Below are 121,896 nucleotides of genomic sequence, written 5' to 3'. Positions count from 1 at the left end.
CGCACCTGGGATTGGTCTCATGTGGTTGTTTCTAATTAATGGCCAATCACAGTCAGCTGGCTCGGACTCTCTGTCGAAGACACAAACCTTTGTTATTCATTCTTTCTTTTTCTATTCTTAGCCAGCCTTCTGATGAAATCCTTTCTTCTGTTCTTTTAGTATAGTTTTAATATAATATATGTCATAAAATAATAAATCAGCCTTCTGAAACATGGAGTCAGATCCTCATCTCTTCCCTCATCCTCGGACCCCTGTGAACACGGACACGTTTGTTTGGGAGTTTGGGGTTTGTTTGTTTGGGGGTTTTGGGTGTTTTTTGTTTGTTTTGTTATGTTTTGGGGTTTTTTGGGGGGTTTTGGGGAGTTGGTTTGTTTTTGATTTTTGGAGTTTGGGTTTTTGGGAGAGTTGTGGGGTTTTTTTCGGAGGGTTGCTTGGTTTTGGTGGTTTTTGTTGTTGGGGGGAGTTCGGTGTGATGGGGGTTTTGGGGTGTGGAGGGTGAGATGTTTTCTTTGAACCAGCGCTTTAAGAAGGCTCTGATGGCAGCTGTAAACCGGGCAATCCACTTAAGGCAGTTGTGAAAAATGCATGTATTTTATGATTAGCTTTTCGCAAATATTGAAATGAATATTATATGTGTTGTGTTAGAAAGTTATGCTGTATTAATTCTGTTGAGTACTGTGTTAAATATAGTTTTAGGTTATAAAAATTTTTAAAATAGAAACTAAGCTATGTAAGATGCGTTGCTTAACAGAAAGGACTCGCAGCGAGATAGCAGCCACAGGACACCTAGATCTTTCAGAGAAAAGGAATTTATTGCCTTCTTATCAGAAGAAACGAACTTCTTCCTGCTTCGAAGGCGCTGTTAGGATTCGGAGGAAGAAGTTGACGATGACCAGACAGAATCCTGTGTTTGAATGGAATTTATGCATCATGGATGAGGGGTATGAATATGCAACAGGTTATTGTTTTTAAGGGTTAATCCTTTGTTAACGGGGGTCCTTTTTCGGGCTCGTGATGCCCAGAAAAGGTATCCGGACGTCCGTAACTCTTTGTTTTTATTGTCTCATATTGTCCTAATTGAGTTAATCCAGACTGTCATTACTCCAGTTGTGTTACTATTCTTTTTAACCATTTTATTACCATTAAAACTTTTAAAAAAATTAAAAACAAGCGGTTGGCGTTTATCACAGCAGTGTGACTGCGGGATTCCAGAACCAGGCCGTCCGTCCGTTCCCAAGGGGGGGGTCCCGGCTGGGCTCAGCTCTGCCGATCCCCCCGGTCACGGAGCGAGCGCTGCCCCGGAGCCACGCCCGGGCTTTCCTTCCCCCGGGGACACCGCAAACCGGCCCTGGGTTTCACTTCTGCCATTGTCCGGGTGTGTAACCCCGGCCAAGGAAAACAGCTTCTGTAAAGGCATCTGCTTGTTTAGACACTGAAGGTGTTTATGGCTGGCTGCGCTCTGCGATTTCGGCTGACTGAAGAGGGGTGACGTAGGGAAAAAATGCGGTGACTAATGCTGAACTTTCTGCATACTTAGTGAAGTTTTTACTTCCCTTGAGCAGCGCTGGCACTCTGCCGCGTCTCACCGCAGCTCTTTGTGACACTCCCTTTCCGTTTCCTGATGGATTTAGGGCGGTGCAGTAGCAGGCAGAAAGAATCGGCTGTCTCTCGATACACGAATTAACCTTCCCATTAGCAAGCCTTGCTGTGTTTCTCTATTCACAAATTAACATGTCCATCAGCAAGCCTTGCTGTGTCTCTCCATCCACAAATTCACTGCCCATCAGCAAGCCTTGCTGTTTCTCTCCATACTCAAATTCACTGTCCATCAGCAAGCCTTGCTGTGTCTCTCCATACCCAAATTCACTGCCCATCAGCAAGCCTTGCTGTGTTTCTCCACACACAAATTCACTGCCCATCAGCAAGCCTTGCTGTGTTCTCCATACCCAAATTCACTGCCCATCAGCAAGCCTTGCTCTGTTTTCCATACACAAATTCACATGTCCATCAGCAAGCCTTGCTGTGTCTCTCCACACCCAAATTCACTGTCCATCAGCAACCCATTGCTGTGTTTCTCTATTCACAAATTAACATGTCCATCAGCAAGCCTTGCTGTGTCTCTCCATACACAAATTCACTGCCCATCAGCAAGCCTTGCTGTGTTTCTCCATACACAAATATAACCATGCCATTTAGCAAGCCTTGCTCTGTTTTCCATACACAAATTCACATGTCCATCAGCAAGCCTTGCTGTGTCTCTCCACACCCAAATTCACTGTCCATCAGCAAGTCTTGCTGTGTTTTCCATACAGAAATTCAGATGCTGTATTTCTGAGCCCCTCACCGTGATGTTCAAGCTGCTGGATTTCCCTGGGGAGCTGTGTGGAACGGGAAACAAGAGTCAGATCTCAAACAGCCACTGAGTGATGTGCAGGAAGAGTTTGCGGGGCACAGGCTTGTGAAAAACGCCAATCACTTGGGTTTTTTTTATTTTATTTTAAAAGTTTAATAGTAACAAAATGGTTATAAAAATAGTAATATAATTAGAGTAATACAATTACGGACACTCCGGGTACCTTTTCTGGGCAGCACAAGCCCGAAAAAGGCCCCACGTTAACAGAGGATTAACCCTTATTCCATTCAAACACAGGATTCTGTCTGGGCAGTGTCAGCTTCTTCCTCTGAATCCTCACAGCGTCTTCAGAACTGAGTGAGGCAGGAAGAAGTTCATTTCTTCTGATAATGGAGCAATAAATTCTCTTTCTCTGAAAGAAGTAGGTGTCCTGTGGCTGCTACCTAGCTGCAACTTCTTTCTTTTAAAAAAGTATCCTACATAGCATAGTTTCTATTTTAACATTGCTATAACCTAAAACTATTTTAACACACTACTTAAGAAAATTAATACAGCATCACTTTCTAACATAACACATATAATATTCATATTTCTAACATATAACATATAATATTCATTTCAATATTTGAAAAATATGTACCTGGCTATTGTATTAATATTTTAGGAATAAAATTGTGTGGTTTGCCATCTCTTCCTTTATTTTGGCCTTGCCTGTTGCTTGCAGTGATTTGTGGAGCTGAAAGCCCCCCAAAACCCCAAACCAATAACATGATTATTTGGTTTAATAGGTTGACGTAAGTCATGCATCACCTTATCAGCATTCCTTATTCAGACTGATATCTCCTGGAAGGTGGGAGGGAAAAAACATGTGTGCCCTTGGAAGGAAGAGTGGGCAAACTGTGAACCCACCGAGTCAGACAGTGGCTGGTTCAGCTCTGAATGTGCAAGGAAATTCAGTGCTGGGTATTGCACAGACCTCCTGTGTGCCTCCACAGATTCCTCATTCTGGAGGAGCATCCTCCTGTCCCATCCCTACCACAAATTACCCTTTGTGTAATTTGCACAAAGCTCAACACACTATCAGCCTGTGCAATTACAAGGGTCACTGAAATAATCTTTGGCATTCTGGCTGAGGCACTCACAGGGCTTTAGGTACGGCTGGGTTTGCTGCTGGGTGGAGCTGGGAACAGGCAGCGTGCAATTAGGAGCAAAACTGAGCACTGACCATGGCACTTCTTGCTGTTTCTGGCTCTTGTTGAACAGCAGCTATACTTGCACATTCTGCGGGTATAAATGCATTTATCCAAGATATGTAGTGCTAGGAGGAAATTAAAGGCTTGGAAGTGCAGCTCTGAGACAGAGCCTTGTGATCTGGTGCACTGTACGCAGTCCCAGGCAGTTTCAGGGCAGCCTTTGGTGAACCAAGCCCATCCTCTGTGTTCCCACCATCCTGCACTGGGACACTGAAACCCCGACTAAACATCTTAGGCTTTGGAGAGCAACCAGACACATTTTTAGGTCTTGCTCCTGACTAAAAATATACTCCTTGAAGCAGTCATGTTGCACAAATAAAGGCTTAGTACTGTGTACAGATCTGAAAACAAGCCCAGCAACTCAACTGACAGACTTGATTAACTTTTTATTAAGAAATCTATTAATTCTTATCAGTCATGAAAGTGCTGTTGTGTTACAGTTGCCTAAGTAACAAAACTCCCTGTCAGTTTCGTGTGCAAAACAGTTACTAGGTAGTAGAAGATGAATATACAAAAAGTTCATTTGAAAGAAGGCTTGAGCTTATATTAATGAACAAAAAACATATTAAATATATATACTGAACCAAGACTGTTGGAAACTGTCTCAGATGATTGAAGGAAGCAATAAGAAGCTGGGGCTGTTAGACGTGGCAATGGTAGCAGCTCCAGGAGCAGGGACAGCAGCTGTGAATGGAGCCTCATAAGAGTTAAATTGCTTCATTGCAGCTTTTATCGGCGTGAAAAACCCCAATCACTTGTTTTTAAAATTTTAGAAGTTTAATAGTAATAAAATGGTTATACAAATAGCAATATTATTAGAGTAATAAAATTTGAACAATTGGGATTAGGACAATACGAGACAATAAGAGCAAAGAGTTATGGACAGTCTGGGTGCCTCTTTCTGGGCAGCATAAACCTGAAAAAGGCCTCACGCTAACAGAGGATTAACCCTTAAAAGCAATAGCCTGTTGCATATTCATACACCTCATCCATGATGCATAAATTCCATTCAAACACAGGATTCTGTCTGGGCAGTGTCAGTTTCTTCCCCTGAATCCTGATGGCATCTTCAGGGCTGAGCGAGGTGGGAAGAATTTCGTTTCTCTTGATAATGGGGCAATAAATTCTCTTTCTCTGAAAGATTCAGGTGTCCTGTGGCTGCTATCTCAGTGTGAATCCTTTCTTTACAAAAAAATGTATCTTACATAGCACAGTTTCTATTTTAACATTATGTTATAACCTAAAACTACATTTAACACACTACTTGAGAAAATTATTACAGCATAACTTTCTAACACAACACATATAACATTCATTTCAATATTTGAGGGAAGCCAATCATAAAATTCGCATTTTTCACATGGGTCTAAGTTTTGCCTTTGTGACAAGAACAGCGCTGCTAACCGAGGGCTGCTTTCGATACCGCCCAGCAAGGAACGCAAGGTGAGTTCTGCCCCTGCGGGTGCACAAGCAGCGTGGGAGGGGACACAGCCGAACACACATCACACATACCATGGACTCCGCTGCCGAATTGCCGGGGCTGTCCCGTACGGGCCAGGAGAGCCCTCGCACCGCAATTCCGGGGGGCACGGCCCCGCTGGCTGGCGGCGGCTGCGGTGGCTCCCCCGGCCCCACTCGGGCCCGGCCCGGCCCCTCTCCGTGACGGCTCCCCCGGCCCCGGCCCGGCCCCTCTCGGTGGCGGCTCCCCCGGCCCGGCCCCTCTCGGTGGCGGATCCCGCGGCTCCCCCGGCCCGGCCCCGGCCCGGCCCCTCTCGGTGGCGGGTCCCGCGGCTCCCCCGGCCCGGCCCCGCTCCGCCCCGCGGGCAGTGCGCATGCATAAGGCGGCTCCGCCGCCCTGAGTCACCGCTCGCCTCCGCGGCCGCTCCCCGGCGGCATCAGCAGCGGAAAGGCGGCCACCATGAACCGCTTGGGGAAGAAAGCTAACGAGACCCTCATCGAGATGGCTCTGTCGGCCGACGGTAGGAGAGGGCGACGAGGGGGGATCGTGGTTCTGTTCCGCCCTTGTTTCCCCGGGGAACCGGGAGCGGAGGCGAGCGTGGTTTGGGGGTCTGGGGGGCTCTGGTTCCTGCCCGGGGTCTGCAGGCTGGCGTCTGTGAGACGGGGCTGGTCCCGGGTGAATCCTCACCTCCCCCGCATCGAGCTTTTAATCCTTCGGCTTTCGCTTGAGAAGAACAAAACCGCTTCTCCGTGCGCACGATCCAACCATGATTCGATCTTTACAATTCTCAAATAAATCTTGAAAATGGAGGTTCTTGTATCAGCACCCTGCCAAGAGCAAAAAAACCACGAGGATCCGCTTGATTTTTATCTTAGAAGACACAGCAGATACAAAGGTCCCTCTGCCGGACAGCAAACTTTGAGCCTGCCCCGGCTGGGATGGGCGCTGGCCCCGGGGAGCTGAGGCTGCCCTTGCGAGGGGCTCCGAGCGGACCCCAGCTCACCTGGGAAGGGATGAGCAGACCCCACCTCAGCTGGGAAGGTGAAGATGTGACCAATCTTCTTCCCTTCTTCCCCTCGTCCCTTCTTCCCCGCTTCCCCTCGCCCCATCCCGGATGCTCTGGCACCCCTAACCTTCGGACAGACCCTGGGGCAGGGCATGTGCAGCCGGTGGATTTGTGTCAGGGCCTTGCTTTTTTGCTGTGGCCATGTTACAGTTTCCACTCCGTGTCATTACTTATAATAAATGTGGTCACGTTAATATTTTGTGAAATAACATGATGCAAGTGTGTGTTTATCAGCACCTCGCCTGGCAACGTGCATCAACAGTCAGAAGTAAGACAGCATGTTGATATTTTCAGAATGAGACTGTATAGTTTTTTTTTTAAAAAAAAGGAAAATGTTGACCTGTAAAAATTGCCTTTTTGGGAATAATGCTTTGCCATCAGTCCTAGAAGTGAAAGTCTTCGAGCAGGAAAGAACCGCTAAGCCTCCCTGTGTTGGCTTCTCGGGATATCTGTTCTACTGCACTGTCTCTTTTAGAAAAACATATATAGTGCCACTTTAAACACCTCAAGCACTAGGAGCAAAGCGTGATTTTCAAAATATTTGGCAGTCTTGTTTCAGAGAGGTATGATGGCAATACTGACTGTGAAGTTATCCCAGAGCAGCTCATTGTAGTGACAGCAAGGAGAGGTGTGCACTGCCGGGACACAGTTGTCTGCAGCAAGTGTCAGACGAAGGTTTGCCCTCCCTGGAAGGGCTGCTGGAGCTGGCAGCTCCTCAGGAACCCGAGCAGATGGATATTCCAGCCTCCTGGCCAGCAGTCCCGTTCCAGAGGGGATGAGAGACCTGAGTCATCGCCCATCCCTCTGCCTCGGAGCCATGAGAAGTGCTGGGGCTGAGCTGCTCTCCCCATGGGTTATTCTCCTGGAGTACTTTGAGACTAAAAAATATTTACAGAACTCACAAAATATTCCTATTTAGGGAATGGCTCTATGAAGCCAGATTTGTAAACTTCGTTCGACATTATTCAGTTGTCCCATGAGCCTGGGATTTTTATAGTCATAAATAATGAATATGAGGAGATTTGAGGGGTTTCAGTGTTCAAGGATGGTTAAGAAGGATTTGCCATAGAGTAGCACGTAACTCTCCGTACAAAATCATATTCTAATTCAGTTCAATTTTGTTAATTAACCACTTTTCTTAAGCAGAAACAAATTGATTATGGGGTGAAGTGAGTAGGCTTTTTAAAAGTTACATTAATTTGTTGCCCAAAAGTCTCTCGAGGTTAAAAAACCCCCAGAAAATTCCTTAAATGAGTGTTTAGAAAAGTTAACAGTGTACATATGCTGCCAGCAGGACTTCTTATAGATCTAAACATATGCTCTGTGCCTTTTAGGAAAAGCCTCTTAAGGCTCTGGATGTCTGATGTGTACAGGCAGGGCCTGTGTAAGTCAAAAGGAGCAAGGCAGGGCAGAAAACATCTGCTAGTTATTTTCTTTAAAGACGTGTTTGTCTTTGGATAGAGTGTGTGTATTTCATTCTGGTTTACTACTGCTTTTCATTAAACTTGAATGTTGGGGAACAGGTTATGGGGTGCAAAACTGTCTACCAGCAACAGAAAGGCTCTAAACAGGCAAGTTAAACTATGTGCCAAAACTTCTACCTTGAAGGAAGCTTCCTGGCTTCCTGCTGAATTACATCTGTGTGAGGTAAAAAATTCCATTTCTGTGTGTGGGATTTTGCTTTCTGTTGGAAGGTGTGTGTCATTTACCCCAAACATGAAAGTCCAAGCAAACTGAAATTGCCAAACTGGAATGTAACTTTCAGAGGAAGAGGACTGCAATATGTTGCTAGGATTGTTTGTGTCTGCGATCACTTTCAGTAGCTTTTTTTCCTTCAGCATGTAAATGCTGCAGTGGCTGTGTTGTGGGATATATCCCAAGCCTGCCAGTTTTCTGGAAGCTTGCTGTTGGCTCCATGCCATGATTTGAAGTATGCTGCCTTTATACACATGGCTCCTCTTCCAGAGCTTCCAGGGGCCTGCTTTGTGCTCAGAACTCTCCCAGTGATCTTAATTCAAATGCTGGCTTAGTTTGGGTGTCATCTCGCTTGTTTCCCTCACAGAAAGGTGCAAAAACATGGGTGAAAGCCAGCAGTGCTTGTGCCACAGCAGTGCTTGTACCAGTGTGTTGGCACCTTGCAGCACCTCAGCATTCAGGGCCAAATCCTGCTGTTATTTAATCAAATGATACAGAACTTATTTGATCAGAATTCATACCAGAACATAAAATGCAGGCCTCTGTTCAAAACTGCATCTGTCTCTAATTACTGTCAGGGTGAATGTAGTAATTTCTGATCTATTTGTGGAAACATTGAGTGGGATATCATATTCCCACAGGACTGAACCAAGGGGTTTGTTAAGAGGAAACTGTTTCATAGTTTATTCCTAGGTAATGAAATGAAAGCTGCAAGAAATTTAGACATAGTTCATAATATAAAAGGCAGGGGAGAAAATACTCTCGTGGCCCAAGCAATGTTTGGTTTCTGAGTGGAATTTTTTACTGGCTGCCATGCGTCACTGCAGGGGCACAGTGTAAATAGAGGTTGGTTATTGAAGTTAAACCTCTTTGTGACAGATAACTCCTGTTTGTAGTAGGAAAACCTGCTGTTGGGAACCCATCCCAACAACTTGTGTCATATCACTGTATAGCTGTGGTGCTTTTAGAGGGAAAATGAAAATGTCAAGCCCATTCCACTGCAGCTGTTAAATAGGGATTTTTCTCTAAAGATTGTCAGTTTAAAAAAAAATTGCTCTTGGAGAGCATTTTAATTTTAGGTGAGCTCTCTGCATTTGAGGTTAAACTCACTGTCTGCAGTTCAGTGAGTAGCAAAGGGAGGATTAAGTACCCTGCATGCCATTTAAATCCAGTAGCAATTATGTGGGATATTCAGGCCACATTTTGGGAAGCTGGGAAATAAAGGTGGATTCATAGAATCATTGAAGTTGAAAAAGACCTCTAAGATCCCTCAGGTGCTGAACTGGGCGATGGTCCTGCCATCACAGGTGAAAGCATTTATTCTGTTTGTAACAAGGAGCCTACAATTTCACCTTCTCGCTCAGAATATCAAAGAAAATGCTCTGCAGCTGTCTCTCCCTTACAATAGTTCCTGGAGCAATGATTGGCTCAGGGGTGGGGCAGAGATTTTGGATTGTGAATGCCAAATAAACTGCAAGAAAGCCACCAGCATCTCTTGTGGTGTAAGGCAGAGTGATGTTCTCTCATCTCAGTGATTCCCTCTCCATCAGTTTGCTGCTAAAGGCATTGCCTGGTGTGCTGTGCTGTTCTGAGTGTTCCCTACAGAAATAAACTGATAACTGTATTATAAAATGGAAGTGCACTTTAACCTTTATGTACAAGGAGACACCAGGATAAGATAAAAGGGCATTGAAGAAAATGTCCTTCAAAGGTTGTGCTTGAGAGCTGTTGGCATATAATTTGTAAGAAAAACCCCAGAAGAACAAACAAAACCACCAGGAAAAGAAATACCATGTGTTCATATTTTGTATCTTTAAACCAATGAGTTGCATATGCACGTGGAGGAGACAAATAGTGATCTAACATAAGCATGTTATCAGGAAGGTATAGGTAATGTGGAAACGTGATCAGATGTTAAGAGGTAAGGTAATAATGCAGTGAACTCTTGCACTGGTTTTTATTGTGATCTGAGGATTGAGCCAAAGAGCAGTGTAATTACCAAGTTGTATTTTCTTATCTAGCAGTAATTTTGTTATATTTGGTGATAGCTTTCCACGTGCATGTGTGTATAAATGCAGAAAGGGAATGTGTTGTATTGCTAGGGCTAATTCTTGCAATTATAGCATAGTTATGGAGGGATTTACAGTTATTTGTTGGTGCTAAAGCTGAATAACTTGTCAGAAATTATTATAGATTAAAGTTTGTGTGTAGTTACACACTGTGTACCATTGTGTTTTTTGTTGTAACAACCATAACATTTTATGTTAGATTAAACGCTGTGTTGGGGAGGAGCTGAGCCCACTGGGATTTGTTTACTTGGATTTTATATGGAAAAACATATGGATTTTTATATGGAAAAACACATCTATATTACTATATAGATAAATGTTTTTCATTGAAACCTAAAGCTGTTAAAGCTGTGGTGTTCATGCCTTTGTTCACCAGTGAGGACCAGTAGACATGGTGAAGTTCCAAACATGTTTTTTTAGGAAGTGAACATATCTTTGCATGAAGGGCAGTCTTCTAACTGGAAATCCCAAGGAAATCTCGTCTTCTTACTAGGCTCAAAAGGGTAAATATGAAATTTGAGGCCTTCGGCACGATAGCAGAACCCCAGCAAACCATGTGGGTGGGACCCACCATGCAGATGGTCGGCCTTTCATTTGCTGTACTGGCCCTAAATTAGAAAGGGCCCTGTGGTTTTGTTATTCAAAGGAGTTGTCTGGACTGTTGGGTAGGAAATCAGAAAGTCTGTGTTTGCACCATTTATAGTGTGCGAGAAATATACCGTGCCAGCAAGTAATGACTAGCAGATGTGGATTTCAGGCCACTTGGTTCTTCAAAGCATTTTGCCCACCTCAGTTCTGTTAATTGACTAGTGCTTACATAAAATAAGTTTAGGCAATGGAAGCCATGGCCCATTGCCCTGATCATTTTCTTGATTGATAGGAACAGTTTCTCTTTGGGATGAGTATAGGAATTCCAAAGATGTTCGATCATTTTTAGAGTAATTTGGACAAAAATGCCAAGTCTTGTGATTCTTGTAAGTCTTGCATATCTTGCATTTGTTTATAAAACATCTTCCTATACTGGTATATTTTTATGTTGTGTAATGTGAGGAAATTAAATACTTGGTGAATACAGTAGCAAAATTTGCAAGGATGCATTTCATTGGAAGCATGACCAGAAAAGCACTGAGTGAGGTAGAGCTTGAAGAACCAGAAGGAACAAAAACTTGCCATTTAAATTGGCCATCTGAAATTAAATGTCTGGATAACATGAAATTGAGGAATACCACCAGAGGATGGTAAATTTGAGGTGATTTTTAAAAGGAATATATTGCTATATTTGCATCATTAGTTTCCTAGTTTATGCATCCCTTTTCATTTACAACATCTGTAGAAGATCTCTCATAAAAGGGTGGGAGTGCAATGTGTGTGCACAGAATGAATAGTTCATTGGGCCCTCCAGTACTCTGGGACACTTCTGTATATTGCAAACGTGGAAAGAAATTGGAGACTGTTGCCTAAGGGTTTGCATCAGTGATTTCAGTAGAGGTTGGAGAAATGCATCAGTAAATGATGCTGTGAGGTGTTCAGTTTAAAAACACCTGGCTTTATCCAGCTATTGCCAGTCTAGGCTTTCTTTTTTAACTGCATTTGAACCTATTAATCAGTTTATGTGTGTCATGCTGCAGAGCAATGGTACCTGGGTGGTCTGAATGCTCACAGCATGCTTTGGGTCTTGCCTGTGCTGGTACATAAAATAATGATGGTTGTTACCTGAATTGCATTAAAATGCCATTTTAATTCTCTGTTACAACGCTGTGTTTGTGGGTTTTTTTGCTAAAACCAGATTTGCACAACTTCTCTTTTTGTTTAATGTATTCCCTTTTTTGCTGTCCCAGTGGCTTGTAATCAAAAGAGGAGGTGGTTTTGTGGTTCAGTAAAAGGGAGGCAGCTGAAGGTAAATGTCCCATTTTGATGTAAAATACCCAGTTACTATACTGGAGATTAGGACTAGGACTACTTGTCTTTTCCAAATGCTAAATGAGATTTTCTTACTGTTAGGAACAGATTTCCAAATATGTATCCCTATGTAAAACAGTTATTTTTCTTCTACTTCTGATGTGTTGATAAATACCTGTTCTCTGGAAGTACTTGTTTAATAATAAAATACATGAAGAAAATTAATATGTCAGTGAAGCAGCCTATACTTGAATGCAATCTTCTTCTTTTTAAGGGACTAATAAGATTCTTTCAAATATTCCCAATTGGTTTTCTTGGATTCACTGAGAACGTTTTCATTGTTAAATAGTTTTAAATTTTTAGAAGCATCTCTGTGTGCATGAATCACCACATCATTTTAGGATTGAGCCTTTGGCTCAGCAGCACAGTTCCTACTCTTCAGACAATAGCAGCTGGAGTAATAACCTCATCTTGCTTTCTTACAGGTCAGCTGGGTGGGATTCCAGTTCCCAGTGCAGCTCCATTCAGCTCTGCAGGATGTGATCAGTGTGTGCATCATTTAGTGGATAAGTCATTGTAGAGCTGCTTTCCTTAGATCTGGAAGCACTTGCAATAGTCATTATGGTGCTTATTGGAGGCACTGACTCATTTCTCTTTCCTCTTGGCCAGGCCCAGTCATCAGATGATGTCAGGGGGTTTATTAAGATGCTAACTTCAAGACATCTAGGAATAATGTTTTCTTTCATAGCATGTTAAAGAGGAATATTGGGAATTTTCTTCATAGTACGTAGTAGCTACTTCGTAACAGCCACAGTGTAAGTTTCAGGATTTGTTAGGATTGGTTTGTTTGTTTTCATTTTACCTGGACCATCAAAATCTTGCTGTAGGGATAGGCAAGTGTATAAACTAATATGCCAATGTGCCAGACAGATGCAGAACAGTGTCAGTGGTCTGAAAGCTCCTTGCTTGGTTTTGTTGGCTGAAAAGGATGCTGTTATTGTGTCTAAGAAAATTGTGGAAATAATTGAAGGCAGAATTTTGGAAACAATAGTGAAATAGCAGAATCAATAGTAATAGTCTCTTACTGCTCCTAACAATGCAGTTTATCAACACCCCCAAGAATATATTGCTATATTTGCATCATTAGTTTCCTAGTTTATGCATCCCTTTTCATTTTGAAAATCTGTAGAAGATCTCTCATAAAAGGGTGGGAATGCAATGTGTGTGCACAGAATGAATAGTTCGTTGGGCCCTCCAGTACTCTGGGACACTTGTGTATATTGCAAATGTGGAAAGAAATTGGAGACTGTTGCCTAAGGGTTTGCATCAGTGATTTCAGTAGAGGTTGGAGAAATGCATCAGTAAATGATGCTGTGAGGTGTTCAGTTTAAAAACACCTGGCTTTATCCAGCTATTGCCAGTCTAGGCTTTCTTTTTTAACTGCATTTGAACCTATTAATCAGTTTATATGTGTCATCCTGCAGAGCAGGATGTGGCTTTTCCTTTGGAGTAGCTCTATCACAGATCTTAGGTGTGCAAATACAGATGATTTCCTAGTTTTAGTAGTAAAACAAATTTTGATCCCTAAAAATGTCTCTTCATCTACCACCTGATTTTGGAAGCACCTAATATGTAAATGTTTTTAGTGGTATAAACGATGTGTCAAGAGCTGTACTTGGTGCAGACGAATCAGGGTTATAGAAGTTGGAAAGAGCACTTAAAGGCCTTCTCTTGCTCTGTTTTCTGAGGCAGAGTTACTCTGAACTGTGGCAGACTGCAGCATCTGCACCCTGCCCAGCTGTACTCAAGTGCAGCATCATCAGCCAAGCTCTTTGCTTTGCCATCTCCCAGCAGACTTGGATTTACTGAGGGTGCTGAAGTGAAAGAATTGTCATCTGCCAGGGAAATGGCAGCTTAGGAGCAGTTAAAGGGGCTGGAGCATCCATGGCTGTGACTCTGCTGGTTATTATAAAAACCAAGGATTTTGTCATTGGCTTTTGAAGATGAGTAGCCCAGTCCAGCCACACCTGTATGGCTAAAATCCTTTCTCTCCCTAGCAAGGCAGATTTCTCTGCAATCCTGTTTTGGGGACCAGACTCCAGTGTGCTTCTTCTCCATCTAGGAGAGTGCTGCAAGCTGAAAATGTTCTTAGAGCTGAAACCGTTCCTCAAAGTGCACCAGAGTGAGAAGTCCTGTGCTTAGGTCTGTCCTGGGCTTTTATTTGCCTAGTTGGGGCACTGCTGGAGTGCCAGGACATGGCCTGTGACAGGTTGGGCACTGCTGTGCCAGGACATGGCCTGGGACAGGTTGGGCACTGCTGAGTGTCAGGACATGGCCTGTGACGGGTTGGGCACTGCTGTGGTGGGCAGGACATGGCCTGTGACGGGTTGGGCACTGCTGCTGTGCCAGGACATGGCCTGGGGCAGGTTGGGCACTGCTGATTTGCTAGGACATGGCCTGTGACGGGTTGGGCACTGCTGCTGTGCCAGGACATGGCCTGGGACAGGTTGGGCACTGCTGCTGTGCCAGGCCACGGCCTGTGGCAGGTTGGGCACTGCTGGAGTGCCAGGACACGGCCTGTGGCAGGTTGGGCACTGCTGTGGTGCCAGGACACGGCCTGGGACAGGTTGGCACTGCTGCTGTGCCAGGCCATGGCCTGGGACAGGCTGGGCAATGCTGCTGTGCCAGGCCATGGCCTGTGACAGGTTGGGCACTGCTGTGGTGCCAGGACACGGCCTGTGGCAGGTTGGGCACTGCTGTAATGCCAGGAGATGGCCCGTGACAGGTTGGGCACTGCTGTGGTGCCAGGACATGGCCCGGGACAGGTTGGGCACTGCTGTGCCAGGGCATGGCCTGGGACAGGTTGGGCACTGCTGTGCCAGGGCATGGCCTGGGACAGGTTGGGCACTGCTGTGCCAGGACATGGCCTGGGACAGGTTGGGCACTGCTGGAGTGCCAGGACATGGCCTGGGGCAGGTTGGGCACTGCTGATTTGCTAGGACATGGCCTGTGACGGGTTGGCACTGCTGTGCCAGGACATGGCCTGGGACAGGTTGGGCACTGCTGAGTGTCAGGACATGGCCTGTGGCAGGTTGGGCACTGCTGCTGTGCCAGGCCACGGCCTGGGACAGGTTGGGCACTGCTGCTGTGCCAGGACATGGCCTGGGGCAGGTTGGGCACTGCTGATTTGCTAGGACATGGCCTGTGACAGGTTGGGCACTGCTGTGCCAGGACACGGCCTGTGGCAGGTTGGGCACTGCTGGAGTGCCAGGACACGGCCTGTGGCAGGTTGGGCACTGCTGGAGTGCCAGGACACGGCCTGTGGCAGGTTGGGCACTGCTGTGGTGCCAGGACATGGCCTGGGACAGGTTGGGCACTGCTGGGGTGCCAGGACATGGCCTGGGACAGGTTGGGCACTGCTGGGGTGCCAGGACATGGCCTGGGACAGGTTGGCACTGCTGCTGTGCCAGGACATGGCCTGTGACAGGTTGGGCACTGCTGCGGTGCCAGGACATGGCCTGTGACAGGTTGGGCACTGCTGCTGTGCCAGGACATGGCCTGGGACAGGTTGCATTTCTCCCAGATAATGTGCAGTTCCTTTTTTGGCACCCCTTGCCTTGCTGCAGCTGTTATCAGAAAACAGGGTCTGTGGGAGGTCTCTTTTTTTGCAATAGCACTGAACACATGCACTTCTACCTTTTCTTAACTCATCAGTTTTGCCATGCAGAAAAACAGTGATTCCAGCACTGTGGACAAATTTGAAGTATTGTAGAATTTCTGATTGTTTAATTACACAAGATGCCATTTTTTTTGCTTGTTACAGAAATCATAAGATTATAGTAATGAAAGTACCTGTTTTGTGAGTAAACTACTTATATTTTAAGAGATGAAATCAATCTTGATTATATTCCTTAGTACTGAATGTTAATTTGTGTTGTGGGCTACTGTTGTTCTCATCATTCAGGTCTATAATTGAAGTAGAAATGGTCTGTAATTCTTTACCAAAAGTTTCTAAGTAGGTTGCCTGTGGTTGGGTGTAGTTTGGGACAGCATATGTTGCCTTTTACTGCAGAATTATAGGCCATATGAAGGCTGCTTATTTACAGTAACATGCACACTGCCAAGGCACATTTGTTTAAGGGGTTACATGTAATAGTTGTGTGGAGAGTTGTAAGGCTGGTGAAGACAGCAGTTACATTGCAAAGAGGCATTTCTTTTGGGTAATACATATGCACTCCCATGAAGGCCAGTGATTTGAACAAATACTAAAATTATACTTTTCTGAAATAATTTAGTGGGCTTTAATAGTCAGGGAGTGTACTGGAGTTAGTTTTGAAAAAAAACATTTCAAAGAGTTTCTGCTATTAATACAAATCTTATGATAAAGAGCCACTTAGTTTAGTAAGTGTCCTTGTTTGTTGTTCTTGGTGTGCAGATATTTCTAGGTCTATTTATATACATAAAAAAGCATGTAGTGTTAAGAACAAGGACATAGCCTTAAATATGGAATTTTATCAGAATGTGATTGTTTTACTTCCATCTTTAGATATGAAGCAGTAATTTCCTGAAGAATTTTAAAAGCATTTTCTTGACTAGTAGAAGCTATTGTGGTCCTCCCTGCTGCTGCTAAGGAAGAGTGGCATCCTTGTTTGTGCTGCTGAATGAGGTGCCTGGACAGAAAGGGCAATGTTGGTGTTCCAAGAGGAGCCTGTGCTGTGCTTTCTGTCCAGGTCACAGTCTCTGGTGTCCAGGGCTTATTCTTTTGCTTTATTGTAAAGGATGGAGGAGAATTCTGAAATGGGTTCGGGTTAAAGTGAATTTTCCTTCTGGTTCTTACTGAAGTGTTTTTTCCTTTCAAAGATGACATTGCGGTTCTCACCAAGTTCACGCCATCCCAGTCGGAAGGTATTGTACTAACCCATGTTTTACCTGCCTCGCTTTTGTCTGTTCCCTCTGTCCTTGTTTTGTTTTTCTGCTGGGAGCCTCTTGCAAATCAGTCTTTGGTTACTGTGAGTCATTGGTATCACATATGAGCCAGGCCTTTTGCAGTGTGATTTGCAAGTCAGTTGTTGGCTCTCTGTTGGCAGCTCTCCTGGTTGAGATCTAATTGTGCATTTACATTCATGGTGCTTGGTGCAGCTCTGGGCTGGGGCCTCTTTCCACCTTCCTACATGATTTGGGAGTGCATTGCTTGTGCTGCTCGTGTTCAGGAATCTGATGACATGTTTTACAAGGAGTGGACATCCTGAGTATGTTGTACTTTTCAGTTAATACATGTTTTGCATTCTCTTTTTACCTTCTCGTGTGCTGCTCTAGGGTTATTCAGGTTTATTCCAGTGGAACAGAGGTATCAAGAGGATTTCATTCCACAAGTTGCATAAGTAATCAGCTGTGGTACTGAGAAAGCACTTAAAATGTGGAACTCTGAATTATATTTGTTCTGAGGTTAGACTTTCACAATTACAGAGAGGATAAAATCCAGAACACCCCCTCCACCACCACCTAGGCTGTTATAGGCCACTGAATCAGTTAGAATCCCCTCAGCAGTGTAGAAAATAGAATGTTCCTGCTGCAGGGACAAGATGCCAGACTGTTTCTGGCCTGGAAAGGAGGGTTGTGTGACAAAACATTTGGGTTTCTGCTCCTGGGCCCTGGGCTGGCACCTTTGGCCAAGTCTGCAGTAGCCACCTGCCTTCAGGGCTTTAGGCAACAGAGTGTGGTAGGGATGCTCCCATTCTTCACCCTGGTGTTCAGAGTGTATCTACTAATACAATTTTCCAGGTGTAATTTGCTTTAGCAGAATAACATGCAACCGTGTTAACTGTCTTGGCATCCAGAAACTTACTTGTTGTATTTTACATACCATTGCTTGGTTTCTCATCGTATCATGTGTATAGTTAAAAATTACAGACACCATTTTCTGTAAGTGAACTTTGAAAGAGAAAAAAATTGTAGGAAACAAAATGCTTCAATGCTTATTATATTTTAAAAACCACTTTATATCCTGCCTGGATGCAATTTTGACATCAAATATTTGCAGATTACAAAAAGAAAAGTAGGCTTGTTTTATTGGCAGAAATAATGTAACTGTAGTTGTCTTAACAGTGGTCCAGTGTAAGTCTGTCCAGTCTAAGCTATATTCAGCAATGCTTCCTTAAAGGAGAAAGAAGATGAATCCTCTTTTCTGAAAGAAAGAGACACCATTTTTCAGTGCACAGTCCAGATTTTGATCAGCTGTTTTCAAAACTGCTTTTCCTTTTCCAGTGGAGTGATTTAGATGCCTGATTGAAGAGACTGGTGTGCCTAATCAGCAGAGATGGTTGTTAACAGAAACCTTCTTATGGGCTCAGAGTTGTTCTGCATAGGAAACTGGTGACAGTGTAAATTCAGACGCACAAACCCAGCCAGTCTTGATCCAATTTAAGATTCTGAAGGTACTGAATAGGATTTTCCCTTTAGCATTAACATTTTAGTAACAGTGTCTTTGGTGAAATTACTGTATTTGTGGGAAAGTTGTGTTGGAGTTCACTACTGTCATTAAAATAAAGGCAGGTTTTTTTGTTTGGTTTATTTTATCAGTTGTTGTTTTGGAGCTGGGTTTTGATTTTTTTTTTTAGGTTTGTTTTTTGAACAAGAGGCTAAGTAATTAAATTCATATTACTATTTTTGATGCTGTTGTCATACTTCCATTACATGGGCATTTGTAATCTTGATGTTATGCATCCTTGACGCCTTAGCAAAAAACCACACCCTCATTTGATCTCTAGCAAATGCTTCCACAGCTAATTGGATTTCCATAACCGAGGCAGCAAACCTCTGAGCTGAAAACCTCTTAGACCTAGCAGATATTTGAGACAAGAAAGCTCAGTGATGACAACAGATTTTTTGTTTCTGTCACAGTTAAAAATACGTTTCTGTGAAAGCAGGGTTGCACCAAGGAAGCACAGATTGAGTATATTGTGTCTTGCAGCATCTTTTCTCCTCCAAAGAACCATTCTTGAAGATTTTATGTACTATGAGTATTATTTCCCATCCTTTACTTGTTCATAGTTCCATGCCTTCAAGGTCCACATCACTTTCACATACAACAATATTTTTAAAAAAGGAATGTGTTTATGTGAATCTCTTTTTCAATGTTCCTTAGGGGAAGAATGCAATGGACCTGAAACTATTTCAACTGCAGGATCAGAAATCCCAAGCAGCTCTGAGGTAAGGTACAGCCTGAGTGGTGTTAGTTAATGAACATCTTGGTAGGAGGGAAGAAGGAGGGTTGTTGTGAAAAAGACAATTCATTTTCAAAACTAGTATTTCTTTTACCTCCATTTTATCCATGTAAAATTTTTCTTCCTGTATTGTTGAGAAGGAGCAAAGCCATGAATATGACGTGACACTCACTGGGTCTCAGAAGAGACTTAGCAGTGTTAGTGCTGTAACACAGCAGTGGTAGAAAACAGTATGGGCCTAATGGTGTTTCCTGTATCAGTCTTGAGATGGGAATCTCACCATCTTTCAATGTTTTGTCAGTTGGAAGAACATTCTGTTTCTGCACAAACCAGGTAGTTTGTTTTGTGCTGTGTGTTGTGTTGCTGGCTTGCTGGGGAAGTCAAGGCACACTGGAGTTCCAGGGCTCTAGGAACCTTGTGACAGTGCAGCAAGATTCATGGGAAAGCAAATGAAGATTTGGGTTACTAGAGCACCTCTTTAAGCATCATCAGCTGTACATTTTTTCATGGTGCCTCACTGTTTAATTATGTACAGTACACATTGTCTTGAGGAGGTAGCAGTGTTCAGCTGAGAAACTGTCATTGAAAATATGTCATCTTTACCTTGGTATTTTATATTCCTTCCTATTGTCTGATTTCTTTATTGTTGTTACATGCTTAGAGGAAGATAGGAAGTTTTAGATAGGAAAAGAAACAGCTGTTCTGTCATCTCATACTGGCCATGAGCACTGATCAAAAGTTATGTCTGTTGAATTGAGTGTTGAAAACCTGCAGCTGTTCTGCTGAGCTTCTTAAAAGTAAAAGATGTCCTCAGCATCTTCTGAGGACCAAATCTGGAGAGGAGCCCATGAAGACAGAACTCAGAAGGGCTTCCTAGATTACACAGATCTTTGTCTTCTTAGAACATTCAGCCATATCATCCCAATGTTTTAATAAAATTACCAGTTCCATTTTAAAACCTGTTCATATGTTCACCTTATTCCCTTCTGAATCTGTTGTAGGAGTTGTAATCATCTTTTTCCCCAGGAAAATTTTCAGTGAATGGCCATGTCAAATGCTTCACTGAACAATGGCCATCATACCATGAGAAGCTGATTCTGAGTGGATGGAGGTGACCTATTTCACCAAAGCTGGGAAGAAAGAAGTCACTTTGTGACTTAGGACATATGAAAAGGCAGGAAGCATGGGAGAAAGAGTGGAACGTGTGCAGGGAAGTGGGATTTGAACCTTGTTTGAAGGATGAAAGATTCATGATGAGGTGGGAAAGGAGGAGGCTTTAATCTTCAGCACATTCATGCCTGGGAAAAATTTATCTGGGTATCCTCTGAAAAATCTCCCCTTGGTAGTTTCATGCAGCCTTTTCTCTTGTTCTCTACTTACATGTTTCCTTAGATAATTATTTTTCTTTATACTTCGTTATTAAATATCACAAAGTATTGTGATTGTCAAATTAGCAATATCAGTAAGTAAGAGAAAAGACATAACATCCTGCAACAGTATGCTTCTGTTCAGCAGCACAGAGAAAAAGCTAAGGTTTTATTGTTGTTTTAAAAATAGGAGGGAAAAAATAAATCTAGATTTAATATGGAGAGCAGAAACATCACCCACCCATAATTCAGTGGTCGGTTGTTTTTTTCTTTCTTTCTTGTGTAATCTGCAGAGGAATGTGTGATTTGGATATAAGGAATGATGCAAGTAAAACAAAAAGTGAAGAACAGTCTGTAGTGAAGCATTGGATGAAGTCCAGGACTCAAAAATCATTGGAGCACCAATCAGTGGTGCAGTTTGTCCTTCATGATTTTGCATTCTTGCCTATTTGACCCTGGATTTTTTCCATTTTTTTAAACTGCTTCTTCTTGGGACTCATTTTCCTTATTCTTAAATCTCCCACAGGACCAAAAGAAATAAGATCACTTGGACTTCATCAGCTTTTCATATTCCAAGACTTATAGCATAAATAATTTCTGGATGCTTTGTCATGCAGGGAGGCAAGGAGATGTTTTCCACAAACAGCAGACTGGACAAGGGGAAGAAAAAAGGATAAAATGGGGGTATTTTCAAAAGAGTGCTTCAAATTATGTCCTTGTTAAATCAGTAATGCATAGACAGCCACTTCTGTTAGGGATGGGCAGCTGTCTTCAGTGAATCCCTGTGCAGAATCTACCTGACTCAGTCCTTATGGAGTTCCTGTTCCAAGAAATACATAAATACCTCTGAAAGTGCTTTCAAGCAAATTGGAAAATGAATGAAATTAAACCTGAGAAACTTTTTTTCCTCTGTGCTTTCTGTTTGTGCAGAAAGCACACTAGAAAAATATATGATGATGTGTCTGCTCAGGGATTGTAATTAGTTGTTCAGCTTAATAAGTAAATGAATATGAAACATACTGACAAAACAGAATTCCTGTGCCTTAGAGGAATGAAGATCACTCAGTTATTTCAAGATTGGAGGAAAGGTTAAAGATTTGAATTTGTATTACGTTTTCTAATAGTAAAAGTTCAGACCATTCAGATGGGATAAATGTAAAATTAGTAGAGCTTTTGTGCAAAATTGAATCACTGGTTTGTAGTTTATCAACATCTGTAGAGGTCCATCTATACAGAGGGCTATTTGTTATTCCAGTGAAGAAGCACAAAGTAATTAGAGATGTTTGCTTGGTGTGCATGTGGACTCAGCCTCACAGAAGGGCAGGTGATCACAGCACTATGTGTGTGAGACTGCAGGAACTGTGCCCTGTTCCACCTGTAAGGAGAGAGGAATTCACTTTGCACTGTTATACATTGAATTTTCACCTTTCTATGCATTTCACACCAAGAAAATGCTTACTAAAAATTAATCAGGATTTTCCATAGTGTCACTTGATCATAAGAAAATCTGTGAACAAGCTGTCTTTATTTAAGCCAGGTTAGCAGAAGTAAATTGGCAAATTTATTACAGCAATGCCTTTTTACCACAATTACACTTTGACTCATAGGTTGTCTTTTCTTCAGAGCAGCAGGTGCTGCAGGTGTTTCAGATTAATTGGTTGGGGTTTGTTTTCTGAAGAAACACCATCACATTGTGCATTACTTTTCATACTTGTTCATTTTTCAATTCAGACTGGTGGATCTTCAAGTAGAGAAACATAAAATACCATTGTTAATATTGCAAAGATGAACCAAATTGGTTTCAAAATCTAGAAAGAAATAAAAAGATACTTCTTCCAAGTCTAACAAAAACACATGAGGGCTATTTTGGGCAGAGCTAGAGTGCATTAAAGACTTAAGAGAGAGGATTCCAGAGTGGGAGGGACCAGCCCCACTCTGCTGCCACCACTGCCAGCCCTCTCAGTTTTCATCTCGGCAAAGTTGGATGGATTATTTGAGTTGATTCTTGTTTTGCGTGTCATGTGTTACCAACACTGGAGCTCCTTTGTGCTGCACACAGACTTTGGCATATCATGAAACAGCAGTGTGTTATTATCAGAGTGCCTGAAATGTGCAGGAGAAGGTATGAGCACCAGCTTAAAAACAGTTACTCCTAATGACTTCAGCTAATTAATTTCTGACAGTTACACCGGGCAGGGTAATGATCCATGACTAACAGGAAAGCATTTACCAGAATGCACAGGGAAGTACAAAGGCCTTGGCCAGCTGTGTGTCTGCACCTCAGAGCTTTGTGCTTCACTAGATGCAGTAAAATTGTGTCTCTGAGTGAAGCAGTGTGGGCAGGAGGGTGGCTCAAGGCTGGGTTTGCATCTAACCATGGGATGGAGAGGCTGGATAACAGCAGGTGGATGGGGGAAATGTGTGCAGTGGAGAGTCAGGAGCCACAGGGCAGCGTTGGAAAGCAAGGCTGTGCTTTTAGCAGTTTAAAGTTTGTACAGTGCTTTCCATGGCAAGTATTTGCAGTGTATAATTGGAGAAAAACTTCCCGCTAAGTGTCTCAGCACTTAGTTCTCTCCTAAAGTGCAGATTTTTCCAGTAGCACAGGTGACAGGAGGGTTTGACCTCTAAACCCAGTTCAGACTAAGGGTAAGAGCACGGTGCAGCTATTTATATTTGCACTGTTTCTCAGGGGCATTCCCTGCCAAAGAACAGATTGATCTTTCTGTTTATTTTACTGCATTCTTAAAAGGACATTTTTGACTTACTTAGATAAGCAAATACCCAGACATGGCATCATTCAAAAAGAATGTAAAGATGTGTGTTTTACTTGATGTGTAACCAGAACAGGAGTGGACCTTAGGGACTTCTCTCAAGAAAAATTGTAATAAAAGTGAAAAACATTATTTAAAAAATAATCAACAGTGCTTTATGAAAATTACATTTGGGGTAATAAACTGTCTGTAATTTTACAACTCTAAACAAGTAAATAATGCAATAATAATAAAATGCTGTTAATACTCTGCTTCTATTCAAAGTTAATTTAATTCCACAGAGAGCTATTGTGTTTTCATAATGGACTTGCACTGTTTGGTTACACTGTTTAAATCTGTCTGTGGTTTGTGTTCAAAGCACACAAAAGCAAGACAAAACAGAAGTGTGGTAAGATACTGACTAACAGAATTAGATACTGAGAAAGCCAATGATTATCATTGCAATAGCAGCACCTGATCAAAGCCATCACTGCTGCAACATGCAGGAAAACAATGAGCACCCAGATGTACAACTGAAATCAGGGTGAGGGTCAGAACTGGTGTCTGGGAAGCCCTCGCAGTCTCATTAGGTATAACTGCAATTACTGGTACCAATTTACCTTGTGTGCACTGTGAGATTAGGGATTTGGCTCACTGCATTTGTTTTAGTTCAGTGTACATGGTATAATTTCAGTTTGTACTTAAAAAATATCCAAGGGGCAGCACATTTGTTCTGAATGCCCAGTCATCTCTGCTGTGTATGTTTTCTCTCTTTGGGATCAAAATAAATAAGAGTACTATTAACAGTTGTACTTCACCAGTTCATAAAGGGTAATCTGTACCAACTTGTTTAGACTGTATTTTTTCTAATGGAAATCATGAGGAATACTGTTTAACTCTTATCAAAAATTGTAATTATTACTGCTTTAAAATCAGTATGGCCCACATAAAAGTTGGTACTGTGGGCTAGAGACCGACCTGCTCTGCAGAATAGAGGTTGGTTTAAACTCTTATCTTGACTGAAAATCCATGTATCACTCAGAAGAGCTTTTCAGCAGCTTACACCAGGAACCACACTGTTTCTTCTGAATTAGCCTTTACTTTTAAATCTGCATTAGCCTTTGCATCATCGCTAACAAAGTTGTTTTTCCCGTGATGCCACTGGCAGGGCCTAAACAGCACTGAGACTACTTTACTCATCCCTGAACATCAAGTGGTAAGCAGTGAGAAGTATTCATGCTTCCTTGCATGAATTTGTGTGGCGTCTTCTATTACAGTATGCCAAAACGTCCCTCACCAGAAAATTTTCCAGTTTCAAGGATGCCATCCTTCTAAAACCAATTTCTTCTAGCTGATAAAAATGAACATTCTGCATTTATTCCTAGAGATGACTTAAGAGATTAAATTCAAATAAATCAAAAGCTTAATAGACAAATTTGGAAAGTTGAGATTGGTGGAGAAAACTGGAAAGTTTGCTTTTTTATCATTGTTTTGGTTTGATGGGATATAGGATGTATTCTGACTCTGGTGTTATTAACAAATGTGGGTTTCCTTTTTACCATGATGGCCTGAGGGTTCTGTGGGTCAGCATGATACTTTACCATGTTTTAAAGAGCAAGAAACAAACACTGACATCATTTGAAATACATTGCCTCTCTTTTTTTATTGTAGTAAATAATAAGAACAGGCTCAGGGTAGCCACTTACTGAAATTCACAGATGAGATAACTATATAAATTCTCAAATATATCAGAAAACTTTAAAGAATCGTTATTGTTTTATGTAGAAAAAGTACAAAAAGAAATTCAAAATAACTGAAGAAGTACATGCTGAGGTGTATTAAAACTGTCTGCTTGCTTACTTTGGGCTCTGGTGTCTTCCATTAACACGTACGCTCCCCTAGCTTACTTTTTATTTTTCTTGGTTCTGGTCTTGTTTAATGTATTCGTTTATCCCGAGAGGCTTTTCATGTGCATTTATATTTCAGTGCAAATATCTTGGTGTCTTAAACTGCTTTGAAATGCATGTTTTCAAGCTTTCAGATTTTAATGGGGTTCAGAATTGAAACATGAGTGAAGGTGAAAAAAGCAGCTTGCAAGTTTTAGCTACAAGAAATACATGGGATTTTGTTCCTTTGAATGGGAAAGGTTATAATTTTGTGTGCAGCCTTGCAGCCTGCATGAAGTGTAACTGGAAATTGGGATGGGTGGTGTTAAGAGTGCTGTTAATACACATCTTTAAAGAGAGTGAGCTCTTCAGTTGCATGGATTCCTTCAAGGAAGAAGAATGGTGAGAACTTCATGGAGAGGGTCTCTGGTAAAGTGGGAACTGAGTGCATGAAGCAGAAATATGCCATGTGGATTTTCACCTGTATGTTTGTGTATGTTCTGTAAATGTATTTCCAGGAACATTTTACTTTTGGAAATACATTTATATAATTTAGATATGTATTTATAAAGTTATGTTTAAGTTCATATATATGTATAAATATATATATTCGTATTTTGTGTAGCAGCACTTAAAGCCATGTGATTTTCCTGTAGCATGTTTTAATTCAGTGAAAAGGAGGACTGTAGAAATATTCCATGCAAACTGGGAATCTAAGTGAAAGTGATAACTTTGTTTTTAAGCCATTGAATGTTTCCTACCCTTTCAGTTATGGAGGCTTTTCTTATATTTTGATTCAGCTTTCAAACCTTATATTTTTGTCCATTTTTCTACTCTGAAAGTTTTTCTGCTGTAGATTGCTAGTTCATAAATTACCTAGTTGTGTTTTAATGTAGTTCTTCGGGGTTTTTACAGTGTCTGTTTTACATCTAACTTGCTGTGTGATTATCAAAGGTATGCAGTTAATAAAATAAATATTTTGTTTGCAGACTGTATCTTTTAAGCCAGCAAAATGTTATAAATCAGTTTAATGTTGTAGTTTCAGATAGGTTTTTTATCTGGTAATGTACAAGTATGATCATGTAATTCCTTGATGTGCTGATGGGGGATTATAAAAACCATTGCATGGTATTAATGTAACATCTAGTCTTTCTTGTTAGTCACAGCCAGAGGTGCTGCCCTGTGCTGTAATTAGTGAAGCTAATGGCTTCCTCCATCTCTGCTTTGGTACTGAAAATGCTGCTCTAAACCACCTTCCCACAGAAAAGATAAAAGCTACAAAAGCAGAAGTGGAAGTGTGCTCAGGTCTGAGCCTGCAGGCCCCGTTCTGTGGGGTTGGGCACTTGGGAAACCGTGAGGTGCAAGGAACTGAATTTGGGAAGGGTGTTTCTGAACACAGGGAATTTGCACTTTTCTGACTGGATAATAATCTGAAAAGTATTACTCTAGGACAAGTTTCCCTGTCTGTGAGGTGTGGACATAGTGAGGGCTGGGATATTTAGTAGCAGAGTGTAAATTGGAAGCTCCGTGCCAAGGTGAGAGCTGTGCTGAGTGAGCTGAAAGGATTCATTTCCTGTTGGATGGATAACCAGAAATAGAAATCCCTCAGAGTCCCATAAAAACATAGGGGATGAAATCATTAAGGTATAATCTGCAGGGCATATTTGTGTTTTGGGTAGTGTGATACCACTAACCCACACAGGGCAGCTGCCCACAGTGCCCAGTGTCAGAGTGCCAGGGGGCAGTGAGGCCACAGGGATGTTTAGCAGGGTGCCCGTGGCTCAGCCCCAGCCCACAGCTGTTGCTCTGTGCCAGGGCTGGTGCTTGTGCCACTTCCAGCAGCTGCTTTTCCTCTCCAGCTCCTGGGCCTGAGTGTTTGCCTTGGCCCTGGAGAAGTGTCTCAGGGGCACCTGTGGAGCCAAGGACTCCTCAGCAGCATGCAGCAGTGCTGAATGCTGAGTTTAGGTGTGTCTGTGTGTGTGGGGCTGCCAGGCAGCATTTACACACTGTGCCCAATCATAACAGACCCTGGGCTCTGCCAGCCTTGCTTCACCCTGAGCTGGGCTTTATTTCTCACTGAATGGTGAGTTTAGGTGTATCTGTGTCTGTGGGGGCTGCCAGGCGGCATTTACACACCTTGCCCAACCAGTGTGGGCAGAGCAGACCCTGGGCTCTGCCAACCTTGCTTCATCCTTTATTTCTCACTGAATGGTGAGTTTAGGTGTATCTGTGTCTGTGTGGGGCTGCCAGCCAGCATTTGCACACCTTACCCAACCAGAACAGACCCTGGGCTCTGACAGCCTTGCTTCATCCTGAGCTGGGCTTTGTTTCCTTGCTGACATCTTGGTCTCTTATAGGAATGTGTCCCCTGTTGGCAGAGTGACAAAACTATGCTTTGTCCCCTCAAAAAGGAAATAAGCCCAGAAGTTTCTCTCCTCAATTAGGTGAAAAGACATCTCATAGGACCTGGAGGACTTCACCTCAAACTTAAAGGATAGCCAGTTGGACAGGAGCCAAAAAGTCCCACCTCAGCAATTTACCAGAAAAAGAAGAGAACAAAGAAACTAATGGCTTTTGTGAGGTGTTTTACCAGGGGCAGGAGGGCCTCTTGCACCTGGCTCAGTTTTTCTCTGTAAAAAGTTTGTTTTGCCTTTTATTAAAACCTTTTTGTTTCCAGTGCTACTACATAAGTCATCCTGCTGGTTTTATGCCTTCTGAGGTAGCTGAGCTATCTTGGGTGTGAAATAGATCTCCAAGAGCTTATGAGACCTGGCTCAAGGAGACTCCTATTTCAGTCTCTCCTGTCACCTGTCCTGTTGAGTCAGGGTTTCCTGCTGCAGGGCTTTGGATTGTGTCTGAGGTGAGGATTGCAAGCCCAGGTACTTGGAAGGTTGTTTGGTTGGACATGGTCCCGTACTCCAGCCTCTGCTTGGTGTCTAGAGAGAAATCATCAAATATAGAATAACTAGAACTATTGGTATAATACCATATGAATCCTGTTAGTTTGCACTTATGCCACGTGAAAAGAAAATTTATGATAGACCATTACAGCATTCAGTTAGCACATCTGCCCACAAGCTGAATGGTCACAGTTCTTAGAGACATAACTAGACTAATGAGTCTGGAAAGCTGTTACAGGATAACAGGAGGGCATTATTTGTGTTTTGAACAGGTGGGGTTTGTAACTTGCTTTGTAGTTGATGGATTTATTTGACATCTTGAAAGCCCTGGTAAATGCTGAATGTTTGCAGTAATGGGATTGCATAGAATCCTGCAGTGAACTTGGATTGGAAGGGAGCTGTGGATGGCTGACCTCCCCCTCAAGGAGTGCTGGCTTCAAACCTAGATCAGGTTGCACAGTCAGTGCAGATCAGTCCTGGCCTAGCCTAATCAGGCTGTGTTATCTCTGAGGATGGAGTCTCTGGGCAATCTTTTGTACCCATTCCCACTCAACCACAGCCTCTCATCCAGGAGGAATTTCTCCTGTTGAGACTTGTGGTTGTTGCTTCTTGAGTTTTCACCATATGCCTCAGGGCTCCATCTCTTCTGTAGTTCTCATTGGGTATAACTTAATTTCTGAAAAGCTTCAGCTTGCTATCTGTACTGTGTTGGAAGTTTTAATTTGGTTCCTTGTATTGCAGGAGGAAGATACTTCAGAATATTTTTTGTGATGAGGTGTGCCTTCATTTAACAAGTGCAGGTTCTCAAGAATCACTACCTGCATTTATGCAATTCTGGAAAGAGCTGTTAAGAAATAAGATGTACAAATGTTTAATGATTCACTGATAGAATCAATGCAAATTACAAACTTTATATACGTTAAACTTGTAGGCACACATGTATGCGTAAACCTTCATGAATGTGCAAGACTGATCTTGTTCTCCTTATGAAATCCAAATGGAGCAAAATGCAAAGGAATAATTTATGGGTTTAATAAGCAGGCCTGTCACTATCCACAATGAATGTCTCAAAGGATGATCTCCAGAAGGAGAAAGAAGTGATAAGTATTCCCCTTCTAATAGCAGATCTGACAATGACTGCTGCATCTTCTTAAATTGATAGTCAGACCTTTAATTACTGTGGATTCTGATACATCTTAGAAAACAACCAAATTTTGATGTCAGTAAAGATAAAATACTTCTTCAATTGTATTGAATAATTTAATTATAACCATGCAACCCAAACAATTTGGGGTGCTCCTTCTGCAGGAGTTTTTCTTTGAAGTAAGTATTGCTTATTGTTTTATTTCTTCTTTTTGTATATGAATTTAGTGCACTAGAAAAGTTTCTGTGCTTGTGAAGTCACTGTCTTTTTTTAATCAGTGATTGGGGCAATTGCTAACATTTTAATTTGTTAGATTGCACTTTGGGGTTTACTTACTGTAATGCTGAATAATTACAGTACTGTTGATTCTGTACAGATGTTACATGGTTCTATGCACTGTTTTAACTTGATTAACTTAGTATCTGAACTTGCAGTTTGCATGTAGTCACAATTATATTTGCAAAGAAAGACCTAAGCCTGTAAGTACAAAATAGAATGGAAAAATGCTTTTTCTTTTCTGCTTCTGGATTCCATAATTTTTGTGAACCATTTAATCATGAAAGATGAGGTACTGCATTTGGAAGCAAAAGCATTTCTGAGGTAGCTGTCCTGATTTCAGCCATACAAAGTATTCTAATTGATCTGCTGTAAATATTTCTCAAGAAGATAAACAACAAAAAACCTTTACAGAATTGCTGAAGAGGAAAGGCCAAGAATGGATGCTAGCATTTTCAGAAAGCAATTTCTTTTAGCTTTTTTTGTGCTGCATTGATTTGCAGCAGTGTTTTGTAGCTCCCCAAGGGCTAGGATAGGAGCACAGGAGTTCCTGATAATGCATGGCTGCTTCAAGTGTCTAATTGCAGCAGTTACCAGTGTGTCTAATGAAGATGCATAAAGTTGTGCAACACTATGGAACAATAGGATTGTCAATTATTTTTATTTCATTTCAGCCTATTTAAAGATAAACACATAAATTATGTGGATATTGTTACTTGTAATTTTGTCAACTCTGGAATTACATGGTTGCCATTTGTCATTTTATGTCCCAGTGGGTCCAACCAAACATGAGCATTACAGAAACATGCATGCACTATGCATGAGCCAGTGCTCTACACTCAAAACCACTTGCTTACTGCTCTTTTTTAAATCTGCTGAAGTGTTGGAACCCAGGAAATTCCTCTGGCTGCCCTGGAGGACTCGAGCCCTGCCCAGGGGGCTCAGAGACCTTGGTACAGAGCCCAAGACCCCCCTGTGCCTTTGATTTAGCCCTTGGAAAAAACAATTACCAACCTTATATGAAAAATTACAAGCCACGGAAGTTTAAGTATAATGGTAGTGAATTTATCACAGGGTGAGAAATAGATTTTTGGGGTTTTTAGAATGGGGGTTCAGGGGACAAGATGGAGGAATTTGGACGTGTCCAGCCTTTCTCCTTCTTCTTCTTCTTGGCCTCCATCTTCTGCTGTGATGGTGGCACTTTTGGGTTGGTTTAGAGCAGAAGCCCACTGTCTAACACAGGTGATAGGTATTGGGAAGTAACTGTAAACATTGTATATGTAGTTTTTATTATAAAAAGTTTTATTATATTTATTATTTATTATATACTACCCTGGGGGAAGCAGAGTGCTCTGGGCTGTCTTGCTGAACAGACCTCAGCAGGCCAGAGAAAGAATTTTATAGATAAGGAAGAATAAACAACCTTGAGACGGAGAACAGAAGAGCTCTGACTCCTTCTTCGACTGCTGGGCTGGGAAAAGAGACTTTCTAACCAATCTCGGGGTCACTGTGAGCAGCAGCAGTGCCCAGACTGGAGTATGCAAATGATAGCAAGTAGTAGTATAGAAATCATTGTCTTAAAACATTTTTACTGTCCAAACAGATTCCAGCCCAGCTTTGCCTTTAATAGAAAAGACACAGTAGTCATATTATTTGCGGGTGCTTGTGTTTTTCTGACGTTTGGAGGCTTTTTGTAGCTTTAAAGGACATGGATTTCTTGCTCACTGCAGTTGGGGTGTGTGTGCTTGAAGCAGTTGGCTCTCGGGGAGGAACGGTGGGCGTGCTAACTGCTTGTTGGTTATTCCAGCAGAGTGGAAGGAAGTATAATCTGTTCCTGAAGCGGCGTCTCAGGGTAAAGCAGTGACCAGCGCTGTTGCCAGTGGCTTGTGTGCTGCAGGAATAACCTGCTGCTTTCACTGTGTGCTGCCTCTGTTAACTGCGAGCCAGGGCCACAGCTGCACATGAACACTCGGTGCTCTCTCATCCTTGCATGGCGTGAGAGGGAAAGACACAGACATGATACTCTGCTTTGTTCCTAATGAAATAAAATAAAACCCCAGTTCAGCCCTGTACAAATACACTTTCGCTGGTGGGTGTGGTTGAAAAAGTAACAGCAACCTTCCTCTGCACAGAGTTACATTTAAACTAGAATGTTCTCTTTGCTGTATGTCTTGGATGTGATTTGATAGAGCTGAATATTGATATGGCAATAAACAATATTGCCTAATGAGTTAACTTCCCTAGGAGAGTGGGCTTGCAGTCTTTTATTTGCCTAACATTAATTACTGTGGCCTAATAGTGAAAAAGGTGGATGTTGTTACTAAGACATTCTGGCATGCTGGTAAATTAAAATATGATCTTTAATAGATGAATTGGAGTACTAATTACCCTGTTGATATCTTTTATTAGGTGTATATTTTCCCGTGAAAGTAAATACTCAGTGTTGAAACATCACCCCTGTATTTTTGTGAGCTATTTTTATGTGTGGTCATTGCTGGGACATATGTCTCTGTGGTGGTTGATTTAGTGAATGTTGTTATGTAGAGGAAAATGCATGAATTTGCATTTTGCTACCTGCTTCAAGTATTCACATGTATTGCTACACTAACATATATATATATTTATTTTTCTTGTGTCAGTTATTTACATGTAATGCTTGCAGACATATGTGGTTAATTTTGAAATTAATCTAGATGTAGCCCTTGTTAAAACTTGCCCAGATGTATCTTCAGCTGTAAAGCAACTGAAGAACTGTGGCAATGTGGGGGAACTTCTTTGCCTTCTGTGATATTTTAGAGAAACAGCAGTGCTTGTATTTTTAATTCACATGCCTGTATCTTCTGCAGATTGATAAAAGACATCAAAGCAAAGATTCTATTTTCTTCAGGGATGGTGTCAGGAGAATTGATTTTGTTCTCTCCTATGTGGATGATCTTAATAAGGAATGGGAAAAGAAGTTGGTAAGTTTGTCTTTTTGAAGTCCTCTTAGTTTTTATTTACAATAAGATGAATATCAGTTACTAACCCTGTCGGATCACTAGACTCATCTGGAATGGAACTTACCTAAACAAATCACATACAGCTATGTGAAAAGCAATCTCATGTATGAACATTTCTGTGTAATTTGCTGTTGTTTGTCAGGATCCAGTTTTATTAGATTCTTGTGTCTATGTTAATTGAATTGATCACTCTTCATTACTTAGGCTGAGCAATATATTGTACAATGGAGCAAAGTAATCTCAATTATTTTGCTTCTTCATTTAACAGTCTAGCTAATACTCTGGAGAAATATTTGTGAATACTTGCACCTGTAAATACTTTCAAATGAAGGAGGATTATTCTTCTAAATAAGCAGAGGTCATCCAAACAATATTTAACAATGACTAATTTCTCATACCCTTTGATTGTAGTTAGAGGAGAAAGAGATTCTGAGCTCCAAGACTCAATGCAGTTTTTCTTTAATACTTTTGAGACTCTTTTCTTAAAATATACTCTGAGTAACACAAACACAGCATGTCCTCCTGGAGCTTCTCCCTGTGTTTGACCTACAGTAGGTCAAACATCTACATGTGTGTGTTCATTCTTCTAGAAGAATATTTAAATATATAAATATTTTAATAGTAAATAATATTTTGTTTAAATATTATTGATATTTAAATAAAACATTGTTTACTATTAAAATATTAGTATTTATAAAATATTTTAATAGTTATTAAATATTTAATAGATGTTAATATTTTAATAAATATTGAAGTATGTATATTTATTTAAATATAAAGAATATAAGTGGCTTTGATAAGAGCCCTCCTATGAAACAGAGCACAAAAACAAACTTTCTCCAAAGTGCCAGTTAGTGATTATTCTTGAACTTGCCAGCAGGACCCTGAATGGTAATCATAGGTCAGATGGAATCAGTTAATGACCCCTGTTTGTTCCATGCTCACATGACACATGAGGTCTCACTTGGCTAACGTAAATTCAAGCTATATAAAAAAATCCAGTATAATGAGAGGCAGTCAAGGCAACAAATTTTATATAAAGCACGATATTTTTTAAATATGAGGATTTAAATTTGGTTTTGTTCTGTGTTTGCTACCTTCTTTCAGAGTCAGGAGAGGTTGTATTTACAAACTAGTCTCTCCAAAATATAACTCCAAAGTTTATTCATGATCAAAAAAATTTAAAAAGGAGAGAGACACTAAAAAATGACATTCTCAAGTAATCATATTTTTCTGAAAGATAAGGGTATCTGAAAAAAACTGATTACACCAATGCTTATGACAAAATCATGATCAAAACTATTAGTCTTTGAAGCAAAGAGCAGTTGCAATCTTTATCTTGTCATATTGAAGTATTTCATAATTAAAAATTCAAATTTCCTTTGGAAAAAAACTGCAAGATTAGGCTGTTAAAAAGATTGCATGTTGTTTTCATTCCTTTATGATGAAAATACTGTTTTCATTAAGAACTTCTGCTGCCTGTCCTTGCATCCAAATACAATCTAGCGTAGAACCCAGCCCCTCTATCCTACTCTTATTTCCTTAAAAAATCCAAAAATTTGTCATATCTCTGTTGGATGCTTTTCCCAGATTAAGCATCTCAGTCAGCTTTGCTCAGCTAGCCACATTCCAAAGATTTTCTTGGGAGCCCAGGTTATTTGATAGCTATGATACCATAGGTTTATATACAAGCATACTTTTTCAAACTCATCTTTCCTCTTTGTCAGGCTGTACTCCTAGCTAGAGGCTTTCTTCTCCCCTGAAGCAAAATGCATTTCAAACATAAGGAAGAGGAGGCCACTCAGTGTAGAGAGAAGAAAGATACCCAAGCAAAATTTGTCAAAGCAACTCTTAAACTTTTCCATTAGTCATACTTGAATTATTTAAAATGAGGGAAGAAAAGAATAATGTTTAGGTTATGTTCAGGTGGGAAGGAAAATGAGTTAGGTGGTCAGAGCCCATGTCCATGGGTGTCCTTATTGAAGGATTCTCCTGGGAAGAAGCCCAAGAGTTAGTAGCTAATATTGTCCTTCCTCTTTGGCATAAAAATGCACTTCCTAGGAGGATATCTCTGCCTTTCAAAAGGCATAAACATCCACAATAAGTATTGTGATGTTTAATTCTGTGTATATCTGTTCCTTGCAAAAGAGTTTATGGCCTCATGGAGGAAGGTCAGTGGCCCTGTAGATAAACTCTGTGGTCACTGGACAAACTGTCATGGAGATACCAATTACAGGCCCCACAATTATGTTCAATTATGCAATTAGTGTGTCCATAAATTAGTGCAGACTTCTTAGCATGCAAGTACTGTGCTGTTGTCTTTGTGGTAACAAGATTTAAATCTTGATGAAGTGCAGCCTCTGGAATTTGTCTGACATACACTGTATTTGCTATTGTACAGTTATCATAGAAAGAAATGTTTCTTTTGTGGTGGTACAATGATGCAGTAAAATGGAACAGCTGAGAATAGAAGTGTTTATAGGAGGAGAATAACAGCTGTGACAAAGGCTTTTGTTTCCTTGTCTCAAGGAAACAGCTTTGTTCTGCATTTCTAAGAATGGGATAAATAACTTCTTTGTGTGTTTCAACATATCCCTGATACAGATGTAAGAGTCAGTCTGTTCATTTTCTCCCTTAGTTTCATGCAGAACAACTTTTAACTTCTTTGATATTCCCAGATGCATTCCAGCTTCAACTGGAATGCTGTTTTGAGCTTGCCTTCAGCTGTTTTGAACTTGCCTTCTATGAGCTACATGAACAAACCCAAACCACAAAGGCCTCTGAACAAAAATTAGGATTACGATTTTTTGAGACAATATTATTCCTTAAAGCCTCCAGCACACGTGGAAATATTTCACCACCATATGAAATGTATGTGAACATGAAAAAATAAACTGTGCCCTGTTCTGGGGTACAGTGAGGAGGGCCAGGCATTCACAGAGTTAAAGAATCACAGAATATGCTGTCAGAAGGGAGCCACCAGGAGCTGGACCTGCATTGTTATCACAGTTTGGTTTATAGAAGTTATCTCTCTTCCCTAGCTGCCTGATTATGCAGTATTACATTTACTTTGAGCTTAATAGTGCTGCTGGACTTTGGATCTTGCCTTGTTAATCTTGGTGGGATGGTTCATTACAGCCCAGCACATGCTGGATGATAAAGTGAGTCTGTGCTTATCCCACATTATGTCAGATATCCACATAATGTGGTGGATGTGATGGCTTACAGAGCTTCCCTCGTGCCTCTTTGGCTGCAGATTGGCATCTACAGCAGAGTCAGAAATACATGCACCAGGGATAATTTATCAGGTTTGGGGCAACAAGCTTAAAATTCTAAGTACAGATTAAAACCAGCCAGCTCTGGTCCAAGGATACATTTTGTCCATTTTAAGCCTTTGATGATGACATGAAGAAATCCAGCATTTGACAAGAAAAGGGGGAGGATTTTTCCCCCCAGCAGATTGATTTCCTTTTAAAAATGTTTTTCCCATTAACAGGGAAGTACAGTCCATTGCATGGGTTTCAGGAGGGGGCTTGTGTGAGAAGAGCAAGGTGGTAAAAAAGAGCATAATTTCTGTTAGAGCACTGCAGTTTGTCACACTAAGTGGATTGTAAGGAGGAATAAGTAGGATGGGGCCAGACCCTTGGCTCTGTCTGTCCTGAGCTGCACAGCTGGAGAGAAGCCTCTCAAGTGACTTGCTTGGCTCTCTTCCAGTGTTTGCTGGAGAGAATACACCCCAGCCTGCTTTGTTAGGAGAAAAGGCAATCCAGAGCTTTGGATACTGGGCTTGAATGTCAGCTTTGCTACAGCATCTTAACATCCCTGCTGAAATCACCTTTTACTTGTGCTGTTTCTGTCTGATTATCATGTCAGCAAACCAGAGTTCTCTGACATGCTTGTACAGGTGCATTTAGGGAGGTTTGTAGGGAAAATAGTGCAAGGAATTGCTTTTGCCCCCAGCATGTGCTGGAACTCAGGACTTACCATATTCACCACTTTATATAGTCCAGTGTCTAATTTAATATCTAGTAATATTTGGCAAAATCAGGTGTGACACATAAAAATGAGAGGCCACTAACACAGGAAAACTTCTGAGGGCTATGAAAGCTTTCTTCAGTCTGCATTCATTTGTCTGAGTAAGTTATGCAAACTGAAATGCAAAAATGGCAGTCTACTCCTCACTGACATGCAGGAAAAGAAAACTGGCTGAAAACTATTGTGTTTTGGAGTTTTTTAAATATGTTTGAAAACTGGAATTTAAGACTTTTCAATAGAAGAAATATTAGACAGCATGGCAGGGTTTAGTTAGAAATAAATTTGTGGTCTATCTTGTGCATTTTAAAGAAGGTAGGGCTCAATATTTGACTTAATTTATTGTTGTTCTGGCAGTTCTTCAGCAAAATTTATATGATTAAGAGGAAATTAATACAGTCTCTCAATAGGAGCAAAAATTATACAGAGAAGGAGAGGAAGAAAATGTTCTTACCTAAAGACACGACTTAAGAATTACTTTGCAATAAAAAGGAGTTCAAGAAGAATATCAAGCTCACACAGATGATGCAGCCACCACGCACTGCAGGTTTATTATCTCTGCATGAAGTCCATGCTGACTTTATGCAAGTTAAGCACATGCAGTGATTTGTTGGTCTTATCAATGATGTTTGTGAAATGCTGTTTGAATTGTCTGTAATCAGGACTTGAATGTCTGTATCAGGCATAATTGTATAATTAAATATACAAAAGAAATAGATGAAGCTGGAAGCACTCAGTCTTCCACGTGCTTCCAGAATTTTCCTTTTCATCTTTCTCTTGGAAATAGAGCTAAACTTGACGACACCCCACAGAGCAGCCTCCTTGTGAAAAACGCCAATCACTTGTTTTTAAAATTTTAAAGTTTAATAGTAATAAAATGGTTATAAAAATAGTAATACAATTAGAGAAATAATAATTTGTACAAATTGAATTAGGACAATATGAGACAATAGAGACAAAGAGTTATGGATGGTCCAGGTACCTTTTGAGCCCGAAAAAGGCCCCACGTTAACAGAGATTAACCCTTAAAAGCAACAGCCTGTTGCATATTCATACATCTCATCCATGATGCATAAATTCCATTCAAACACAGGATTCTGTCTGGGCAGTGTCAGCTTCTTCCTCTGAATCCTGACAGCACCTTTGAAGTGGGAAGAAGTTCATTTCTTCTGGTAATGGGGCAATAAATTCTCTTTCTCTGAAAGATTCAGGTGTCCTGTGGCTGCTGTCTCAGTGCGAGTCCTTTCTTTAAAAAAAGTATCCTACATAGCATAGTTTCTATTTTAACATTTTTATAACCTAAAACTATATTTAACACACTACTTAAGAGAATTAATACAGCATTACTTTCTAACACAACACACACAATATTCATTTTAATATTTGCAAAAAGCCAATTATAAAATACATGCATTTTTCACACTCCTGAAGTCAGAAGTGCTCGAGACCCAAGCCATCAGGTCACACACCCTTAAAGGGGTTTTCTTCAGGGCAGCTGAGAGAAGTGAAACCCGGTGAGTCATGGGTGAGTGATCAGTTAGTTGCTAACTTCATCAGTTACTAAAGTGTCTTTGTTTCTCTTCAGGAAAGGAGAAAAGAATTCGAGAGCAACCTGCAAAAGGCTGGTTTGGAGCTGGAAACAGAAGACAAGAAGGTAAAAAAGAAAAAGAAAAATTAGCACCAAAAAGAGTAGGACTTGGAAATCAATAAACCACTTTCTTTCTCTGAGAAAAATTATAAATTATACTTGTGTGTTTTAGTGGAGTGTGGCTAATTTAGGGGAAACAAGGTTAATATGTTTATTTGAGTGCTTTTCCCAGATACATTGGTTAGAATTGTGGAAGCAGAATAATTTTGGTTCAAGAGGAAGCTTTTGTTTTTGCTTTAATAACAAGAAGGCAGAATAGCTGTGATTTGGTTTATATCCACATAAACGGGACGTGTGCTTACAGCTGATTTTAATTCTACCTAACAATGAGTAACAAGTTTGGAAGGCAGTGAGTGCATTAGTTATGCTCACTGGATGTTGTAATTATGGGGAAGGACCCTGTGGCCTTGGGGATGTTTGCTTAGTGGTACTGTTTGCTGTAATAACTGGAGGATGTGCAATTCTGACTGATGGAGTCAGCGTGCCAGAGGCTGAGGTGAGTAAAATAACTCTTGGTGAAGTTCAGGCTCTGTAACATCCACAGGCAGGGAATTCATTGAGCAATGTTAAAAACCCTTCTGATTGCCAGCTCCTACTGTGAATGCAGAGCAGCACAGGAAGAACATACATGTTACATGAGGCCTATGACAAGATTATTCTTTGTGTTTCCAGTCTAATGAGAATTTTCAGACTCCAGTGTATGAGGTGAATATAGTTTGAAAAGCCTTTGTGAGCTTGTAGTAGTGCAAAGGTTATTTTTATGAACAGACAACCACTCAGATAAGCTTTTCAGTAAATATATATATACACACAGAAATTCCTATTCCATCCTACTTCATTTTTAAATCCTTTAAAAATATGTAAAAGGCAATACATTTTATATGAAAAATATCCCCATAAATGTTTCAATAAACACAGTTTGGTCTAATGTCTGATTTAACTTCTCTGGAACAGGAATCTGAAGATGGCAAGATTTTCTTTGTGAAGATCCATGCGCCATGGGAGGTTCTGATCACGTATGCAGAAGTGCTGAACATTAAAGTTCCCATCAGGGAAAATGACATTCCCCCCATGGTGGAGAACCCCCTGGACTGTGTGCTTTTCCCACTGAGGCTGCCTGAGAAGGTGATGCACCCTGAACCAGATTATTTCACAGCACCATTCAGCAAGGACAAGCAGGAGCTGTACCTCATTAACGATGAGAGCACGTTCTTCTCACCATCCATGAGAAACAGAATAGTAAGTGTGCAAATTTGGCTGTTTCTGAGTACAGGTACATTTACACAGCCCCATCAGAATATTTTGTTGGGAATTTAGCTGCTAAGGACTGGAAAAGTACAAAACTGTGGCTAATTCCAAGTCCTGTTCCTGTGAGATAGCGTGTCCTTGGGGCCTAGCTGTGGTAGGATAACAAACAGTGAAAGAGGCATGAGAAAAGAGACATGTAACCCCTAAGGAATGAGGAAGAGTTCATGGTATAGTTTAACCAATAAATTGCTTAGCTTACAGAATATTCATAAGCTTATTACACGCTGTATAAGTGTCTGATGCTCTCTTCAATAAACGGAATTTGCTTATCACTCATATTGAGTGTCTGAGTCTCCCCTCACCGACAAATGGCTCATCCCTGACAAAGGCCTTCATTTTCTGCGACAATATTTGTGTGAGGAAGGAATGGGTATAGAAGCCTTGATAACTGAGGTAAATGCAGAGAGTTCTGGGTGCCTGTGCATCTTGCTTAGAAGTACAGAATAATTCTTGGAACTGATCTTCTGGATGTCTACAAGGCAGCTGTGCCCCCAGTATTCTTATAGGAGATAAGGCCTTCTGAAGAAATACCTTTTGCTTTTGCATGTTGTTCCTGCAGGTTATACACAGTGCATATCTATTATAGGTTTTTGTTTAATGGCCTGAGAATTGGAAAGGTCTGAAATTGTCATTCTTGAATCTCAGGTTAATTATATTCTTACACGTTGCCCATACGGAACAGAAGAAGGGAAGAAAAAATTTGGGATTAAGAGGCTGCTGAACAATGGCACCTATACAGCTGCATATCCTCTTCATGATGTAAGTGTTTCAGCTTTCTGCTCCCCTGAGCATTTCCCAGTGTTTGCACTCTTTCACCTACTGTGACATTTGCTGTTCCAGGAGATATGAAAATATACTCAAACCTTTCAATTTGTCCCAGTAATTGACTCTGTTTTATGACACACAGACATAGCTGTCAGCCCTGCTATTTGGCTTTTATGTGCTGAAATGTTTCTTGCTACAGAGGAGTTTTTAGAATCTGTGTCAGTCACTCATCTCTTTGGAGACTTACTCCATCATATTCCTGTAATGCTGGTGGCACAGACCACACAGTAGTGCCTTGGATTATAGCAAGGAATGGATTTGCACACTCAGCAGTGTGTGAGCATAGGGTGTGCACACACACACACACACTGTAGTTACACACTGCCTGCAGTTAGAGGAAAACTCTGGGGTTCATACCATGTTGGGGCTGAAGTCAGAGGATTTGCCTGAGTTCATCGTGGGGTGGTGACTTGTCCATCTCCCACTGACCTTTGGGTACAAATGCTGTAATACTGGACATGTAAAGGACAGCAAATACTATGTTTAGTTTGGCTGTAAGGTCATTTTTAATATGACATGTATGGATTTAGTCCTGAAATTCCATGGAGAAAACAAGAGAGAGATGGGTTACAGTGTTTTACATGAATTTTTTTGCTTTAAATTTTTTTCCTCCTAAATGTTGTGTTTAATTTTTTGCTTAAACCTTAAATTCTCTCTGTTTTTTAAAGGTTATTTCAGATGTCACTATGCTTTAACGAACTTACTCTGAATTCTACCATAAGACATTTTAAAATACTGTATATAGATTTATATTTGAAAATATTTGAAAATATTTTATTTTCCTTAGAAAAAAAATAATTGAGTGAATGGACATTCTTTAAGTTTTCAGGAGGAAAGTTTGGCTGATCAGGCTCTAAAATGCTAGTCTAGGCTGGAAGGCACTTTATGCTATTGGGATTACCAAAACCACAGACAGTAAAAGGGAAGAATCTCTTCTACACAACTACAATCAGCTTTAAATGCTAAGAAATCTTATGAAAAAATTCTAAAACTTGTGAGACAGACTTTAAAAATCTTTGTCTAAAAATAATTATTTAATCTTTCAGAATATTTTCAAAATGCAAAATGCCTAAATTTATATATAAGTTTATTTCTTCTGCTAATGGAGCAATAAATTCTTTTTCTCTGAAAGATTCAGGTGTTCTGTGGCTGCTAAAAGTATCTTACATGGCATAGTTTCTATTTTAACCATATGTTATAACCTAAAACTATATTTAACACACTACTTAAGAGAATTAATACGGCATTGCTTTCTATCATAACACATATAATATCCATTTTACTATTTGCAAAAAGCCAATCATAAAATACGCATTTTTCACATTAGCCAATCGAATAGAATCTATCGTGTCACTCTATAAAAACCACGAGGTTCTCTTGAATAAAGCTGCTTTGCTCCCTGTACAATCCTGCCTGTTTTTGTGTTATTCGTGGCACAAGAGTGACCATGAGGTGTTTCCCCTCCCTGCTCTGCTCACAGTGCCAGTACTGGAAGAAGGCCAGCGACCCCAACTGTGACAGCGAGAGGTACACGCTCTACATGGAGTGGGCACGCTTCCTGCGCTTCTACAAGGAGCAGCCCTTGGTCCTTATCAGGTGAGATACTGCCTGTGTGCCCCTGCTTTTCACTGCCATTCTGCGTGCATTCATCTCTACTGGTCCAATTCCTGCTAGCAATGATGCCTTGAGAAGGGTGATGTACAACAGAGGCTACACAAAGTTAAAGTAGGTGTTTATTAAAAAGTGTAACACAGTGTATATTCATCTGTAGTTTGATCCTGCTAGCAATGATGCCTTGAGAAGGATGATCTAGGACAGAGGCTACACAGAGTTAAAATAGGTGTTTATTAAAAAGTGTAATACAGTGTATACTCATCTGTAGTTTGATCCTGCTAGGAATGATGCCTTAAGAAGGGTGACCTAGAACAGAGGCTACACAAAGTTAAAATAGGTGTTTATTAAAAAGTGTAACACAATGTGTATTCATCTGTAGTCTGATCCTGCTAGCAACAATGCCTTGAGAAGGGTGATGTACAACAGAGGCTACCCAGAGTTAAAGTAGGCGTTTATTAAAAAGTGTAATACAGTGTGTATTCATCTGTAGTTTGATCCTGCTAGGATATATTCATTCAAATGTAAAATAGTAATAAGTGTATATTTATCTGTAGCGTGATCCTGCTAGGAATGATGCCTTGAGAAGGCTGATGTACAACAGAGGTCACACAGAGTTAAAGTAGGTGTTTATTAAAAAGTGTAATACAGTGTGTACTCATCTGTAGTTTGATCCTGCTAGCAATGATGCCTTGAGAAGGCTGATGTACAACAGAGGATACACAGAGTTGAAGTAGGTGTTTATTAAAAAGTGTAATACAGTGTATACTCATCTGTAGTTTGATCTTGCTAGGATATATTCAGTCAAATGTAAAAAAGTGTATGTTCATTCAACTGTAAAAAAGTAATAAGTGTGTATTCATCTGTAGTTTGATCCTGCTAGGAATGATGCCTTGAGAAGGCTGACCTAGGACAGAGGCTACCCAGAGATAAAGTAGGTGTTTATTAAAAAGCCTTAATGGATCCACATTGTGCAGTACAAGAGCCCAGCCAAGGCTACACCCAAGAGGAACCAAAATGGTCACAAAGTGCACGACTGCTCACCAGGGCTCACAGTTTTATAAGTTCTGGTCCATTTGCATATTGGAGTTAATTGTCCAATTATAGCTTTAGGTTATAAAATCCCATCCTGCTTGTTTTCACTCTTCAGTCCATGTTGTTTATGCTCTTGGGCCTGAAACTTGTATAGGCTGTCCTTGGTCCCAAGAAATGTCAAAATTTCAACACAGACTTGAAAAAATACTGATAACAACAGTTTGGAAGCTTGATTCTTAGTTCTAACCCCAAATTTAAACTAACTTAAGATCTCTGATTTTTTGATGTGGTACAACAGAATGTTGCTTTGTTCACAGGTTACAGTTCCGTGTTTGTAACACAAGTCATTGTATTTCTGTGGATTACCTATTTGCTTTAACCATATGGTCAGAACTGTTGTGCTGTTTCATTTGTGTAACTCCTTGGAAAAATCAGAAAGTAAATCTTCACCTACACTATTCTGCAGAAAAGAGAAAAGAGGGATTTTAATGTTAGTTTCTGCCAGGAGGAAAAAAGGGACAAAAGAGACTATATTTCCTGATCATTCACCTGCTTCTTACAGCCTGAGTAGCTTCTCATGGCCAGTCTCAGCCCTCATTTTCCACAGTACCTCAAGGCATTTACTCTGCTGTTAAAAGTGAATTTTGCCAAGTATTTCTCTTTTACTCTGGCCAGTTTGCTGTACTACAGTTTGAAATTTTGCTTTGTGTTCCTGTTAATTGCTATTTTTTTTTTATTTTGTATTCAGAAAGTACTATGGTGAGAAGATTGGAATCTATTTTGCCTGGCTGGGATTTTACACCGAGATGCTTTTCCTTGCAGCAGTTGTTGGCTTAATCTGTTTTCTTTATGGCTTGTTTACAATGGATGAAAATATGAGCAGGTAAGTATAACATTGAAAATCTCTTAGCAAAAGCTAAGTAATGTGAAAATGTTGTTGTTGCAAAAAAAAAAAATTATAAATGTTGTTACTCAACAGGTAATAAGCTTTTAAAGCTTGTCAGAGCAGACACAAATGTTCTTCAGCTGTCTTTATTGACTGTAAAGGTGGTGGACCACTAATGCAGAACTTGTGACTATTAGTTAGTAAGACTCAACCTGTAGGTGAAAAGCAATATTTTGTTGGCCATAGCTTTCTGCATTGGAGAAGCTGCAATACGTGAAGTCCTGAGGGTCCCCCTTAGATCTCTCAAAACTGTTTGAGTGTTTATTGTTGCCTCAAGCCTGTCTATTTTATCTGTCTTGCAGAGCAGTCTGGCCTTTTTGTGTAGGTCATCATTTGTACTAAGCAAAAGCATGAGTTAAAACAGATCAGCAGTGTTCTCCCACCAAAGAGGGATCCAGTGTCTTAGAAGCCACAATTGGGTGGTTTTTTTAAGTAAGCATAGTATTTCTTTTATCAGAAGTCCAAAGATTTGTTGTATTCAGGGTTTGGGGGTGGGAAGAGGAAGAGAGGGTTGTCTTCTCATTGCTTACTGTTTTCTGTAAGAAGGTTTCTATAAAATCTTGAGTTTTAACTATTAAAGATGACTAACAAGTTAAAATTCTCACCTCTTCTGTTGAATAATGTAATTTTGAGAGTTGTATTTTAGCCAGGTTAAGAATTCATCTGGGAATACTGTTATACATATTGAGATTTCTCTGGATACCAAAGGACTATCCTAGAATTCTAAATTTTACCCACTGTTATTAAACTGAAGTAGCAAATTTCACTGCAGATATCAAAGCTGAAGTGGTCTCTCTGCTTTTAGAGAAGGTGTTTTGATGTCCTTGCTAACCTGATGAGAAATAACATCGTTTATATCTTGCCTGGAAGCAGTGCATGCACAGTACAGCTCCTGATTCATTGCTGGTAGAGCCAAAAAAGCCCATATCAAGGAAATTTATTAATTCTACTCCTTGTAGCAGCTGCTTCACTCTTGGGTTTCCCTGAGCAGCCCCTGGTTGATACCAGTGACTGTGACAAGATGTGGCATCTTTGCTGTGAAGCTGCAAATGTTGAGCTTTGAACAAATGAAGCTCCTATTTATTTTCTAAATAAATTTCATATAACAGCTTTTAAGATGCTGTGGAAACAGACACTTTACAATGTTTTCCTGCCTAGCAAAGAGATCTGTGACCCTGCAATTGGAGGAGAGATCATCATGTGCCCCCTTTGTGACCGAGACTGTGAATACTGGAGGCTGAACACCACCTGCGAGTCCTCCCAGGTCTGTGTCTGCTTCTGCAGCCTCTGCTCCTTTTTGTTCCTCCTGAAAACTCTCCTGGTCCTGACCTGTTCTGGCTCTTCTCTTGCAGTATTCCCATTTGTTTGACAACGTGGCAACTCTTTTTTTTGCCATTTTCATGGGTATATGGGGTGAGTACATGTGATAAGTTTTATGTCAAGCAATAAGGAGAACTTGGCCAAGCTGTTGAGGGACACTGGAAGTGGGAAGAAGGGGAGTAATGGCTTCACCTTAATGTCCTGTCTTGGATGCTGAAATGATGAATGAGTGGAAATAACTTCAAGTTACAGAGGAATTAAGATTTAAAAAACCCAAGCAGACATCTAGGATACCATAAGAATAGCATATGCATAGTGTACTCTGAACTGCTAAAATATGATTCTTTCCTTAGTAACCAGAGCGATCCAACCTTATGCAGCCCAAATAAGAGTTCTCTCTGCTCAGCCCTTCCCATCATCAGTGGGGGAGTTTTGTGCCCTTTCACTGGATGGGTGGTGGTCCATCACTGCTGCTGCATTAGCTGTACTTCTGGGGTGAGGAAATCCATTGGATCTACTCCAGTGAGCTTCATGCACTGTAGTATGCTTTGATGACACAGAAACAGGTGGATTTCTGGCCTCTATATGTCACTATGATATTGTCTGAAAAATCCCATCGCCAGGATTTCTTCTCCTGGCAGGATGAGAAGCTTCAGCTCCTCCCTGTTTTGCTGCTCTGGAATGTGATTTGGAGAATTGTTTACCCAGCATGTGAATTGTTTTTAATTAATGGCCAATCACAGCCATTGAGTCTGTCACAGGTTTTTATTATCATTCTTGTCAAGCCTTCTGATGTGTCCTTTCTATTTCTTTAATATAGTTTTAGTATATCATTTATTATGATATGATATCATACAATACAATAATAAATCAGCCTTCCGAGATCCTGGAGTCAATTCTCATCTCTCACCTTGTCCTGGGACCCACAGCACCACAACATCCATAATCATAGTTTCACACCAATGATACCTCTTCAGACTTGTAGAAACATTGTGTTGAATGCTTATTCTTTTTTTCAACTCTATGAAGGTTTATAAATTCTGGATAGCATAGTTATTGCTTCTTATTTCCTTAAATACAATTCTCTTGTTTCATGCTGTTTGTATGAAATGTCATCATTAAATGTTCAGCTTGTATATAGATATTCCATTAACTCACAAAGATTCTTGTGTGCTAATGGAAAACCTGTGTATTTTTAATCAGAGGATCTAATCACTCAGTTCTTTCATATAGAATTATTATTTAAAATCTAAATAAGATTTTTGTTGTATGGCTGTTTTACTAAACTTTTCTTGGTTTTTAAGAACTACCATTTGCATGACATGGATTAGTCATTCAGGAAGTACCAGCCAAAGAGTTGAGAACTGCAGAAGATAAGGTTTCCTGTGTTTGTCTAAGCCATAAAACTTCCCCAGTTCAGATAAGAACAATCAGATTACAAAATGTTGACATTTTAAAGTAATTTACTAAGGGCTCTTAAGATGTTATATAGTATTATAAATTTTATAGTTGTTTATATATTAAATCAATTCCCTCTAATGTCTTAAAAAATTCTTAGGCCAGCCCAACTCTTGATTGTATAAAAATCATCAGACATTCACTGTCTTTAAAATGACTGTGTGTCCTGGTTTAGGGCAAATTTGGGAGGAAACCTCCAAAGGGGTCCCTCTAGAAAGCAAATTCAAGTGGCCCCTTCCCCACCAGGTCAGGAGACATAAATCTGCTTTGAGAAAAGTGGAAAAAAACCATTTAACAAGCAAAGTATTCACAAGCATGGAGAAAATGATTGATATTGAACAATGGAAGCTGTCATTGTTGTGAAGGGTGGCAAATTCAGCCAATCCTTGGCCGGGGCTGTGGCTCAGCTCTCTCTGTCTCTGCCCAGTCCCTCCTGTGCTGGAGATGCTGCATCCCAGCCCCAGTGGGCCACAGCCATGAGCTCCAGGTGTTATTCTGGGTTTTCAGTCCAGAGCAGGTTCAAACAGCTCCAAGGGAAAGAAAAGCCACAGTCTGGGGAGCTTTTCTGCCTCAGCTAGCTAAAAAACCAGCTAAAAGCCAAGGAGAGCTTTCTCCTGCTCCCTGTCCGTGCTGCAGACAGCACAGTCTGTGAGACAGAGAGAGCTGAAGCTCTTTGCTCTGGTTTTTGAATACAGCCCTGAAAAAATTCCATCCCTTTTCCTTCTCCCTCCCTTGCTCTCGGATCTAGCTTTAAAGGCACAAAACTTATTTCTGGGCTGTTGTATTTGCTGAGTACCCATGGCAGGAAGGAAAGATGGATCTGACTCCATGTTCTCAGAAGGCTAATTTATTATTTTATGATACTCTATTTTTAAAGAATACTATACTAAACTATACTAAAGAATACAGAAAGGACACTTTCACGAGTTTTCATTATTATCTATTTAGCATTGTGACTCTTTCCAGAGCCCCAACACAGCTTGGCCCCAATTGGCCAAAGAATGAAAACAACTCACAGCAGAATCCAATGAAACAATCACCTGTGGGTAAACAATCTCCAAACACATTCCAAAGAAGCAAAACACAAGAAGCAAATCAGATGTTTATTTTAATTTTAATTATTATGTTTTCCTTTTTCTCTGTGGCTTCTCAGCTTCCCAGGAGAAAAATCCTGGGTGAAGGGATTTTTCAGAGAATGGGGGTACAATTCAGTATCATAAAGTCACCCTAGGACATCATGGTTTCAGATAAGCATCAAAAAACAACAGAAGTGTTTGACCATATTACTTTAAAGCTGTAATATTGTAATATTTATGTGTTCCAGGTTTATACTCAGTACTTAGTTGAATTATCAGGTTCTTTGCTTCATTCCATGTTGCTTTTTGCATACACAGAGTAATTAATTGAACATTGTGGAAATACCCACATCTTGTCTTGGCATCTTCCTTGTCATCCAGTTCTGGAATTCAATCAGCTGATAAATCACTGGATCCATATTGTGGTCTTATCTGTGAACTATAGTTGGTAGTCAGTAAAAATGAGTGAGTCACACTGTAATGATAAACCACAGAGAAGCAGCAGTGCAGATGTTTAACTTGGTTCATGAACTTGTTCACTTCTTCCTTGACCCTATTTTAACATTTGCAAATTGCAGTTACACTTTTCTTGGAGTTCTGGAAGAGGAGGCAAGCAAGACTGAAATATGAATGGGATTTGGTGGATTTTGAAGAGGAACAGCAACAGCTCCAGCTGAGGCCTGAGTATGAGGCAAAGTGTACCCAAAAGAAGAAAAATCCTGTAACTCAGGTATGAACATGCTGTGTTGACGTGTGTGCAAATCCAGTTGTTGCTGAAAGTTTTGTAAAATGGAAATTGATACATTAAATCAGGAAAATAAGGGCAGAGTTTATAGCTTTTATGTCTTTTTACTGCATCTTTTACAATTCAAGGTAGCAGCCTCTGAAACATTCATGCCTTTAAAACCACTCATTCTTTTATCCCTACAGAACATATGAAGAAGCAGTCACTGTGATCTAAAGTGATAATAAGTTGGTCTAGCTGTGGTTTAGCTTCTGATACTCAACCACTTTGTTTGGGGAACACCAGAGGGATGAAGGTGGCCAAAGTCCTTTCTCTTGAATGTAATTGAGATACAGTTAGTGACCCTACTTAACTCTGTTAAACACTCTATATAATTATTAGATGTTAATTGTTTTCATTTAAATTTATTTTAGGTAGGAGTTATTTGACAAATTTCATGATCAGCTGGTTGCATTCCAGCACAATATCTACCACACCCATTTGATGTATTTTTAAATCATCTTTTCCCTTTCACAGAATTGCATATAAATAGCTTATTGTGGCTAGTCCTAAGTATACTTAGATAACACAGTCTTCAGAAAAAAACTAGAACCTTAGCCAGACTGTGGAGGAAGAGTCTGTTCTAAAACAATAGCCTTGTCTTTCAGGGCTCGTTTCCTTAATCATTAGGAAATACATATACTAATCTTATTTCTCATGAGAGAGAGTTTTTCCCCCTCCACACACACAGCATTAATTCTGCTGCTGTAACTGATGCTGTGTACCTTGCACAGAGCTCTTTGATAACAGTGCACTGTGTTTAAGAGTGTAGCTCTCCTGAAGCATTACTGTCTGCCTGTTCAGGAAAACAGGTTCAGGTAAATCAATTTTCATTAGTTAGCTCTACTCATGCCAGTTCTGTATTATTTGCTGGTTTACATCCCTGTGTATGCTCAGGCTCAAACCTCTCCCACCCTCCTGTGATAGTCTGAGTCCCCCATCATTGGGAAGAATGAATGAATCTGACTCCAGGTTCTTAGAAAGTTAATTTACGAAATGTTTTTAGAAAGTTAATTTAATTATTTATTTTATGATACTGTGTTATATAAAAGAATGTTATACTAAAGAATAGAGGGACAAGATTTTTCTCTCCCTAAATTGGTCCAAATCCCTTAGGTGAGAAAGGGTTTTGTGAACTTGATTTAGGAAGTAGAAATGGACTGTAATACGCTTCTCTTATCTCAGTGTGAGATACTGCTCTCCTCTGTACTTTCTAATATGCATTAACAATTGCCATAAAAATTCAATGACTGTACAAGCCTTTGTATTATGACATTTCAATTTACTGTCTCAGTGGTTTTTCAGAGGCTTTTTTTGCAGCAGGGTTTATCAGTGATCCTTATCAGTACCCAATTAAGTATAGCCTAACCTGTACAGGAAATAGTAATTTCCTTCTGTTAGAGCATGTCCCATAGTGAACACATGAAAAGCCTGTGCTTTCAAATAAGTTAATTCTGCAGGAACCAATAAAATTATGTGGGTACAGGACAGTGATTTTGTGTTCCACAGCTGGTTTTGCTTCACTCAGAAAATTATTTCATCACTATTCATGATTCAAAGTTTCAAGTGCACTGAAACCAAAATTGCTGATCTTAAGGCTGTCCTTTAGATACTTGTTCATGGTGCTGAAGTGTCTAACTAGATCATAGCTAAAATCTAGATTTGCTGATCACAATAGAATTGTAATCTACATAAATAATGAAGCATTTGATTCAAACTTAGTCTGTGTCATTGCACATTACTGCCTGTATTACATTTGGGATTGCAGTTTCTGTAGTCCTCAATGCCACTTTGCTCAAGAGGAGTCTAAGCATTCCACAGTGCCTTGTCTCACAGATTTATTAAATCCAGGTTATTTTTCACTATATCTTCTTCCACTGGCATTAGTTCTCAAAGAGAAGATTCTTTCATAGAACATGTGCTGTGATATTTAAGGAGCTAGAATTGGTTGCACAAGCTGCATGAGCATTGAAAATTGTTCCTGTGTTGTCTGGGGATGCTGGCATCACCCAGTTGCCTGGTGCAGCAGCAGAGCTTGGCAGCTACATTCATAGCCATAACTTCAATGAAAAAACAAATAAAATTGAAGGAGTGGAGAAAAGCACTGTCTGACTGGTACATCCAAATGACAAGTTTGAAGGGATCTAGGCATGAAGAATTTATAAAACTGGAGTCCCTTTGTGGACTCAGAGCTGTTTGCTAACCTAGCATTACAGTAATAGTTGTGGCCTGCTTATCTCAGGAAGTTGGGCTTTTTCCTTTAGCTACTGATTATTTTGCAAAAGTTTAACCATGGTACTACCAGGTACTGTCTTGTAGCAGTTTGATGGCTGTTTTTGTCCTGATCTTTTTGCCCTGTCCCCACCCACGCCACCCCAGCACACTCACAGTTATGCTCTGTCTGCCATTTGAGAGAGGGGCAGGGTTCTGGATGGTTTCCCTCGGGTGTGAGCACTTCTCACACAGCTGGTGAGAGCTCTGTGTGCTGCCTGATGTTAGAGTGAGATGTGGGAATAACATGAGCTGTGCTGTACTTGACTGTTTCAGGAGATGGAGCCTTATATTCCTTTGACTAGCCAGGCTGTGCGATTCTGCATCTCAGGAGCCACAGTGCTGTTCTGGGTGAGCACCTTTTTGAGTCATCATTTGGGCATGTATCAGAGATTCTGTTCATTACTAATCATCACATTAACACAAATTGGTTTTAATCATGATGATAACACATGTTTTTATTACTGTTCTGCAGATTGCATGCTGTCATTTGAAGTGCACTTCAATTCTGATAATTTTTTTTTTAGAAAGGGCACTGGAAATCTGTCATTAATTGTCAGGACCCAGGACATTGCTCTGGCTGCCCTGGGAGATTCCAGACCCTGGCAGGGGCTCAGAGACCTTGGCACAGAGTCACAAACACCTGTGCCTTTGATTTTAGCCCATGGAAACAATTACCAACCTTGTGTGAGGAGTTACAGGCCACAAGGGTTTGAGCAGAATGACAGTGAATTTGTCACAGGGTGAAAAAGTAGAATTTTGGGGATTTAGAATGGGGGTTCAAGAGGCAAGATGGAGGAGTCTGGGTGTGTCCTGTCCTTCTTCTCCTTCTTGTCCTCCATCTCCTGCTGTGATGGTGACACTTCTGGGTTGGTTTAGAGTAAAGCAGACTGTCTAACATAAGTGATAGGTATTGGAAAATTGTTGTAAATAAAGCACAGGTAGTTCTTAGTATAAAAAGCCAACACCACCCCAAGGGCAGGCACTGTGCCACTGACTGACCTGCTGGACAGACCTCAGCAGGTCAGAGAAACAATGTAAAAGATAAGAGAAAATAAACAGCCTTGAAAAGCAGAACTGCGGAATCTTGACTTCCTCTTTGATTGTGGGGCTGGGAAAAAAAAAGAGTTTCTAATATCTTGGAGATCATCTTAACCACAGAAACCTGAGAATTAATTAGTAATTTGATTGGAAATTTTAGCATGGGGATAACTTTCTATGTGACTTATTCGATGTTAACAGAAAATTGTGGTAAGGCAACCAAAAAAAAAATTCACAATGATGAATACAGAGTGAGTTTCAGAGTGAGTTTCAGAGAGGCCATGTCACAGACATCCTTTCATTAAAATCCTTTCGTTAGGATTTTTCCTGCTGAAGCTGAGAAGTTTCAGCAACAAATATAAACAATGGTTATCTGCTGCTGTGGAATGCAACAGGTGCATCTGTGATTGGTCTCCTGTGGATGATTGGATTTACTGACCACTCACGGCAGAGCTGCTCTTGCTTTCTACTGGGACACAGACCTTTATTATTGAATTCCTTTTCTATTCTTAGCTTAGCTAACTTCTGAGAACTTTTCCTTCTATTCCTTTTAGTATAGTCATAATGTAAAATTGATTTATTATTATAAAATAATAAATCAAGCCTTCTGAACATGAGGTCAGCATTCTCATCTCTCTTCATCCTGCAACCCTTGCAAGCCCCGTGACAAGGGCAGTTTAATCTAACTTGTCCTTTCCATCTCCTGTCCATATTTCTCTGCACTTTCTCAGGTACTGGTATGAAATTGTCGGCTTTTCTTACGTTAACAAAATAATTCTGTTGGTTTTAATGTACATCACATAACAAAGTATTTTTGCCTGCATACTTTGCATTTCAGTATTGCTGAACTCATCCCCACAAAGAATCAAATTTAAAACATATAAAGTGTGATGGTTTACATCTAGTTTTTAAAGCTGCATGCACATAGCTGTAGTGAATAGCTATCCTAGGCTGCAGGTGTGTTTCAGTGTGCCCTTTGTGCAGGTGTCCCTGATCATAGCCAGCATGATCGCGGTGATCGTGTACCGCCTGGCGGTGTACGCCGCCTTCGCCAGCCTCATGGAGAACACCCAGACCCTGCAGCCCATCAGCGGCGTGCTCACCCCGCAGCTGGCCACCTCTGTCACTGCCTCCTGCCTCAACTTCGTCATCATCATGATCCTCAACTTCTTCTACGAGAGAATCGCCATCTGGATTACTGATATGGGTAAGCAGGAGGCCTTGATGGAGGCAGAGCTTGGAAGGAATCATTGAAAATTCACAGCATCCAGGTGTTCCGTGCTCAGGCACAGTGGGAGCTCTATAGCTCAGGAGTATCCATGGCTGTACTGAACATTTTCCCTGCATTTCAGTAGCTCTCATAACCTAGTTTCTCCTCATATAGTCCTTGTTTATATTAGAGCTAGTTTACAATCACAGACCTGAACATAGCTCAGCATCCTCTTGAATCGCCAAAACAAGATCAGACTGTCCTGAGCTAGCAGTATTTCAATTGGAAATCCTGCAAATATATTTGAAAAAATAAATCGCAGCTATCCTTACAAGAAAAAAAGACTAATGATGAGACTAAATATGAGACTAAATGAGACTAAGACTAAATAATGACTCTTAGTCACTGCCTCCTGCCTCAGTTTTGTCATCATCATGATCCTCAACTTCTTCTGTGAGAGAATAGCCATCTGGATTACTGATATGGGTAAGCACGAGGTCTTGATGAAGGCAGAGCTTGGAAGGAATCATTGAAAATTCACAGCATCAAGGTGTTCCATGTTCTTGTTCTCAGCTCAGGCACAGTGGGAGCTGTGTAGCTAAGGAGTATCCACAGCCATACTGAACATTTTCCCTGCATTTCAGTAGCTCTCATAACCTAGTTTCTCCTCAAATAGTGCTTGTTTATATTAGAGCTAGTTTACAATCACAGACCTGAACATAGCTCAGCATCATCTTGAATCGCCAAAACAAGATCAGACTGTCTTGAGCTAGCAGTATTTCAATTGGAAATCCTGCAAATGTATTTGAAAAAATTAATCACAGCTATCTTTACAAGAAAAAAAGACTAAAGAATGAGACTAAATATGAGAGTAAGACTAAATAATGACTCTTAGTCTGGGGGAAAGGATGGGATGGGATAGTACATTTTCCATGTTGTTTCCTTTAGCACTGGCTGTACAGATTTGGACTTAGAAAGATGGAAGGCAGAGGTTGAGCAGGATGAGAAGCTGTGCCCAAGATGTGTTATTGTGGCAGTAGCTATTGATAGCATTACCCCCACTGCAGAGCTGGAGGCCCAGAAAGGGTGCCTGCTTTTGTAGTGTATTTTATGCTTGATTTCTGCTTGCATGCTGGAAACACCATTCCTGAGAGCCCTTCTTAGACATTTATTTTTTAAAAATTATTTCATTTTATTGGTTCTTAATGATTTAGAGGTAAAAGTCCCTGAAGGTGTTTAATAGAAAGAAATAATTGCAGTTCCGGGAGGGGAGCTGAAAATATTAGGTGCCTGCAGTTTGTGCACTTGTCATAAAAACAGTTGGTTGATCTTTTTTTTGTGAGATCTTGCAAGTCAAAACAAGAGTTGAAAGGTGTTTCTTGCAGAGTCTTAAAGGGATGTTGCATTTGGTTTATTTTCATTTACCATGGACCATCTCTGTGATCTGTATTGCTTATCTCTCTTGGCCAAATCAGACCAAACTGAAACAGAGCAAGTATTAACTAAAATTCCCCCTAACAAACACAGAAACAAACCCAAAATCATAATTTTTTTAATCTTTCTTTCTTGAGGAGCAAGAATTGTAAGCGTGAAGGCTCAGCAGTGTTATTTTGCTGATTTGCAAGTGTGGGTGAATAATTTCTCAAGTGGCAGCACTGCCTGGTCTGTGGGTTACAGTTCAGTGGTGTGGGTTGGGCTGCTGCCCCTCGGTGGCCTGGGCTGGCAGAAGAGTCTGCCCACACTTTGTTCACTCCTTGAAATGCTGGGGTCAGATCTGGTGTTCAGACAAGCAGGAATAACCTGCCTCTGGTGCTCTGAACGTTGTGTGCCTCACATCAGTATTTTAACAGCTCACTGAAAATAAAAATATTGAGTTTTTATTTTTATATATATATATATCAGACTGCCTGACCTGAGAGGTGCCTCCTCTGTCTGAACTCTGAACCTGCACTCTGATGTCAGGTTCCCAGTAAATACCTCATGTTCTTCTGGCATGCAAACTTACACCAAGCTGGGAAACAGTTTGCTCAGTTAAATGAAACAACTTTACAATAAGGCAGATGAGTTCAACACATCTGCCAGGCCCTCACCAATTGAGAAGAACTTGAATGTTTGTGGTGTATTTTCTATGCTACTCCCCAACTTGAATTGGTTTTATGTTATCACTTAACAGGACATTTGGCAATAATATGTTTAGGGCTTCCTGCTGCCTTCAAAAATATAAATGTGATAGAGAATGAGCAGCAAAACCCTAAGCAAAGGTTTGGTGGTTTACAGTAGCTCCAAGATGTCCCTGTTCTTCTGCCCTTTATGAGCCTTATTTTTCAGAGGCACATGGGCCATGCAGCTTCTGCTGGTTTTAATGATATGCACATACAGTAGGTTGGGGAAAGATATTGTAACATACTTCTCTACCACAAAGAATAAAATAATTGTGTGTTGCCAACAGTGAAATCTTCATACTACAGGAGATCTTTCTAGTTACTGTTTGAGATTCAGATATCCTAAAATAGTGTAACATTTGGGGATGGACAAGTGCTAATGGGCAGGACAAAGAAGGGGAAATTAAATTTTATGGGGGTTTTAAATATAAATTTCCTTTGCCTGCCTGCATCAAACACTGCATTGTAAAGGGTAGGGTGTCTGAAAGCAGGAACTCCATCTGCTGAAGTGTTTGTAATTGTTCTTTTCTTTTATTTCCTTTAAGATCACTGTGCATGATGAATATTTGTGAATCTGCATCATTTCAAAGGGAATAAAGGAACATAAAATTATTGTTTTCTGATTTCACAGAGATCCCCAGAACTCACATGGAGTATGAGAACAGGCTCACTATGAAGATGTTTTTGTTCCAGTTTGTCAACTACTATTCATCCTGCTTCTATGTGGCCTTCTTCAAAGGGAAGTTTGTTGGTTACCCAGGTGCCTACACATACATGTTTAATCGCTGGAGAAATGAGGAGGTAAGGTTTTCTTAATTGAGGTTCATTGTTCCCTTCAGTCTGCACAGTTGTGAATTTCCAGCTGCAGGCTTGGTCTGAACTGAGCTGCCCCTCAGCTGGCTATCCTAAAGCTGATGCTTCCTCAGCTGACTCTTGCTGCTGTTGCTAGCCAGGGCAGCACCAGTAGTGAAAATCTGTCAGTCACAAGAGTGAAAAATCATAAAGCTTTTCTTGGTCCCAGTTCTCCTGAAATACCAATGGGTCTTACAAAGAAAAATGTGGTGCTGAGAGCTCATTGAGTGCAAAAGATTCACTTTGCTGTGTGTTTTGTCTCACACTTGAAACACTTAAAGCCCTTCCTGAGAGTCCACATGGAAATTAAGTATTGTCCTTACAAGTTTCAAGATCTCCCTTCTTGCATTTATACACTACTAAAATATAGTTTATCTGGGTGATAATACCCATTATCCATGTCCATTGACGCTCAGTTTGTCTCCTCCAGTGTGATCCTGCAGGCTGCCTGATAGAGCTGACGACACAGCTCACCATAGTCATGGCTGGCAAACAGATCTGGGGAAACATCCAGGAGGCCATTGTTCCGTAAGTTCTCTCTGGCACTGCTTACTGTTCTCCTTTGAAAGTATCCTTTGAAAGTAAGGAGGCTGAGGTTTTATACTCAGATACAAGAGTTAGCAGTTCTTGCTGGTTTTACCTCTCCTCGGCAGGTAAGAAGGGCTTAACTTCTATTTTTAGAGTCACAGTCTAATGTTTTGGTTGAAACTATACTTGCATATGAGGATACCAGAGATTAGTTCAGGTTTGAGGATTAGAAGCATTATGGGAATTATATGGAGGGCTGTGAGAAGGTGTTCTCGTGTGGAGGGGTTTTGGATTGATGTGGGATCTGACACTGAGGCGCCCACCTCACAGCCTTCAGCTGCACCAAGGGAAATACAGGTTGGATATCAGGAAAAAGTATTTTATGGGAAGGGTGATAAAGCTCTGGAATGGCTGCCCAGGGAGGTGGTGCAGTCCCCATCCCTGGGGGTGTTTAACAAAGCCTGGATGTGGCACTGGGTGCCAGGGGTGAGTTGAGGGGTTGGGGCTGGGTTGGACTCAATGATCTTTAAGGTCCCTTCCAACCCAGTGATTCTGTGATTCTGACTTCACAGAATATTTTGAGTTGGAAAGGACCCACAAGGATCAAGTCTAGCTCTTAAATGAGTGGCCTGTACAGGGACTAAACCCACAAGTTGGTGTTGCTAGCACTGTGCTCTAACCAAGCAAGCCAATCTGATTTGTTCTCATTGTTAACATTTTTCTGCACATGCAGCTGGATTTGTAACTGGTGGGGCCGTCGGAAAGCCAGAAATAATCCTGAGAATTTATACAGTCGCTGGGAGCAGGACCATGATCTGCAGACATTTGGAGCCTTAGGCCTGTTCTATGAATATTTAGAAATGGGTAAGTTTACAATTACGCATTTGGAATTGAGGACAGGACACCTTGTACCGACACTTCCAAAAGAACATTTTCTCGATTAATTGTTGTGGGTTGATGCCACCACTTCCATCTGCATAGCAGGACGATTAACTGCTGGGAATCATTAAATAGGTCAGCCCAATTTAAAAAAAAAAAAGCTGTCTTTGCATCTTGAACTGCTGGGAATTTCACAGAAACACTGCAAAGACTTTTTGTTTTCCTCATTTGAATGGGGAACATTATTCTCAGTGCAGCCAGCTGCTTCTGTGTCTGTTCTTTTCTTGCTCCAAAGCATATTCTTAGCTGATGTCAGTGGAAAGTTTGAGTATGGGATGAGTGCCAAATGTGCTGTAAGGATGGGTACTGCAGGCATGAGATCTATGAACTGGCTAGAGGAGAATCCCTTCAGCTTCAGTCTTGCACTGCTCAGTGCTTCCCTTCGGTCTGTTGGACCAGCAGAGGGAGTGTGGGCAAGGGAATGTGGCTTTGCAAAGGTACCCTGAGCATGTCAGCTTCTAACAGCAGCGTGCAGCACTGACAAACTGACACCCAAACTGAAGCCAAGCTAAACCTAAAGGATACCTTAAAGAAGTTAATATTTGGATATATTTTGTTGGAGAATGAACCTTTGTATTGTTTTATTTCTGCAGAAATAGTTTGAAGTGTTCTAGAGATGCAGAGTGTTAGTATCACTTTAGTTGATGCAGGGCTGTGGTCTTGTGAAACCAATGCACTCAGAATACACTGTTGCCAGCCATGTCCTTGCTCTTCCAGAATCAGAGCTATGCTCCAGCACTGGCCAAGGGCTGCTAAGCCAGCAGGAATTTTGTTGCTTATCTGAGGTGAAGAACTTACTGAAATCATGGAAGAGTGAATGACTGGTGTATGGGAATTTATTTTATATACTGCCTAAACCAGAAAAAAATGTTCTATTTCCATTATTTGAAACAAAGTGGCAGTATTGGCTGTGTACTGAGGATTATCACATTCTGTACTGAGATACTTCATTTTGGTAACAACAGGATCATTTGTATATTCTATTCACAATTCTTAAACTAATGTCAACACTCCCCAATGGAACTGTTGCATATAGAATTGTTATGAATGTTTTGATTAAATCAGTAACAATAGGTGGAGATAAGGTTGTGAGGTGTGTAGTTGATAAGTAAATTAACAACAAGATGGTACAAACTGCAAGAGAACAAAACTGACCTGATAACAATTGAGAAATTTGATGGATGAATACATCCCATTTTCCCCCACAGTTAGACACCATTCACATGAGAACTGCAGCACCCTGAAAGGATTGATATTCCACTGCTGGCAGCATCATTTCACAGGATGCAAATGCTCCTTTCTGTGGGTGCTGCTGAATGGCACCTGAAGGGACTGGAGAAGTCTTGGCATGGGGCTGATTGTCACTTGGCTCAGACCAGGGCTGAAGGTGACTTGTGCAGCCTGGCAGGAGTTTGCCATTTGCCTGCCCTGTCACTCTGAGGATACTTCTGGAAGGGCAGATTTTGACACATTGTTTTTCTCTCTTGCAGTCATTCAGTTTGGATTCATTACTCTCTTTGTGGCATCCTTTCCCCTGGCTCCCCTTCTTGCTCTGATGAACAATATCCTGGAGATTCGTGTAGACTCCTGGAAGCTGACCACTCAGTACAGAAGGCCTGTGGCTGCCAAAGCACATAGCATAGGAGTGTGGCAGGAAATCCTCAATGGCATGGCCATCCTGTCTGTTGTCACCAATGTAAGTTTGCTAATACTCATTTACTTACTTAGGTGTGTGATGTGTTGGCTGGGAAATCTCAAGCTGGAGAGCCAAAACCACTGGGCTGTGCTGCATCAACATTGATTCTTCCATGTACTCAAAATGTGAAGAATTAAAAACCAGCTGATCCTTTTTCTCCTTCATCAACACTGTATCATGTTAACCTTTTACCATGTTAAAGATAACCTTTTATCTTGTTAAAGATACCATCAAACCATTTCAGTGGTTTGACCTGTCCATTTGCTGGCAGTGTGCAGCTCCCCATCCACATTTTTTTGGCCATAACCTTTCAATCAGTTGTCTGTGTTTTCCAGCCTTTTGGAATGGCATGGCCAGTATGAGGCTTGGTCTGATGAAGCACCCTGATTGCCCAGAGGGGACAGGAAAGGTGGATGAATCCTGTGGCTCAGATGCGTTTTTGTCCTTGTTGCTGAGGCCTGTTCAGTGGGAATTCTGCTCTGCTTCTGGCTGCCCCTGTGGGACCAGTGGCTCCAAGTATTTTTTATAAACTGGTAACTAAATGCTGTGCCAGTATTTCAATGGAAACATGCTGTAAAGCAGCCTATGGGCACAAGAGGTGCCTCCTTTTAGTGTGTCTCAGGCACCAAACCCACTTGCAGGTCCTGCCATAGCAGCACAGCACCTCAGCACCTGGAGTGTCTCAAACTTCCAGGAAAAATGTGCTGAGGCTGCAATCAGCATCTTTTGCCAAGGTGAAATACCCCAGTCATGCTCCTCATCCTTTCTTAAGAGATTCTGGGTAATGCCAGAGTCACAGAGCCACAACACCTTTATAAATCTGCTCCCAAATTTTGTGTGCCACTTTCCTTATTTCTTTTTCCAATTTCTTTTCAGGCTTTCATTGTTGCATTCACATCGGATATGATTCCTCGTTTGGTTTACTACTATGCTTATTTTGAAAACGAACACTCACCGATGTCTGGATACATAAACAACAGCTTGTCAGTGTTTCTAATCTCAGATTTTCCTGAGGAAAATAAACCTAAAGAGAATCCAGAAAACTTTGTCATATGCAGGTTGGTGTCACTTTGTATAGAATACAGCATAAAAAATCAATTAAGATCTAAGTTTACCATTAGAAAATAAATTATGTCATTCTCATCCTTCTAAAGTGTGAGAGGTAATATTTAGACTATTGATAAGGTAATGGTTGAGGTGGTAAGAGATCAAGCCAGTAACAAAAACAATCACCTCATAAAAAATCACCACTAAAAGTCTCATTGCTAACTTGCATTTTGCTTTTTCTTCTTTGGATTTTTTGTTTACTTCATTACACTATTGATTTTTGAGTGAGGAAGGAGATTTATGTCCCTGAAGTTGCAAACTTCAGCCTATATATTCAAAGATTTTTAGGCTGAATAAATGGACAAGAAAGCAGAATAAAGGAGGTGTTTAGATCCCAAAGCTGAAAATGAGATATGGTATTTAAAATCAATCCTTATTTTGCCTGATTGAACCAAAAATCAGACCTATCCTGCTTGCATTTAAAAAATGCTAGCATTGGAAATTCTAGAATAATTGCAAAAGAACTTTGGAAATGGTAAAATAAAAGTATTGATTGGATGAAAAAACCTCAAAGCAAACAAAAAATCCCCCAAACCAACCACCCCAGCACTTTTGGAAACAGCTACATTTGTTTGGTGGTGTAGAACATGCACTGTGTCCTTTCATGAAGCCCTGCATCTGTCCAGGCCATAATCTGCTCATGTGTGTCACATTTATTCAGTGTCCATTTCCCTGTGATCCATCCCATCACCCTGCCCTGTATTATTTGAGCATTTCCTGACAAACAAGTAACCTGTGGACCAAAATTCACATCACACATCCTCATCCCTGCTCTGGTGCTGTGAGGGTGTTTAAGCGAACACGAGAGAGAAACAAATCGAGAGGCAACCTTTTTCTGCAAAAGGAAACAGACCATTTGAAACAAGAAAAGGTTCCTTAAGTGACAGCTGTACTTGCTTGTAAGTGTCACTGAGCTTGTCATGTGTCCCAGGCTGAGTGTGACGTTTCACCTTTGCATGTCTGTCATTCCTGCAGGTACAGAGACTATCGATATCCTCCCGACCATGAGAAGAAGTACATGCACACTATGCAGTTCTGGCACATTCTTGCTGCAAAACTGGCCTTTATCATTATTATGGAGGTATTTTCTCTGCAAAATTTCCTTCTGATATTGGTACTTTGTGATTTGTCTAGATAGTTACTAATGTTGCAGAAAATAGAATTGCTGGGAGTATAAGATAATTTGTTCCCTAGATAATACCAAGTACTCGTGGCCTAAAAGATTACTGTTACTGAGCCTTTTAACTTCAGTGAGCTGACCTCAGAGTAGGAGAAGTGAAAATGCCCGGAGACTGCAAAATAATCAGAAAAATAAAAAAAGGTCTTTATGTCAGTGTAAGAGATTAAAGCTTCCAGGTCTAGCACTTCCACTCTTGCTCTCATTAAGGAGCTGTTTATGAGATGATTGTTCAAAATCCAGACAGCATTTTGCAGGGATGTATATTGGTTAAAAACAGCTTAATTAATAGTTTGGGTAACTGGCACATCAGTGTTAAGCCACTGCTTTGCAAGTTATGAGAGGAAAAGGAAGTAAGTAGTTCAAGTGCTAATCTCATCACTTTTCCTGCTGTGTTTCATCAGCTCTCAATAGCTGAGTGTTACCAGCACAGCTGTGTGAACTTTCTAACAAACCACACAGAGGAGTTAAACAGTGATGGTTGAGATTCAGGCCCTGACACTTTCCCCTTGGGTTTGCTAAGTCATTAATGCTTTGGAATTAAAATTTCTGCATAAGAAGATGGGTTTTAGTCTTCGTGCACCTCTTAGATATACATTAATTTGGTGTGTATTGCTCCAGGACAGCCAAATGAAATGTATTTCATTGTGAACAAGAGGTGACCTATTTGGTCAGATTAAACAAGAGGTGCCTCTTTTGGTAATGAGTGTTTTTATTTGTTTCTTTTTTTTTAGCATGTTGTCTTCATCGTCAAATTCTTTGTAGCATGGATGATCCCTGATGTTCCTGCAGATGTGAAAGCCAAAATAAAACGTGAGAAGTATTTAACACAAAAAATCCTACATGAGTATGAACTTGAAAAACTGAAGGAGAGACTGTGCCAAGGTGACACACGAGCCACAGAGAAAGAGTTCATGGCCACGGAAGGGAGGATGGAGCTGTCCAGGGCAATGTAACCCAAACCCAGCTGCTTTGGGATTTAGCTTGTTCTTGCTTTCTTTATCTGTGGTTTGCTCAGTATGCATCATGTTGAAAGCTGTAGGAGAGTTCAGCTCCTCTCTTTCAGTCCAAAGATTTTCGAGTTTTCTTTAAAAGCTTTACTGAGCTTTCAAAGTTTAGGAAATCTACTGAACTGTGTGATTTCAGCACTGGTTTTTATTTACCCATGACTCTGAATAGTAAATGTAATCTTGTAATCCTAGAATTTGGACTCCTGGTATAGGGACTGTTAACCTCAAAGGGCTCACAGGACATGTTAAAGTCATTTACCACCAAGCCCCTCTCCCTGTTGCTGATTGCAGCATTCCAGGCTGTATCCCAGCTGGCTGAAAAGGATACCACAGAGGACCACTGCTGTGGAAAATGCTGAAAATTATTATTTTTATTATGTGGTAATTTAAATAGAACACTCCTGATACAAGGATTAAGGTTTGGGGCTTTTTTTTTTATATTCACTATGTCTTACGAAGCATTGGTTTGAACTTCTATATGTTTTATAGAAGGAATTGATTTTTAAAGATATATTGGCTTAATTCCACTTGGAATTATTTATAGGCACAAAATTCAGTATACAATAGTGAAGGGAATTAAAAAATAGTGAAGGGAAAAAAAGCCATAATTTATTTTCCTAAAGATAGAATTTATGGAAGAGTTTACTCTCTAAATGCAGATATTGTGGAATCACCTAATTGCAGTGGGTTTTGAAAATATGTGTACGATTTGGAGAATAACAGTTATTTAATTTCTCATTCTCAGAAACTGTCATTGGAAGATTATGTTTGACTTTTTTCTCTTTTTTTTTGGCCAAAGCTGCTTGTTTATTTATTTTTGTTTGGATTCTCAGTGAATGCCAGCAAAGGGCTAAAGCTGTGTGTCTGTCCTCAGTGCACACTGTGGAGTGGACTGGGAGCTGGACCACCGTAGCAGCTGGTTTAGCTGAATGGTTTGGTCTTGGATTTTTATCCAAAAGATTTTAAGCATGCCAAATAATGTATGTTTGTGCTTATACATTGTATGCTAAGGCTTGGGGATTGTTCTGTTGGGTTTTTTTTTTTCTGCCTTCGAATCTTTGGAAAGGTTTTTTTTCTTCTCTTTTTTGTTAGGAGGCTTTTCTACAAAGTCACTGCGTTTATAAATATGTAATAACTATTGTGCAAAGTAGCTTCCAGCTGTTTAAGAATGTGCCCTCATTTTCTAGTTTGAAGCAGGTAGGCATTTTTGTGGTTTTGCTGTATATTTAAAACATATCAACGCTTCCATGCTCAGTGCCTTGTTCCTTTGCATTTGGCGAGAGGTGTGACAGTGATCTCTGCAGGGCAGGGCCCATTTCCAGGATGTGCTTGCAGGCTTTAGCGTGCTGTGAGCCTGCAGGCAGAGCTGCTCAGTGTTAGCAAACCGTGCCTGCCTTGGCTCACCTCTGCCCAGTGCCCGCACTGCAGACTCTGGTAACACCACATTGCTGAGTTCTCTCGTGCTGAATACACAAGGTAGACAAGAGTAGAAAATTTTGCTCTATTTGCACTTTGAAAGTTATACTTCCTTGCAAGTATACACACAAAAATTGCGGTTTGTATTCCGTATCAGTGGGTGACGTACTGTTTACTGCTGCCACAACTTGGGGTATTAGGTTTTAGCAAACCTCGCCCGTGTCTTGGAGTAATTGGTGAGCAACCTTAGTGTTGTAAAGGTTTTAAATCCATGTCCTGAGTGGAGCTGTTGTTGTTAGCAGAAGGATTAAGTGCCTACCTCGAGCACACATCACAGTTGGGCTGCCAGGCAGGAGTTGATGCCGATGTACATTTCTCATTACTGTAAGTTATTCACCTCCATCCTCCAAGGTTGCTTGATCAATCAGTTTGTGTTCATGATGAACTGATCATTTCTTGAATATTCATATATATTTGAAGTGATGGATCTGTTGGAGGAATGCATGTGTAAATAAATTAGCTCTGCTGCTTAATGTGTAAGCCAAAGAAGAATATCGGCCATCAGTCGTGATCACATATCCAACACCACAGTTTGCACAATGAAAGCACTCTGCTGCATCTTGCACATCTACTGTTAATTAAACTGCTTAATTTACATGTTGTGGAGTTGTTACTGTTTGCAGTGCAGACAGATGCTTCCAACAGAAAGGTGATGAGATGCAAAAGGATATTTCTGTGCAAAATGTTCAACCTGGCTGAAGCTGAAAACATTTGGAAATTCAGCGTTAGATGCACTATTTCTGCTTATGGAAGATTTGTTTCTTCAAGTAATAAAGTGTCCTAATATACTACCCTTAAAATATATCAGCAAAATAGGTGTGTTGTGGATAACAATGCTATTTAAGAGCAAGAGGGTGGAAAATAAGGAAATAAATGTGTTTGGGATACAGCATTGATAAGCAGACCCTGAATTTGAATTGATTTTCTGACTCCTACTTTGTACATCTTATTTTTTAAGATGACTTGCTATTTAATGCAGTACAGATGTTTTGTATATGTTGTACCATGCAATAGAAAGTGCAAAAACCCTGGGATCAGCTTACTTAGAAGGAAATATGTATCTTAAAAACAAGTCATTATACTTTGTAGCATTACTTCTTAGTATACAAAAACGGTTGAAAAGAGAATCTTGTCATACTAAAAGCTAATATCACATAAAAAATTAGTCTTGACACCTTTTTACATAATAGTTTGCCTTTACTTGCCATTAAGCAGTATTTTGACTAAAGGTATCAGTATGGTTGGGTTTATAATGGTTCACATAAGTTTCCTGAGGTGTTCTTAAAAAGTGAGAAAAGTAAGGAAGGTCTGGTCAGTTTGGAGATGTGCTGATTCTTACTGTCAGAATAATTTATTTTGATGTGATTCAGTATCTAAAAGTGTCCTTTAACCAAAGTGAATAAAGTTTTGTGTTGCCATTACTGTGACTTAAGCAACAGTAGATTGCGTTGTTAGAATCAGTTACACAAAACAAAATTGACCTTTCAGGTGTAATGCAATCAGGGATTTTTTAATTTTTTTTAAATTTTTTTGCAATTACAATTTGGGTTGTTTACCTTGGGAAGGTTTAGCGTGGTATGTTCCAAGCGAAGGACTGCAAAAGAAGAGTGCTACTATGAGACACTATTGTATTTTTTCTCAAAATTTTTTACTGTGCTTTTACTTTTTTATGTAGTGCTGTCAGTTTGAGGCAAGAGAATGGAGTGAAAATAGATGGGGTTTCTGACTACAGAATGGAGTGAAAATAGATGGAGTTTCTGACTATCCTACATGTACCACTTGTTTGACCTGTACTGTTGTGTAACCTGAGTGATGTTTTGTCTGCTATGTATGTTGCTGATATATATGATACACTAATGTCAGAATAAATTTTTTAAACATTCTGCTAACATTTAATATGCACATTTAATAAGATCTAAATCTAGCAAATAAAGCTGTGTTCATTTTTAATGTGCTGTCAACCTGTGTGTGAACATTCCAAGAATTGAGAGAGGAGCCGAAGTACTGGAAATGAAATACCTGGATAGAATATTCCTACAGATTTCTGCAACTCACAGTGTCTGCTGTGTTCATAGAGCTCCATTTTCAGCCAGGCTGCTTTTCCCTGCCTTTTCTGGATGCAGTTTTTATTCCTGCAATGCCAGGACCTGAGGTGCCTTCTCAGGTTCTCAGTCCCACATGCAGCTTCCACACACAGCACAAGTGGTTCACATGCGTGCACTTTAAATAACTTTAGTGCATATACAGGGAGAGATGGCAGGGCTGAAGCTTCCCCAAGGCTCTGGGCAAGTCCTGCAATACATATTTTAATCTTAAACCTCACTTCTGGGACCAGTGAAGGGCTTTGGATTAATTGGGTTGGGTTAAATCATTGGGATTGGACTAAATCACGGAATCTGGCTTGAAGTTCCTGACTTGCTCTCAGTGGATGTTTTTATCCCAGCACGTCACCTCTCCTGTGGTGTCACCTTGTCAGGATTCTGGGAACAGGGTCACCTGCCACACTTTGCAGCTCATTTCCTTTGGAACTTTGGAATTACAAGCTGAGACACATGCAATTTGAGCAAATTAAAGAAAGGTATAAGATGAATAAAAGAATCTTCTCCGTGTTAAAAAAGGAGAGAAGAAAAAAAGACCAAAACAAGCAAGGAGTAATTATATAGTATGGTACCTCTACTGTGCTCACTAGGGTGCTTAGTTAAGTATGAAAATAAAATAAAAACATTAAAAGGAGAAGAAAATGGTAGCAAAAGAAGGAGAGGAGGGAGAAAAAAAAAGATGAAGGAAGGTGCTGTTGATATGCAGGATATAGGGGACATTTATATTTTAAGTTGTGAGTTTTCAGGTGCATTCCAGCTTTGCTCTTGGAGGTTAAACCTTGCCTCCACCAAGACCTGTAGTAACGGGTAATTTAAATTTAAAGTTTAATTGGGGATACAATGTCAGCCAAAGTCAAGTATATTTTATAATACAATATAAGCATGGCAGCTTGTGAGAAGGCATTCACAAATTCTGGTACAAACCTGGCTCTCCACATGATCAGAAATTGTAACTACTCTTCAGAAGTCATAATTCCTCCATTTAACTTGTGCACCACAATTCAGTGGTTCTACTTTCTGAATCAGAAAAATAGATAAGCCATCTATATGATCTATCCTGCTTGAAGAGTATTTTTAAAAATTAACTCCGTGTTTATTCTATACAAAGAAAAAAATTCTAGGGAGTGGTGAAATAGAAGACATTTTTCCAACATTTGCATCTCAAATGGTGCAAAATATGCTGTCTTACAGGAGCAGAAAAATAAGTAACCCATTCCATAATCAGTGGATTAGTGGGAAAGAACAGCAAGATGTGGGAGAAACAATATGCCAGCATCTGAAGTCTGCAATTTGTTTGAGATGTGTAGGCTGGGAAACAAATAAAATCTTGTCTAAAATTCCTCAAAATGTTCAAAATTAATTAAAAAAGTGTTTCTGAAAATGCTGTCTTGAATGTTTAGGACACACTGCTGGGAGGCACAGGGTCACGAACATCTGGTGTGGCAAGAGATTGTGTCCAGAGAGGGGAAACAGAGCCCTCACAAAGGAATGGTTTAAAAACCTTCCTTCCCTAAACAGATGGAGAGAAGTAAAGGGGAAAAAAGGATGATCATTGCCATATGAAGGATAACAAAATCATTTCCAGACTTTTGTATGAATTACTGTGCAACCTCATTAAGCCTCAGCTACATTTTCTTGTCTGTCTGCCTTCTTAAGGGTGGTCATAACAATTTTTGCCTTGGCGTCCTTAAAAGGAGCAGCTAAATTAAATCTCATTCTGGTTTTAAATAATCATTGTCTTAACACAGCACTTACATCATTCAGATGCAGCTCAGGAAGGGTTTTTTAAGCAAGTACTGAGGAATCTGCTGGGAGATGATGAGTAGGATGTGAAATTCAGCAGCCATATCAATTTTGGGAAGGTGCAGACGCACATTCTCCTGCAGTAATTAGTGACTATGCTTTCTCAGGCAGAAATGACTCAGTCTGAACCATTTGATAAGGGGAAGATTTTTTTGTTTTAATTATTCTTTTTGATTCCTCAACAAACCAGTGCTGTTAGCTTGTCAAAAACATTTGTATTTAAATCACTGACTGACCCTGCTTGGCCCCTGGGTGTTCAAAGCATCCAACACTGTTCAGCATTTCAGTTCTGGTGCTGGAAGATGCAGAGGCCATAGGAAGCATTAAATAAATGAGCTTGTTGTGATGCTGGCCCTTCCTGTGCCTTTGGTTTTAGCCCATGGAAACAATTCCCAACTTTGTGTGAGGAGTTACAGGCCACAAGGGTTTGAGTAGAATGATAGTGAATTTGTCACAGGGTGAAAAAGTAGAATTTTGGGGTTTTTAGAATGGGGGTTTAAGAGGCAAGGTGGAGGAATATGGGCGACAGATTTTGAACTGAAAAAGCTTTGAATAATTGGAAATTTTCTAAATGGCCATTAAATATGTTTGGGGAATATTTTAAAATATAAAGAATGGAAGTTTTTATTATTTTTATTATTTTAATATTTTTATTTTATTATTTTAATCCATTTATTATTTTAGTTATAATTTTTAATATTTTAATTTTATTTTTTATATCCTTAATTTTGATTTTATTTTTAATTATTTTTGTTATCATCAAAGACACAACGATTACTGCTTCCTGCAATTCTCAGTCTTTCATCTTGTTCTGCAAGACTGAGTTCCCAGTTACCACACACAGATACGTGTGATAGTTGTTGTGTGACCACAGTATCAGACAGATTATATTGTGAACATAAGAATAATAATATATATTGTGAACATAAGAATAATATATATTAAATTTATAGATGAAAATTATATTGTGAACATAATGATAATAATGATAATGATAATAATAATAATAATTTTATATGTATATATAATATAACCTATTCAGATTACCTGGAGAATTAAACTCAGACTAATTCATAAATAAAAATCCTGAGTAGTATCAGGTATTTTAATACTATCCAGAAGAAAAAGTTACTGCTCATGCTCAGTTTGCTCAGTCTTCTCTGCTGATGCACAAAGAATTTCTGAACCTGGTTTTTGTGATAACAAAAGAGCAGCTACTAACAAAAAAATGGAATTACACTTTGGTCAAGTATTAATTAAGGGTATTAGAATAGGGCCCTGTGTTTAGCAATATTAATAACTGTTAATTACACTTGTCAATATTACTAAATTACATTAATTTTGAACATTGTCTCGTCCCATTTATGTCCCTATAACCTTTTGTGGAACAGCAAGGAGTGAAATACCAAAAAGCACGGAGCAGGAGGTGATGGAGCTGCCGTGGACATTGCCATCCCTCTTGTGCTGGGAAAGGGACATTCCTGCAGCGCTGGGATCTGTAAACTGCTTTTCATCCTGCTGCAGGGAAAGGGGCTGGATGGAGCATGGAGCATTCTGAAAAATCAGTAATGTTTGTGTGAAACAGAAATTGCTGCAGCCCCCTCAGAAAAGCTCAGGGAGGGTTTGCTCTGAGGCTGATGGCCTGCCTGTGGAATGGGAGAGGAGTTCCTGATTTGTGAGGTTTCCTGCCTAAATGCTGGCACTCAGGAGAGAGTCCTGCTGTATTTAAAGTCCCATTCCTTGAGTTTGGGTCCAACAGGGGAAGCTTGGCTGGTTTGTTGTTCTCTCTGAGCACCTCTGTGCCTCACAGAGATGTAGGAGAGGATCCTGCTCTCTCTGTCCCTCTCTGCTCATGTTTTCCATCCCTCCGGGCTCTGTGGCTGTTTAATTAATGAGGATCATTTTGAAATCTATTGGGAGTGCTGGAGAGCACAGGGCAGCTTTGGAAAGACAAGAAATGAATTTCTGAAACCTTTTGGAGAGCACTGCACAAGGTACAGGGCAGGAGTGAGGGGAAGGTGCTCATGCAGTGGGAAAAGCCTGGGCTGGCTGCAGCACTCAGGTTAATGTCAGCAGTGCCAAATAAATACCTCCCAATGATTTATGGTGTGTCCTGGTGGTGGAGCACACCCTGATCAGAGAGGGATTAATGTTCTTGTCATAAATGGAAAGAGAAGGGAATCCTGCCAAGGAAATGTGTCTGTGAAAGCAGCAGAACGTCTCAGTGCACCAGCAGTGACTCAGTGACATGAGACTGATTTAACACATGGATTCAGTGGAGACTTTTATTTAAAATAGGATTCCTCCAGGGAAAGGTGTTTTCATGAGCCAATGAGGCCTCATAGTAAAACAGGATTTGGAAGTGAAGAGGGCATGACTGACAGAATGGATTTTTTGGGGTTACTTACTTTCCAGCCATTCAGTTTGGGGATATGCCTTTATTTCAGAGCTTTGATTGTTTGTCACCATGATATTTTCTGAAAAATCCCTTTGCCAGGATTTCCTCTCCTGGCAAGATGAGAAGCCTCAGCTCCTCCATGTTTTGCTGCTCTGAATGTGGGCTGGAGATTGTTTATCCAAACATGTGAATTGGTTTTGATTAATGACCAATCACCATCAGCTGTGTTGGACTCTCTGAGTCAGTAACGAGTTTTTATTATTCATTCTTGTTAAACTTTCTGATGTCTCCTTTCTCTTTCTTTAGTATAGTTTTAGTATAGTAATAATATAATATAATGTAATGTAATATGATTATAATATAATATAATATAATATAATATAATATAATATAATATAATATAATATAATATAATATAATATAATATAATATAATATAATATAATATAATATAATATAATATAATATAATATAATATAATATAATATATCAGCCTTCAGAGCACATGGAGTCAGATTCTCATCTCTCACCTCATCCTGGGGACCCTCACAAACACCACAATTATTACATGATTATTCCTAACAGAAAGCCAAGAAATATTAAGGCTGTTGTTGTAAAGGCACTAAATCCATCCTTTGTAATTCTTTTGATGTGTTCAGCACTTCAGGAGCCAGAACATATCCACAAAAAAAAAAGAGGAATATATAACATCGTGGTAGGTGTGAACTGTGCATGAATTGGCAGTCTCAGACCAATTACTAGACACATCAAAACAAAACAAAACTAGGGAAAACTAAATTCAGCCTATCATGATAAGGATAAAAAAAATGATGTGTCCAAAAAACCATTCAAATCACTGTAATAAAATTTGGGTTCTTTTTTCTGAAATAGCAACGGTGATTTTATTGGAGTTATGTACAAAGACATAGAGTGTGGAAACACAGGAAAATATTAAGTGAGAGAAGAAGAAAACAAACAATTAAATGTAACAACCTGGGTGTTGCAGACATTAATTACCTGGCTGCAGCCCCTGGGGTGTGAGCTCTGGACATCTGGCAAAGCAACAAATCTGTGCTTGCAGCCTCCCTTTCCTTGCATATTTATTCATATCTCATGTTCATCTTTGCCTGGCTGTGGCATGATGGACGTTTTCCGTGGGTAAAGCAGGTTTAACATCCAAGGAATACCCCAACAGGGCTTCAGAACAAACAAATGGTGAGACAATTTTTTGAGGAACAAACAAGCAAACAAATGGTGAGACAATTTTTTGAGGAACCGGCATTACTTCTGAAAGGAGAGCATAGAGGATGTGAAAATCCTGTGGAGTCTTTCTCAGCTGGTAGAATGCCATGGGCACATTTAAATTAGTTCCATACAGATGGGCAGATCCCGAATTCCTGTGCATATTATTCCTTTGCATGTTCCTCTGGATATTATGCAGAGATGTGCCTCTTGCTCTCCTGGGTAGGAGCACAGCCCAAGTTTTGGCATTGGTCTCTCTCCTCCTTGCAGCTGTTATTTTTCTGGTAGATTGAGAAGTTTCTGCAGCACTGGGACAGAACAAACAGCATTGTCTTGTCAGAGCTTGCTGTCTGCACTTTAGTATTTGGCTTTGGCAAACAGAGTGGGATCCCTGGATCACACACCAGGCCGGCAGAGACAGCTCTGATGGAAATCCTGATCACTCCCCAGGCACTCAGGGGCAGCACAGGAGCTGCTGCTGAGCTCCCCCTGCTCTGGAAAGAGAAAAACCAGCCAAGAACAGCCCATAAAATCGATTCCCTTGGGTAGAAAAGGGCAAAACAGCAAATCTCTGGCCCAAGAGGAGTCACAAAGCCACTCAAGTACAGAATGAGCTGTAATAATCAGACACAATTCAACAAAAGTCCGTGGTAAAGGCCCAGCAGATGTCAATTATTAAGACATCTATTAAGGCTGTTGGAAAGAAAACCAAAAGCCAGAAATGCTTGTCCTGGATGAAAACAGCAGCTTAAACACAGACAAGGAAACCTGGGGCCTGGTGAGGGCTGAGGGTTCAGCACAAGCCCCTTGAGCTGTTTGAACTTCCAAGTCTTGCAAGCAGGGCCCAGAACAGGTAATTAAAATTCGCCTCCCCCACAGAAGAAACACTGGAATAGCTAAAAATGTCTCTAAACTGGTCACACAGAGGCTGAGTCACACAAAAATCAGCAGACCTTCTCCAGGGGAATCACTGAGTTGATCTACCAGGTCTGTGATGATTTATTTATAACAAACACGAAGAAAAAAATAGATGGAAAATATTTACACTTAAACACCAGATTATAAAATGGAATGTGTATGAAATCTGAGCTCAATGCTGACATTTAGAAAAGACGTCTGAATCGAGAACATGATATTTTTAGCCACATTTAGGTATTTTTAAATGGATGGGTTGAGTGCTTTGCCCTGAAGTAATCTGTCTATGTGACATCCTCATCTTCCCTCCTCCCTCAATGCAACCACCACTGAGGCCATTAGCAGGGCCCTAAAATAAAGCAGATATTTTCCTGTCCTCTTAATTTATTGCTGCTCTAACATTTCTGGGGGAGAAGGAACACCTTAAGTATTCCACACATCAACAAGAACAGCATTTATGTATTTTGATTCCCTTAAAATCTTTTACAGTCTTTGGTTTCCCTTTAAGAGCAAGAACCTTGGACATTTCCCCCTTCATGGCCATGCTCTCCAAGGAAGGTTTCTAGCACTTCTGAAGCATGAAAGAGGTAAGACCTTGTGGTTTAGAGAAGACACATTGTCCCTCAAAAGATGCAGCAATATCAAAGATAGTTTCTGCTGTTAATGAAACATTAGATCAACACAACAGCATCCAACATTGATGGGTTCAGTCCTGTTTCCTAACAAAATGAGACATTCCCTTTTGTGTGTGTGTTCATTTCCTTTCATAATCACTATTGAACCCATTTTGGTCCCATTTGGCAGAAATATGAATATGCCAGCATTACAAGTTCCCTACAATTAAAAAGAAATAATTTACCAAAAGCAGAATTCTAAAGGAAAATAAGAGAGGCACAATAAGGAAGAAGGAAAAGGGATGCTGATGACATGACAGAAAATAAGTTTGCTGACAGGAAGCATTGGAGACCATGCAGGGGAGCACTGAGATCTCCCAGATCCTGGCCTGGGTTTCTGAGCCTCAGAGACTCAGATGCATTCATTAACACTCATTATCTCTCTCAATTACCTTAGAGGTCTTTTCCAACCTTGATGATTCCATGATTCCATGTTTCTGTGCTAATATCTGATTTTATATCATGAATACAATGATGGGAGTATGTTTATTGCAGTATTGCTCATTTGAAGACATTCTAGCACTGTTATCCTGGGTTAAAGTTATCTAATGCAGATGCAAGTGTTTGACATGAGAAATCTGCACAGATTTCACGTTCTCCTCTTTTGGATCCATACTGGAGACAATAATTTTATGCTAATTCCAAGAAAATTCAAGTGAATAAATTAATTACATTCAGTCTTGAGTTTGTGTGATGGTTGTCAGCTTGTCAAGAAATGAAACCAAAGAAGAAAATACGGGATGGATGAAAGTATCCCTGAGATTTCTTTCTTGGGCAAGCATGACAATTGCTTTCTACAGACTCCACTAACCCCAAACATCCACTAAACACTTCCTCATTTACTTCCTGCTGCAATGAGCTCTGCTCATTGTCTCAATATCCTTCTACAGAGAAAACTTATGGCTTGGCACGTGAAAATACACGATTGTCCACTAGTAAATGATTTTGTGGGTATGGATTCTAACATGTATGTCTTTCTCCTTAGGGAAACAACTCTATATGTAAAAGAATCTACATGCAGTCTTCCCACACAGCATTTACTGCATTTTGTGTTAGTCTATTGAAAAATCAATATTTATCCTAAAGAAGAATAACCCCCCCAAAAATTGAGGCACATTAAAGCTGAGTGACAAATTTGGGTTGCAATACCAGTGTCAGACCCAACATGGGAGTCCAGAACCTGCTCCACCACCCCAGGCATCAATCTGCTGTTGTACTAAGCACAATTATTTCCCAAATATCTATTGTGAGTTTTCTTGGGTTGTTTTCCCCCACCAGAAATAGTTTCTTGATCAAATGATGCATCTGATGCTGCTTTTGGTATCTCTTTCAGTGTTCTAGCAAATGAAAGCATATTCATTTAGTTAAGCCCTGTTCAGATCAGGGCAACTTGTGATCTGAATCCATGGAAATTCCTCCCCAAACTTTTCCTAATACATTTTAAAATAATGCTAAGAGACAAGTCAACAGAAAATGAAGGGCTGCTCCAGCCTTATAAAATCTGCTTCTGATTTTCCAACTCTTGCAATAAAAAGCCACCATAACAGTCTTCAATTTCTGCATTTCTCACAAGGTTTCCCATGCAGTGAAAAGAGACCTGACCAAACTGACTCTTGCATGAAAACTGTTAAAAAATCCAGCGATGGTTATCCTGGAATAATAATGTAATGACAGATTAATGGCATTAACCATTAATCATCACGGTGATAAAAGACAGGACAATGTGCTGCAGTCACCAATTCTTGGCTGAGTTTGGGGATGGGAGATTGCCTCCAAATCCCCAAGTGTTGCATGTTGGTCCTGGGCACTGGAGAGCTGTGGGAGCATTTCTGCATTTCTGCATTTCTGCATTTCTGTATCTCTGCATTTCTGCATTCCTGCATTTCTGGCTGTGCAGGGGGACAGATGGCTCCCAGCCCTCTGGGATGCTCTGCCTGCACCTCATGGAGCAGCTCTGGAATGCAGGGGAACAGATGTTCCTCTAATATGTGGGAAGAATATAAGCATCTCCATTTACTTTTAAATTTGTCCACAGATATACCAGAAAAAATAATTTAAAAAAAATTGTTATCGTTACTTTTATGATTTTAAAGGCATTAGCTGTTGGGTGGATTTTTATCAGCTTGTTGGGGTGTTTTTCACAATAAAAATACTGATACTAAAAATGAACTAGATTTTAGACAGGAAAGGCAGGATGGAGGAAATAAATGGATCTTTTTTGTAACACAACAAAAAAAATTCCAGCCGTGGAGTAGTCCTATGTAATAACTGCAAATCATCTGGTGATTTTTTTATTTTTTTCCACAGTGAAATCTACAATACCAATAGAACATAAAAATTGACTATTTGCAATTCTAGTTATTTACCTAAGTGCTTTTACCACTAGAGGGCTGAAGGAACAGATTAAACAAGAGTTAGAGTATCTGATAATTAGGCACTATTAGAATGAACACTGAGAATTTATATGCCTAGAAACAAGATATTCCTAAATTTAAAAAACAAAAACAAAAACAAAACCTATAAAAAAAAAACAAAAAAAATCCTGGAGTTTGTAGCATATCTTTAGAATATTTCATCATCTATGCTAGTGCAGAGATCTCTGAGCAAATTACCTCCAGCTTGGTTTAAAACTAGAAAATGCCCTGAAAAACTGAAAACGCCTTTTCATTTCTGGTGCCTGACAAAGCAATGTAAGAGCATTCTAGCAGCTGCACAGGGGCATTGGGAGGAGCAGCCCAGTCTGCAAGCAGAAATCTGCAAAATTCCAACCCCAGCTGAAGCAGAGGAAAAGCTGCTTTGCTCGACCAAGCCACTCTCCCGTTGCCTCTGTGGACAAATTCCTGCTGGATTTTCCCATTTTTCCCTGTGATGGTGGCATGGAGTTCCAGATTTTTATTTCAGAAACGCACAACCTGGTGGAGAGGGAGCATGTGAATGTGTGAATCCTTTACAGCTTGGCCTGAGAAATTCGGCACAGACGCATCTTTATTGTGTCAGCTCATGGACTCTGCATCTAAATCCTCAAATGATGTATTGTGCAGTATTTTCTAAATCTTCAAATTTATGTATTGTGCACTTTTTCAAGGGATTTGTCCGGCAGTGAATCGTCCTGACTCAGGAGAATAAGAGAAATCCCACCAAAGGTGTTCAGGAAGTGATCCTGGCAAATCTGGAGGGAGAATGAGAAAGTTCCTGGTTTAAACCAATCTTTTGGACACATTTTTCCGCCTGTGTCAAGATTTGGCACAAGAATTTATCTCACTCTTTTCTTTTAATGGTAGAATTATTTTCAATAAACAGTTTACTAAAATAAGAGTTTACAAAGCTCTTGCTTCAACCAGAAAACCTTCTTTCTGGTGGCCTGGCAAGCATGATGATTATTTTGGCATTGATCTGTGATTTTGCAGTTCCATAGTCCCAAAGAAAGTAAAAAATTGCTTTGTTCTTCAGCTGACATCAAATCCCATTGGATTTAGTGGACAGCTACTGTAAACAGGAGTAATAATTAGACCATAATTCATATTTTTGAGGCATGTTTATGCTATCCTCAGTACCAGAGGGCTGTGTTACACACAGGGGTTGAATGGCATAACTAAGATTATGATTTTTCCCCTGAAGATGACTCTGTATTATTGAGAGCAGTATTTTGTCACCTTTCTGTCAACAGGAATAAGAAAATGTCTCAGACTTTGTATGTATGATCACATTGAGTTAAAGTAACACATCTCTGCTTATTTTTCAAAATGAATCATAAAATGAATGTCCATTTATAAATTCTGCTTGCGTGACACTTGGGAAAGAGAAAATTCATTTTGCAGTGAATCAACAGCACAGATAAGGTCAAAAATAGAATTTAAATAATTACTGGTTTTAAATCACTGGTAGGTACCATGACAGAAATTTTAGCTTACTGCGTAGTTTTCTTCAGAAAGGCTAAAACTTAAAGAGAAGGGATTTATATTGGAGTATTGGCTTTGAACTTCTCTAAGAGAGCTTTACAATATTTAGGCACTATTCTGAGGGTTATTGTAGAAAATTTTGAGATTAGATACATAAGAATAAGAAAAAATTAGCTAAGAACCACATCTGAAAGATATTAAATTCTTGAAATAATTCAGTTCAAATTTTGCAAAAATATCTATTTATAGAAATAAAAAGACAGGTAAATATTCAATCCTTCAGCCTTCACATGAGCAAGAGTTAAAGAAAATCCAAGGACATGAAGAAAATTGTATTTAATTGCAGGATTTCAGATGAAACAATAAGTTTTCTGTTCTGTGTGAAAAACACAGACGTCTGCAGCACCTTGGATTGCACCATGTCATCCCCCAGATATTGTCAGAGCCATTCCAGAGCCACAGTTTTTGCTCAGCAACTTTTGGCTGAATTTCTTTCCTCCTGGTCAATATGGGAACATTCAGCAGTGACCACCTGGGCTAGAACATTCTGCATAACTTCATATTTATTTATTTATTTATTTATTTATTTATTGTATATTTATATAATTATTATATATTTATATAATTATTATATATTTATATATTTTATATATTTTTTATATATATATATATGTATTTTGCATAAATTCCTGTTTCCCTTTACCACTGACACCCGTGGAAGGAGCTCACTGTGATCTCCCTGAAGTCTGATGCACTTTTGTGAGTGGTCTCTCTGTGACAGGTGTTAGTTATAAAAAGAACTACCAATAACAATTTTGATTAATGTTATGTGCTGTTTCTTCTGGAAGTGGCTTTTTCTACCAAGGTTAGACACTCAATATATGATGTTTAAAAAGCTGAGAAGACTGCACAAGTTTTGTAGAACTAATGAGATAAGTTCTCTGCTCTCATGTGAAGCCAAACCAGCTGAGATTGATCAGGACATGACTCAGTAATATCTGGATGTACAAAAAATTTCATTTTCAGACAGCTACAGCAGCAGAGCCTGGTCACTATAGGGTTTCACTGTATCAGAGTAGCTTGCTGTTTTACATATTTTATGTCATTAAGGACTGTCTAATCTTCCTCTAGCAAGAGAAACAAGCAGGAATGTGCCATCAGGATTCTCCATTTTGGTGTGATATGACAAATTATTTATCTTTCCCAAATCAATCATCATTTATTTATTAAATGCCATTGTTTTGCTAATTCTCAGTAGCCATGGCATCAGAGCCATGCCAGGGATGAGCTTTCTAAAAAAAGGGCCAGAGCTCCTTGCACAGCATAAATAAAGCCCAGCAGGATTGAGAGCCTCAAATTCCAGCTCAGGAAAGGACTCAGTGCCTTTCTGAAAGGCTTGAATTACAGAATCCACCCCCATTTAATGCATCCCTGCAAAACAACGCTCTGTTCCTGCTGCCTCCCAGGAAAATCTATTAATCTGGGTTTCCTTTGAGCATCTGCAGTGGCACAGAGGAGCCGTGAGGCGCTGGGAAGAAGGGCTTATGTAACTGTGCAGCTTTTCCTCTTCTGGGAAAAACCTCCCAGGTTTGCCTTTCCAGCCTGTGCCAGTGCTGCAAACCACATCCCAAAGCTGCTGTGATGCAGAAATCCAGGCCGTGCTGTGATGATAATTAGCAACGTTTCCATTTCACATGGTCTACTTATAATTTCTATTCTAGTACTTTGTAATTCTTTTACTGTTTTGAAAGGAATTATTGAAATTCTACGTGGGTCAGCCATTATGGGAATTTCAATATTAAAATAATTGCTCTTGTACACATTTATATGCGCTGTAAAACTTCATTCACCCTCCAGCAGAGGGCAACATCTGAAAGAAATATTTCTATAAACTCAAAGAGCAGCTCCCTTTCGGATATTGCAACTACAACATATGTTTTCATCGGGGAATATTCCTTTGAAAATACAGTTTGCATTTGGTTACCCACTGGCAAGGGAAGGAGCTTAACATTATTAGAAGGACTTGCTTAAAACACAAATTTTAATTGTTTTTTAAGTAGCACGTTACAGAAACTTCAAAATTAAATAAGAGGAATTTAATGGCTGTGACTTAGAAATATCAATTTTTGCATCTTACATTTTCTTCAAAGAGATAAAAGTTTATTATTATTAGATTCTGAAAGGAAAAATAATTCTCTTCAGAATACACTCAGTTCATTCCAGTGCTGTAAACACCACAAACCCAGATTGAGTGTTGCAGAGGCCTACTCAGAGGCATGAAAACAGAGGACCAAAAAAGAGGTGGAAAATATTAACTTGCTTTCCAGAAAGCAGTCCCTGATGGATTCCTAACATGGCCTAAAAGAGGCTGCGTGAGTAAACGTGGGTGTAGAGGAAAATATACCCATATAAACCTGTATCTATTTACCTATATAAACCTATACCTGTACCTATATACCTGTATAAACCTATATCAATATCTATATTAATCTATACCTGTATCTATATAAACCTATACCTATATACCTATATGAACCTATACCAATATCTATATACATCTATACCTGTATATAAACCTATACCTTTATATACCCATAGGAACCTATACCTATATCTATATGAACCTATACCTATATCTATATATCTATATATCTATATAAACCTATACCAATATACCTATATAAACTTATACCAATATCTACATAAACCTATACCTATACACCTATATCTGTATCTATATAAACCCATATCAGTATTTATATACCTGTATAAACCTATACCTATATACCTGTATAGACCTATACCTATACACCTATATAAACCTATACACCTATATAAACCTGTATCTGTATCTATATAAGCACATATCTATACAAACCTATGCCTGTATCTATATAAACCTATACCTGTACCTATATATCCATATACCTATATAAACCTATACAATATCTAAATAAATCCATGCCTATATCTGTATACCCATATAACACTATACCTGTATTTATATACTGATATAAACCTACACCTATAGGAACCTACACCTATATCTATATGAACCTATACCTATATCTATATACCAGTATAAACCTATACCTATATACCTATATAAACCTATACCTACACACCTATATAAACCTATACACCTATATAAACTGATACCTGTATCTATATAAACCTATACATCTGTATAAACCTATACCTCTATCTATATAAACCTATACCTATATCTACCTATATAAACCTATACACCTGTATAAACTTATACCTGTACCTATATACCCGTATACCTATATAAACCTATACAATAACTATATAAATCCATACCTATATCTGTATACCTATATAAACCCATACCTAGAGGAACCTATACCCATATAAACCCATACCTTTGGAACCTATAGCAATATCTATATAAACCTATACCTGTATCTATGTACCTATATAAACCTATATCTATATCTGTATGAACCTATACCAATACCAATATAAACCTAGACCTATATAAACCTCTACCTATATACAAACCTAGACCTGTATCTATGTACCTATATAAACCTATATCTAGATCTATATGAACCTATACCTATACCAATATAAACCTATACCTATATTTATATAAAACTAGACCTATATAAACCTATACCTATATCTATATAAACCTAGACCTATATAAACCTCTACCTATATACAAACCTATACCTGTATCTATAAACCCATACCTTTCCAAGCCTATCCCTGTGTCTGTGTAAGCAGATAACGGGTGTTATCTGTTCACGGCACCACAGCAGCGTTATTGCGGCAGTGCCCGCCGTGCCCGGGAGCGGGGCCGCCTGCACAAGGCCTGTCCGAGGGCACCGGGGGCACTGTGCGGGCTTTACTCGCAGTTGTACGCGGGGCTGTGCGCGGAGCCCCGCGCTGTCCGAGGCGCGGAGCGGAGCGGGGCGGGCGCGGCGCTGTCCGCGGTGCTGAAGGGCCGGAGCGCCCGGAGAGCGGAGCCGCGGCCGCACCGGGAGCAGCGCTGAGCGGACGGACGGACGGACAGAGGGACGGGCAGACGGGCAGAGGGAGGGGTGGCGGGAGGGGGCCGCGGGCACGGCTCGGCTCGGCTCGGCTCGGCTCGGCTCGGCTCGGCTCGGCTCGGCTCCGGGGAGTTGGCAGCGCCTGCCCAGGGCGGCGAGCGCACCCCGCCCCCGCCGGGCGCACGCAGCGCCCGCACCGCCTCGAACGCTCCGTGCCGGGCATGGCTCTGCCCGCGGCCGCCGCTGCCCAGCCCCGCCAGGCCCCCGAGGGTCTGTGACCGAGCCCGGCAGCTCCGCGGCGGCGGAGGAACCCCGGGCCGCCCGCAGCGCGCCCTCCCCGCCGCCCCTGCCGCTGCCGCACACAGGCGCGCTCCTCGCCCTCCCCCCGGCTCCGCACGCCGTCCCCACCTCGCTCACTCACACACACTCACACACACGCGCACTCTCCTCTCGCTCTGCCTTGAGCCGCAGGTGAACCGATAGCCATCGAATGAGGACGAAAAGTTAAGGGGTTAAAGCAATATGAACCATCGTTGCTCGTAGCGGTGCCGTATCCAGAGCAGAGCATTATCCGGCGAGCATCCCCAAAGGAATGGAGTCCGTAAAACAAAGGATTTTGACTCCCGGCAAGGAGGGATTGAAGAATTTTGCTGGAAAATCGCTTGGTCAACTCTACAGGTAAGAGCGATATCTCTTATAGGATTGTACTTGCCAGAAAAATTTGGAAGCTCTCCGTAAGCACCCGTTGCTGCAGGAGGTGGAAAGCTTTGGGATTAGCGGTGGCAGGGCTGGGAGCCGCTCTGGTTCTGCTGGATATAATCTAGATGCTGGAAACTAGCGCTGAAGCTGCTCAATATGGCACCCTCGTAACTTCCCTGTCTGACTCGTAGATGGTGTCAGTAAAGATGCAGCAAAAGATTACCCCACCTTTCTTCCACAAAAACGGGATCCCATCTTGAAATCCTAATCAGGAGAGAGCAGCAACCTGTATTTTTGTTCCATCTTAATTTCCCAATGCACCCACAGGATCTTGCCCCCTGCCCTTAACAAATATATTTTAAAAAATATGGTTTTGATTAGTCTTGTCCTTTGTGTAATTCGTGGTCAGATGAAGGAAAACATGGAGATATATAAATAATTGATATCCGAACGATTTTTTTTTTCTCCTGAAGCTGAAACATATAGAGGAATGTGTTTAATTATTTATCCCTCTGCCTTTAGAAACATCTGCTTGTCCTATAAATTATATACAGCTGCAATTGCTAAACTCAAAAGCATCACTTCTCTATATTTATGAGTGCAAAGAACATTTCCACCGTCGTCGAGCCCTGTAATAATAAATCCAGATTCTTGCATACCCATGAAGTGCATGCACTAAAGTTCACACATCGTTCTCCATCCAATCTGGTGACTTTAGTGACCTCCACAACGTTTGAGAATAGTCTGTGAAATTCCAACAATTTTCGATTGTTCCGTCTGCTGGAAATTACCCTGAAATATTTGGCTTGGGCAGTTTGGTTAGTTTGGTTCGGTTTTTGGTTGGTTGTTTGGGTTTTTTGTTTTGTTTTGGTTCAGTTTTGGTTTTTTACGTTTGTTTGGTTTTTTGGTTTTGGGTTTTTTTGTTTTTTTTTTTTTTTATTTCCCGAATTGCAGCTCTAAGGCAACTGCGGATTTGCCTGCCCAGGGTAGGTCACGTAAAAATCTTTTTTCCATACCTATGCGGCAGTGCTGGGCACAGACACCAGGCTGTTCCTCAGCATGAGTCACAACTTCTGCTGCCATTTTAAGGGAAGGGGACATATCAGTGAAGTGATACAGACAAAATTGAGGCTTCCATTTTCATAGGAAGTGTACCATTGAGAAAAGCCAAAAGCGAAATTGAAGTCATCACCAATGCAATTAATTTCCTACGGTTTTTGGTTATATTTCGGTCATTTTCAATAGCTGAAAATTAATAATAATAAAAAAGGAAAATCCAGAATAACTGCTTAAAATGTAATTTAGGAAATACACCCTTTTTTTCGTTCTTATAGGGTCTACAACATTTAAATAAAACTATTATCTCTACTACTTGCAGTTACACAGTGAATAATGGAGAAACGGTGTTTGTATTTTCCAGCGAAACTCCGTTTGAATTCACACATCGACTAACAAACTCGTGATTTGCTAATCTTTTTCAGCTCACGGCAATTAAGTACTTTGTTCGTTTTTCTTAGAATCTAAACTATTTTCTTGCCTCTTCCACATTGATTTCCAGTCTATTTCCGAAGACAAGACGCCCATTCAGGGGGAAAACACTCCTGCCATTTACCCACACGAACGAATTTCGAACAGAAACCCACGATAGTTTATTTTATTCACCATTTTAACACATTTCTTAATGCCGCGATCTTTAAGCATGGAAATAACACGCCCAAAAAAGAGAAAAATCAGGAGAATTTCAGCTGAGTAGTTTTTGGAGAAAATACAGGGATTTTTCTCCCGAACACGGATAACCTTTTAAGCCTTATTCTGCTAATTGTTACTGCCCTATCAGCCGGATGAGTTAACCTGAAAGAGATGCTCCTCCGAGTGAGAAAACGCTTTACAGCAGAGTCGGGAGGCAGTGGTTGTAGAGTCCAGAGCGTCACGTATTTGCTTCTCAAGACGACAAAATTGGTTTTCTTTTCTAAATTTTAAATATCTCAGTGATTTCGGAAGAAGATTAAGGGATTCACTATGGGATACTTGCTCTATAAACCTGATTTTTCATGCTACCGGCGCAGCATTTAGAAAGATTTAAAAAAAAAATAAATTCTGGATGTTCTAAATCACCTTTCGTGGTATTTTCCAGCTGATTGGAAACAGCTGCAAACAGCCTTCAGATTCCTTCAGATCGTTCTCTAGGAGCCACAATTTCCAAGTGAAACCGAGGGAGTGGGGGCAAGGCTGCTCTGGGCAGGTTGAACCTGCAGAGCGCTCCCAGCGTGCAGATCCTTGGGGAAGCCTTCTCCGGCGATCCCAGCTCTTATTCCTGGCTTTTTTTTTTTTTTTTTTTTCCACTGACAGCCATTTTGCAAATGTAAAATAAATAGCAATATCGCCCTCTCCTCCTCGCTCCTCCCTCCCGTCTTTCCCTCTTAACATTTCTTTTGTTCGCAGACCTGGAGCGAGGCTTGCACCGAGATCACCCCCTCGGTTTTTCTGGCACAGAGAGGGGGCAACAAAACCTCCAGGAGGCAACAAAACCCCCAGGAGGCAACAAAATCTCCTTTTTTCCGTGTCTGTGCCTCAGTCTGCCCAACATGGCGCCTCTGCAGTGGTTCCAGATGCTGCCTGCTTGGTGCGCCCTACATATTCCAGCAGAAGTCTTTAATGATAGATGAGCAATTCCCAGGCAGAGCTCCTCCCTGGGCCGCTGCGGAGGGCTGGGGGAGCCGGGCATGACTAATCCTCACTCCCACAGGTCACGGCTAAAGAACAGCTGAAGGTGAATGGGAAGCGAGGAGCAAATCCTCGAATCCATCTCCGAGCCGGAGGAGCGAGGGGAGCGGTGAATTTTAAGCCTCCAAATCGTTGTGCCTTCGGGCCTTGACTTTCCCTTCTTGTGTCGGGCAGAGTGCTAGAGAAGAGGCAGAAGCCCGGGGACACCATCGAGCTGACGGAGGATGGGAAGCCCATGGAAGTGCCCGAGAAGAAGGCGCCGCTGTGCGACTGCACCTGCTTCGGGCTGCCGCGGCGCTACATCATCGCCATCATGAGCGGCCTGGGCTTCTGCATCTCCTTCGGCATCCGCTGCAACCTGGGGGTGGCCATCGTGGACATGGTCAACAACAGCACCATTCACCGAGGAGGAAAAATTATAAAAGAGGTGGGCACTGCTTCCCTCGGAAATGCCAGTGCAGCTCGCAGTGCAACACCTGGGCACAGCTGGGACGGCGCCCGGTGCTCCCCGCTCCATCCCCCTGCCCCTCCAAGGACGGGAATCCCGTTCCTGACGCAGAAACGACTTCTACCGATTATTTCTACTTTTCCATTCAGTTCCTAGCCCCAGTTTGTGCTGTTAATGTGCGGACAATTCGCCCCCACGCCGTGCCTGTCCCACACAGCCTTGAAAACCGCAGATACCTCCTAAAATAAACGCAGGGGATGGGAGAAGGAGGGCATCGAATAAGGGGCTGTTGGCCGTCCTAAAGGAGGCGGGGAGGTTCAGCAGGAATGTTTGGGAACACCGGTGCTAATTGGCTTTGACAAAAGGCGTTGAATGATAAGAGAAACGATAAGGTTTAAAGCGAGTTAAAGAGCGCTGAGAAAGATGCGGCAAACGGGGAGGAGGCTTAAACACCCAAATCCCTCAGGGCTGGCAGGAGGTGAGCGCGGGCTGTGCCAGCGCTGCCCAGCCGTGCCCATCCGTGCCCAGCAATGCCCAGCCATTCCCATCCGTGCCCAGCCGTGCCCAGCCGTGCCCATCCGTGCCCATCCGAGCGGCTCGGGGCTCTGCTGCTTCCATCGCTGTCCTGGGTTTGTTTGCTGACCTGGCATGGGGGGCTGGGACCGAGGGGCACAATTACAGCTTTTCCTCTCGCCTTTCTCTCCCTCTGCCCCGCTGCCTCGCGTGGGAAGAAAGCGAAGTTTAACTGGGATCCCGAAACGGTGGGCATGATCCACGGCTCGTTTTTCTGGGGCTACATCATCACGCAGATCCCCGGAGGGTACATCTCATCGCGGCTGGCAGCCAACAGGTAACAGCAAATAAATGGTGCCTAAAGGGGCTGCACCCCAAATTTAACCCCGCACAGCCGGGGCTCCCCTGCAACCCCAATTTAACCCCACCAAAATCTCGGCTTAGGGAGGCAAGGACAGCCTGCAAGCTATCCCGGAGCTCCTCTGTGATGGTGTAACACTTCACATTTCACCAATATTGCTCATTTCATCAATATTGCCCAATGTTCCTTCCAGCAACCCCCCCGGCTTTGCGGGGGATATTCTCATATTGGTTTCCTTTTCCTTTAGACGGTCACTTAAGGAGGTTGTGGCAACGATATTCAAACAGCACGTATTCAGAGGCAAATTCAAAGATTCATTATTTCATCAAAGCTTGAGAGGTTTTTTGTTGTTTTTTTTCTCCCCCGTGACTGAATTAAAGAATTTTATGATTTTTTGTTTTAATGAAAAGGAAAACCGTCAGCGGGAATTTTTCATTAAAGCATAAATGAATTTAGAATGGCCGAAAAACATGCTTAAATGAGACTTCCACAATGAAAAGAAAGTGCAGATGGTCCGGGGACTTAAGGACTCGTTTCTATGGTGTCTGGCATTTTTTCAAGCACCCAGGGTGCGATTCTACCTGTTAATTAGATCCACTGAGTATTGGAGACACATGAGGCTTTCACATCCCCGCTTAATGCCACGGGCTCATCGCTTGCAAAGGTCCTAGCGCCACTCTGCAAACCAGCACTGAGTGCAAATGGATGCGAAACTCAGCCGTAAATAGCTTTAACTCTTCCCAGGCGTGGGCAGCGTGAGGGGTGGGCTGCACGGGCACCCACAGGATGAACAGGATGGGTTGTGTGTGTTGAGACTGAGAGGAAGGAGAGAGAGTGGCTAAAGCAAAACCATGGTCTCCTAAATAAATAATTCAATAGCTTTTAGACAGACCTACAGTAGAAAGGAGTGTTTACAGACAGAGAGATGCTCTGTAACTGAGGGAACACCAATATCCTACCCTTAAAAACAAATAAATCAAAGCCATGGGCAGAAGGGCTCAGCCTGGTGAGCAGGATGGTTTGGGTGTGCTTCAGACTAAGAGGAGGAGAAAGTGTGGCCAAAGCAAAGCATGGTCTCATAAATAAACAAACAAATAAATAAATAGCTTTTAGACAGTAGAAACGAGTGTTTACAGACAGAGAGATGCTCTGTAATTGAGGGAACACCAATATCCTACCCTTAAAAACCAATAAATCAAAGCCATGGGCAGAGAGGCTCAGCCTGGTGAGCAGGATGGTTTGGGTGTGCTTGAGACTGAGAGAAGGGGAGAGTGGCTAAAGCAAAACATGGTCTCCTAAATAAATAAACAGATAAATAAATAAATAAATAGCTTTTAGACAGATCTACACTAGAAACGAGTGTTTACAAACAGAGAGATGCTCTGTAACTGAGGGAACACCAATATCCTACCCTTCAAAAAAAAAATAAATCAAAGCCATGGGCAGAGAGGCTCAGCCTGGTGAGCAGGATGGTTTGTTTGTGCTTGAGACTGAGAGGAAGGAGAGAGTGTGGCCAAAGCAAAACATGGCCTCCTAAATAATTAAATAAATTAATTAAATAAATAATTAAATAAATAAATAGCTTTTAGACAGATCTACAGTAGAAACGAGTGTTTACAAACAGAGAGATGCTCTGTAACTGAGGAAACAATAATATCCTACCCTTAAAAACAAATAAATCAAAACGTATAGTTTTTAAACTGGGGTGTCCATTGTCTTTCTGTTTACAAGATAGCGGTTCAGAAATCTGAAAGACTCTTTCAAACAGCCATTAACAGCCATTTAAAGGGTTATTTACCTCTTCTTCCTCCTTTAATCATTTTCGCATCTTTACACAGTCTGTAACTACTCAGGGTTAATTGGAGTTTTGGTTGAGTAAAGGCTGCAGAATCCGACCCAGAGAATCAAAAGCTGTCTCCATTCACCCAAACATCACCAGAAAAGCCATTTGAACCAATTCAGATGTAAAGGGATGCAACTACAGAGATTTGCAAGACAATGGCGGGGACACTGCCAGGCAAAGTCAGTAGCAGAAGCACACAGGTTGTCATATCGAGTCAGATCTTTCTCAACATTTACATTTATGACAATAGCTGAGGACTACTCCAGTTAGGGTGGGTGTATTTTATCTAGCTAGGTGTTATTGCTGCGGTGTTTTATGTGGTGTTTTATCAGGTGTGTTTTATCATTCCCAGACTTTTCATTGCCCATGTGTCCTGTAGGGAGCCCAGGTTCATTAACCCAGTGGTGGGGTGATGAGCACCTTCTCTTCTTTTTGTGCTTTCCACAGCCAAGTCAGTGACTGTAACTGGACCAGGGATGTTTTTCCCCTCGGGGGACTGATAATTATACGATTATCTAGAGTTTATGAACCTCGCAAAGATTCAGACACCATCATGATACTGCTGATACTCACTGTGGTCTTCACATTTCATCAGTCATTTGGGGAATATGCAGAAGTGCTGATAAACTTGTGGGTCCCACAGGATCCAGTCGATCAAATGATGTATTTACCTTTTGGTTGACTGGATTCTGTTCAATAGATGACACTTGAGGGCAAGGAAACCTCAGAGAGGGAAGGACCCCTCTGAAAAGGAACCTCACTGAGTGGGGTCTTGAGCCATGTGGGAGTAGAAACACATCACAAGCTTCCAGCACTACTAGAGTAATGCTAATGCTCTGCTAAAGCAATCAGTGTCATCCCAGAATGTTTATTTGTCTTTATTCAGTGCAATGAGTGTGTTTAAGTCAATGATTTTGACCTCGGATTTTTTTGTGGGTAGTTTGGACACGTTCATATGGAAAAATTAGAGATTGCTTTAGGGATGTTTAATTGCTTCAAAAAATGGCTCGTGTGCTTGAGACTGAGAGGAAGGAGAGAGTGTGGCTAAAGCATAAAATGGTCTCTAGATAAATAGCTTTTAGACAGATCTACAGCAGAAATAGTATGCAGCAGTAGTATGGGTGTGGAAAAATTAGAGATTGCTTTAGAGATCTTGAATTGCTTCAAAAATGACAGTATAAAGAGATGCTTAGTGAAAGAAACAGCAAGAACTGTGTATTCAGGATACGTGTATATAAAAGCATTACTAGGAGATAATCTGATAATCTGATAATAACTCCAATGGAAGAATTGCTTGGTATAAGTGTATGCTTTAGTCCTCTGGAAAGAGATGACAACAATCAGCAATTGACAGCCCTACAAACTGAAAAAAGCTTAAATAGTAACAATAATGACTACCCACCACTGGTCCAAGCAGAGAAATTATGTTGTATTCTTTTTCATTGGGTTTGAAATTCCTGTAATGGAGGTTATGATTTAGCTATTGTGAGATGTTTGCAGTATAGGGATAAATAAACAAAATATAAGGGATAAACAAGTGTTAAGGGCTGTTGCCATAGTGAATTTTAGGCTACATGGTCCCATCAGTAAGCACATGTTTTGTTTATAATCTAGAAATTTAATAAATGGAAATTATTATTCCCCATTTCACATTCATGCTATTGCAGCTGTCTGTGAATAAATTATCTGCTGTGCTGTCACACACATATGGGAAGGTGTGAAACTGTGCTCAGCTTTATCACGTCATCTCAAGATAATTTGAGTATTATTATATTTTAAACTTCTGATACACCCTTTAAATATCCTTTATGTTGGAAATCTATAACAAACCCCAAAAGCAGCACTGAAATGCTGTGGCAGTATTTCCTCACTGATTTCCTAAGTGAACTGTTTAAAGATTTGCTGTAAATCAGGAAAGATTATTTGAAATTAATGGGGCATTGTTAGGTTATGCAATAGAGAGTAAATTCCCAATGCAGTTACACATTTAAAACAGAAATATCAGTTTTGACTGTATGTGCCAAGCATTTTTTCAAAAGTAAATCTGCAATAATCGCAGGGTATTTTTTATACAATGAAGCTGAGTAAGGGTTTTAGCTCATTTGTGTGTACTCAACATGAGAACCTTCTGACACAAAGAGACCCAAAGGGCAGAATAGAATACCAATTTTTTAAAAATTAAAATCACCTGTGGTAATGACATATATTTCCTATTATCTGTCAAAGCTCAAATCCTGGCAGTATTCACATTAAAAATGTAACTACATGACTACACTGCATTTCTCCACAATGTAATTATCTCTCATCTATGCTGAACTCTTAATCATTGTCATTCTAATCTGAATGAAATTATGCAAATTAGCATTTCACTTCAAATTAATCTTTGTTTCTCAAGTGCCATTCTTCTTGTTATTAAAGGCTGAGTCCTTCTTCCCAGCCAGTAATCTGCTAGGATTATTTGTGTGAATAAAATGAAAGATATTTCAGACAACTGTCAGTGCACCTTGTCTCAGTCCCACAGATTTTCACTGAAACTGTCATTGGCATGTCAGTGAAATCAGAATCTCCCCAACTCTGCCTTAATTAGGACAAGCATCAAAATTTAAGGTCAAGTATTGGTTTAGAAACACAAGTAGAAAGATGTCCAGTTTTCCTATTTTAAAAAGATAAATTATTCCATTCTTTTAGCAGGCAGGCACGTTGTGTGTTTTCTGCTTTGCAAACAAAGATTAATTCACAGCACGAGCAGGGGATTAGAGGATGATTAAAGAAGTGCCAACTTCTGAACTCCTGAGGACTTGAGCTGACCTTGCATTGTGAGGGGGCCCCAGAGCTGCCCTTGCAGCCCCACATTTCACATCCAGCCCCAAATCCTGCAGGCCTGGCTGCTCTCTACCCTGGCACTGCTCTGGGCTCATCTGCTCCAGGCAAAGGAGCCAAAACTGCACAAAACCCCCAGGATGGCTCTGTCACCCTGCTCAGTGTAGGCTCCTCTGAGTCCCAGTGTGACCAGGAAGGAACTGGGGAGACCGGTGCCCCACATTTCACATCCAGCCCCAAATCCTGCAGGCCTGGCTGCTCTCTGACCCTGGCATTGCTCTGGGCTCATCTGCTCCCGGCAAAGGAGCCAAAACTGCACAAACCCCCAGGATGGCTCTGTCACCCTGCTCAGTGCAGATTCTTTGAGTCCCAGTCTCTCCAGGAAGGGCACTGGGGAGACTGGTGCCCCACATTTCACATCCATCCCCAAATACTGCAGGCCTGGCTGCTCTCTGACCCTGGCACTGCTCTGGGCTCATCTGCTCCAGGCAAAGGAGCCAAAACTGCACAAAACCCCAGGATGGCTCTGTCACCCTGCTCAGGGCAGATCCTCTGAGTCCCAGTCTCTCCAGGAAGGGCACTGGGGAGACTGGTGCCCCACATTTCACATCCAGCCCCAAATCCTGCAGGCCGGGCTGCTCTCTACCCTGGCACTGCTGTGGGCTCATCTGCTCCAGGCAAAGGAGCCAAAACTGCACAAACCCCCAGGATGGCTCTGTCACCCTGCTCAGTGCAGGTCCTTTGAGTCCCAGTGTGACCAGGAAGGGCACTGGGGAGACTGGTGCTGCCTCTGCCATATGGTTCAGGGCCCTTCCATTTCTCTGTCACGAGTGATGAAGCTGTTTCCACAATTTAATGATGCAACAAGGGATTTGGGTGGGGGTTTTGCTTGATAAAAGGGGGCCTCAGATGTGTGACAAAAATTAATAATGTATCCAAGCCCTTATTAAACTGGATTAGGTGGCGGGAGGTCGGCTCTTACATATTAATGCTTCATGAAGGGCTCCTAATAGGATTTAGTGTGAGGAGCACAGAGACACATCCCCCTCCTCCCATACACACACAGCAATGAAAATAACCTGCTTTATCTTGATTTAAGAAAGCCATATAAAGCTGTTGTACATGGCTTCTGGCCACAGACTGTTTTTAAAGAAGTTCAGTTTTAAGCAATTCTCCTATGAAGCATGTTCAGCCTAGGGGACAAGTGTTCCTCTCTAATGGCAAAGGCAGATTATTGTCTCTGGTTTTTGGGTGGCTGAGCTCATCTACCACTCCAATATTCATGGCACAATCCCAGTTTTGTTAGCCCTGTGCTGTTTCATGCAAATTACAGGCCCAGTTCGGAACAGAACACTGCATTCTGTCTATCATTTAGGAAAACATAAATTGTCAGGGTGAGCGTTTCACAGGGGGATGTTTACAGGAGATGGGTCAAGACTCATTGGGAAAGAGCCTGTACTAGAAATAAATCAGAATGACTGTATGTGCCACAGAACAGCTAAACAGCATCTCCCCATGATGACTTCAGTTCTGCTTAGTTAATTTGAAATACATAAACACAAGTAAAAGTTAACAAAAGCAGGGTTATTATCACCAAAGGGGTACTGGGGACAGCCAAAGGTGACACAGAGACCCCATCATCAGGAGGCATGAAAAGACACTTTTTTATTAGGAATCTACAGTTCTAATAGAAACAATGGTGGCCCTAAGACCTGATTGGCCTTCAGGAATCTTCTCTCACACTAGTGGTGAACTATGAATAGCACACTCTGGAGAATCATGTCACAGACGTATTTTATGAAAAATCCTTTTGCCAGGATTTTTTCTCCTGAGAAGCTGAGAGGCCTCAAAGTAACAGAAAAACAATAATTATCTGCTGCTGTGGAATGCAACAGGCGCAACTGTGATTGGTCCATGTGAATTGTTTCTACTTGATGACCAGTCACAGGTCCAGCTGTGTTGGGACTGTGGTCAGTCACAAGATTTTATTATCGTTCCATTCCTTTCTTTGATAGCCTTCTGATGTCTCCTTTCTCTTTCTTTAGTATAGTTTTGATATACCATTTTCTTTTAACATAATATATATCGTAAAATAATAAATCATGTTTCCTTCTGAAACACGGAGTCAGGATTCTCATCTCTTTCCTCATCCTGGGACCCCTGTGAACACCAACAGAGAATCATATCTGTAACAACAGTTACAGAAAGAAATTAAGAATTGGTTTTTTTTAATTCTTTCCCTGAGATTTCTCCCAGCTTCCCAGGAAATCCTGGGACAGCTATGTCTCTCTCTGTGTCCAGAGGATATGTGATTACCACAGGGTGATTACAGACTGAAAAAGACAACTAGACTAAGACAAATATTATCAGGAGTATTTAGGCTACAAAGGAAATGAGCAAGTGAGATGATAGGTATATATTTTTTTTAAAAAATCAATACAGGTAGTGTAACCAAATCTTCCATTTATCCTTGACTAATTTTTTCAGGACTAAATCTAAAATTTTCCAAATTTAGCCCTCCTTGTTGAGATATAACTACAGGAGTAGAGATGTGTTTGAAATTTGAGCTTATTTTTTGCATTCCTTCCTCCATTGATGAGAATCCTTTGAAATCTTTATCTGTATAAAATCCACAACACCGCTTTCATAAAACTACACCAGATAATTCAGAAAATCCTAGAATGGTTTGGGTTGGAAGGGACCTTAAAAAACTCCCAATTCCAAGCCCCATGTCAGGACACCCCTTTCAGAATGAGCTGATAAAGAAACTTCTTATTTATTAGGATTATATCATCCCAATATGTCAATGCTGTCAAATCACTTTGCCCCCAATTCTCTTCTAGTCCCGAGTTTCCGCAAATCCATACTGCATTAACAGTGGTATCTAAGAAATAATTAAATAATAATAATTAAATAATGATGATGATGATGATGATGATAATAATAATAATAATAATAATAAATAAACTGTCTCTGAACAAAACCCAGGGATGCTTCTGAGCATTAATAGCGCACACTCTGTGCAACAGGTATCCTTAATCACCTCTAGTTGCTTTGTTACTTCAGTCCAAAACAATTTGTACACTGGGTTTGATGCAAAAAAATGTTATTTAGGTTGTTTTAGTTTGTTTGCATAGAACCACTAATGTCACTGTCACTGTGCTCTGAAGGAATCTGCCTTTGCTCTGAGCAGTTCTGACACAATCAGCTGTGCCCCATAAATCAGAAAACACCCCAAAAAGCAGTGCAGATATCCAGAATTTTAGTCCAACACATAGTAGTTATCCTCCCAAACAACTCCAGAAAACATTTTAAAATTAAACCTACAGGTAATTGCTGTGATAACTGTGTTATATATCTCTAAATCAGTTGATCCACAGCATGTTGGTAAGGTGATTTGAGTGAGACAGCCCTGGTTTGAAACATTATTTAGCAGATTACATATTTAAAGAGCAAGCTGTCCCAAAGCTAATGAGCTAGAAGGAATGAGTCAGAGCTTTATCTAGACATATATAGAAATAATGAGTTGTAAAACAAAACCACAGGTTGAGAGATTCCCCAGCTGAATTCAGACAGGAAAGAGAGAGGATTGGTAGAGTGAGCACATGAATGAAGGAAAAAAACAAGACAAGGTGTAGAGCACCTGATTTGCTTAGTGATGCAAAAGAAAGAAAATAGGATTGAGGTTGTGGAAACCATGAAAATAAAACAACATGGGTAGAAGACATATAGTGGATATATATCTTATATATATATATATATATATATATATATATATATATATATATATATATGTATGTATATATATATATCTTATATATATAAGAATATATATATATATATGTATTCTACATATAGAAGTTATATACTGGATATATGAAGTAAAAAGTTGAAAAAGGAAAACTACTAAGTAGGCCAAATGCTCGTAACTTCTCAGCTGGAAACTGATCTGTTTCTGAAAGGATAATGTAAATGCACTTGCTGGTAAGAACAACAATTTGAATTTAATGACCCAGGGTTCTTTTACATTTAGCATCCATTCTTATGATGCTGTCATCCAAGAGTGCCCAAGTTTTTATAAAATACACACTGACATATCAAAAACCAGATCTGTGAACAAGCAATGGAAAACACAGCCTGAACACTGTTTGTGGGCTTGGTGGAATCAGTGGCATCAGTGGGGTTTGAAGGAGAAATGTAAAGGATTTCCTCTTCTGGCTTGCTGATTCACATGGGTTTGATCTTTGCATGGCATTTCACACCAGTGCTTGATGCAGCCCCTTGAATCCTCTGTTTTGCCTAAAGTCTAGTGAATATTTTGGGATTTTTTCATCTTCCAACCTGGCAGATCGAACCATTGCACATTCAGGCCATCAAAATGCACAAGTTCTGTATCAAACTCTGAGAAGGCCCTGATCATCACACCTGGTACAGGTAGAAATGTGCTTTGTAAGGAGAGAAATGTGTCAGTTAAGCCCTGAAATTTCTATGTATTCAAAGAAAAATCTAAGTTAAGGAGTTGATGGCAAAGTGTCATTAACAGAAGAAAACATTCTGAAAAGCTGCTGTAAGCCCACAGACATTCCAGCTAGGTCCTCTCTTGCTTCTTTCTAGACATTGTGTTTTACTGGAACAAAATGAAGCATTTAATTCAGCCTTGAGCCTTGCAGCTCCTCTCAGACAAAATATGGTTTGGATTGTGTGAAAATACAGCAGAACCATGTCTGTGTTGTGTACAAGGACTCTCCCAAAAATCACTGTTCAATAAAGAACAGCAAAGGAGAGGCAAAACCCAGCCTAGGTTTTTATACATATTTCATAAAATAAGTCTTTCTTCAACATATTGCATGTGATTTCTGTAAGGAAAATGGCAAACCAATTCACCAGCTTGAATCCAAATAAATTGCATTTATTTTATAATGGCAGGTTTTTTTCATCTAGTCTTTAAACTGGGTTGGGAAAACTTCAGAAGAAAGCTTGTATTTTCAATCCTCTTTATTTTCCACCCTATTTGCATAACAAATTTACCTAATGAATTTACCTAATGAATTTGTAACTGTGACTTATTTACAAATCAAGTATTTGATCAATACACATACTTCATCCAATGAAAATAATGTCCTCTAGAATATGATCAATATTCATGTGAAATTGTCAAATCAGAGGTTGTTCAGAAACAGCCACAGTTTACATTTTCCATAGGTTCCTATTTACAGACAGAGTAGACCAATTTATAATATTTTGAATTTAATTTATTGTAGTGGTGCAAAATGCTTTCACACACATCCCCACACACCCACCCACACCCTATGATTCCCTAGAAAATGAGCAAAATAATCAAACTTTTCTATTCAGCAGATAGATCTTCCATGACATGATGATCAGTGGCACTTTGGGGGGAAAAACTATTCAGTTACACTCCTGAATTAATTTTCTATGGAAGCCATAGAATGCTTTCTATACTTTTGTATTTTTGAATCCAAATCTGTTCAAATACATGCAATGGTGTTTTGTAGTTGTAAGTGACCAAGGCTTACTGTTCTTTAATTATTTTGAATTTTAATGAAATTATGTTAATAATTCACTGATAGAGCATATATTTACACATCTTAAAACTACAGCATTTTCTTGTTTAAAGGAATGTTTAAAAATTCATTTTAAATATGCAGAGTTACTTTTCAATCTTTTTTAAAGGACAAATTTAGTTAAGGTACTTCATATGCTTTAGAAAAGATTCATTCTATTTCTATTTCTAGGCTGAGTAGACTCCGTCCCAAAAATCAGAATCTAACATTGATCTTCAGTGTTTTGTTATTATCCAGAGAATAGAGATGTCAATATTGTGGAATTTATCAAATATATTAAAAATTGACACAAATAAAAATGCAGGAGGCTCAGATGAGGAATTGATCCCACCACATACACATCTAAAAGGGCCTTTAGTTTTATGTTCCATGAATCCTTTGCAGCAATTTTCATTGCCAGTCCCTGGGGTAGAGGATGCCTCTAATGAGGGCTCCTCACTTTCAGCTGTCCTGTGTGTAACTGGATATTCCCTCCATCTGCCTGTGCCCTGTGACTCTGCTTCCAGCTGTGTAACTAAATCTGTAAAACTCTGCAGAATATCTGTAACACTGCAGAGTGCCCATGGAATGTGAATTTCCTGACAAAGGAGGATGACAACAGGGCTGCTGCACAGATGCAGAGGTTAGGAATCCAAAAATACACTTGTTTTTCTTTTGTTTAAAAGAGAAAAATGAGCCAGTTGACTTGGAACCCAAACAGATTAATTCCCCCTGCAAACCTCATTCCATTTTAAGCCCTTCTCCTGAGCTGTCAAAGTAATTTCCTTTCTCTTCTCCTATCCCAAATGTCTCACATTCAAATAAGATTTTGCTGTTATTACTCCTTGTATTGCAGGAGGATTAAGTCACAGTTCGTGACCTTTGAGGCCAGGGTCAGCAAAACACTGAAGATCAATGTTAGATTCTGATTTTTGGGACTGAGTCTGCTCAGTCTCAGAGTAGAAATACTTCTACTCTAGAGTAGAAGTAGAAATAGAAATAGAGTAGAAATACTTCTACTCTACTCAGAAATAGATATAGAAATAGATAAATAAAGCATATTTTTCTGTTTCAGGACTGCTTCTGGTCACTTATGAGGACCAGAATTTATTGGGGTTTTCCCCTCTCTTTGACACACTACTACTGTATTTATTGTGTTCTTCTGTATGTGTTTATTTTCTTATAGGTGTAGTTGCACAGTTGCTGATTTTGAGTCAGAAAGGAATTTTTTTTGCAAGGCTAGGGGCTGCTGAAGACATGCCATGGCATTTTAATTCCATCCTAATGCAAGGGCCCAGAATTACGGCAGTGCCATTGGTCTCACCTGCCCTATCTCTGTGCTATAACTCCAATTTCCCAGAGTTTACCCTCAATCTGGTAAAGGTTTTACTTTGTGCCATGGCATTAAAACCTTGTGCGGGGTTTGGAGCCCAGGGACTCCAGAGCCCAGCTGTGCAAACACATCTGGAGGAGGCACCAAGGGCACAGCAGCTCTAAAAATGTGTGTCCAGCCAGGGCCACAGCTCCTCGCTCAGTGTGACACCACAACGCCAGCAGGGCAAAGTGGCGCTTGTACAAAATTGTACAAAATTGTACAAAACTGTACAAAAATGTACAAAACCGTACAAAATGTACAGATTGTACAAAACTGCAGTGGAACAAACACTCCTAAACAAGCTGGAAACGACAGTGGAACCACACACACACTTAATTTGCCGTGGCTACATCAGAAATCTAAACTTTCTAACCCACTGCTTGAGTTAGTCTCATAGAAAAATTGAGCAAGGTGCTCTCATTAAAGATCACAAATCACTAGCTTAATAGAAGAAAAAAATGTAAGCAAAAAAAAAAAAAAAAAAAAAAGCATAGCACAATTTGAGGGTTTGATGTGTGAGTCAGCAAAATAGTTTAGAAATGCCCTAGGAACAATCAGAATGTTCCATTTCCCAACTAAATCTATTCAAATGTGAGCTGCATTCAAATATATTTTGATTGACTGTAGCTCAAAATAAGTTTTATTTGATCTAAATAATAATAAATATTGCTAAGTGAGATATTTAAAGCAATAAAAGGGTAAGGCTTTACAAAAAACAGCACTGTATATTGTTAGGTAGTATTTAGTATTTATGGAAATAAAGCTAAGAAGATTAAGGGGCCTTAAGGAGAAATGCTTATGATATTTATGATTGTGTGCTGAGAGACACAAAGCAAATATAGGAAGATTTATGTGCTCTTGATTAAGAGCTACAGAGGAAATGGACTCACTAAAATTGCCATGCATGACATCACTTCTAATAGGGACTCACAAAAAGCATCAAAAAACCATTTCTTGCAAGAATCATAATTTAACTCTAACTTCTTCTGCTTTCAAACCATTAGATTTTTGAGGAGAGAGAGGAAGTCATTGTTATAAAGCATAGTTCAGAGAGAGAATTGGCTCCCAAGTGATGCTGCAGAATTGTTTCATCACCCACAGCCTGGTGTAAGTGAATATTCACAGTGCTTGTGTGTCTAAATGCAGGCCAGATTTCAGTGTGGAGGAAGAATGTCTCTGACCATTCCTTCAGCTACATTTTCCTTCTCTTCTATAAGGAGCAGACTCAAGAAAAGTTCTTCTCTTCAGTAAACACGAGGGCAGAGGCAGCTCTGGGAAAATCAGCTTTCAGCTGTGTGCAAGTAGAAGCTGATTTCTGATACAGGATTAAAAAAACTTGAGGGAATTTCCTTGAAGAAGTATTACCTACTGCAACAATCTTGTAAATCTCATCCTTGTAAAGAGATGGCATTTTTAAATATTCTACTTTCACGTGGTTTTACCATGCCAAGGCACCAGTGGAGTTTATGTGAACATAAGGAGGTGTTAAATTCTAAGGAAATGAAGTGCAGGTAGTTTTGGAGTAGAAATTTACACATTAAGAAATCAAGAGTAGAAGAAGAAGACAATTTAGGTCAGAATATTCCTCATAGTGTAACACAATCAGGTGCCAGCAAATGTATGTAACATGCTGACAAGCAGAGCCAGAAATATGCTGTACAGACAGCTAAATATTGTTTTATTGACCTAGAGATCAAAGGGAGCACAATGAGGAGATTTAGTGTTCTCTAGCCCTAAAGATTCCTTACCATGCCCTTTAATATGGGTCAAACAGAAGTGGATATACCCAGCTTGCTATTTGAAGATTTGTTTCAGACTGTGATTCTGCATACACGTGAAAAACGCCAATCATTTGTTTTTAAAATTTTTAAAGTTTGATAGTAATAAAATGGTTATAAAAAATAGTAATACAATTAGAGAAATAATAATTTGGACAATTTGGATTAGGACAATATGAGACAATAGAGAAAGAGATTTATGAATGGCCAGGTACCTTTTCTGGGCAAAATAAGCCCAAAAAAGGCCCCATGTTAACAGAGGATTAACCCTTAAAAGCAACAGCCTGCTGCATATTCATACACCTCATCCATGATGCATAAATTCCATTCAAACACAGGATTCTGGCTGGGCAGTGTCAGCTTCTTCCTCTGAATCCTGACAGTGCCTTTGAGGTGGGAAGAAGTTCATTTCTCTTGATAATGGGGAAATAAATTCTCTTTCTCTGAAAGATTCAGGTGTCCTGTGGCTGCTATCTCACTGCCAGTCCTTTCTTTAAAAAAAGTATCCTACATAACATCGTTTCTATTTTACCATTTTTTATGACCTAAAACTATATTTAACACACTACTTAAGAGAATTAATACAGCATCACTTTCTAACACAACACATATAATGTTCATGTCAATATTTGCAAAAAGCCAACCATAAAATACATGCATTTTTCACAATGCAAAATGTGGAATATTGAGCCTTTGAGGAGGATTTTCATCCTGCATCTTTAGCCCAAGGTCTGTTTCTCAGTGACTCATGGCACTGTACCAGTTTCTGAAGAACACAAGTGGAGGTCAAAGGTTTCTGTCAAATCAGTTCCACATCAGATACCGTGATGTCATATGTCATCAGATTTATATTTGCATTATGTAGCTTTAGAAAAAAAAAAAGACACAATAATGCTGGGGAAAAGGTTTCCTGCTACAAGAGGTGGATATTAATGGAATCAAATAAAAATTCAATCAAATCAGTGGAATTGAAAATTAATCACCACGTCATGCATTTATTTAGACTTTGTAAGGTGCTTTATTTCAAATTAGGGTGCTGTGGAATCAAAATGAGAAATTTTCAGTGAGTAACCTGTGAAAAAACAGCAGTCAGAATTATCTGGTGTCTACAGATATATGTTTCCAGATTGATTATCCCTTGTGTCTAAGAAAATCCCAGCTCTAAAATTCTTCCCCATGCTTTTGGCCTGTATGAAAGTGAATTCTGTTCTGCTTTATAAGGAGTGAATGTATGATGTCACTTTCTTACAATTAAAGCACACGAGAAGCTCTTTTGCTGACCATCTGTTTCAGCACACCCTTTGGAGACAAATTCTAACTTTGTTTCCAGAGGGCGGAGAATTCAACCAGATTTGATGGAAATTAGTGTGAAAATTAAAGTGGGTGTTTATAGGTAAATTAATATCTATACCTGTGATTGCATAAGATATATTTCCTTAGGAAATGATGCTAAATAGATGAAAACATCCATGTTTGGTCCAACAAAACAGATTATTACACTAGATGGAAGCAGACATTTTTCCAGTGCAGTCAGTATATTCCCCATATAAAGAACAGTAAAATATCTATACCTGTGATTCTATAAGATATACTTCCTTAGGAAATGATGCTAAATAGATGAACATACCCATGTTTGGTCTTACAAAAGAGATTATTACACTAGATGGAAGTAGGCAATTTTCCAGTGCAGCCAGTATATTCCCCGTATAAAGAACAGTAAAATATCTATACCTGTGATTGCATAAGACATTTTTCTTTAGGAAATGATGCTAAATAGATGAACATACCCATGTTTGGTCTCACAGACAGATTATTGATGGAAGCAGACACTTTTCCAGTGCAATCATATTTCCAGTGCAATCATACATTCATATAAAGAACACACGTAGGGAACACGCACATTGACACATGAGCATATGTATGTAGAACAAATCAGTTGGGAGAGCACTGGAGTCACTTCCTTTCCCCTTTTTGCTGCCTTTGCAGGGTGTTTGGTGCTGCTATACTGCTGACATCCTCCCTGAACATGCTGATCCCATCTGCAGCCAGGGTGCACTACGGATGTGTCATCTTCGTGAGGATCCTGCAGGGCCTTGTGGAGGTATGGAGAACTGCAAAACCAGTAAATGTGATAGTGTTTGTTAGCCTTTAACTAGCAGCTGGAGCTCTGCAAGGAAGATAGAAATGGTTGTAAATTTATTACTGATGGTGAGTGTGAAGGATTTCAATGTATGAATTACTGCTGTTTGATTTTCCTTCAGCTATGAAATGTCATGGCAAAATGAGAAGCCAGTGAGATATGCATTTAGCACGGATGTTTCACTGAACTCCTGTACTGCATAAGGCTGATATTGGTGAAATTCTCAACAGTCACTTGTTAGACAGCATCACAGAATAAATATTTAACAAAAACCTAAGGTTATATCTTAAGTCCTGACCATGCTATGTTTTTGTTGGAATGAATAAGAGATTTACCATAATTTAAAAGAGGGAAAAAATAATTGAGCCTTTCCCCTTTTTCCTTTCCCCTTTTTCCTTTCCCCTTTCCCCTTTTTCCTTTCCCCTTTTTCCTTTCCCCTTTTTCCTTTCCTTTCCTTTCCTTTCCTTTCCTTTCCTTTCCTTTCCTTTCCTTTCCTTTCCTTTCCTTTCCTTTCCTTTCCTTTCCTTTCCTTTCCTTTCCTTTCCTTTCCTTTCCTTTCCTTTCCTTTCCTTTCCTTTCCTTTCCTTTCCTTTTCCTTTCCTTTCCTTTCCTTTCCTTTCCTTTCCTTTCCTTTCCTTTCCTTTCCTTTCCTTTCCTTTCCTTTCCTTTCCTTTCCTTTCCTTTCCTTTCCTTTCCTTTCCTTTCCTTTCCTTTCCTTTCCTTATATAACCTTTATATAGGTTATTTTATGTAACTTATACACACACACACATATATATATATATGGTCTATATGCATATACCATAATTTTTAATCACAAATTTGTGTACATTTGTACATCTTAATCAGGAATTACTGTACATTCCATATAATAGCTTCTAAAATTTAAACACTGCAGGTTTAATTTTTCCATTGCTAAGTTAAAGGCTGGTTTTGAAGAGAGACCTAAAAGGTAGCTGGTTTAAAGCAAGTCAAATAATATAATTCAAATACTTACTTTATATGCTCAAGTAGGTTCATTAAAGACAGAGGGAATAAACTTCTCTTAGGGGTATATTTCTAAATGTTTATAGATCTTGTTTTCTAGTTGTAGAGCAGTGTCACTTTAACCAGTATTTCCTAAATTTTGCTTTAAATGTTAGGTAAAGAAGATAAGGGTTGGATAAATGGGTCCTGCATTAGCAAGACTTCAGAGAATCTGTGTTGTCATCCTTCCCTTGACTCTGGTTCTTGTGCACTAATGCTCTTTAATTATTTGGAATTCTTTCCTGGAAGGGGGGGGAACATGTTTTATATTTGTTTAATTCAGTCTCTTTAATGATTTGGAAAGGAAACATGGTTTATATTTGTTTCTTATGGTCTCTGTAATGATTTGAAGTGACACACAAAACCCAGCTTGAACAGATACTGTCGCTTTTCTGTGGCTGCGCTCAGATTTTGCTGCAAAGGTGCAAAAAAGCATTCTCAGCCTCTTGTTGCTAGCGATTAGAGACAAAAGCTCATGCAAAGACAACCGAGTGAGTGCCTGACCAGCTTTAGCTAACCTGTGGCCCCCCATTTCCCAGGGGGTCACCTACCCTGCCTGCCACGGCATTTGGAGCAAGTGGGCCCCCCCATTAGAGAGGAGTAGGTTAGCAACCACCTCCTTTTGTGGTGAGTAACTCTGCCTTTCTGCCTCCCCTCCGTTTGTAATGCATGAGTGTGTTGAAACTGATTTTTCCCCGCCTGCTGACCCACGTGTGTTGTTTTGTAGGTTCCTATGCGGGGGCCGTGATTGCAATGCCTTTGGCTGGGATTCTGGTGCAATACACTGGGTGGTCTTCTGTGTTCTATGTGTATGGTATGCATTTCTGCTCCTCTCACCCCAGGACTGTGGCACCTTCCTCTACCCTTTCCAAAAATGTAACAGCTACTGTCAAGAGGACAAAAAACCCCCAGAGAAGTGGGACTTTTAATCTAAAAATACAGCCTAGAGAAAAGAGCGATGAGAGAACAGAATTTAAAGAGAAGAGTATGTAAGGAAGAAAGATAATAAAATAAGAAAAGCTAGCTCACCTTGAAACCTCCATTACTTTTAGCACAAGCAGTGCAAACTTCTGGGCAGATCTACAGCATCTCTGCTCACATTAACACCTCTCACACTGACAAAACTGCGCATTTAGAGTGCCTGCCCTGAATAAGTTGTCCTGATTTTTATCTGAAGACCTACATAACTTAATCCACACCAGTTATGTTAACCTACACTGACAGAAAAGAATGCCCCAAGGGAATTCAGTCTGTGTTTGTGTGAATTAAGTGGAAGCATTATAGGAATTTAATAAACTACTCAGGAAGTGCATTGCTATGTTGAAAAAGTTGCCAGTCTTCTATTCTGCAGGTAAAAATTTAGTGCAGTAATCAAACATCAGCATCTTAAAGCTGGATGGGCCTTCATTTACAGCTTGGTGAAATGAAATGGAAGCTCTTTCAGTGCACAAATTGATGTTGAGATCACTGAATATTCACTTACAGTGAAATAATCCTGTAAACAAAGCAAAGACTACTTCACTGTGCCATAGTCCTGCATGTATTTTGCACAAGTATTATTCCCAGGACCAAACTCTCTGTTGCAGAGTTATCTCTGCTGAGAGAACTCATTGACAAAAATCAAAAATTGCCATTTAAATTTGTTGTAATTCTTCACAGATTTTTCTTCCTTGTTTGCTGCTTTATTGTGCATTTCTTTTTAAAGTCTTTCTTTCTGTTCCCAAGGGAGCTTTGGTATAGTCTGGTACATGTTTTGGCTTTTGGTTTCATATGAGAGTCCTGCCAAGCATCCTACAATCACAGATGAAGAAAGGAGATACATAGAAGAAAGCATTGGAGAGAGTGCCAACCTCCTAGGTGCAATGGAAGTAAGAACATTACCCACACACTGGTTTCCAATGAGATTGTAAGAAAAATAAACACCCCAGCAACCAAAAAAAGACAGCAACAAAAAAATCAAACCCTCACCTTCAGATTGAAAAGTGTACTTTGAACAATTTGAGCAAATGTGTTCCCGGGGGATGGGAAGATCTTAAATCTGCTGGTGGATTTCTGGGTGGATTCTGCTTTTGCACTAAGAGAGCACAGTTCTTGTGGCAGATAACTCATGGAATTTATGCCTCTTTGTCTACTCCAAATTACAAAAAAGAGGTACAGCTACATTTGAAACTGCACCTTTATTTAGACTTTTCTTATATCTTGAGCTGAAAAAGTCAGTTTCCTTCCTATATAGTAATTTCTGGAAGGTTTTCCTCTTCCTTTCCTTCCTATATAGTAATTTCTGGAAGGTTTTCCTCTTCCTAAAAGCAAACTGCAGGAAAAGCACTGCTCAGTGTCTCTTGAGGTCCCCAGAGCACCAGAAAATGCCCTTCCTTATTGTTTTATGTTTTGTCTGCCAGAAAAACTGCAAGTTGCAATAGAGCATGCTTTGAGATCCATAAGAACATTTCCCATTATTGCAGGGAACAATTCAGAACAATTCCCATTATTTCTCATTTTGCAGGAGACATGTTATCAAGCCTCTCATAATCTTAGTTCTGTAATGGTTTAGGTCATGTCTGACCTAAAATCCATGTATGAACCCTGAATTTTCCAGCCACTTAACACTCCAATTGTGCTAACTAATAATCATCTTATTTCTGTAACTGTTGAAAAGTTTTAAAGAAACTATTGCCATGGTTGTTCACTCATTCTGGAAAATAAAAAAATAAATATTTAAGCCTCACTTCATCTGCTTAAATTTTTACACCACCCATTCCCAGTAGACCCCATCATATTTCCTATTTGGTCAGAACACTGGTTTTTGACTGAACTGAGGAATTAACAATTTTTGACTTAGTAAAAATTTGGTTTAGTATTAAATAAAGAACCAAAAATATTACAAAGTCATTTTTTGATAGCTGAAATTTTTAGATGCTATTGAGGGCCTGTTTCAGTTGCTAGTCAACTGCATTCAGGAGGGCTCATGGTTTTGAAAATCTGATATGAAATTAGTTACTTTGAAAGATGTCCATACAATTCTAATTTGGACTGTACAATTTCTATTTTTTACTGTGGCTTTTTGATGAAACATTTTTTTCAAAGTGATTCTCTGGTATCAATGGTTTGGTTGCTTCTAAAATATTTAAGCTGAAATTCTTCCCATACCATCAAGTTTGGGAATTAGATTTTCTGGCTGGCTTCTCATTAATTAAGTCACTTAATCCTTACTTCTTACTTAAGTGTAATTTAATAGATATACAAGATGTTGCAAGTATCTATCTATATATAGGCTGGTGTTTTTCTAAGAAAAGGCAGTATTCAAATCAATAGTAGACTGAATTAAGCCTGAATTCTTGCTGAAGTGATTTTCATGCCCTTATCTGGGTATGGATTCTGTGTTTGGACCAACACAGATGGGTGGAAGCCTGGATTTGTGGACAGGTGCTGGGACTCAGCAGGGTTCTCCATCTGTCTTTCTTTATTTCTTTCTTTCTCCAATTTATTTTAAAAATCCAATAATGCAAACAAAAAATATATTGACCAAGCAGTTTCATCTGAGACTTGATTAAAAAAAGGTAGAATACTGCAGTATTTGAACAGTCAAGATTTAAATTTGAACAGTTAAGATTTAAATGTTCAAATACTTGTTTGCAGTAAATCTGAAAGAAATAATGTAGTTAGTGTCAAATATAACTGCTTCCTTACATGCAGCAATATTGTCCTTTAAAGACATTATTAAACACACTCTTATTTTGGTCTAATGTTTATGCACATATTTATATGACTGAAATTAAAGCACTTGTACATGAGTGTTGTGATACAATCAAGTATCACTGAGTTTCTCCATTTGTGCATTTTGTGGTAACATTTATATGCTATAGTTGTGCTTGTTGGACCACAGCTAAAGAAAAGGGGAAGGAAAGATGGAGAGCTGATAATGACCATCATGGTAACTGGATCCCCTTTCTGTGTTTCAGAAATACAAAACACCATGGAGGAAATTTTTTACATCTATGCCAGTCTATGCAATAATAGTTGCAAACTTCTGTAGAAGCTGGACTTTTTACTTGCTGCTAATTAGTCAGCCTGCTTACTTTGAGGAAGTGTTTGGATTTGAAATAAGCAAGGTATGTAAAAAGAATGTGAAGCTTTTATCTTAACTAAGTAAATATCAGAGCTAGTATTTGTAGTATTTATTAAGAAGTATTGCATCAAGTATTATAGTATTACTACAATTAAGTATTGTAGGATTTATTAAGAATAGGAAAGTGTTACACATCTTTATAATGGATTTATATCTTAAATCCTACTCATCCCAGTTCCTGTTTCCTTGACCAGTATGAATAAGTGACAAAGGATGGGATAGGGAAAGGTGGAGGCAGAGTGAGATTTAGAGATGATTTAAAGGGGGTTGCAAGTTAAGTGCTCAAACCCAGATTGTGCTTGGTATTAGAAATGTGTCAGCAGACCCACCTCACTCTGTCCCCGATGCCCCAGGGGTTGCAGAATCCCACCAAAGCTTCTAGAAAACATTGACAAATGGATTTTTCCAGGTGTCTTTTAAAAAGCAGGGCCAGCTTGTTCTAGGAAGACAGAATAATTTGTGTGTATATATATATATATATATATATAACCTTTGTATGGTTATATGTGTGTATATATATATAAGTATATATATGTATATACATGCATACATGTATATATGTATATAATGTATATATAGAGAGAGATATATATATTTAACCTTTCTATATGCATCTTTAATGTGGTGAGAGCTGCTCCCCCTTTCTCACTCAGGAAGGAGCAAAGTGTGAGGTGTAGGGGTGGTCTGAGGCTCCATGGGGTTCATGTGAAGTTTGCACCAGGCCTGGGAGGTAAATATGAATAACAGATATATAATCTATTGGAGCAGCCATCACAAAAGAACTACCTCTTGTTTTGCCATGTATGCTGAGCACTTTGAATACCACCAGTGGATATTCAGTATTTTGTCTTTCAGTACATACAAAGCTTTTCAGACACATCCTTTGCCCATGTACACTTTGCAGCTTGGTCAGAAATCAAAGACAAATGGCCATGGTGTGATGATGATCCACAGGGAATCTGTCTGGGCATGTGAGCCTTGCTGCAAAGCTGCACTGAACACCGAAAGAAATGCAGCAATTCAGTTTTACACCTTTGATTGTGAATTTTCTGAAAATTCTGACAGGGGGACTGTAAGTGAGGGGAAAAAGCTTTAGCTTAAATATAAACTATGAAAACAATCTATAAACAACGAGTGTCATGGCATCAGAACTTCTTAAAAATTCTCACTGTACTTCATAAAATAAAATAAAATACTAAGTTTTAACACAGAGTGTGATGTTGAAAAGAAATAATTAATTAGCCGCTGAATGCTTCAGAAAATGAAGAATCAAAATTTTCTTATGGTTTGTGCTTTTCTAATTCTAATTTTAATTTTAGGTGGGTATCTTATCTGCTGTGCCACATTTAGTGATGACAATTATTGTCCCTATTGGGGGACAAATTGCTGACTTTTTAAGAAGCAGGCAGATTGTTTCAACGACCAATGTGAGGAAGATAATGAACTGTGGAGGTAAGTCTTTTTGTTTTATTTAAATGTTTCTTGAAGGGATTTGATGCTCATACCGTGTTCTGTGTAGAATAAAGAGACAAACTGCACAGCTGTATGCTCTCAGGAGGAAACACTTCCTGCATTTTTTATGCAGTGCAGATGTGGTTACTAAATAGAAGAAAACACAGGTGCTGTCATAGGCCATTTCCATAGAGTTATTTGGAATTTGGAAAACCATTTAGACTATTAAAGAAATAGATGAGGTTTTGGAGGGGAATTTGCCAACCCTTAGCCACTTACTCAGCATTAGCTAACTTACATTAGTAAGTAATGTTTTATTTGTGTTCCTATGAAACAGCATGGCATTCTAAGGCCTGCAGTGTTTGAGAGGGAATGTAACTCAATGTCTGGTTTTATTTATTATTTCACCAGGTTTTGGTATGGAAGCAACTCTCCTTCTCGTGGTGGGATATTCACACAGCAAAGGAGTGGCTATTTCATTCTTAGTGCTTGCTGTAGGCTTTAGTGGATTTGCCATATCTGGTAAGATTATATTACTATTAACACTAAACTATTTTATCTTGGGAGACAAAACATCTATCTTTGCTTTTATTCATGGATAGTAATTAAAAAGCCCACTCACTTTGGAATTCCCAAAGGACATTATTTATTTAAATATATATTTATTTAACTCTATATCATATTTAAATATATATTATTTATTTATATTATTTATGGTCATGATAAAGGAATGTACATTCGGTATTACAGATTTTTATATTAGATTATTTCTATTCAAATAATTCAATCTTTTCCATGTTCATTGCAGTAAATTAGACTCTCTTCTCATTAAGATGCTAATGTACATTACAGATTTTTCTTGAAATCAAACATAGAAGACAAACGGACTGGTATTACATAATGATACCTAAATTTACACAATTTTGTTTAAATAGAAGTATTTTATTTTTTTTCCACTGTATATTGGTTATTTCTTTGTTAATATTTTATTATTTAATTAATTTGGGGCCTGTTAGCATTATATTATTTTGGGGCCTAACTACTAGGATTTGTTTTCTGAATTAAAGTTCAGCTATTGCCCTTTCCTGCTGATTCATCATCCCTTTGCCTCTCCCATTCCCAAGTCAGCTGCCTCCCCTTGTTTTCCCACTGTGATTTTTGTATCCTCTCCCATGCTGGCTCCTTCTGTCCCAAACAGGCTCTCTTTCATTTTGTGCCAAACATCCAAAATCTCCTCTAATCAAATCTGTCCTTAATGTCACACATTCTTCTTTTGGACAATTTGGGAAGTGCATTGCACCTTCCCCAAGCTGACCACATCACACTGCCTGCCCTTTCCATTGTACCATCTGTATCCAAAGGTTTGGATACAGATGGTATTCACTGAAATTTTGTGTTTGCTTATTTAGGTATTTATTTTGGGAACAATTCATTCTGTCTCTTTAGATTATTTAAATAGTTACGGCATATATTTTCAACAGAGCTGTGCTGCTGAAAATGTAAGAGAACAAGTAAATATTTTTCAAAATTAATTAGTAATTCAGTTATAGATACTCGTTTTTTCCTCCAATTTAACACTGAGGAATAGAAAATAACTCCCTTCTGCTGGTCTATGTGACAAAAAGAAAAATGTGAGCAATAGGAAGAGGGCATGTTACACACAGGAAGAAGAAAAGACATGTTATTTACAGCATGAAATGGTCATGAAAAGGACAGTGAAATGCAAATTATTTCCTTGCCTAAATATCTTCTGGGTTCTCAACTCCACACAGACACTGCTGGGAGGTTTTGGGGTTTTGTTCTGTAGTTTTGGGAGAAAATTAACCTGGTGTCCCTTTAAAATATTTTCTTAAAAGAAAATGAAAACCCAGAGTCTCTCTAGGAGTATTTAAGCATTGTAAGTCTTTTAGAGACAAAGAAATGCAATTAAGCAGCCCAAACATGTTATAGTAAAAATGCCATGTCACTTTTCTCAACTGAAGCACTGCTCTGCTCTTGGTGTGAACACTCACTGACCTTTCTATTGCAGGATTCAATGTCAACCACTTAGACATTGCCCCAAGGTATGCTAGCATTTTAATGGGCATTTCTAATGGAGTCGGGACCCTGTCTGGAATGGTTTGCCCTATAATTGTTGGAGCAATGACAAAGAACAAGGTAAATGGAAATACCACTCTCAAATCTTCCAGTTTGGTACAACTGGTTTCAAGAGAAAGACTTTTCTATGATACAACTTGCCAGGATATCCTTGCTGGAGTCTGGGACTTGCATCCAGGGATGCAAATTTGAGGCATGCTGCACTGTATGCCCATTAGGTTGATGCTTTTGTGGGCTGATGAGTTTTTCACAGAAAGATGGATATAAATATTTCTGAAATGGACACGTGAGTGTTTTAGCTGTGCTCTCACAGCCTCAATCCCTAATTTAAATCTTTCAGCTCAGAGGAATTAGGTAAATCTATGTGCTACTCTGGTTGGGCAAATTTCCTCTTTACAGACACGTGAAGAATGGCAGTATGTCTTCCTCATTTCTGCTTTAATTTCTTCTTTACATATTTGTGAAGAATGCCAGTATGTCTTCTTCATTTCTGCTTTAATTTCTTCTTTGCAGACACGTGAAGAATGGCTGTATGTCCTCCTCATTTCTGCTTTAATTTCTTCTTTACATATTTGTGAAGAACGGCAGTATGTCTTCTTCATTTCTGCTTTAATTTCTTCTTTGCAGAAGTGTGAAGAATGGCTGTATGTCCTCCTCATTTCTGCTTTAATTTCTTCTTTGCAGACACGTGAAGAATGGCAGTATGTCCTCCTCATTTCTGCTTTAATTTCTTCTTTACATATTTGTGAAGAATGGCAATATGTCCTCCTCATTTCTGCTTTAATTTCTTCTTTGCAGACACGTGAAGAATGGCAGTATGTCTTCCTCATTGCTGCTTTGGTGCACTATGGAGGTGTGATCTTCTACGGCATATTTGCTTCGGGAGAGAAACAGCCCTGGGCAGACCCTGAACAGACAAGTGAAGAGAAATGTGGCTTTATTCATGAAGATGAACTTGCTGAGGAGACAGGGGACATTACTCAGAATTATGTAAATTATGGTACCACCAAGTCTTACGGTGCTACGACCCAGGTCAATGGTGGCTGGCCTAATGGCTGGGAGAAAAAAGAGGAATTTGTACAAGAGGAAGTACAAGACTCATACAACTACAAGGAAAGAGATTATTCATAACAAACCTAAATATTTGGTATATTTTGTAGTGTTTGTGATTAAATTCATTGTGATTGTTTGCACACAGAAATAAAATGTGGTATAAACATGTAAACACATATCAAACAGGAAGGTCTTACTGTAAAAAAAAAATACATCAAAGTGCAATCTGTATGAGTTGTGATGTTATCACTTTCATTAAGTTATATTTGTTCTATAAACATTAGAGTTTTAAGGGTTTACTGGTCAAAACTATAGAGGCAAGTAGATACTTTACAGCATACAAGAGCTAAAACTCATAATTACAGATTAAAGCACAACTAAGCAACCAAGTTGGCACATCTAATGCTCTTTTTAGAAAGCCAAAATTACTTGATCATTAAAAATGCACTTATATATTTGTTACACTGTATTGAGGCTGTGTTAAAGACACACATTTACTCAGTGCAATGTAGGAGTTGTGTGTTTAGCCCAGGACAAGAGCTTTCTTGAGGAAGAAAGGCTGAGTCCCAGGCGTTGACGAGGATTGATCCAGTTCCCTTGCTGGTAATTGTATCAAGCCTAAAGAACAAATAGGGCATATTGTATGTTTATGGTGATTACATGCTGCAGGCTACTCTGTGATAAATAAAGGAATTATTTAGGAGTTTTATACTGAATGTTTTGGGCACAAATCTTTGTTTCTATCCTTTACAGAATGTCATGAAAATATAGACGTTGTCGTGTTCTTCCCTGCATTTATCAACTAATATAAAAACAGTATAAAGTATTGAGTCTGACTTTTCAGGCAGCCTGGTAAATCCCTTTATCAAAATACAAGCTTTATTATTCTATTCTTTGCAGTATATTCTGAATTTGTACTGGTGTCTTTAAAAAGAGAAAAAATACCCCAATATAACATAGAAAAGAATATAGTATTTTACAAAATTCCAAAGAGAAATTTACTATGAGCAAATAGCCCTATAAAAAAGATGCATTTGTTTTGCAGGATATTTTGAAACCAATAGAAGAAACAGAGAATAATTTAACCCTTATTCTTCCCTTAATAGCTTTCATATTTTTACACATTGTGCCACAGTTGTATACATAGATATGTTTATTGAAGATACTGTAATTATAGAAAATGTCATTATTTTAGAAATCCCTGAAATAAAAGATGTATTTGTCTTTCAATTAAACCTAATAATAATAATAATGGACACTGAATATGAGTAACATAAGGTCTCACACTAAACCAAAGTGGTAAATAACTAGTGTTGGGTTGAAAGAAGCCAACAAGCATCACGCTTGTCCTTTGAGCATAACTCAACAGTGACTGCAACATTAGTGTACCAAGCAATAAGTGCAATGCATTATGAAGTGCATAACCTTCTAGATGATATATTAACCTACATTTAGCTTGTTGTATATATTTGGGGTTGTTGGGATTGAACCAAACTGAACCAACTGGAGTTAGCAACGCCAGACCACTTCTTAATACTCTAAAATGACAACAATGATCCATTTCTTAATTCAATCCAATGAATATTATTGTATGTAATAATCCATTCTGGATTCCTGGTCTGTTCTTTGTATTGTGCTAGTGATTGGAAACCCTGCTACCGCAATATACAACTTGAGGATTGTTTTTTCTCCTTTTTTTTTAAATGCAAATCATACCTTGACCTTAAGAAAAGAAGTATTTTGCTTTGTGCCTCAAAGTGATGTAAAACGTGACCATAGCTTTTGCTGTGTTTAATGAAAAAAGATGTGGACTGTGTCACTTTTGTTGCTGCAAAAAGTGTTAATAAAATGCTCTATTTATCCTTTTATATAAAAAGGACCACTAGAGTTTCTTGTAATTTTTAAATGGGTTTTAATGCAGATGATTACAGTTATAGTGACTGCATAGCAAATTCTGCTACTGACATGGAGAGAGTTTCTCATCTGTGAGCTCTGCTCCACACCCAAACTTTCACATTTTCTGTTCTTGCTGCAGCCCTGTGGTGGGAGAGGCGCCTGTCCCCAGATGTTTGTGCTCCCAGGAGGACGGCTGGCATAGGTGTGCAAGGAGGATCAGTGTGAGAGATGCAGTGAACCCAGGAAAGACAGATTAATCTGTGTTAGCCAATAAGATGGCACAGATGAGAGAAAATTAAAAGGCACGCATGGCTGTTTGCGGAATTTTTCCTTTTCTCGGTTATCCAACAAGGCTCCTTAACTGAAACATACCACTTCCCATCCATTTTTAGATAAACCCCGCAGCAATCAGTAACTTTAAGAATTCCTATATTAAATAATAGGTATTTTTCTAATAAAATTTTTGCTTTTCAATAATTTTCCTTCACCAAGCAGAATAATGCAGAGGCATCAAACTGAGCAAAAGGCTTCAGACCACTGACCACAGCAGCAACAGGCCCAGTGCTTCTCACCTGAAAGATTCAAAAGTAGGACAAGCAGGGGCTTCAAAATTACTGCTGTATTTACAGCTCAGAAAATACAAACTAAATAAAAATCAATTCTTCTTGATTTTCAGAATCTTACAGGTTCTCTATCTAGAATTTATTTAAATAATTTCCTTTCATTAAATATAGGTGGGTTTTTTTTTTTCTTAGCTTGAGACCTTTGAATTATGTAGAACAAAGGAGAGACTTTAATCCAGGCATTAGACACTGCACTGTTCAGCCAGCTACACCTCAGTAAGGACCTGACAATTGCCTGTGAGTGCTGCATTACTCAAGGAATCTCCACATTCTTATTTTAGCTTTTAGCTTCTAAAGCCTCCTTCACTTCCTCTTTCAATGGCAGAGCAGAAGAACCCATTCTTTTGGGAGGAAGAAGGAGCAGGATAGGTCCTAAGGTTTTTCCTTCTTCACAGATTCCTATTCATGTGAAAATGCAGGAAGCAATTATCGGGAACATGACAGAGAAGGAAGAAGGGAAAACAGAGAAAATAATTGGCATCTTCAAAGACAAGCATCAGCAGCTCTGTCTGCTTTAGGAACAAGGAGATTTGAGGGGACATGACCCCTCATCTAAACCCCTATATTTCTTCTTGGTAAATAGGTTTATGTTTTTCTCTTGCCACTTCACTTTTATAAAGGAGCATTGCTAAAATGCACCTCCTCTGGGCTGTGCCCTTTCTGCTCACAGGTTTCTCCTCTGTTCAGAGGCTTGCTCTGCAGGCCTGTTGCACATGTGTGCTGTTGTGCTCCCCTTTTGGAAATCTCAGAAGCTCAAATCCCCCTGTTTGTCAATCAGACCGTGGTCACAGTCACCTCATGGCTTGGTCTGGTCACCAATTTCTGTTCTGCTCCCCATCTGCTACTCCCTGCTCACTTAATACGTTAAAAATAAATTGAATTGTTCCTCCCATTTTTATTTATTTGCTTGGTTATCTTTTCAAGGAGGCAAGTAAAAGGAAGGGGTGGAATCCAGGCTCAATTGAAATTGTTAGGAAACTTTGCATTTAGATGGGCTGGAATAACACCTCAGATCTTCATGTCCTCAAATGATTCCATACAGACAGCATCAGCCAAATGGACAAGTCTTAAAATATTTGAATGTCCCTCAGTGGTATCCCTTCTGTTAACACATCCTCTTTGTTGCAGAGATAAAGCTATCATAAAATGTTCTTTACTTTCAAAAGTGATCATGAAATTCAATTGATCAAATTTTTAAAAAAACTTGCCTAAGGGGAAAAAGAAAAGCCTCAAGGTAAAGGTTGGATAAAAGTTACAAAAGAATATCTGCAAATACGAATTAAATTCTCTTTCAGCGTGAAGCTAGGAATAGGAATGAGGGTGAAAGTCAGAATAAATGTCACAGTTCAAAGCTGTACGGTGAGAAAGATAACATCACAGTCTCAGTTGCTGCCTCTGAGAGATGAAATGCTTTGTTCCTTTCATGATAAGCTGTGAAGCAGTTTAAAGGCTGGTATAAGTCTAGATTAACTACTCAACAGCAGCTGCTTTTGTACCTATTTGAAATTTGTGTCTTTTGCATTAATAATTTTCATTGTGCTGGGAGATGTAGGAGTGAAGGACCTAGAACTGCAATCAGATATTTTAATTAGTTATCTATGGATGTCCTCTCCATCCAGCTAGTGTGTCTCATGTTGCTATTTTAGCTTTGCTTGATGTCTCCTCACTCAGCTGTAACCCCAAGCACAGCAAAAATGAAAAGTATTTTCTGTTGGCTTATGAGCCACTACAGATCCTGTGCACTTAATTACACTGAGTCAAGTGCTTAGACAAAATCTGCCATGGTCAGGAATTCATGTTCAAAACTATTGTTGGCAAAGGTCTCCTTGGTAAAATTTTAACATTAGAAACATATAATCCTTGCAATTTTTGGTTCAGGTGAAAGAGTTTCTTTCAAACACCACAGGTGAGAGGTTAGAAAACAATACAAAATTACATTTTTAGCAACGGCTTAACCTGTGGCAGGCTGTAATCTATAAGAAAGTAGGTAAAGAATAAATTTGAAACAGACTCAAAGTCAGACATAAAATACATGGATAATCTAGAAATGACAGGAAATAAAGCATTGTAGGAAACTTGAGGAAAAGCTTACAGAAGAGCTGACAAAATCCCTCACGTTTTCGCAGAGAATCATAGAATGGTTTGAAACGAAGGTGTGTGAAGCCCTGTGTGTGACACGTTCTGTGCCAGGGCCACAGGGACACCCACACACCTTAACCGCCCTCAGCATCCTGCACTTGCACCCTCTTCAGAAGGGATGCTTGGAAACAGAAAATGAATGATGAGAAAGCATATAAAAGATAAAGTATTGCATTGTTAATATTGGAATGTTGCCATTTAATTAGAGTTTGTATTGTATAATCCATTGAGTGTGCCAACACTGGCTAGGTGCCACCAATGGGCCTGCACTGAAAGAGTTTGTGAGGAGAACATAATTATTTTCTTCAAGGTAACAATCAACAAAACTCTTTTCATTTTCAATCTAGAAAATTCCAACGTTTTTCTTTTTATTTTTGTAAATGTTGCTTTGTGGAATTAACACTGATTCAAGTACAGGCAAGGTCAACTTTCCTGTGATTTTCTGTGGAATTATGTCTGATCATAGAGTCAATAAAGCACAAACAGTTTACCCTGCATAGAGGAACCACCAAATGAACTGTGATGCATGTGATGTGCAATATATAATGTGTATGTGTATATATGTATATACATATATATACATATATATACATATGTACATATATACATATATACATATATACATATATACATATACACATATACACATATACACATATACACATATATATATGTATGTACATATATATGTATATATTGTGTGTGTATATATATGATGAATGCGTGTATAAAAGATGCTGCTTGGCACATACATGCATGTGTCACTTTTGAAAGTCCATAAATGTTGGAGTCAGAAAGTGAACTTCCCTTCTTCTTACCTTGGAGTTCCAGTGTCTGTGTCGTTTTATTTTGTGCTCTACTGTGATATAATTATAAAATATAATAATAAAAATAAATAAAATATAATAATTTTTAAAAATATAATAATAATCTCAGACAAAACTCTAATTTTTTTGGCTCATTTTAAATAACCTGAAAATGAAATAAATTTAAAAATTATGTACATAAAATATCTTTTCCAATGTGTGTTTGAGCAAACATACGTTTGATTTTTTTTCCATATATCCCAATCATACTTACCCCATTAAAACACTTCTCTCTCATTTTTGTATCGTGAAGACATTCAGTTTTGAAAAAGACAGAAAAGAAAATCTAAGAAATCAGAATTTAATTTTTAGGCAAATTATTTTAAAGGACATTTTTGAGTGTCTATGTATTTAATATGAGTAAAAAGAAAATGTAATTTTCTGAAAAGCACTTTATAGTTCATTTATTTTCTTGGCTTAGAATTTTTTTATTAGCCTAGAAACTTGCACATACAATGCCAGCCTTATGCAACAGTAATTTACTATTTATATTACTAAATGTAAATACCCCATGTTTTATTTAGAATAGAATCCTTTGGGCCATCAGTGGCTTATTTGGTCTTGTGCATTAATCTAATTTGAGAGGACACAAAAACTACTTAACAGAAAGCATACAGGCTGTAATAATTAGAGTTGCTTTGAAAGAGCAGCATTTCTAATGTTAAATAAAATATATGTATTTCTTTTATTTCATGTATTTTATTTCATGTATTTATCATAATGTTAAATAAAAATATTTAACAATAACTGTTTAACATTTAACTATGGACACTTATTTAAGATCAGTTCTGATACTGATACTTCATTGCACAGACTATGACACTTAGGAGAATCAAGTGCTGTTCCTCTAGCAAAATATCCAGTTCTGCTCCTGTGGAGGCAATGTGTTTTGGTGTCACTACAATGAAAATAACCCAAGTTCCTCAGAATTGTCCCTGTTTCACTTGGCAAGCTCTGAAATTCTGCTCTGGAGCTGTCACCACCAGCAAGGAGGGTCTCCACAGAGCTTCTGCTCACTGGCATTCACTCTGTGTTCCCTTTTAACAGAGCAGAAATAGAGAGAACGCCCTTACTGTGTTTTCCTCAAATTCAAAGCTCCTGGAATGTGTTAATTTATTGAAGATGGAGGGAGAGACCCATCTTTGTTGATCAGCATCTGACTCCGTTTATTCACTCAATACATCACTTTTTATAACCGTGTTATTTAAGTTCATGCATATTGCAAACCCAAGCTCACAATAGGTCAGAGATAACACACCAACTCCTCCTTATGTTTCCAATACCAAGATTTGGGTTCTCAAAATTATTTTTGCTTTCCCAAAACAGCCAAAGATAGAATATCTACTTGTTATGAGAAAGCTGCCTGAGAACTCTGGTATGCAAGGTTCTCAAGGCCTTCATGTTTGTCACTTTTACTTGTAATTAAAAACAACCTGAGAACTTCTACTGTTTACAGAAACTGGCTGTGAGAACCTGTCCCCCACAGCTGCCTTCCAAGCCATTTCTGAAAAAATCTCCAACATTAATTGTCTGTTAGAATGGAAGATTTATTTTCACAGTGAAGTGGGTCAGCTTGAGAGCATCCCTGGGCTGTGGCCGTGGCTGCAGTGAATCCAGAGCCCCAGATATCAATCAGTCTCTGATGTTCCAAGGAATGCTCAAATCCTTGTCATTGATCTTCTGCAGTCTCCTGTCTCTACTCCTTGCTTAGCATGGGTTGGTGAGAGCATCTGAAGCAAAGAAAACAGAAATTTGTGTGACACAGAGCAAAAGAGGCACTTGTCCATCTGGGATGTGTCCATCTCCACTTGCCGTGGGGCCCAAGTGACAGATGTTCCAGATGTGTTGGTTCCAGCAGCACCTAGGTAATGTGCCTTAATGCTCACCTAAATTTCTGTCAGTAGTAAAAAAGGTAAGTCATGCAAGAAAGACAATCCCATAAACAATTCAACAGCTCAGAGAAATAATCTGAATAATAATAATCAGAAAAAAGCCTCCTGGTTTGACTAACAAGTCATCTGAAGCCCCTGCTTGGAAATGCTTACTTTATTATTTTGTTATTGATTGATTCAATCTTGAAAATATATATCTTTTGATAATGTTATAAAAATAAAACAGTGAGTCCTAAACAAGTTTTTAACAGCAGGATGTTGGTAGCATGGCTTAACCATTCCCTGTGGGATTGGTTCTTTCATTTCAAGCAGCTTTGGCTTTCCTGCCTTTACAATGAAATCACATACCCTGGGATTCTTCCTGGAATAATCTCACAAAAATCTCACAAAGAAATGCAGAAAAAGGAAGGTGTGAGAAAGAACACGAGAGAAAAGAATACTCCAGATGATTCAGGGGAGAGATTTAAAGGTCAATATCAAAACAGGCTGCAAAACCAAACATCAGAGAAGACAATAAAATCAATTCGCAAAAGTCTAATTGCTGATTTTGAAAGTTAACTATCTTAATAACAGGGTACAAACCTGTCACATATTCAAACAATTTTGGGCAACTTCATTCACTTCCAGAATAAAAGGTCCATGTAATTTTTGTTAGGAATTAAAATGTCTTTAAAAACCTTTTTTGATGAGCATACATTACAGTATGTATGAACAAAAAGTGTTTACAGAGCAGCTTGAAGCCTGGGGTGACATTGTGGCTTTGCCTCTGTTGCCTGAACAGACAGTGCAGGAGCCACCTGGTAACACCTAAAATTAAATTATGTGGATCTCCTGAGGAAAAATACTGCAGTCCATCACTTCATTTGGTGTGTGTGGCCATTAATTTGTGATTAATAACAAAGTACAGGAAGAAATAGAGATTAATTATTGATCTGCTTTTGGGCACTAATAAGAACAAGTTTACAGTTAATCTCTAAAGCGTGTTTTATCTTGTTGCAGTAAGAAAAAACAAATTTAATTAATCCTCTGTTTTTCTTGTGATCAATAGAATGTATGACAAAAAAATCAGCACCATATTCCTAATAAGGCATTTATGAATGGACACTTTGGTTTGCAGATTCCATTCTCCTCAGTCTTTATCCGTAGCAAGAAGAGAGATTGTCAGTTATAACTTTGACAGCACCGTTTGGGGTAAATTTTGCAATATATTATTATATTTGCAGAAGATAAAATGCTTTACTAAGGAAATACAGGCACACTTTAAGATTTGAGCTCATGTTTTGAACTAACCTGTAACAGGCCACATTACCAAGTAAGCAATCCTAAACTTTCAGGAGGATCCCCTTTTGCCAATCCTACCTTCACAGCCCCTGGAGGTGTTTAAGAAAGAACTGGATGTGGAACTTAGTTCCATGTGGAAATATGGAAATGGAATGACATGGAATGACATGAAATTCTATTTCCATATTGGAAATGACATGCCATTCCACTCCATGGAATTCCCAGTGGAATGACACGGCGGTGTTTGGTAATAGGCTCAACCTGATAATCTCAGAAGTCTTTTTTGACCTAATTGATTCTAAAAGCAACATATTTCAGGTAATCCTCCACTCTGATATGGCATGAAAAATGTGGCTTAATTTATGTATTTAATGGAAGAAATGAAAATGCCTACATGAAATAGCAGTTCTGATTTTAAGTTTTTAAAACTCTATTAGTTCTAGTTAAACTCACCTTATGTGCTTTGCTTTCGCCTTTGCAATCCCCTCACTACTTGTTTTTGAATTTATTATAACCTAAAGGACAGAAAATCTCTCCTTTTTCCCTTGAGGCTTTAAAGGAGGGTAAAGTCCACAGAGAGAAGAATAAACCCACATCCAATTCCTCCTGTCTTCTGCTGCCCCCAGATGATGCTCAGACCTCAAACTGAGCATGTGCATCAAAGAGTCACTGGAAATTCAGGTTGCTGCTCTCTCTATTTATATGTATGTGTGTGTGTGTGTGAAGATTGAAGACTGCAAGGGCAAGTGCTAGCAGTCAGGAAACACCAGAATTCAAATTTACATGTACAACCTCGACTGGCTTCTTATCCACATACGTGATGAAAAAATGCACAATGAATTAATATAGTTTTTCATGACATCTCCACGTCACTCAGTACAAAAAGTTATAACATAAACTAATGCATATGTTTTCTTCTCCTTGTTCAGTGTCATCAGCCCATTTAAATCCTAATTTGAAGACAGAATGATTATTTTCCTTGCCCACAGTTCAGTAGAACCCATCACTACCGTGCCCTAGTGCTTCAGACCTTGATCTCCATTTCCTCAGCACCCATGCACCAGGAGGGCCTTGAGTGCATATTTAATAGAAAACAAGGTCAAAACACAAAAATTATAATTAATTTACAGGACACTAATTTGAGAACTTTAATTGTGATGTTTAAGAGCAATTTCTGATGAATTAAACTTAAGTTTACAACACAGCCCCCATATCAGCTGCAGTTACAGATGCTCTATTGCCATCAATCAGATGCCCCCTGTGACCAGAATCAGGCTGCATCTTCTCTATCATGCCAGAAATAAGAAATACAGTTATTTAATATCTATAAGGAGTTTTGCTTCTGTTCTTTTAATGGCTTGTTAATTTTCAGTCTGGAAATTCTGGAATAAGAGCAAAAAGAAATTACTTCATTGGAGTGGCATTCAAGCACCTCAAGTAAAACATCATCCCCTTTTCCTACTAACTTGCTGACAATCCTCTGCCTCAGCCAAAACACATTTGTCAATTAATGGGACAAGCTGGTTTTTCTTCATCTTCATGAACTGTTTTCTGTGTAATCAATTAGCCAATGATCTTTGTGAGAGCACCAGTGCCCAGTTCCCAACCTGTGCTCCTTGACTCACTGCCCAACAGCCAAATCTGCAAAGTGCAATCACCAGCCCAGGTCTGTTATCTCAGCTTCATTTGATTCCTTAAACCAGAGAACCATCTGAACAGGAAAATGTTTGCCTCTAATCTGTCCCTATGCCAATCCTTCCTGTGGCTGGTACATGCGACTCTGGAGCCCAAATATTTCATTACTTTCAAAAATTTCAAGTATTTCATGTTGGTTTAAGTCTCTAAATGAGTAATTATCCATTTCTGAAAGGTTTGCTTCCTATTCTGTGAAAGAATATTTTCGTTTTTTCATGTGTGTTGCAGAAACAGGCAAAAGGGGATGGGGATACGTTTATAGAAACAAAGCAGCAGGGCTGCAAAGAGATAGTCATGCAACTTTGGTAGAACAGCTCTATTCTATTCAGGTGGCTCAGGCCAGCTTAATAAGTGCAAGAGCTCCATACATCTGTAATTTAAATTTTGGACAATTTCAGTTTTGCACATTTTTTAATGAGTTAACACACAATGAATAAAAAGTCAGGCAAAACCCCAAGTAACAAATCAGTTTGAAAATGCATATCATGAAACTGCTGAACTACTTCATAAAGAACTTCTGTCTTCAAATATTTGGGTCATTTTTCCTAGCTATTTACTTAAGAATCAAAGCCTCTATATGCATTAT

At 39.7% G+C, this 121,896-nt stretch overlaps 2 protein-coding genes across 6 annotated transcripts; both read left to right on the top strand.

The window, feature by feature from the left end:
• The first annotated feature begins 5,452 nt into the window (after nt 1–5,452).
• ANO5 (anoctamin 5) lies at nt 5,453–65,801 on the top strand. Of its 5 annotated transcripts, XM_064715786.1 has the most exons (23): nt 5,453–5,585; nt 16,655–16,699; nt 18,939–19,003; nt 24,303–24,350; nt 31,148–31,192; nt 32,187–32,300; nt 37,957–38,025; nt 38,974–39,258; nt 39,973–40,086; nt 41,633–41,748; nt 43,547–43,681; nt 44,903–45,008; nt 45,097–45,157; nt 48,177–48,328; nt 50,930–51,004; nt 52,679–52,901; nt 55,698–55,867; nt 56,349–56,446; nt 57,180–57,310; nt 58,876–59,081; nt 59,958–60,139; nt 61,164–61,269; nt 62,100–65,801. In XM_064715786.1, exons 1-23 carry the CDS (start codon nt 5,525–5,527, stop codon nt 62,319–62,321), a joined length of 2,829 nt encoding a protein of 942 aa, XP_064571856.1. In that variant the 5' UTR covers nt 5,453–5,524; the 3' UTR covers nt 62,322–65,801. The 5 variants fall into 5 exon arrangements, with proteins under 5 accessions (XP_064571856.1, XP_064571852.1, XP_064571854.1 ...); XM_064715782.1 differs by lacking the exon at nt 31,148–31,192; XM_064715784.1 differs by lacking the exons at nt 24,303–24,350; nt 31,148–31,192.
• Nucleotides 65,802–81,286: 15,485 nt separating this feature from the next.
• SLC17A6 (solute carrier family 17 member 6) lies at nt 81,287–112,797 on the top strand. Its single transcript, XM_064715781.1, has 12 exons — nt 81,287–81,577; nt 84,497–84,749; nt 85,502–85,620; nt 101,011–101,125; nt 102,730–102,817; nt 102,918–103,004; nt 103,916–104,058; nt 106,150–106,299; nt 107,636–107,768; nt 108,180–108,290; nt 109,798–109,925; nt 110,664–112,797. Exons 1-12 carry the CDS (start codon nt 81,492–81,494, stop codon nt 110,994–110,996), a joined length of 1,746 nt encoding a protein of 581 aa, XP_064571851.1. The 5' UTR covers nt 81,287–81,491; the 3' UTR covers nt 110,997–112,797.
• Nucleotides 112,798–121,896: the final 9,099 nt, after the last annotated feature.

This window comes from Zonotrichia leucophrys, chromosome 5 (genome assembly GCF_028769735.1).
Source record: "Zonotrichia leucophrys gambelii isolate GWCS_2022_RI chromosome 5, RI_Zleu_2.0, whole genome shotgun sequence".
In the NCBI taxonomy this organism is placed as follows: domain Eukaryota; kingdom Metazoa; phylum Chordata; class Aves; order Passeriformes; family Passerellidae; genus Zonotrichia; species Zonotrichia leucophrys.
This window is presented reverse-complemented; position numbering and strand designations above follow the sequence as displayed.

Bases quoted from the DNA above. Each gene is read 5' to 3' on its own strand.
- ANO5 (XM_064715786.1), top strand. From the start codon at position 5,525: ATGAACCGCTTGGGGAAGAAAGCTAACGAGACCCTCATCGAGATGGCT. The intron at 39,259-39,972 runs GTAAGTGTGCAA...CTTGAATCTCAG, and splicing joins CATCCATGAGAAACAGAATA to GTTAATTATATTCTTACACG. The intron at 51,005-52,678 runs GTGAGCACCTTT...CCCTTTGTGCAG, and splicing joins GAGCCACAGTGCTGTTCTGG to GTGTCCCTGATCATAGCCAG.
- SLC17A6 (XM_064715781.1), top strand. From the start codon at position 81,492: ATGGAGTCCGTAAAACAAAGGATTTTGACTCCCGGCAAGGAGGGATTG. The intron at 101,126-102,729 runs GTATGGAGAACT...CCCATTTCCCAG, and splicing joins TCCTGCAGGGCCTTGTGGAG to GGGGTCACCTACCCTGCCTG. The intron at 107,769-108,179 runs GTAAGTCTTTTT...TTATTTCACCAG, and splicing joins GAAGATAATGAACTGTGGAG to GTTTTGGTATGGAAGCAACT.